This window comes from Erpetoichthys calabaricus, chromosome 18, assembly GCF_900747795.2.
Source record: "Erpetoichthys calabaricus chromosome 18, fErpCal1.3, whole genome shotgun sequence".
NCBI lineage: Eukaryota > Metazoa > Chordata > Cladistia > Polypteriformes > Polypteridae > Erpetoichthys > Erpetoichthys calabaricus.
The window spans coordinates 36,182,734-36,304,629 of NC_041411.2; the positions used below are offsets into that span (position 1 = coordinate 36,182,734).

The 121,896-nt window shown below is 38.6% G+C and overlaps 3 protein-coding genes across 5 annotated transcripts; 2 read left to right on the forward strand and 1 right to left on the reverse strand.

The window, feature by feature from the left end:
• The first annotated feature begins 5,355 nt into the window (after nucleotides 1-5,355).
• qars1 (glutaminyl-tRNA synthetase 1) lies at nucleotides 5,356-40,962 on the forward strand. Its single transcript, XM_028824173.2, has 24 exons — nucleotides 5,356-5,517; nucleotides 6,799-6,949; nucleotides 10,075-10,184; nucleotides 10,400-10,475; nucleotides 10,593-10,657; nucleotides 13,267-13,320; nucleotides 13,421-13,475; nucleotides 13,602-13,673; nucleotides 13,755-13,840; nucleotides 13,984-14,070; nucleotides 14,209-14,308; nucleotides 14,432-14,510; nucleotides 14,602-14,710; nucleotides 14,935-15,065; nucleotides 15,690-15,782; nucleotides 20,772-20,909; nucleotides 21,055-21,142; nucleotides 21,590-21,736; nucleotides 22,000-22,101; nucleotides 22,295-22,387; nucleotides 25,456-25,583; nucleotides 30,916-30,982; nucleotides 37,128-37,253; nucleotides 39,957-40,962. Exons 1-24 carry the CDS (start codon nucleotides 5,407-5,409, stop codon nucleotides 40,005-40,007), a joined length of 2,319 nt encoding a protein of 772 aa, XP_028680006.2. The 5' UTR covers nucleotides 5,356-5,406; the 3' UTR covers nucleotides 40,008-40,962.
• Nucleotides 40,963-46,632: 5,670 nt separating this feature from the next.
• Nucleotides 46,633-105,942, forward strand: LOC114669197 (transcriptional regulator QRICH1-like). Its single transcript, XM_028825371.2, has 11 exons — nucleotides 46,633-46,843; nucleotides 64,005-64,274; nucleotides 64,369-64,665; nucleotides 76,339-77,115; nucleotides 89,429-89,600; nucleotides 89,901-90,055; nucleotides 90,299-90,413; nucleotides 94,620-94,728; nucleotides 96,728-96,879; nucleotides 96,978-97,068; nucleotides 104,730-105,942. The coding sequence occupies exons 2-11, from the start codon at nucleotides 64,032-64,034 to the stop codon at nucleotides 104,917-104,919; spliced, it is 2,301 nt and encodes a 766-aa protein (XP_028681204.1). The 5' UTR covers nucleotides 46,633-46,843; nucleotides 64,005-64,031; the 3' UTR covers nucleotides 104,920-105,942.
• A 985-nt stretch (nucleotides 105,943-106,927) lies between these two features.
• LOC114669198 (receptor-type tyrosine-protein phosphatase H-like) lies at nucleotides 106,928-112,762 on the reverse strand. 3 transcript variants are annotated; one of them, XM_028825373.2, is made up of 9 exons: nucleotides 112,279-112,756; nucleotides 110,390-110,483; nucleotides 110,154-110,244; nucleotides 108,912-108,988; nucleotides 108,484-108,618; nucleotides 107,895-108,017; nucleotides 107,605-107,765; nucleotides 107,380-107,515; nucleotides 106,928-107,106 (listed from the first exon to the last, which is right to left on the reverse strand). In XM_028825373.2, exons 1-9 carry the CDS (start codon nucleotides 112,299-112,301, stop codon nucleotides 107,017-107,019), a joined length of 930 nt encoding a protein of 309 aa, XP_028681206.2. In that variant the 5' UTR covers nucleotides 112,302-112,756; the 3' UTR covers nucleotides 106,928-107,016. The 3 variants fall into 3 exon arrangements, 2 of the variants coding, with proteins under 2 accessions (XP_028681206.2, XP_028681205.2); XM_028825372.2 differs by having other exon boundaries at nucleotides 110,390-110,486; nucleotides 112,279-112,755; XR_007933913.1 differs by having other exon boundaries at nucleotides 107,028-107,106; nucleotides 107,380-107,510; nucleotides 110,390-110,486; nucleotides 112,279-112,762.
• Between the last annotated feature and the right edge of the window lie 9,134 nt (nucleotides 112,763-121,896).

A 121,896-nucleotide genomic window follows, 5' to 3' on the forward strand; every position in this document is an offset into this window, starting at 1 on the left:
CATTACATGTTTGTTTGCCACTGACTACATTCTGCATTCATTCATTAATTTCCCAAAAATGTTGTCCAACACAAGGCCACAGGATAAATTCTATTAACTTAAAGAAAAATAAAAATGTATCATTTCAAGAATATTAATTGCTTTTGCTATGTCACACTTAAACAGAGCAACCAATTTTATGTAGAATTTACAGTGCATTCAGAAAGTATTCACTCCTTCACTTGCTGCACACTTTATTGCATTGTAGATTTAATTTTAAATGTGCCATTTATACCCATCAATATACACTCAATAACCCATAATGACAAATAAAATCATGTTTTCAGTTATTCAAAATTAAAAACTGAAATCTCTCATTCATATGAGTACTCAGACCCTTTGCTATGACACTCCAAACTGCTTGCTTTCATTCTCCTTGAGATGCGTCTGGAACTTGATTGGAGCCCACTTGTGACATCTGTGAATTGATTGGGCATCATTTAGAAAGGCACACAAAGGTCACACAATTCACACTGCATGTCAGGACAAAAAACAAGCCATGAATCCAAGGAACTCTCCGCAGACCACTATGGTCAAACTGTGCTGAGGGACAGATCAGGGCAAGGTGATTTCTAAAGCTTAGAGTGCCCAGGAACACATTGGCCTCAATAATTGTGGAATGGAAAAGTATGTAACAACCAGAACTCTTAATAGAGTTGTCTGTCTGGATAAACCGAGCAACTGGGCAAAAGGCCTTAGTCAGGGAGATGACCAAGTTCCCAATAGTGACTCTAATATAGCTTCAGAGGTCCTCTGCTGAGATGAGAGAGTCAGTTGGACGGATGACCATCTCAGCAGCACTCCGTCAATCTGGTGTTTATGGTAGAGTGGCTATACAGAAGCCTCTCTTGAGTAAAGAGCAAATGATGGCACTTAAAGGACCCTGACAGCAGGAGGAAAAAGACCCTCTGGTCTGATAAGACAAAATTGAAACCCTTTGGGCAAAACTTTAAGCACTATGTCCTGTGAAGACCAGGTACTGCTCGACACCTGCCTAATACCATCTCTATGGTAAAGTGTGGTGGTGACAGAATCATTCTAGGGAGTGCTTATCAGCAACAGGGAACTGGTCAGAATTGAAGGAAGGATGAGTGCAGCCAAATACATAGAGGCCCTGAAGAAAATCTGGTCCAGAGTGCAAGGAACCTCAGAGTGGGGTGAGGGTTCACCTTTCAGCACAATAATGACCCAAAGTTTACAACCAAGACCAGGCTGGAGTGACCTTGGGACAAGTCTCTCACTGTCCTTGAGTGGCCCAACCAAAGCCCAAACTTAAACCCTACAGAACACATATATAGATAGATCTGAAGATGGCAGTTCACAGATGCTTCTCATCCAGTCTAACGGAGCCTGAAAGGGTCTGCCAGGAAGAATGGGATAAACTACCCAAATCCAGGTGTACAAAGCTCACAGAGACTTACCCCAAGAAGACTTTAAGTAATTGTTGTCAAACATGCTTCTACAGATTACTGAATTAGGGGTCTTAATAATTATATGAATTATATTTCCATTTTTGTGTTTAATAACTTTGCACACCTTTCTTAAAATATGTTTTCACTTTGTCATTATGTGTTATTGAGTGTAGTTTGGTGGGCAAAAATAGCAAATGTATCTGTTGAAAATTATATGTACAACATAATAATGAATGTAGAAGGTGAAGGACTCTGAATACCTTCTGAACCCATTGCACATACAGTTCACTCTTAAAAATAATGATTCTTTAATGGTAGCTTACTAAGTTATGTAATTCCTTGCAGAACCATTGCTTGACCAAGAACCATTTAATTCTGGGAAGGGCTTTTTACATATGAAATTGGTTCTATGGGCTTTGAAAATATTTCTAATGTTTAACAAAACAGAAATTAATAATGTACAGTTGTGCTTGAAAGTTTGTGAACCCTTTAGAATTTTCTATATTTCTGCATAAATATGACCTAAAACATCATCAGATTTTCACTCAAGTTCTAAAAGTAGATAAAGAGAAACCAGTTAAACAAATGAGACAAAAATATTATACTTGGTCCTTTATTTATTGAGGAAAATGATAGAATATTACATATTTGTGAGTGGCAAAAGTATGTGAACCTCTAGGATTAGCAGTTAGTTTGAAGGTGAAATTCGAGTCAGGTGTTTTCAGTCAATGGGATGACAATCAGGTGTGAGTGGCCACCCTGTGTTATTTAAAGAACAGGGATCTATCAAAGTCTGCTCTTCACAACACACATTTGTGGAAGTGTATCATGGCACAAACAAAGGAGATTTCTGAGGACCTCAGAAAAAGAGTTGTTGATGCTCATCAGGCTGGAAAAGGTTACAAAACCATCTCTAAAGAGTTTGGACTCCACCAATCCACAGTCAGACAGATTGTGTACAAATGGAGGAAATTCAAGACCATTGTTACCCTCCCCAGGAGTGGTCGACCAACAAAGATCACTCCAAGAGCAAGGCGTGTAATAGTCGGCGAGGTCACAAAGGACCCCAGGGTAACTTCTAAGCAACTGAAGGCCTCTCTCACATTGGCTAATGTTCATGTTCATGAGACCACCTTCAGAAGAACACTGAACAACAATGGTGTGCATGGCAGGGTTGCAAGGAGAAAGCCACTGCTCTCCAAAAAAAACATTGCTGCTCGTCTGCAGTTTGCTAAAGATCACGTGGACAAACCAGAAGGCTATTGGAAGAATGTTTTGTGGACGGATGAGACCAAAATAGAACTTTTTGGTTTAAATCAAAAGCGTTATGTTTGGAGAAGGGAAAACACTGCATTCCAGCATAAGAACCTTATCCCATCTGTGAAACATGGTGGTGGTAGCATCATGGTTTGGGCCTGTTTTGCTGCATCTGGGCCAGGATGGCTTGCCTTCATTGATGGAATAATGAATTCCAAATTATATCTGAGAATTCTAAAGGAAAATGTCAGGACATCTGTCCATGAACTGAATCTCAAGAGAAGGTGGGTCATGCAGCAAGACAACGATCCTAAGCACACAAGTCATTGTCAAGAATGGTTAAAGAAGAATAAAGTTAATGTTTTGGAACGGCCAAGTCAAAGTCCTGACCTTAATCCAATCTAAATGTTGTGGAAGGACCTGAAGCGAACAGTTAATGTGAGGAAACCCACCAACATCCCAGAGTTGAAGCTGTTCTGTACGGAGGAATGGGCTAAAATTCCTCCAAGCCGGTGTGCAGGACTGATCAACAGTTACCAGAAATGTTTAGTTGCAGTTATTGCTGCAAAGGGGGGTCACACCAGATACTGAAAACAAAGGTTCACATACTTTTGCCACTCACAAATATGTAATATTCAATCATTTTCCTTAATAAATAAATGACCAAGTATAATATTTTTGTCTCATTTGTTTAACTGGTTTCTCTTTATCTACTTTTAGGACTTGAGTGAAAATCTGATGATGTTTTAGGTCATATTTATGCAGAAATATATAAAATTCTAAAAGGGTTCATAAACTTTCAAGCACAACTGTATATTAGGATATCTAGCAAGCCATAAGACAGCAAGAAGATCAGAACATAGCCCTCATTATTGTATGCCATTCTTTTAAAATCATGAACCCATTGATATTTTACAAATCCATTATCATCTACTCATGGCTATTTCTGAAACATGTTATGGTATATGGTAAAGTGGCTTTCTGGAACCTTCAGATGCACAGTTATTTTTGGGAACCAAAATGATTCTTTATGGCATCGCTCCAAAGAAGTACTTTGGTACCTTTATTAAGTGTAGTTGTTTAAATTCAGTCTGTTTTTGTGCTGTGGAGGATTTCCACATCACTCCAGGCAAAATGTCCTTACATCTAGAAAATTCATAGGTATGTTCACTATAGTCAATAAAAAGAAGTAGATCATGGAAGCACAGAATAATTCAACTCAGACTAAAAGAATTTTCTTTTTTTGACATTAGATCTTATAGTTTCTCATGGTTGGTTCCTTCTTACGCCTGACACTACTTCAAATTCTCTTTAGCTCTGAATTGAGATGGATAGATAAATGTTGGAATTTTTTGTGTTAACAAAAAAAATCCCAACAACATTCTCAGATCTATCTGAACCAATTCAACGTCATAGAGGTCTGAAGCCTATACCAGGCTGCATTGGGTGCTATGGATATGGCACCAGTTTTCTGCAAGAACCTTTCACACACACAATATAAAAGCATTCTTGCTTGCTTTACAAGCTTAAAGAAAATACATCTCACCTCATTTCTTATCTGAATTTTCCAGTGAGCATCATGGTGGCAGCAGGCCCAGCAGGTCAGCCCATGCTTAGGTGGTGATATCTGGTAGTGGTGTTACCTTATAGTGCTAAGACTTTGGATGTTTCCTGTGGCTCCTTCTGTGTGATACTTTCTTTCACTTACACTAACGACCATCAGTCTGCTCTGTGGCTTAAAGACATGCTGTCAGAATGGTCGGTCTTGCCCAGCTTTCACAATGTGAGTTTATGTGCTCTCAGTATTGGTGAAAGGTTCAACCTCTAAGTTCGCCTAACTTGTGTAACTGGTGTATGATGAATACTCTTGTGTAAAAAGAGGAGAGAACAAGACCATAGCTCAAAAACGGATTGTGGTGCTGGGTGCCTGCCCTGGCTTGGCACCCATGCCTGACTGCAGTAGTCACCATAGTGTGGCTGAGGCATTATACTGTCGTTACCGGTTTGGTCATCACCGATGTTGAGTTAGTCTAACCCCACACAGTTCTGATAACTGGCTATACATGTAAAGCACCCTTGGAAACGTGTAAAAAGTCCTGTTTAAAATAAAAATTAATTGGTTACACAATGATTCAGCTAGCTAAAATTACTCATGAAGTAATTGGGTTCAGTTCCTGTCCTGTATGATTCATTGTGCGAGCCGCCTAACCGACAAATGTAGATAAATATTAAAATAACTGTTACAAACAGTTCTGCTCCTACTTATATACTACGTGGGTAGAGTGGTAAGCAAAGCAGTAAAATCATTAAGAATTATACTATTAGTGTATAAACAATTTATTCGAAAACACGTTGTCACTAAAACACCAGGATTCTAACGAAACCTAGGATTGTACTGATTATTAAGCATTCGCCTCTTTAATTTTGACGTGCATGATGCAATCAGCGTGCAAGGACCACTGCAACATCTATTGGCTCTTTTACTAGCAACCGCCCTTTAAAATTCACGCCGGTCATTGGCCCAAAGAATATATTATTCCACAGATGATTGGTTAATCCAGAAGAGGGGCGTATTTTTTTAAGCCTATGATAATTGGATGGATTTTTCATAGTGAAGTCTCTGATAGGTTTTCCACCTTGGCATGACTACGCCCCTCGTTAGGCATCCAGGAAGAACATGTGGTGAACGGAGAAAAAAATGGCGGACCCAGTCACGCTCTTCGTATCAATTGGTCTTACCGATCAGAAAGCAAGAGAAACTTTGAAAAATGAGACGCTCAGCTCGCTGCTTAAGGAGGCTGTCATTCAGGTAGTTTGTCGCTGGTGTATTGGGGACGAGGAATGGGCATTAGGGGGAAAACAGAAGAGGAATAAACTTGGATAAATTTAAAGCTAAATATGGAAAATGATTTGACTCATAACTGTACATACCGACAATTAAAATTGTTCAAGAGTGTGTCGTGCGGTACCCATGTCATGATCTCTAAGGCGTATAAATTACACAAAGATCACGTCTAAAAAATTGCAGGTTTCTGTTTCGCTTTCTTAACAGTTCAGTTGTCAAAGGGTGACTTTTCTATTACTGTTGGGTCAGAAGAAAATTTAAAGGGGCGAAATCTCAGCCTCCACAGAGTGGAAGACTACGTACATATTAGGAAAATACGCGAAAATGGTAAAAAATCAGAAAGGTTTAAGGTTAACGGCCACCTTTAAATTAGTTTTTCAACAGAATAGAGGATGGAGACGAAAGAATACATTTAATAAACGTTGCAGGAAGTTAGCTAGCAATATGGTTGCAAGTGGCATCCTGCAAACTACAAACTTCGTTAAGAGTATGAATATGTAACCGGTGTCGGTATGTCTTCATAAAATTTTCATTTGTGGTGTTCTGCCAAGGGGGCTTAGTACTGATTGCAAAACTCTGTGTACACGAGGACCGAGCGTCTTTATTATTTACTTAATTTATCACATTATGCCCGAAAAACGCTCCTTAATCGCTCAGTTGATTGTAGCAACTGTTAAAACATCAGCATCAGAACGTCTCGTTGAAATAGGAAGTGATCATCCACAGTAAATCCAATTCCATCCAATACAAATTTTATTAATTTGTGCCCTTCCTTCCCATTTAGGTATCAGTATTTATGGAATTCATCTTTGTTATACGAGGTGCAAGGTAATAACTCGCCTTGGACTAGATGCAGCTTATTGTGCTTTAGTGCACCTGACACGCATGTGCGTAGCAAGCATAAAGAAAAGATGCGTTTTCACTGTAGGGCAGAAATGTATTGCAAGCCTTGAAGAGTTCTCTGTTTCCTAAATTAATTGCTGAAAAATCCTTTATTAAACAGGACTTTAATGCTAAGGCATTTGTTCATTAGCTATATTTAGCTACAAAGCAAACACCAATGTACACCCTCCCATGATGTAGAATCTGAAAATCACTCATGTGAAGACTTGCTGTACTCTCCTCCTTGTGTTGGATATATTGGTGACCAGACATCAGAATGTGCAGATGAATGCTAATGCTATGTGCTCAGTTCTTTTACCACTTGTTGGATTGATTTTTTTTCCTTCTTCATTTTCTCTGCAGGTTCAGGGAATTGTTGGGGGCAGTAATATTAACAAGGCAACTGGAACTCTCTTATACAACTTGGCATCACGGTTGAAGGACACTAAAAGACTAGGGTTTTTGGTGGCATACATTGCAAAGAAGCAGATCAACACTGACTTGCAGTTAAATGGTATTTTTCCTTCTACATTTCTGAGTTGTATGGAAGATAGTTTTTTTTTTTTTTGTCCATCAGTTCATTGCATAATGATTACTTGGTTCATTTTATTAAGCCTACTGCTGCACCCTGTTTCATGCCATTGGTAAATATTTGCACTTAGACCCCAAAAAGTTTTTTAGTGTGATCCAAAGCAAGATATTTCATTGCTTTGGCCTTTAACTGAAAGAACAGTCTAATAATAATAATAATTCTTTGCATGTATGTAGCGCTTTTCTCACTACTCAAAGCGCTCAGCAATTGCAGGTTAAGGACCTTGCTGAAGGGCCCAACAGAGCAGAGTCCCTATTGGCATTTACGGGATTCGAACCGGCAACCTTCCGATTGCCAGTGCAGATCCCTAGCCTCAGAGCCACCAGTCCGCCTCTAGATTGTGTCATATTTGAAAGGTGCTTTATTATAATAATGAAGGAAGTAAAAATGTTTGCAAAGAACCTGGAAAAATATGTCCTATGAATTTAATGTAATCAGTGGCATCCAGATAAGTATGAAAAATTACTTTGGAAATACTTTGCTAATTAAGAAATTCCTGCGTTAAAATCTTTTGGTGATAGTCAAAACCTCTTTTCTTAAAATCCAATTCTACAGAGTCTCTTATAAGACATTCACCTCTTTTTTTCTTTTCTCCTGGAAAAGTGTTTAGAGGTTTCATGTACTTGTATGTCCTTTTCAAAATGCATTTGTTATTTTACCTTTCTCTGAATATATGCATGGCAGGTATTCAGTATATTTTTTTCAAGCCTGTACATGGTAAATTCATGCATGTGTAATTAAGAGAGGTGGAAGAATAGAATTCAGTTTCTTCTCAGTCTTAAGTTAGTGACCTGTTAAAGTTTGTTAAAATGAGACATTTTCTTCTTTTGCGTCGTGTGCATGTGTTTGTTTCACTTATTCTCTTTCTTGTTAGATTGCCTACAATGAGTATGGGTAGTACTGGCTGCATTTTCATAACTACATAAAACTGCTAACTATTCAAAAACACCAGATATTAAGTACACATTGCCATTTGAAATAAGTAGTACAGTATATAAGTGTGAAGTTTTATTCATAGAAAGAGGAATATACTTTTTTACACAACCTGCCCTGGCACTGCTGCTGCATTCCAGTTTATTTAAGAGTGATCCAGAGTTTTATTTAGCCAGGTCTATATCTTCTCTCCTAATGAGGATAGCAATACATTTTGCAGTTTTCATGCTGCACACTCCATAGTCAATGGTTGCTCATTTTCAGACATCACCTATCATGTTAGGAACTTTATTACACAATTTTAATATTTGTTTATCTTTGGTGCTGGTTGTAAATCTGAAACCAAACAAAAGTCACTAAGAATTCTGTACTTATTTTTTGTAACTATGCCAACAATATCTAATTACAAAAATAGGAGTTCTTTAATACAGATTTTTTATGAATGGTTAGCATTGGGTGCTTTTCTGGATTTTTCTGAACACCTTGATATTTTTGATATAGTGAGTGTTGGTTCAGAACCTGAAAGTAATTCCTGCTTATGACATGGAAGTGACCCTCGATAGTGTTCAGGACCACCTCAGACTAGGCTGAAGGAAAACACCAGAATCAAGAGTGAGAGAATGGAAGGTATTGAGAAAGGAAAGTGCCTTGTTTTGGTATTTGGGTGATAGCAGTTTTTTTTTTTTTGTTTTTTTTTTTATAATTTTATTGATTTTATTGAACTCGGACAACATTCCATACAAATAGATCAATTTTACAAGAATGGGATTGAAAACAAATCAACCCCCACCCCTGAGAAAGAGAGCATGGGCAGCAGAATAAAACTTAAACCTAGTAAAAATAAGTAAATAGATAAATTAATAAGTGAATATAGATAAATGGATAAGAAAAAGAAAAAAAAAGAGAATAGGGAGAGAATCTGCTTCCTCAGTGCGTATTCTAAAATGGTATTGATTAGATCCTGCCAGGTTTTGAAAAATTTGTTTTGTCCATTTTCCTGTGTTATTGTGTTGTTCTCCCTTTGTGTCTTCTTCTCTTTTTTGCTTTCATTTATTATTAAATGAGCATGAGCATTTTGTCTCTTAGGATGTTCACACTGTAACATTAATTTAAGATTGAGACTACTAATGTGACTGAACAAAAACATGACACCTCTTCATGAAACACAGTATACTGAAAACTATGTGTTATGTTGGTGCAACTAATTAATGTATTGCTTACTATTAAAGACACACACTTACAGACTGCAGGATTTTGTAACTTTTACATCTCATTCATTGACCATTTTTTATTAAAAAAAATGTCTTCTATATGCAATTAATATAATTTATAAAATCTTATTTTTTTAAATTTTATATCAATTTAGGTGTTAGTTTTAGATTATTTTGTTTTGCCGTCCAATAGTATAATCATTTGTTTCCCTCTTTCACTATTCTTTTTTATGCACATTATGGTTTACTTTGTATGTAATTCAGTCTTACTTTATGCTGCAGTAATGTATATTATTAGGCTCTTAATAAAGATATACACTTGTTTTCTCTGTACTATTTTTACTGACTACACAGACCAAGGCCAGATTTGAGGTGAACTTTAAAATGTTTGAAAAATCTATTACTTCGTGGAAATATTCCATATAAGTGACATGTTTTTTTTTTGGCAAGTGGTGAATTTACCAAATTAAGGTTTAGTGCAACTGTAGAAATAAACAATAGGAAACTATGATGGTTACAAGCCCCAATAATGATTATATTATTATTATTAATATTTCTTTGCATTTATATAGCGCTTTTCTCACTACTCAAAGCACTCAGCAATTGCAGGTTAAGGGCCTTGCACTTTACTAGTACATATTTTCCTAGCAGTATGTGGTAATCCACAGTGAAGCTGTGGATTTTACTTGCACTACAGAAAAAAGTAAAACCTAAAATATATGAATGGATCATAAGATTCAAAAATGTAGAATTATCCAGGAACAGCAGAAAATACAATGACATGCTGTAATGTCCATATTTGCAGGAGCTAGGTAGAAAAAAGACAAGATTACAACTAAGTGTATAATGGCTTCAGTGTCTTGTATTTCTCCTAAATGTTATCTTTTTTTCTGTCACTTGCAGCTGCCCTGGATTATATTAAAAGCCACCCTGTGGACCCTATTGACCAAGCTGATTTTGAACAGAAGTGTGGTATTGGCATTGAGGTTACACCGGAACAGATCGAGGAAGCAGTGAGTGATTCATCATTTTTATTTTAACCGCAAGTTTTTCTCACTTCTCCATCCTTTTGATTTTGTATTTTGGAAAACAGTATAATGGTGTTTGTGACATCGGCGAACAGAGAACAATCTGTAACTTTCCTTCTTTATATTGTTAAAATGATGAGCAGATTGAGATACTCTTAGTTTGCTTTTCAGTTTTACATTTGTGGTTTTGGTCTTTTTAGGTAGAGGCAGTAATCCTCAAATATAAGCAGCAGTTGCGTGAGGAGCGCTATCATTTCAACATGGGCTTGTTGATGGGTAAGAAAGAGAACCTTCTTTTTAGGTTGTTTTCATGTGTGCTTACAACAAAGAGTGGTCACTTGAACAGAATACCTGCTAAGGAACCAAGTCTGAGTTGTGTGTTTCTCTTTCCAGGTGAAGCCAGAAGTCAATTAAAATGGGCTGATGGCAAAGCCCTTAAGAATGAAGTTGACATGCAGGTACAGGTTTTCCCTTTCATTGAATTAGAAGATTAGCTTTTCACAGTTGTACTGTAAAATTCTGAAATAATTAAGTGTTAATGTTGTCTGTACTTGTAAGCTCATTGGATTGTTACTGTGTGGACCTGTTCTTAACCTGCACTGGGATACTGCTTTTTCTGGGTGATTTGACTATGAATTGTAGATGATTTGGAATTTGACAAGGGTTAGTACATCCTAAGGATGTTTGCTTCAGTGTTTTCAAATATTCGGTAGCTATCTTCTTTCTTACAGAAATACATAAAAAGAACCATATTGGAGAAGCACTCTGACAATGGGCTCAATAAGAACAAACAAGCTAGAAAATGTGCACGTGGCATAACATTGTGGTACATTTGGTGACTTAAGTTAACTGAAATGAGAGATGGAGCATTTCACATTTTTATTTACTTCATTCAAAAGTCAGTTTTCATATTTTTGGTCATTAAATAATTTTGTAATGGTGAGTCATATACAGAAATAATAGTGATAATAGAGTGGAATTACATATGCTAGTAGACTACTTAAATACATGCTTTTTAACAGGAATTTACATTGTCACAGAGTTGAAAATGGAGCACAAATATGCACGTTTTGGATCAAAAGCTTTTATAGACAGCAGATTCCAATTCAAGTGATGTAAAAATGGCATTGGTTGATGTGTGTTAGTGGTGGAGGGTCTGTGATCAAATGTTGTTCACTTTTCTTAAACATAATATTTCTGAAAGTATACCCAATAGAGTAGTACCCAATAATTAGCAAATAAAAATAACTGTTAATACAAAATGACAAATTAGGATAAAATCACTATCAATATTACTCTTTGAAAGGAGAAAAGGAACTGAAATAAGTTTCCCATCTAGCAATTAATATCAGTTAAAACATAGTAATTTATTAAAATTACTGTATATAAATAAGAACTTAGAAAGGAACTGATTTTATTTTATAATGGGATTACAAATGGTGACCATTATTTTAAAAGTTTTTCATTTTAGTCTAAAGATGTGAGGAAGCATAAGTGGCTCTTCGGGTTTGAATAAACCATAAAACTGGCTTCCATCTGTTTTAAGTTATACATCTAAGTGACTCTTTTAGCATGCTGCAAACTGTATGCCCGCTCTGTCCTTGTTATTAGCAGCTTGTCCTTGTTGCATGTCCAGCTGCTTTGATCTTCTATTTCTAAACACGTCCAGTGTTTACAGTTGATACACTTGGGGTGAATTCTTTCAAACTCACTTTATAACCCCTCCACAGATTTGATATACACTTGGGGTGAATTCTTTCAAACTCACTTTATAACCCCTCCACAGATTTGATATACACTTGGGGTGAATTCTTTCAAACTCACTTTATAACCCCTCCACAGATTTTATACTATCAAACTATAAATTTGGTATATTGTTTAAGACATCTACTTTGTGCAAAGCAAAAGTCATTTTTTTTTTTACAACAATGTTCACAGAATGAGTATTTCACTTTTTATTGACTATATTACTATGCCAGTGGGTCACAAGTTTACATATGCTTTGTTAAATGTGCCTTCAAACAGCTTATAAAATTCCAGAAAATATACAGTATCAACCCTTTAGGCAATTAAACAATTAGCTTCTGATAGCCAATTAGCCTAATTGGAGTCAACATGTGGATGTATGTTAAAAATGTCTTTTTTTTGTGGCTGCCAGGTAAAAAAGGAAAATATTCAAAATCCACAAGTTCAAGCAACAGCTCTCGGGTAAAATTAAAACAATAAACTAATCTGTAGTTGAAGTTGCACAGAACTTTTCTCTGTTTGATGATTAGCAATTTTGCAGATTTCCCAATGCTTATAAATGGGAGATTTTGAAATTTCAAAACTTTGTACAGCTCATTTTTTAATACCTCAATGAAATTGAACTGTCTTGACAAGTTTCTTGAAGAAAAACATGTCACATTACAACATAACTGGTCCACAGGAGGCTGAGTTGTTTCCTGCGAACAGACAGACTTGAGTATTGGAATCATATGCAAATGCACCTAAAAATGGGCTTCAGTAATTTTCTGAGAAATTAGTCCTGGTTGCTTCCTAAAGGCTGTGTTCCATCACATGAATTTTCCAGCAGTTTTTTTCAATTGAGGACATTTACATAATATTAGTGAGTTGGAAGTATCCATGGTGCATTGTCTTCATTGGCATTTGTGTAGTTTGACATATCAGCATCTCGGTCCATAGCTAACACCAACTGAATTTTGTCTCAAGTTATTTGTGGGCATGAAAGAGTTGATAATATATGAATGCTTGCACAGAAGTACAATACTTATAAAGCAGCTATGAAGAATGAGAAACTATGGTGATTTGGGTGTCTCAGTCAGAAGAGAGGCACATCTATCTGATAATTTGTGTTTTTACACATAATGACAGAATGGAAAAAAGGCTGTGATTTTGGCTGAGCTCACCCTAGCCATAAAGTCTTTGTATGAGTGTTGGCTCCACCAGGCAGCATGTTAATGACCGTCGGAAAAATGGCAAGCTTGTGATACTAGATTAGTACTCCTTTCTTTTTCTTTTCAGTTTAACATTTGCTACATTGAATTTCATGCTGTTTGTTCTTCAGGTACTGCACCTCCTTGGTCCCAAAACGGAAGCAGATTTGGATAAAAAGTCAAAGGTGAGCTGGATAGCATCCTTCAGTATTTAGCTTGCCCTACACCTTGCAGTATTGTTCGAGGTCTATGCATTTTTTTTCAGTGTCCTTTCTTTATTACTAGGCCCAAAAGCAGAAAGTGCCTGATACCAACAAGAAAGAGGAAGCTGTGCTTAATGGTAAAATGCTGCATTTTGGATGTCTTACTATTCTGTAGAATCTAGATTAACAGAATGTCTCTTTCATGTTAAGCTATCATTTGTACTATTGAATCCATAAAATGATTATTGTCTTTCTGCTGTTAGGAGAGATGAAGTTTGAAGGGAAATCTCTTATGGAGCAACTCCGAGGAGAGGCCCTAAAATTCCATAAACCAGGTAAAGAAAAAGAAGAATGTAAATGAAGTCTTTATCAATTTACATTATGAAAACAGAAATAAAATCTTGTATTTTCTGTAGGCGAGAACTATAAGACTGAAGGCTATGTTGTCACTGCAAATACCATGAAGCTTCTGAAACAGCATTTGGAAATAACTGGAGGGCAGGTAGGTTTTTCATTTGTCACACTTACTCAGGAAAGCTTTCAGCTTTTGGTATAAAATTGTGCATGCTGAGTTTGGTTTTGATCTGCTGTTGTTGAACGAGGGCACATTCTACCAGGCATATCTCAGTACTGCTTTGTTCCCAGGTACGGACTCGCTTTCCACCAGAGCCCAATGGCATCTTGCATATTGGACATGCCAAAGCCATTAACTTTAATTTTGGTTATGCTAAGGTGAGCCATCTTTATGTAAATGCCCAAGTTTTCCTAGTTTTGGGTTTTTCTAATAGTTTAGAGCGTGCCTTTGACTGTTTTCTAAGCACTGGGCGCGCATTGTACTTCTTTTTCTTCACTGCCTCTGAATTTTTCCAGGCCAACAATGGTATCTGTTTTCTGCGATATGATGACACCAATCCAGAAAAAGAAGAGGAAAAATATTTTACTGGAATTCGGGATATTGTCGAATGGTTAGGTATGGTAATGAGCTGTGTCAGCAGGTGGAAAGACTTGGAGACAATGGCAAAAGAGAAATTAAGTGGATTCATTAAGACATTCTGGCACTGGTTAATTTAACTTATTTTACCTCTTCCCACAGGCTACAAGCCCTATGCTGTTACACATGCTTCAGATCACTTCTCTCAGCTGTATGAGTGGGCCGTGGAGTTAATCAAAAGGTGGGGTGACTTGACATGAATTAATCGATAAGCATTACTTGGCTTATTTTTACATCCAGTTTAACTGAATCCTGCCTGCTTCTGTGCACAGGGGAGAAGCATATGTATGTCACCAAAAAGTCGAGGAGATCAAAGGTCACAACCCACCACCCTCTCCCTGGAGAAACAGAAGTGTGGAAGAGTCCCTGCTGCTTTTTGATGTAAGAAGACCTTTTGTCTTTGTGGGTTTTAGCATCTTTGTGATGAATTTATGGTCCTTTCAAGAATGAAACAAAAATGAATGAATTCTCACTTACTGATTTCGTTCATGAACAATAACCATCCATTATTATGCACATTTTTTATATAAATATGTGTGTGTATATATTAGATCTGAATCGCAATCTGATTATTTAGGTGGTTACCTAATAATTGTTTGATACAGGGAATGAAGAAGGGCAAATTTGCTGAAGGAGAGGCAACACTGAGAATGAAGCTGGTGATGGAAGATGGAAAGATGGATCCTGTAGCATATCGCATTAAATATACACCCCACCACAGGACTGGGGACACCTGGTAAAAGCTCTCTCAAAAGCTGTGGTACTGAGGATTGCTATACAGCATTGCCTATTTTAGATGTACAGTATAGTAAACTTTGTGAGAATTCAATTTTTGGGAATATATGGGTGGGCCAAGGAGAACCATGGATTAGGGCAGATTTCATTCTGTCTCTGCTTCTTTTTTTGAATAATTACCTGTGTTGCTGTGTACAGTACATCAAACCATGTGACAACTCTTATTTTTTTAGCAGCTGGTGCAAAACCTTTATGAAACTGAAGAAATTCATTATTTTAAAAATGACAAGAGATCTCATGTTTAGTAATAAACCTTTCTCAGTCTGATCACTGTGGGCACTAATCACTTTTACATGAATCCCTGTAGTGCTAGTTTCACTTTGCTAAACAAAATGTTTCTTGTGCTTAGTCCTCATCCTTTTTTTAACATCTATGTCTCCTGTACAAGGAACTCTTATTAATGATCGGTTCTCAGAGTCCTTATCACATTTATCACGTTGGTCTTCTCATTGGAAAACATGATGGACCTGGAGCATTGTAGAGTTCACCTTGATAGGTCTGATATACTGAAGCTCGTGTGTCAATCTGATGGAACTTTCATTTTTCCTTTCTGCTCTCTTTACAGGTGTATCTACCCCACCTATGACTACACACATTGTCTCTGTGATTCCATTGAGCATATCACCCACTCTCTTTGTACCAAAGAGTTCCAGGCCAGGTAAAACGACTTAAAAATCATTCTTTATTTTCAGACCGGCAAAGTTGTTATATAAACAATTAAAATTGTGTGTTTTTTCCCTCCTAAAAGAAAATAAAATCTGGTATATTAATAACAAAACAGCACACAATTTTAAGATTAATCTAATATTCTTAAATAGAAAAAGTGCATTTCATGCAAACCAGAAGTGAATAGTATCTTAAACGTAGTAATCAGAAACTGATAAGTTACAGGTATCTGAATGTAAAAATTTTAGACATACTAGTGTTTCTTAGTAAAGGCTGATTAGCGAAACGTTCAGCAAGAAACACAAATATCAACTTTACCTCTGTTAAGGCAAGATCTCCCCATAATAACTGTACAGCTGTCTGGACTAAATGCTTTGTAAAATAGGCATAGCTTTCTAGCTTAGTTGGTTAACAAGGAAAATTGTACATTTTGTTAATTCTTAATTTTATATTAACATTAAATGTGCTAGATCTCCCAGTGTTTCCCACCAAAATTTCCTCCCACATTGGGAAATTGTAATACGTGTGCTTATGAAAATTTCCGTTACATTTTTGGTGGGTTAATCCAGACCTACTCAAATGATTAATTTTATCTTGCTTAGTGGCAATCTGGGCAGTTAAAAAACAAAAAACAAAAAAATGGGGAAAAAAAACAACAGAAATTTGAACTTTAAAGGAATTTTTGAGCTGTATTTATAATTAGCAACAATTATATTAATAAACAAATTAACACATCATAAACAACAAACACAAAAAGATATCAATAATTTTTCTCTAAATACAGAGGAAATAATTTAAATATGTCCCATGCAGATGAACAAATTAACAAAGTGATTATGTACAGTTAATAAATAAATAAGGGCACACTGACACACTTTTCTATTTCATAGTAAATGGTAACTTCCAACTTCAAATTGTTATTAGTATTTTGTTGCTGCTGTTTACCCAGCTTAGAAATCAAATGGAAATTGCTGAGGTGTATTGCACAACTACATTAATTTTACCTTGTGCAAAGCATTTTAATATTGTAGCTACGATGCTACATGCAGCTGTGTATTCAAAAGATGTTCATTCTTTGTAGGTGAGCAGGTGTGCAAACCCAGGTTATACCTTTTAAACTGTTACATTAATGTTTTTAGCACGTTCCAAATGAGGTAAAGTAAGCCAAACTGCCATTTTATTAAAATACTGTAGTAATAAGTCATGGTGTCTTTTCCTTTCTCGACACTACCACAGATCATTTATTTAAAAAAAAAACAAAAACACACACACAGTGTGCCGTAAATCTGAGGCCACATATAACACTTCTCACCTAATCTGCCTAGTAACCAGACAGTTATCCATGGATTCACAATTTTCCCAGCATGGATTTAGAAAAGTGTTGAATGTTTGTAGCAGTAGTGGTGGCAGTAGAAATATTTTGAGCTGTAAACCATTGTTAAGCTTTATTTTTTGTGGGACGTGTGCATTCTCTGGATCCAGTTTTTGGTTTATTATGTGTGGCAAACTGCTTCACTGAAAATGTGGTCTTTCCTGGTTGTTTGGGTTAAGTCCAAAAAGTGCACAGATGTGCAAGTAGCTTTCATCTGTGTCATTGTGTTCTCGTTTAAAAATAAACTCTGTAAAGCAGTGACTAGTGAATTTGTTTATAATTTTAAACATTTTCATCCTGCTGCTTTTTAATTCCTCTTGTTTTTTTGGTGAAAAGTTTCAACATCTTTAATCTTTCCTCAGAACACATACATGTCAGCATTAAAATTAGCATTGTAACTATTATCTGGATTTTATCAAGTGTTGATTATATCCTGATTATAATACAAAAAGCATATATTGGGTGGATTGATAAAATATGGCTTGAAATTCATTTTTATTACTAGGGGGCTTCGCCCCCTGCTCACTTCGCTCGCCAACCCCCGTATTTGGTTTTCCGGATACACACTTTTAAGATTGTTTTTTTCTTTGAATTGTTGCTATTTCATTAGTTTCACTTTTATTTCAGAACTTCTGTAAAAACAATATTTGTAATCTTGCGAGTCCCAATATGCTGAATCTTTTTAATGAGGTCAGGATAGGTTTCTCTGTTTGGAATTTCAGCACAGACAAAACGATCTACATCATCAGCAGTTAATATTTTTTTTTTTTACAAAGTAACAAAGTAAGTAGAGTTCTGCATTGGACTCCTGTCTGTAAAGTCGTGCTATTTTCCTCTCACAGTTCCAAAAGTACATGGGTTTACCAAGGTGATACCCCAGCTTTTGTCTAGGTTTTTGTACAAGGGCTAGGCAGAACGTTTTTGACTCCTGGGGTAAATTTAGGTTTTTAAATAAGCAGACAGATAAATATATATACATTAACAAATTAACCAATAAATGCATGTGCGGTAAACTCCATTTTTGAAATTCTCAAGATTCTTTATTTGTCACATGCATAGTTATACAGGACAACACGCAGTGAAATACATCCTGATCCGCTTATCAAAAACTGTGCAAAGTTAGAAGAATATCAGTTAGATTAACAAAAAGTCATAGATCGAAAGATAACAGTGTAGTAGAACATAATAAATAAGTAAAATTATGTGAATAAAGTGGAATTAAGTGTTAAGGTGCAATAGTGTAGTAATTATTGTGCAAAACCAAAGTTAGACTGGTGCATAGTTAAATGAGGCAGTTTGTTTGTTTGCGCTACTGCGATCTTTACTTTTTTATATTTTCTAATTTTCCTACTTTCATATATCCTTTAACTTTCTCCACATGTGTATAGCGCCAAGGTTTTTTTTTAAATTTTTTTTTTTTTTTTTTTTTTTTTTTTTTTTTGAGCCTTTCTAATTTCCCTGGTTTCATAATCTCTAACCTGCTCTGCATGTGTTTAGCGCCAACGTTTGTAAACATCTCTATGAAGTTCTACTTTGTCTTTTACTCACTGTCATTTATTTAAGAGCTGGATTGGACGTGCTTTTTTTTCAATTCCTCTTGTTCCGGGCTGATAATTACTTTCCTTATTTTCTGAATTTGCACCTTGATTATTCTTTTTTGCTCTTTTTTTCTGTCCAACGCATTTGAGTCTCTTTTCTCAGCGCTTTTCTTTCTTCTTCGTTTAATCGTCGATGTTTCATTTCTACCCTATTCATTTCATTTCTACCGGATTGACCTAATACACTTTATATGCATTGAGCCCTGGAGCTGTGTGTGCTGCATGACTGCCTTTACACTACTGATTTGTTTTTTTTGATATTGCTTGTAAGTAGGGTGTGTCTTGCAAGACTCTCCTTCTATGTTCCCGTGAGACGCACCGTGGCAGGTCTCTTTCGTCTCGCGGGTCTTTAAATTATCTTCCGAGAAAAATCACGTATCGTAGACTATAAGGACAGGGGACAGGATTTCTTTTTATAATAGAGCGACAGTATTTACAAATCGCACTTGGCTTTATTTGTTAAAGCAAAGGTGTTGTACTGTGTTAGCCATTATGAATGTTGAGAAAAGCCAAGCAAAATGACACCTTTTATTGGCTAACTAAAAAGATTGCATATTGTAGTTAGCCAATAAAAGATGTCATTTTGCTTGGCATTTTTGTTAAAGCAAGAAAATCCCACTATGCTTTTAAAGCAAAGAAAGCCCTTAACTATTTTTATCCCATTATGGAATTGGTTGATCAATAAAAATATTGCTTTCATGCATGCTTTGCTAGCATGATGATGTGAACTATCAACTCTAAGTTGCAATCGTTTAAATTTCTGGTGTTTTGCATTGACTAAGTTGAAATGATGACAAGATTATTAGCTCTTTAGTAAAACACCAGACATATCGCTGATAAAGAAACAAAGGCTTTGCATTTATCCTCACAATCGTTTTGAACATGATTACAGTTGTCTGTGTGTGTGTGTAATATATATATATAGAATTTATTTATATATAAAGCGGCTTACCCCATGCTTGCCAACCCCCATGGTCTGCACTACGCGCCACCCAGCTTCGCGTCTCTGCCATTCGTGTTGTGAAGAGGGGGGCTGAACTTACCCCAAGGAGACACAGTCGCTCCTCCGAAACCCCCTCGTAAACGGTGATACAATGGGAAACAAATAGGTTTTTTTTATTTTTTATTTTTTTTAAACCTCCTCTTTGCTCGATCAGCTGCTGGCTTACTGCTGCTGCTGTGTCTCATGATCTGCATCTCGCACAGCACTTCGAACATTTAAAAGCCTGTACAGCAGCTGTCTTTGTCATCAACTCCTTGTCTTTTATTTCCGGCCCCGGGCATGGTTAAATCTGTTGACACAAAGTCTTGTCTCGCGGGACGTAAGTTCTTGATATTTTAGTTTATAATTTAAAAATGGAATAAGAATCTGAAAATCTAACAGCATCACATTAAAGTTCCATAAATTCTGAAAAGAATGGTACCAAACATATATATGTAGGTTTTAAAATAAGCCCTATTTAAAGCGTGACAAAAAAGTCACATAAAATCGTTGCACTTTTAGGCTAATATAATATAATAGAGTAGATATCCATCCATCCATTTTCCAACCTGCTGAATCCGAACACAAGGTCACGGGGGTCCGCTGGAGCCAATCCCAGCCAACACAGGACACAAGGCAGGAACCAATTCTGGGCAGGGTGCCAACCCACCGCAGTAGAGTAGATATATATATCTATATCTGTATATCTCACAAGTGCAAGGCCTTACAGCTTCTGCAAGAAACATCTTTCATCTCTCAAAACAGACCGGTATGAATTTCATTTAAATGAAATGATTAATGGAAAATGTGAAAATAAAAGAGAAAAAAACATTTGCTTTTATCATCTATTTTTAATATTCACTTTCTAAATAATAACTTAATGCATTAAGTAGTTTTTAAAATGCATGTAAAATGCAGGAGTGCCTTAAGTACCATGATAACAGTAGTTTCTGAAGTACTGTCCAATTAGCTGTGTACATCAATAATTTAAAAATAGGATGATCTTATTTAATTATTTTTGTGCCTCAGGCGATCTTCCTATTTCTGGCTCTGTAATGCACTAGATGTGTATTGCCCTGTGCAGTGGGAGTATGGACGTCTCAACCTGACATATACTGTTGTCTCCAAGAGGAAGATCATCAAATTGGTGGAAACTGGTATTGTCCGGTAAGCATATATGTCTTGCAGTCAGTTGGAGAGAAGTGAATCAATCTTCATGAATCTCAGAACTAAGTTGTTCACACATTTCCAGTTGGAACCTACCAATAGGTAAAGGTGTAAAAATTTAATGAATTGCACTTGCTTCCTGCAGGGACTGGGATGACCCTCGTCTGTTTACACTGACTGCTCTACGCAGAAGAGGCTTTCCTGCTGAAGCCATTAACAACTTTTGTGCTAGGGTAAGGATGGATAAACCTGTGAGAGTCTACCCTAAAATTACTTGCCTGATTGAGAAATGGCAGGACTGCCATGTAGTGGACTTTATGACTATTGGAAGGGATGCTGAGTAACATTTTTATAGTCTTCCTGACAGTTATATTTAGCATGTGTTTATCTACCATCTGACAGCAACACACTGGTGTCACTCTATAAACTTTAAAACTATTACTAGCGTTGGTTACAGTGTAGACTTTATAACGAAGTGTATCTTGAGTTTTAAGTCGAGTTTATCCTTGGTGTTTTGCACATTAACTTGACACCCCATAGAAGTAGCAATGCTGTAACCAGCTGATGTGGGTTTGTGCATACCAGAGAAATTGCCTGCTGGTTGGTCATGCTTAAGAAAGTAATATCAAATTTGTGCAAGCATTAAACTAATGATCTTCTGGGTTTTTGGTTTTGTGTAGGTTGGTGTGACCGTTGCCCAAACAACCATGGAACCTCACCTGCTGGAGGCATGTGTTCGGGAAGTGCTGAATGATACTGCTCCTAGAGCAATGGCTGTTTTTGAACCTCTCAAAGTCACCATTACCAACTTTCCTGTGGTTGAGCAGGTAAATCCAGTGTTATTCTCAATATGTAAAAATTAAGCAGTTGTTCACGGTGGCTGGGGGTGGACTTGTTTTTCAGTATTAGTGAAGAAAGTGCAAAATGTTTGATTCTCTTGATTTTTGATAAATAACTCAAAGATGAATTCGTAGTCTTTATCATGAAATTGACATTCATTTCAACCTTATTTTCTTTCATGGAGTATAGCTGTAAATATGATGTTTGTGTTGCTTTAGGAAGTAAATGATCCTCTCTTTTGACCTTACAGATGGAAATAACCGTTCCAGATTTTCCAGCTGAGGAAAGTCGAGGAGTGCACAGTGTACCATTTTGCTCTACTGTCTACATTGAACAGTCAGATTTCAGAGAGGTTAGTTTAAAAGAACTGTTGGAAGGACTGAACATAAAGTAGTGTAGGGAAATGAAAAATAATGTTTCGGTATTGCCACAATAAAAGCATACTACTCTTATACAGATTCCTTTAACATAGTAAATCAGGTTTGAATTTATTGTCCTGCATTATTAAGCCTGTTGAATTACTAATTCTGTTGTGATTGCTTCAGATGATGGAAAAAGGATACAAACGGTTAACGCCCGAGCAACCTGTTGGGCTCCGACACACCGGTTATGTCATAAATGTGCAAAAAGTCATGAAGGTGAGTGTTTGAGTCCTTTATGTATGCATCTGTAATGGGTGGAAGGTATTTACAAATCTAAAACAGCACTGGCAATGCCAGTGAACTGCAAGTTAATTTTTGCAGTATTTATCCTTCATGCTTTCTCAATGACTCTTGTTTGCGTTGACATCTGCCGCAGTGTCAAGTGTATTTCATTTTGCAGTCTTTTTGAACTAGAATGTTTTCAAAGGGTTTCACCAGTCAAAGTAATTCATTTAGTGTAATTGTCCAATTTAAGCAGTCAAACGGGTATGTCCATAAAGTTACAGAATCTTTCATAGAAGGATTTGCATTTTTTTGGTTAGTTTATGTTACAAACATACTAAAGATAATTTTCAGTTTTATAACAAAACACTTGACTTTATTATTCTTTTAACAACAGTAGTGAGCATTTAAATGCTTACCTAAAATGCGCAGACATTGCCTTTCTTTGTAAAATTAAAGTTAAGTATTTAGGTTTATAATTCAAAGAAGTTAAAGTTTACCTATTTTAAGAAATGAAATACAACAGCTTATTGATGAACAATACAAGTATACTGTATAGTAATAATGGATAAATAATACTGTAGATAGCTAAAGAAAGAAGACAACAAATTACATATTTGAAAGGACATATTAAAAGAAATATAACACAGAATTGAATGTCCTTCCTGGTTTAATTAACTGATTAAAAATGCTAACTTTCAAATAATTACAAAATTTTATCATAGTGGCTATCATAATGTTGGAGAACATTTTTAGCCTCCTTTGCTATGACTCTCTCTTGCTTTCTGTAAAGTACTTTTCCAAAAGATGGAATAACTGTTATGAGAAGTAAGAGGATTTAAGTTAACATTCTTCAACCTGCTTAATCCAGCTTAGAATTGTGGGAGGCCATAGTCATGGTAGCACATCACAAATCTGGAGTCCTGGCTTTGAATATTATGCCTGGTCAATGGAGTTTGGATGCTCTGTCTCAGTGTGGGGTTTTCTTCCACATTAATAAACACACAGGTTAAATGAATTGGCCATTTCAGTTTAGTGGAAGTGTGGATGGGTTTGTTTGTGTGTTTGGGGTATAAAGTGCTCCAGGATGAGTGAAGATACATGATTACAACACAAATAAAATATGTCTTCGATAGGCAAATATGTCTTAGGTTTAATATATGACAGACTACAGCAACTGAACAACTGCATCTTACAGAACACAATTCCACAGGTTAGTACTTTTGTTCAACAATCCCAAAACCAAGTCAAGGCTGTATCTATCAACCATAGGTAAACTGGCAGTTGGAAGCACACCGGCTCTTTCATACAGAATGCATTACACACAGCACTGAAGATAATCAGTAAAGACAACATCCTAAAATAAATCAAAAATAAAAACCAAATGTAGGAATAAAACTGCAAGACTGACTCTTCAGTAGATACTGTAAGGCTACCACAGTGTTGAGATAATTAAACCACTAAAAATTGCTGTTAATGCACTGTTGGCATAATATTTAGTCAGCAAAACTCTTTGCCATCGGTAAAGTAAAACTACACCAAGGTTGATGCATGACACTGCTAGGCTAAACACGCTTATGCAAAGGCAGATGTTAAGCCTGAGATCTGAATCTCTGCAGAAGCCATGTAATCAAAATCTCAGTGCAATACTGTAAAAGTAAATAGTTACATTTTACTTTTTTGGAAAACAGTAATTTTTATTTAGTTTAATTTTATTGTGAAATTTGTATTGTGCATTATAAACGTATATAAAAAATATGTATTTTAAGAATTCATTATGGGTGATGTGTTTAGACTTGGTTCCCTTGTTGGCAAAACCATCCCCTAAGCCCTTGAATAATTCCCACAAGGACAACAACCTTTGCAGCATTCATGAAATAAACTACAGGAAATCTAATTCGGTTGGGGTGGGGGGAAGAGATGTTTTGAAAGAGGTGGACAATATGATGAAGAATTCAGCCTGGCTTCTTTTAAAATGGTAGAATCTCTCCCAGGGTAATGTGTGTACATTCTCAAGATGCAGATTCATGATCAAGAGTATTCTTGCCTTGAAAATGGATATCTTGGGTAAAGGCTTAAGACTTATGTTTTCATTTTAAGGTTGGCGCTCCACAGATCACAATAACAGGCATAATATTTATAAATATTATTTAAGAAATGCTTTATTTAAGAGAATGGTTTCCAGTGGCAAATCAATTATACAATGGTTATAAAAAAAAATAACAGTGACCTGAAAATTGTTAACTTATCCTTTTAACCTAACCAGAATATTTTTGGGGATGTTGGTGGCGAAACCCACTTGGATGTTTATGCTTAACATGGTACTATTAACCAGCTCCTTCCTGAAGCAATGGTACAGAACAGCTAACTGATGTTTGGGCTGTGTCATATTTCCATTGCTGGATGGGCTGTAGATAATTCTTTGTGTTTGCCTAGTAGAACTTTGCTTTGTGGTAACACAAAAAAATCTGCTGCATGACATTAGTTGAGCAGTCCTCCTTCAGTTCAGCTTAATGTTTTGGATTTTCTCCTGGAATACTTTTTCTTGCTATCCCCATTTCTGTCATTTTCATTGATATTTGTCTGTGCATTGCATCCCACTACTTTGTCTAAGTGTGGAGCACAGTTGTTGGCAGAAAGCAGGATTGCATAGCACACACATACAGTTTTAACAAAGTGAATTAAGTATATTATTTTAATGACCATCAATCTAATCCCATAGCCAACAGATGTCCAACTTCTGGGATGGCACTAAATATACAAAATTACCTGTTAAGTCAGGGGAAAGTGTGAGCACACATTTGTGTATTTACTTTGGATTGGAGAAGCAAAGCAAGCATTTGGTTAGTTTTTATTGGTTTATTCCCAAGCCCTGTTTTCATGCTGAAGCAAAAAAGTTCAGTGCCTTCTTTGTTTCCAGACAGACTGGAAAAGTCATGCAAATGTTTATTTCAACTTGTAATTGGAACCTTAATGCACTCCTAAAAATACCTAACCTATTTAGTATATGTAAGTATTTAGTAAGCATATTTCAAGTACTAATTATGGTTTATTTGTTTCAGGATACGTCAGGGAAAGTAATTGAGCTGCTAGTTTCCTGCTCCAAAGCCACCAATGTTGAGAAGCCCAAGGCATTTATTCACTGGGTGTCCAACCCCATACAGTGTGAAGTCCGTCTTTACGAGAGACTGTGAGTATGCAAGCTTGGGTGAGGTGTTTTTTCTATGTCTCTGATTTTTAGTAAGAGGGATGTTTGTTTGAATGAGGAATTCCACAGAGGTCAATAGTGGATTACCAGTGTTGAGTCTTTCCTTCATTACAGTGAAAACTAAGTGGTAAAATTCTTTTGTGCAGCATGTCTTAGTGTGGCATGTAATACATTTTGGTTAAAATCTGACACTGGATATTACTAAGACAAATCAATCATTGTTTTATATGGTGTTATTAACCACATGTATCATCACTTGGTTCTCTGGGGGGAAAAAAAAAAAAAAAAAAAAGCAGTGTTGGAAGGTATGAGAAGAAACGTGGATAGATTTCACATAAACAATGAAGAGTAGTGTACAATGCAAGCACATAAATTACAGTATTTGAGTTGTAAGTTTATGTAGTACAGTATAATAGTCAATAAGAGCACAGTATCGCACAGCCTTTTGTTTCATAAAATCTAAATTTCGTAGTTTTCAGATTCTCACAAAAAGATGTAATTAAACATTTGTAGAACATGTGAGCCTCAAAAATAAGTTGCTTCATAAAACTGGTGGTTCTTTGGGACTGCAAGAAGGACCAGCATTAGAAAATTATAGTTGGTTTAATTATCTGGGGCCTCATGTATAACGCCGTGCGTAGAACTCACACTATAACATGGCGTAAGCACAAAAGCGGGAATGTGCGTACGCACAGAAAAATCCAGATGCAGGAATCTGAACGTACGCAAACTTTTACGTTCTTCCACTACATAAATCCCGATCAGCATGAAAAGTAACGTACGTGCACGCGCCTTCTGTCCCGCCCCAACTCCTCCCAGAATTATGCCTCTTTGAATATGCAAATGAATATAAATAGCCTTCTGTGAAAAGACAATGGGAAAAGCACGGGGGGAAATATAAGAATTTCAGCGAATACCAATTGGAGGCAAAGGAAAAACGTACTATTTGTTGGTTTAAATAGTGGTATAATCAACAAAAGGAAGTTGATCGAGTGACAGAGTGTCGGAGAAACTCGAAGGCTCAAGTTCACAAAGTCGCACAGTGCCCGAAATAAAAAAGAAATCACATATCAAAGTCTCCGTGAAAAGGTGAGTCGTAGCCCACCGTCTGAGTGTCATATGAAAGCTTATTAGGGTACAGACAAAAAAAATAGGCACACAGTGGGGAAAAAAGCACGAAATGTCAACTTTAATCTCAAAATTTCCACTTTAAGCACGTAGTTTATTATGCCATTAAAGTAGAACATCATAAACTTCATCTTAAAATCATTTAATTTACTAGTTTCTCAAATCCCATTGTAACTAAAGTGGCACATTAAATGCTTTGTTCTGTATTTGATCTTCTATGTGCTCTACATGTGTGAATCACTACCTGCTTCTTAAATGGGCTTTCTCTTTCTCCGAAAGGACACATAATCCATTACATTCGTGATATTACAGCTCTCTGAATAATTAAAATACTGAGATGTATATGTGATATCTTTTTCATGATGATAGGAATGAAAGCATGTTATTAAACATGGGAACACGGTGGCGCAGTGCTTGTTCATGTCTCATGCAAGAGGCTTGTGGCGCCATGCGCAACCTTCGATGAAGTAATTTATTACAGAAGTACTGTCTCTTTCAAACGTACTAACCTCCAATTCCTGTCCTTACTTTTCTTTCTCCAAAACCGAATCGCCACACAATCAGCTATATAAGACGTGAAGCCATCTGTAAGCTTAAAACGCTGATTCTTCAAAACTTTTAAGGAACATTGAAATATCTTTGTAGTACATGTTTAATTATTATATCCATCTATCCTTCCAGTGTTGCGTCAGCACCAGCAAGAATACAACGCAATGCAGGAACAATCCCTGAACTAGCTAGTGCTGCAGCACCGTGTCCCCACATGTTTAATTATTAACAATAAAGATTATTTAAATGAAGTTAAAGTTTTATCTGTATAATATAATCAACATATTTTGCTGCATTTCATCTTAAAAATGAATACCGTCATCATATGTAAATACGCGCTTTATAAAGTGGCGCAGGCTGTGCAATATTATAACTGTAGTGCAAGTTTACAGTGAGGTAATTGTACTTATAAGTAAACAGTTCTACAAGGAGCACTTGATGGACTGATTGAGTGCGTTTAGAGTTCTTGGGATGAAACCTTTTCTAAACCGCGAAGTCTGTATTGGGAAGTCTCTAAAGCGGCTTGCCGTGGCTCAGGCAGCGTCTGCTTCATGCTGTATACCGATATTTCTCTTTCCGATCATCTGCTGCTGTGATTCCCCACTCAGATACAGTGATATAAATACTCCGAGTGGTGCAGTGAGAGTAAAATGGAAAAAGATGATCTGCTGTGGCAACCCTTAAGGGGAGCAGCTGAAAAAAGAAGAAGGTGCAGTGAGAGTAACAATGCTAAAGCAGTTATGGTATTTGGAATACTATGGCTATTCCCTGGACCATTATAATGCTGCAGGTTAATTACAATCAGATGCATTACACTAATAAACAATATGCAGTTAGTTTCAGTGTATTTATAAAGCCGCATCAGGAATGTGGAGCTAAGAAAGAAAGGGTGACCACGCAGGAACAGTAGCACTGCTTTTACGCTGGGTGCCGCCAGTCTGCAAAACCGAGCGGAGAAATTGCGTACGCCAAGGTATGAGTTACCGTCGAAATGTGCGTGGCTTTACGCCAAGTTTAGGTTTTATACATCGCGATTTGAGCGTGGAAACGTTCGTACGCAACATTTCTGTGCGTACGCACCGTTTATACATGAGGCCCCTGGGCTGTATAGGATTAATGGCTTGGACAGGTTATCTGTAGTATTCATGTTGGTAGCTAATTGCTGAATTTTATGTATAATCTGTTTTCTGAGAGAGAGAGTGAATTCATTGGAGCTAGGTGACGTGAAATGCAATGGATGCATTTATTCCTGTTGGGCACCTTGTGGTTGCATGATAAACTGGTTATACCTTAAATAACAAATGTTGAAAAAGCTACTTAGCAGCAGATGATTTTTTCTATGTTTCTCTATATTAAGCAGGATGAAATTCTGCAGAAGCAAGACTATTGAACTGGCACTCTGCAGTCCTGTCATTGCAATTCAATTAGAGGTCTGCAGTATGCTGATTCATTGGTTTTGCTTCTGGAGAGTTTCATCATTATCTCATCGAGTTCTGAAACTAGTACTGTACTATCATACTGCTCTAAGGTTCCGTATCCAAACCTGTACACCATGGGTAGTAGCTGTTAGACAAGACCTCTTCTTTTTCCTACTTGTGTAGGCTACTTGTGAGCTCTGTCTGAAGGAGCTGTGAACAAAAAGGGCTGGGATTTCATTCCAGGTGGGTGAGACTAGAGGGCACTAAAAGAGTTTGATCTTGATTACCATAGACTCCACTAGTGTGGCAGATGCAGTATTGATTTCAGCCATTGAGCTTTTGTGCTCTGTAATACACTGATGTTGACAATGAGCACTATATTCTGTATTTGGGATACGATGGGAACATGCAGCAAGTTTGACATTCTGCCTGATTCATAAACCAAAAGCTACCTTGATTGCTGTCAAGGTACTTCCTATTGTTGAATAGTTAACAAGTTATCATTTTTTATAGCAGTCATATATAATTAATTTGAAGTACTCTTCTGTAAAGGCAGCAGACCTGTCTGTCCAACACCTTCAACAGCCACCCATGCTGTGAGGGATTATTTCAAAGTCTTACAATGGGAATGCAGAATTTTAGTTACAGTTCCACAAGTGCGTTAACTTTAGATGCAAACAAAGTATACTTTTCTCATCCACAACAATTAAAATGACTTCACATGGTCAGGTTTACCTGAATAAAACTGTGTGTTTACCTTTCTAAAAACTTATCAGTATGGTTGTGTGACATAAGGTAGACTGGAAAAGCTACTGCTCAATCTCTGTTTCTGTTTTGGTTTTATACATAAGAGGGAGAAACCAGTGAGTTTCAATACCAAGGCACCAACACCTAGCAATCTCACAGTGTAAAGAAATAATTAATACTAGTGTGAAATTTATTATTAACTAACTTCCATTCGCATACCCTTGTCCTTGGTGAAGAACTATATTAATAAAACAGCTGATATCCAGCTGATAACCTGACAGTCCCTTCATAATAACATCATTAATTTAAATTGCATTTCAATAACTAGATTATTCACAGAAACCTGATTTGTAAAATGCCATGTAAACCCTTAATCTGGTTAGAGAAATTGAGTTATTAACTTCTGAGAAATCTGATTAACATAATCTGATTTTTCACAGAGAAATCAGCCTATGTGGCCACGTAAACCAATAACTGGGTTACTGTTAAGGATTTTATAATCTGCGCACTCTGTCAGTCTGCACATGTATTTACTTTACACATGCTTTCAGCAACCACAGGTAGAAGTGTCCACAAATACATTTTCAGAGGCAAGTGTTTGCGAGATCACATTATTCCTCCTGGTGGCTGAAATAACTGTCTCGGTATTTCAGAAATTACTACATTCATGTTGATGAGCTGAACAAATGCTGCTAGCTCAGCAACGCAATCTTGAGAGCAATAAGGTAACATTTTAAAAGTACAAGCATTAAGAAATCCAGTTACTTGTTAGAGTAACGAGTTACCTAACACTTATCTAATTGAAGTAAAAATATCTGCATTGTTGTTTTTGCAGGAAGCAAATGTACCAGGTTCTTTGCTGGGCTCAGTCGCACAACCAAGCAGAAAAGAGTGTGATGTGGGCAATGCAGGAACCTATAAATAAAGCATCAATTTGACTAAACATTTATAAAACACAAGAAAAGTATCATAGGTGTCATGCACTTATTTTCAGATTTATAGTGGCCGATGATGTCTTAGCACTTTTTTGCACATTTTAGTGACATCTAAGTGTTGTGAAATTTAATGATATCTAAGTGTTTTGATAAAGGTGACCTTCAGAAAATTACTTGTGCATGCAAACTCGGATTATTAAGAAACCAGGTTTTTGTCTTAACCATGTTTTTCACCTTAACCAAAATTATGCGTGTGCATATAAACACGCTGATTGAGAGAGTTGTCAAATTTGACGGACACAACCCCCCTTCCCCCCACCAAAACAAATACTCCTAGACTGTCTAGTGCACCAGCCTTCTGAATATGTCAGAGCCGACTTGATTTGAATTGAGCCTATACAGATAACATGCCTCCCCTCTTACACATGGTGGAACGTCAAGTATGAGTGGTTTAATACTTGCTCATTTGAGTTAGTTAACTTTTCCTATACTGACTCATCCTTGCCAAGAGAAAAACTTGAATATGTGTGTTTATAGGTTCCTTCACAAGAATCCAGAAGATACTACAGAGGTTCCTGGTGGATTTCTGAGTGACATCAACATAGTGAGTATTAAGTGCCTAGTGTTGTGCACTTACATAGAGCAGATTTTATTTAGTGTTTTTCTTATTTTAAGATATTTTAGTTTTTGTGTCTTTTTCTTTTTTTTTTTTTAGTTTTTATTTAGTTTGTTTTTTTTTACCATTTCCTAATTTTAGTTTTCTCTCTTTTTTTTTTGTTTTGTTTTTTTATATTACATTTACAAAAATGTCCACAATGTTTTACAAGTGTAAAAACAGTTTTCTTTATAGTTGGCCTAATGTGTATCATTCATGTTATACCTATCAGCTCGACACATAAATGTTACTGTCCATGACAGAACTCTGTTTCCTCATGATAATTTGACAGTTCAAGGCTTCCAGTATCTGCAACTTGTTTAAGCAAATGGTTAATTATTTTTAAAAACATTTTTTTTAATTTTTGAGATTCATTTTGTGAGCAGTTAGGTCACCACACATGTATATTCTCAAACTTTGAAAATGTATTTTTTCAGGGAATTCTTACTTTGCTTATTTTTTTTTTTTTTTTTTAAATATTATGGAAGTTACAACTTGAACCGTGTTGTTAATAATAATGGCTAGGGGGCTCCGCCCCCTGCTTGCTTCACTCGCCTACCCCCGGGTTTGGTTTACCGGATATACAATTTAAAGAGATTGCTATTTTCATGTGAATTGTTACATATGCATTATTTTCACTTTTACTTTAAAACATTTGTAAAAACAATACTTGTCCTTTATTTTCTGCCCCAGGCGTGGTTACATCTCTTTTTCTCAGGTCGTATAATGCTGCTCGCGTTGTGAAGCTTGGGGGATGGGTGTTGGTCGGGGATTAGGGTGGCTGAAACGCACGCTAAGGAGAAGCGTATCTGATCATCTGCTGGCTTTCTGCTCCTGGCGAGCTGCGTGCTTTGCTTGTCGTTGTTTTTAAGAGCCTTGAGCATAAGAAGCATGTCTGCCAAAAGCAATCCAACAACTGCTAGGTTAGATGTCCGTGGACTTGTTTTAAATGATGTCTCACTGCTTTGTCTTGCGTGATGTTGTAAAAACAATACTTGTCCTTTATTTCTGACCCCTGGGCGTGGTTAAATCTCTTCCTCGCAGGATGTATAATGCTGCTCGCGCTGTCAAGGGGGGGCGGCTGAACGCATGCTAAGGAGATGCCGTCGGATCATCTGCTGTCTTTCTTCTGCTGTTGTGATACTGCACGTTGATCGTTTTAAAGCCTGTATAGTAGCTGTCCTTTTGCCACTTCGCGTCTCTGCCGCTCGCGTTGTGAAGGGTGGGGGCGGGGTTAGGGTGGCTGAACGCACACAAGGAGAAGTGGTCGGATTATCTGCTGGCTTTCTGCTGCTGGCTTGCTGCGTGTTTTGCTTGTCGCTTATTATTTTTTTTAGAGCTGGGAGCAAGTTAGTGTCTCTCGCCGGACTTTAAATTGTCTTCCGAGAAGATCATGTCTCGTCTCCCTAGCCTCCCTCATCTCCCTTCGAAATATTTTTTTTTAATAATAGAGAGATTATAATAGCAGAAATAGGTATCAAAGTTTTTCCAGGTATATATTGAATTTGTACAAGCATGTTATTTACATTAAAAACTGAACATCCGAGAATTTAGCTGGGAGGATGTAATTTAACAACACATGTAGAAATAAATATTTTGACAGTCGAGAGTGCTTAATGATTCGCTTCTAATATTCAGCTGTTAAACAGTATGTGAAGTTCCACACTCTCAGTCCACACACACATATAGAGAACATGCACATTACATACAGACACTAACCAGGCTACCAATTAAACCTGAGTTTATATAGCACCTTTTGAATGCTCAAAAAACTTCACAAATAGTCAAATGAATGCACTGGAAATAAACACAAAGATGACATTAACAACACAGAATACAAACTAATACCGAACATTAATAAATACAACAACATTTATTTATATAGCAAATTTTCATACAAATGGTCTTACTCAAAGTGCTTTACAAGATGAAGAAAGAAACGTTTATATGAATTAAAAATAAGATTAGGCAATACTAAGTAACAAAGAATAAAGTAAGGTCAGATGGCCAAGAGGACAGAAAAAAGCTAAAATAAATTCCAGATGGAGAGAGAAACTAAATTTGCAGGGGTTCCAAGGCTAAGAGAGCCCCCACTAGACATTCTACCTAACATGAATGATCTAAATCAGTCCTCATGGTTTTCAGGCTTCACATCAAAGAATTTGATGATGATGATGGTCATGTGGACATCTAGCCTTCAATCCATCAATCTAGGGACTCCATGGAGCCTTAATCAGATGGTGGTAGCGCAGATCGCCACCACAGAAAACTAGAAAAAGAACAGCTAAGAATAGTAGGGATTAGTACGGAATGTGGAACCTTGATGAAAATGATAATTCAATGCACATACAGCATAGTTTAACAGGGATACACTATGCAAAGCCATGATAAAATAATGGGTTTTTAGCAGATTTTTAAAAATGCTCCACCATATTAGCCTGGTGAATTTCTATTGGTAAACTATTCCAGATATTTTTCTTTGAAAAAGCTTGTTGGTATTGGGTCAGGGATGCAGGTGGAGGGTTTCAGTTGAGAAATTATTCTTCATAGATTTGGTAAATCTATCTTGGTTAAAGAATTTAATTTGCTTTAAATGGAATACCAGGATTTAATAGGTGGGGGGGGGGGTGTAGTATATATTTCTAACATTATTAATTTTGTATTTAAAAATTATAGCAAAAGCCTCACAAGTTTCACTGGTAGTTTTTTGGAGCCATTCCATCGAGTGACCTGGGTTTAGCAAACAATCAGTGGTAGAGAATGAAACTCTTGGATTACAAGCATTAATACTTATAATTTTAGAGAAGTAGCACCACCTCTCCAGACAGACTATGTTGTTCTATACCGTTATTTTAGCCTTCAGTATATCATAGTGAACTATCAATTTTGTTTTTCTCCATTTACGTTCAGCTGTCTGTCATGGTTTCTTTAAATCAGACTCTTTGGGTCTTCCATGGTATAATAGTGCTGGTGTGTTTTTTTAACTATCTTTTCATGAGCGATTATGTCAGTGGCAGCTCTAACTTTAGCATTAAAATTTTCCACCTTACTATTTACTTTTACTATTCACTATTATAGTAAACACTACAAACGAACCGATTGTTTAGAATGTTAGCAAACTTTGAAGCTGCAAGATGTATCAAAATAGCATTTTTTAACAATACTCTTCTCATTAGTTGTAGCTGTCAGTATTTCTACATTAAATAATATGAAAAAATGGTCAGATAATCTGATATCCACAATCTGCCTCACATCAGCTTTTAGTCCTTTAGTAATCACTAAATTCAGCATGTGCAAACCCCTCTTATGTGTTGGCTGGCTAACGTGTAGGCTCAGATCGAAAGAGTGCAGGAAGTTCATAAATTCTTTTGTTTTTGGGTCACACTGGTTATCGATATGAAAATTAAAGTCACCAACAAATAGGAACCTGTCATAGTTAGTCAGTAAGTCTGAGAGTTCCTCAATAAAAGACTCATTAAATTTAGGAGGTCTGTACACAGACAATACTAGAGACTTGAGAAACTCCTTGAATAACAACGGCAAGATACTCAAAAGACCCAAATGTACCAATGCCCAGATCTTTACACTTTCACTGGCCTTTAGTAGATACTTTTGCGAATCGAATAAGTAAAGCTGTAATTCAGAGGTGCAGATTCAATTAAAACAGCTGCAACATCAGAGGTGTCCCACGTTTCACTTAGTGTAAGAAAGTCAATTTTCCTATCACTAATAAGATCATTGATGTAAAATGTCTTGTTGGTTAATGCTCTAACATGTAATAAGGCCATATTTAAAGTCTTGGAAGAACAGTGCTGAATTGGCGGAGTGTTAATGGCTGCTTGAAATGGTAATTAAGTTATTCATGTTAACGCTGGTCTGGATTTTTTTATTTAATCTATAATCTGTTATAGTTTTAAATATTTGAAAGTCAAAGTTTTGAATTAGATTAAGAAACAAGCAGGAAAAAAGAAAGCCTTGAATAAATGATACAATTTATGAACACTTACATGTATTAATATAAATATAGTTGTTATAATCACTAACAGTGATACTGAACAATGAATAGGATAACAGTGGATTTCATTATCAGTTTAATGGCTAAATGCTGGATGACAACAATCACTTAATGGCTATTCGTTTGCTTTTCAGTTCAGATATAAAAATCCCAGCCAGAACTCTGCGCCACTGCAACGTAAACTCTCAGATGGAGTCATCTCACTTAGAGATGCAAACTTTTTGCTTGACATGTCAAGATTGCAGTCTTAAATGCATCAGATACTTTTAATGCTTTACAATCAATGGGGTGTATGTTAAGCAGGGTAATATCAGATAAAGAAAGTTTGCTGCACACATATCCTTCACCAGAGTTTATTCTAATATAGAGCAGATTTGGTACATTACTCTTGATAAAATATACTTTGAGTGGGATAGCGTACAGTGCTGATGGGCTCCCAATTACAACTTTCTAAATACATTGAGTAATGCTGTCCATCTATTTGCTATTGATGAAGCATTTAATACAGAGATGTTTCACACAATAGTGCAACTGGAATGTGTTCTGTGACACTACACAACCCACGTTGGAACATCGGTACTAATAACATGATTAAAACTAAATGTATTCTTGTAACATTGACTCTGTTGATAACATAGACCAAACACTATGCCTCTGTTTAATATGTTACTGCAAAGGTATTGTCAATAAACAAACAGTTTCTGTGACAAGTAAGGTTAAATGACTGATACTCCCTTCTTATTTTGCGTATCACGATAGCATTTTTCCAGTCTAAATACTGACTGAATTTGAAGTGTGGGGGTGTAGCTATTCTAGCTTGACAAACCATCTTGTAGTTTTAATTTTCAAATTATTTAGCAATGGCATGTTTTAATTTAAGCACCTTTTCATTGCAGTTCAGTGAAAGTTGCCTGCCATTCATTGACAATCGTACATCTGTGATGGATGGTCAATTATAGCCAAAGAAATACACAAAATAAGTCATTGGCAAGGGAGGAGGGTTTGGTATTCACTCACAGTTCTAGAAGGGAAAGTTGACTGATGGATGAAATGACCAATGAAATCCAAAGATTCATATGCCAGCAGTGATAGATACTTGCACGTGCTCATGAATCAATTCTCATTCCTAACCAAATTTACAACTGTCATTTTAAACAATATGTAATAAGTATACCAGTAACTGTACGATTCCAGTACATTATGCATAATGACTAGCATGCTAAAAATTAAAATTTCAGAAAGTAGTTTTGATTTAATTTTTCTAATTTTTTTTTAAAGTTTTCATACATTTAATTATTTTTATTTTAGTTAAAGAAATTGTTTGTTTTTTTCCCCATTAGCAACATATTTCATTTTAGTTTTCATTAGTGGTAATAACACACAGGTTTTATTCATAAAGTACAGTAATAGTAATAAAAGTGGGAACAAGAAAGTAAGGCTGCAATGCAAAAGATTTTTTTTTCTTTAGATTTTTACCAATTGTTAACTTTTAGAATGGATTGTTCCTTACTGAATGCAGTGTTTCTGGTTACTTTTTTAAAGAGGGTTTGCCTTTACTGTTTTTAAAATACTTGTAATTAGAGATCTCATTGGGAGGCATTTTATCTCATACTAATTTATTAAATAACATTCACCAATATTTTTTATTTGTGCTAAGTTTAATTCACTGTTCTTTTTTTGATGCCTTCTAGCAAGTTGCACTTTAATTTGTATATGGTGTACTTTGCATTGCCTCATAATTTATGATTTTAGGGAGTGTCAGGTTTGTAGTGACCACAGAATGAAAAGTGGCAAAAATTAAATTTTAGATGCCTTGGCTTGACTTAAAACAAGAACCTTGAATAAATAGCTGGATTTGAGAATGAAGTAAAATCTCTTATCATTTTACTACGAAAAAGCAACAGGAAGATCTACATCCTTATCTAAACTGTTAACATGGGTATCAATCATGAATTCAGAGGCCCGAAAGAGTTTAAATGTAAATGAATCTGCACTGCATGATTTCTGGCAAGCTGTTGACTCCTGGCTAGAACTAGTTGATATTACTTACTCTCTCTCTCTCCATCTTTCACTCCCTAGAACTCTCTTACTGTGATACACAATGCTCTTGTTGATCAATCTGTCGCAAAATCAAAATCTTTTGATAAGTTCCAGTTTGAAAGAGTGGGATACTTCTCAGTGGATCCTGACAGCACAAGCCATAAGGTAAGGCTGCATACACAGTTAATTATGTCTGGAGAGTGTAAATGGTCTGCATTAATTCCAGTTTTTATTGTTTCTATCTTAAAATTAAAGTTTACTTTTAGTTGTGTAAAGCCATTCACCTAATGAACATAGTACAGTGGAACCTCTAGATACGAGTTTAATTCGTTCCAGCACTGAGCTTGTATAGCGAATTTCTTGTATCTAGAACAAACTTTCCCATTGAAAATAATGGAAATCCAGTTAATCCGTTCCGCACCCCAAATATATTAACATAAAAATCAATTTTCCTAACAAATAACACTAACAAATTATATATACTGTAGTCTACCTTTAATAAATAACACTGGTAAATAATATAACTGATTATTAAAAGAATCAAAACAGGTGTCCAAAGTGCAGTAGAGCATTCAATAAATCTTTAAATAAATAATCCTTAAAACAGTTGTGAAGTGGAGGTTTAAAATACACAAGAATTACAATCCTTTAACACGAGGTTAAAACGTCAAAAGGATGCAGTCTTTAAAAAACAGATGACAATCCCCAGTGCTTCTTCTCTGTTAGCGTCTCACCTGCGGGCTCTGCAACAGGCGAGACACTCTTAATGCAGCTGACCTTCTCTACACCGTCCTGCTTCAGCTGTTTGGCTCGCCTGTTCAGCTACACGCGAGCCTGCACTCGCTTGCTCTCCCGCACCGACTTCCTACGCCTGCCTGCCTGCCTGCCTCCGTTCTCTCTCCTCTCTTTTCTTTTACTTCTTCTCCCCCTTAACCGGCTCGCGCTTCTCTATATATGCGGGGAGGACATGGCAGCTGCAGCCCATCAGCCACAGGAACAATCATGGATGTGGGCAGTTTCCCACCTGTGCACTTAAGTGAGAAACGCAGACACCGCAGATCGCGGCTCGCAACTGCTACCACACCCCCTCGCTAAGCCGCGAGCTATACCCACAGCCTGGCTCGTGGCTCGTTACGCGAGCCAATGCTCGCATTTAGATCTGAATTTTTCGCTCATACTTTCCTCGTATTTTGAATTTCTCGTATACAGAGGTGATCATATCTCGAGGTTCCACTGTAATATCAATCAGTTCATCTTTATAGGCTTTCACAGATATCGCTATGGAAAAATTATCTTCCACTGAATCTACAGTTGTACTAAGAGGGCTACACAGACTAGATTTAATTATTATGGATTCAAAAACATCTATTTAAAAAGCCTTTTCAGTGTCAGAAATGTTCATTTTAGCCATCTGAACCAACACATAGTTATGACACACATTCAGAGACTTCCTTGCCTCAAACAATGCAGTTGTTGAACAATTGCTTTTTTTAAGTCACCTTTATTACATTTTTTGTAGAAACTGTAATATAAGACTCAGTACTGTATGTTGTTCCATTACTGTCTGATCCTGTTCATAGAATTAGGTTGTTATTAGGGTCAGTAGGACCCAGCATATCTTCCATTCACCAATCCTGTTTCCATTACATCTTATTATATTTTAGGACTGCAAAGTTTCCCCATGACATTTAAATGTCTTTAGCCCATGTTTGTTATCTGTGTACATTAAACATTCATAGGCAGTGTTCTCTAGTTATTTTTGTATAAGTTGCTTTCAATAAAGGCATCTGCCAAAGTAACATTAACTGATCTTTATTTTGCTACATTTAGTAAATTAAGTTGTGCTTTTTCTGAGGATGATTTCTTCATATATATTGGAATGCATTGGAAAATGTGTAAATATTTTGAGAGATATACAATTTAACAATATAATGTTTGCACTACAAAATTATTAGTGGGTGACATTGTTTACTCACCATAAGGGGTACCACCTTAGAGAGGTGGCACTGATACATAATTGTAGCAATAAAGCATTTAATAATCCATCTTTTTAAAATATAAAAGGAATACATAAATTATGTGAATTGCAGCGTGTGACTAATGAAAAGATTGTTTTAACATGGTTTCCCATGATGCCCATTATATTGTGTATGTATACAAGGTGAGGGTAATTTTGATACCCATTAAAGAATGCCAGAAGATAAATAAGGATACCACATGAAAGTAAACACACCATAGACAATTTGGTCCCAGAATTTCCCTTTCCAAAGACATAACTTAATTCAAGTCACTTGATAATTGGATGCTACAAAAAAGTTGGTAATAAAGGACACCCCATCTGGTACCATGTCCTAAAACCAATAATGTAATGTCTTTATTACAAAACAGCATTCACCATGTCTGCTTGAGGATTCCTCCAGGTATTCTGGTTTTCCTTCCACCTTCCAGTAACATGCAGGTTAGGTGAACTGGTAATGCTAAATTGGCCTGCATTTTGTGTATGTGTGTGTGTGTGTGTGCGTGCACGCGCACGCTTGCTCACACTCTATAATGGACTGACTCCCTGTCCTGTTTTTTTGCCCTTCCCCACTGCTGCCAGAGTAAGGATCGATATGCATTTGTTCAAAATGTCATGTTAATGAATTACTGTAGGACTATTCTTATTACTCATCCCTATAAAGGACTCTGCGATAATTTGAGGGATGGGCTGTAGACTGGAGGAGGGAAATAAGGGATAAAGGGGTAGAGAAATGTGTTTTAAGAGGTAGAGCTCACAGTCTTTTTAGCTTTTTATACTAGTTTACTTGCACTGATATTACTTTGCTTATTTTCAGTACAACTTAACTTTTTTTTTTTCTTCCAACACAGCTTGTCTTTAACAGGACAGTGACTCTTAAAGAGGATCCTGGGAAGATCTAACTGCAAAGCCTCATGTTCCTGTTAAAAGAGGAGCCCCTTCCATCTCTTAGTCCTTCAGCAAGTGTTACATTTTCAAGACAAATCCAACTTTTCTACTGGGTCTGTTCTGTCATGGTTTAATTACTTAGAGTACAGAACATTTGTGTAAAAGTGTTTTATGGGTGACATGGTCATTCCCTTACTGATGCCTCCCACCATTGGTGCCTGATTTTTTTTTTCTTTTTTTTTTTTCTTTTAATACTTTGTAAGACTTTGCTTGATTCTCTGAGAGAAGCTGGATGCCCCTAAGTATTGAATTCCTGACTATCCTGCAAGAAGTGGTTTATTAGTGTGATATTCTAATGCAGTATCATTTTTTGTGGCACAGGTGTCCAATCAACAGATTAATTACATGGTTTCCCATATTTTACTTTCTTCTTTTTTATATGTATTTTGGTATCAATGTTTAAGGTCTAAAGGATTTGTCTATTAAAAGAAGAGAGTATTATGCTTCCTAACTGGAGAAGTTATACCAAATCATTTGAGAGATGAAGAGATGGAAGATGGTCCATAAATGAGGGGACTGTTTAAAAGGAGGAGGATTCTACATTCTGCTCAGATCTTACATTTTAGTATGCAGACAAAATACAAGCAGACTATTGGCAGTAGAAGATTTGGTTTGAGAGACATACTTTGTGCATGTGAAAACCAAACCTCAAACACCTGAATTAAATTAAACAAGAGTGCTGCATTTATCAAGCTGCCATGTGACCCTATCCTCGAAAGAAACAGGGTAGAGTTTTGTGCCTTAAAAATATAAAATCTGCTGTGGTTTGCTAAGGTGCTTCTCTTTACTTGAGGTTATTTGCAGAGGGTTGGTTGGGGGTTGTTTAAATAAAAAGGGATCCTCTCATTATGTAGTCATATCTGTTTTGTTGCTGATGGCAATGCGGGTAAATAAAGTTTTTCAAGACAAGATTTTTTTTTTTTTTTTTTGGTGGATAAACTTTTGAGTGGGACCCTGAAACAACAGGAGGACGGAAGTTTGATTTTTGTTTTAGAGCTAACTACAGTAAATACTTGTAATCATCTTGCTCTTTAATACTGCCCAAAGTTCCATTTTGAAAATGTTTCAACCTTGACTAGGATAACTTTGCAAGATTTGATTTATAACTGCAAGAGCGTAGATGGGTAAATGTTGCTTTATTTGTTATTACATACACATCTTACTGTTATCCTCCTGATAAACTTTTAAGTAAAATTCTACACTATTAAAGTGTCTACTTAGAACATTCTAAAGAAATGGTTTGCAGCCTTCCTTTTAAACAGGATGGGAGGTTTTTAACTTGTTACGTTGAATGGAGTAGTCCTTATTTTTGTCTTTTTCAGTGAGCATTTGTGTTTGTTTCTGATACTCTTATCTTACTCTTACCTGTAAATGTAAGCAGTGTGCAGACATATTGTGCAGTGGGAAGCATCTTTATGCTAACTGCTAGTCTTAAAGACAAATTTGCAGTGCTGGGTATTTGCTCTGATGGGAATCTTAACATCTACACCCTTATATTTCTTTCTTCCTGAAAGCTCCTCTCATTAAACATTAAGAAAGAATTTGCCATAGAAGTTCCTGACCATGGCTGTTCTGTCCATGTCTTTCACCACCAGTAGATATACATTGATCCTCCTATTTGTCACTTTCTATAAACTTGTAAGTGTTGTGCTTTTAACTGGACTTGTTGGTTGTCTTAAAAGTGTGTTCCATGGAAAACCTGTTGAAAGCAGGAAAGACACTTTGGTGGTATGACTGCTCCTTTAAGAAAGAAGAAAAGCACTAGGCTTGTGTACCAACACCATGCTGATTTCTTTTAAGGTGGTCCAAGCTGGCAGTCTCTCTGCAAATGCCTTTACAAGCATTATGAACCCCTCAATGTGCTTATCGCTTGTTACTTTGGAGACATTCAGCACTCTACTGACTACTCAAGGATATTTATGCAGAAGGGGGAATCTTTGTCTTACTACCATCTGTCTGACTATCCATGTTATATGAGACACTTAAAAGTTGGCATTGGTCTCTTCAACAACATAAACTTGTTCCATTCTGACATCTGCAGCTATAGCACAGGAGCATCTCCCACAAAGGTAGGTGGAAAGCTGGCCAGAAGACAAGAGGGGTAACAGAGGCAATCTCACAAATTTAAAACAGTAAGTTGTAATTTCATCTTACATAAATCTATTTCATGGCACATTCCACTTAAAACAATTTATATATATTTACATAAAAGAAGACTTACTCTGATTAATAAATGATGTAATAATTTTATTAAATTATGCCAATAACCAGTACTGTTTCTCAGCAATTGAAGAATTGCAAAATGCAACAAAAATTGATCAAGTAAAACAACTGTAAAAGTCTCAAACTGTAAATGTAAAATCATAAAGTCCCATTGAGCATTGGTAATACACAGAAAATACTTGCTCCTCTAAGTCTTTACTCAATCATTAGCTTTTTGTGTTCTAGTTGCTGCAGTCCTATCTCTCAGAGCCACCTTAACTGCTCTCTCCCCAAAGTGCCAGGCTTGTGTACAGTTCAGGGGGAGGTTTCAGCAGAGTCCACATGGTGAGCACTTAAGGTGGACTGGGTCAGCCTTCAGCTCTTAAAGAGACAGGTGCTGCTGAGCACTTACTTACAGATTAGCTCTGTCTCTCCTCAAACTTGGAATATGTTTCTAACAGACCTGACAGTATATTTTAAGGACAAGCATTGTACACTTTTTTTCTTGTCCTTAAATAGACTGTTGCTTGTGCAGCATAGTCTCTTTCACATCTTGTCTATATGAGGATATGGAGCTACAAGTGGGAAATGGATATTTTTTCTCTCATTCTGACTGCTTCTTGTGATATTCGTTGACTTCACAGATCTTATAGTTTAGTAAAAAATATTAGAAATATCAAACCTCTGGTCAACTCTCAAAACATTCCTATTATGAGCATCAGAACCTGATACAAATTTTACACTAATTTTGGAAACGGAATACTTTTTCTGCTTGGTTTCTTTCAAAATGAACAGAATATGAATGAGTGTTTTCTGCATGCCTCAAAAAAGTAGTCCTGTCCATATAGACGGAACTGATCTCTAAACTAGAAAGTCAATCCAGATACATCTAATGGATGTATAGATTTAAAGAACCCAGCTCAGGGAATCTAGCATTGAATCTATGACCTTGCTTGACTGTGAACGGGAAGACTTCTTGTTTCAGTAGGGCACATGGTCTCAGAAGAAGACCACAAAAGGATGCAGGGACTTGGAAGTGGCTGCCAGTTCATGCAGCCATATTAATGTAATAACTGTTTGCTTACCAACAGCTAGGAAGTACTTAGTTGATGACTAGTTTAGCTTAATAGACTGTTCTGCTGCTAGGTATTTGCAATTACCAGATCAGGCTTGTCAGCTAATGATGCTTTCCCTCATCTCCTGTAACCTGAGCTCTGGGCTTGTGCCTTATGTAAGGGGAGGCTCTGCTGTAAGTTTGCTGGTCCCAACAAGGTGGAAGGTGGGAGAATGTGTCGATAGTTAGTTGCTGCACCATCTACACAACAAACTACCTGGATTGGGACCCATGTGCAGAGGGTGACACCTCAGCACCACACTAGAACAACGTGAGGTTTTTTACTGTGGCTGGAAGCAGACTGAAAAATTCTGTATTGCTCATTACTTGCCCATTTTAATTCACTGTCTACTAACTGCAGTAAACAATAGGAAGCACATCATGGTAACAATCAGCACTCTGTTGGTTAACTGGAACACATTACTTCTACAGAAAATGGGGGATGAAGACATGACAACCTACTGAAAGGGTCACCTGGAAGCAAGTGGTACATGCTTAAGAGAAGAGCTGTAACTCATCTTCAGTAACATTAGTAATGGTAAAGAAAAGCGAACAATCCTTCAGCCTAATTATCTTGGATATATTTGAAATATAATTCCCCCAATTATGCTGGAGCAGTCCAGGAAACTCATGAAAAATCATTAGCTGTTTTTATCTAATCCCAGACCAAATGTGCAAGAGGAAGGTCTGGAGTTGTGGGCCTCTTAGTTCATGCTTTCAGATAAGTAATGTAGGTCTTGTTTCAAAATGATCACTTGCATAAAAGATATATGTACTTAAGATGCCTATGTGTATTCTTTGTAAATATTAAGTCTATAGTATCCTCTTTTATTTGTAAAAAAAGCAACACAATGTTACATTGAGCCCCTGTTTTTTTGGCATATAATAAAGTGAAATGGCAAAACTGTAATGTGTTGCACTGAAATTTTGTGAAACTCTAAAATGTTTCTAGGTGTTTATATTGTGAAATTCTGGCATTGTTGAGGTGAAACTCTTTATATGCAACCATCAGTTGGCCAAAGATAAACAGGATGTCCTCTGGAGAGAATAGATACAGTAGCACTTTAATTGTCCCAAAGGAAGTTTAACCTTGAGAAGTATTACAAATGATCAAACTTTTCAGGAATTGTTAACAGGAATTGTTAGAAAGGTTGCCCATTGACACAATAGCCAAAAATTTTAATTTCCCAGTCATTAAAATGTCAATACCACTGACAGTAAAAAGAAAAACAGTATATTTGTTCTATTTCTTAAGGATAATGAAAGACTGTTGTATAGATAACTTATAATTTAAACAAATGGTAACATAGCTGCACAGCGATGGACTGATTTTCCATTGTTGGTTCCTAACCTATCTACTACTGCTGACATAGGCTTAGGTCTCCTTGGAGCCCAACACATGGATCTGTTGAATTTTAGAAGGAACTGATAGGTGGATAGTAGCATTGCTTTCAAATGGTACCTTACAATAAATTTCTAAACATTTACTTGATGAGAACAATTCAAGTATTGAAAAATAATGTCCTGTCTCTTTTTAGGTTTGCAAGAGAACATTGAAACTGAAGTTGGCACAGTCAGCATTTAAAATCACGTTCAGCTAAAAAAAAAAAAAAAAAGAAAGGTTTTCTGTGAAGTTACAAAACCACCTTTTCGACTTGTACTTAGACTCCCCTATCAGCTGGCTGTTACAACAACTGTGTGGTTACACTATAGCTCATGGTCCATCCATTTGTTGACTAGATGCTGGTCATCATAGATGATTTTCTGACACATCTGTTCTTCTGCTGCATGCTGACTACAGTGTGCTGGTATTCTGCTCCATGACTCGTATGTCTCCTCTATGGGCACTGACCACTCTAGACAATTCCATGAAATACCCATGTGTTAAGTGGATACTAACGATCAAATATGCTGCACTGTGACTCGTATATCTGATGGAGAAAACCTGATGCTGTGGTTATACCTCTGTAACTTGATCAGTTTTCCAGAACTGTGGCACCTTTTTTACTTCGTGGAATCAACTGGGCAGTCTTCCGTGCTTATGTGTAAGTTTCATATATCTGAATATTTCATTTGGGACAATATGTGTTCTAAACTCTTCAAATGCTAGATTTAAATTTCACTTTGTGAGCTATGTGTGTTGTCTTATGTTTTTTTAAAAGTTTTTTTCCCAATGACATGCTGTTTTCAAACAAATATGCATAGTATTTATGGGATGTACATGGTGGTTATGAATACTGAACCTGTGGTAATTTTACTAGTACCATATGAATCAATCCTTATTACAGTATATGCAAAGAAGCACTAGTGTTTCTTTAAAAATATTAGAAAACATCTGAATATTATCTTAGGAAAATTTCTTCACCCATCACTTATGGGTAATTGGCAAATGTTAAGTAAAAATATATATACATTGTCATTTTAGATATGGGTGAACATTAAAAATGTTTAAAACTTCAGACTATTTAAAAACCCTTAAAATAACAACTGCTGAGTAAACCAACCACTATAACCCTAATATGCATAGTTCTGTACAACACCATTGTCCGATTGACTTTTTCATCACCGCCGTATTTATACTGTATACACCTTGAGCCTCAAAATTACCCTGTTTGACTAATTTTTGCCAAAAAGATCGCACCATCTAATGCTTATTTTCCCAAGTGACATCCAGGAATTGCCACATCCTTAATTTCACAGCTGAATGGAATATCTGAGAAACTACAACCACATCTGGCATATGGAATTGTGATTTCATTCGCAGATTTTGGTATAGGGATATCTTTCTATTGAAAGTTGCCATTTTCCTAAGAGGGGTGCGTAAGAAAATCTAGAAGAGAAAATGGTAAAAGCTGCTAATCAGTGTTTCCCATCAATATGATCTCTTGCGGAGATTTACAGTAACACTTCCAGTTGAATTCCGTTAAGATTCCCGTAATGCTGGGTTACACTTACCTCTTCGATCCCAGCAGGGCAAACTGGTAAACTGACACCAGTTCTGTATCAACGCCACCTATGTTCACATAATAAGCTTCAATGCCCAAAATCCTGCACATCACTGAAATTTATTTTCGGCAGTTTTATGCAGGTTCACATTGGCCACTCCTTAAACTGAATTGCCAAGCTGTGAACTTTACGACAACTGGGTACACTTATTGACAGTTTTCCTGGTTGTCTGTCTGGCAGACACCTGCACTGCAGGAGCCCTTTAAGGAACGCGTTAACCCTCCCACCCGCTCCTCCACCATAGTCTCGCGAGAGGAGATCGCGGCTTCGCGATTGGTTGAGAGGGGGGTTGAATGTAAGATGGCGCTCATCGAGATCTGAGGAGAAAAAGGAAAAAAGAGAGAAGAAACCTTTTCTAGGCGCTTCCCTGATACAGCCAGAGAATCGCGCTCCCCGTCGGCACCTTGCTTGGAGCGGTGCGGCGAGAGTGGAGAGGAGAGGGAAGCGGCCAGGCCGATATTCATTGGGGTAAGCCCAGGTTGTTGTGTGGCGCTCGGGCGGGAGTCCAGGCAGCTACTGAGGCAGAGAAATAGAGAATGCCTTCTTCTCCTCCTGTCTAAGGGGGACTGGTAGTGAACACCTCAGTGTGTCGAATGATGCCGACAGCAGTGGCATGCAGAAACGTATGCCGAGGCCGAGAAGCCTTAACTCCTCCGTTGTCGTATGGCGAGCCGGGCACGCGCAAGAGGGGCATTCTCTTGGCGGCGGGGACGCGCCCGGTGGGCAGAGAAAGGACTCGTGGGCGCGCGCGAACCTATCACCGGTGCTGCTTTTGGAGCCGACCCAGTTAGAATAACGTTTAACAGTACGATCTTTTTGTCTGTGCCTGCATGGGGACCAGGTCATGGTTTTACTTGGAATGAGAGCGAAGATGTGTGTGGCATCGTTTAGCGGTGTCTGTCAGTGTTAGATTTGCGGTGATGACACCTTTAACGCAGTGAGCCGTTAGTCTTTGTGGGTAATGTCATCAGTATTTGTTCAATGAATGACTCGGTAGGTTTGCCTAACATAAAGAACTTGATTTAATGTTCCTTTAACAGCAAACCCAATAACAATGACCACAACATCAATAGAGTAAATGATCTCTTTATTTAACATGTACATGGCATTTTTCATGATGGACACGGTGAGTTGCACAGAGGTACTTAGTTTTCATCAGTTCATTTACTTTATGAATAGACGATAATGCAGTAAATTAATTTGAAGTATGGGAAGAGCTACCATTGCTGAAAAAAATCTTCCTATTCTAGACCTACATTTTCCTGATTTAAAACACTTTATTGTAAGGAAGATATACAGTAGCTGATTATGTATTCTTGATATATTACTTTCTTAAAAACATATGTTGCCAAAGCAATACTGACATTGCAGGCACTTCTTTGTAAACTGGTAATACATGAGCTTGGGTAAGCTTCATTGTTTTGCTTGTAATGTTAAACTCTTGAAGTAATTGGCAGTTTACCTGTGTAAAGAATAATAATTCATTACATTTATATAGCGCTTTTCTCAGTACTCGACGCGCTATCCACAATAGCAGGTGCAGTTTATTGAAGAATGGGTGGTGTCTACCTGACTTTTCCCTTTCATGCAATCCCAAAATGATGTTTGTATGTGCAGTTATTAATTAGATTATTTGCTCCTGGATATGGATATTTTATTATATAAAAATAAATCCGTTGCTTTCGTATGAGCAACATCTTTGAGATGCAAATAATTTAGGCAGTAAGATAGAAAGATAACCAAATGATAAATTTTGGCATTCTGTAAAGGAGTTTCAGTTTCCACAGACTTGCCTTCAGTTCCCATACACATCTCTTTAAATCCTGCCTGTTTATATTCAAGAACTAATGACAATACCAGAATATTTGCTTTTTGTTCCCAATTCCCATATATGTCTCTTGACATATTCTGTCTTTCTATATAACAACTGGAATTTTGGGACAATATCAAAATATTGCATTCATCCATGTTACATCCTGTGTTTTAGTGGTAATACAGTATAATCTGATATGTTTGTAGCACAAGTTTCATTTGATCAAGTTCCTGTTCTGTACGCGGTATTCTAGAGATGGGCTTTTTGTTTTCTTCTTTACTTACACTGTTACAGAAAATGGATTGGCAGGTCATTTATTTCTGATAAGTGCTGGTGAACATAAGGGAGACTAGTAGACACTTTGAAATGCAGAGAACAACCAAAAACTTATTGTATATTAAGTATTGCTGTTTTGATGCATGGTGTCAAAGTAGAAAAAATGGAGTCAGTGGGCTGGTACTTAAAAGTGCAGCCAGTTTGTTACTTGTGTGTTTAGTGTTGTTCCCTATGAAGACTAAGATTTACAGTGGCTTGCGTACAGTTTACATGTAAAGTTAACTTTGAGATAATGCAGCTTTTAAGCAACACTGACAGAATAGGTCACTTAGTATACTTGAGATTTAAAGGTACTTTACAAGTTTAGTGACATTGTTTTATTGTGTATATAGCTGGGCATGTTTTCCCAATGGCAACTTTTAAATGTTAGTCATCTTTAGGATATTGTTTCTATTTTTTGCCTTTGGGATAATATAATTGTTCAGTAAACATTTATGCAAGTTTCTAAAATGACAAATATTAATGGTCACAGACACAAAGTTGCCTAAGAAGTCCATGGTTGAGTGTAGTAAGAATCAATAGTAGTTATGTAATGTGTAATTAAAGAAATTGTTGCCAGTACCTTTATAGAAATTTGAGTAAAAACAACAGCAACTATTAAACATACTGCCATTTTTGATATCATTGTTGCATCTGAAAATTAAAAAGTTAATCTGTTTTCTTATTTTTTTCTCTGCTGTTTCTTTTTTCCTACATTTCCCTACTTTCTTTTCCCTATATTTTTTTCTAGTTCTTTAATGGTGATCAGGCAAATTGATGAGTCATTACATTGATACCTTCAGCAGTGTAAACTGCATTAAAGTTAATCTGGAACATCTTGCCCCATTATAATATGTATAAGCTGGTACTCCGCAATTATAAAGCAGTGCGCAATCTTCAGAAAAGATTGAAGTTTCAGAAGTAATCTTTTGATATATGGTCAAATTTGTAGTATGCTTATTCTATTAAATGAAACAAAGGAGGCTGCTGGGATAGACTCCAGCTCCCGCTGGCATTGATTTAGATTAAGCAGGTTTGATAGTGCGTGTGTGTGTATATATATATATATATATATATATATTGTGTGTGTGTGTGTGTGTGTGTGTATGTGAAAGGCACTAAATAATAGATAGAAAATAGAAAGATGGATAGATAAATATCTCTATTATAAAAAAAATAAAACAAATCTTGGTGGAAGGGAGACCAGGGAGACAAGATGTGATCTTCTTGGAAGACACTTAAAAGACCCGCAAGATGAAAGAGATTGGCCACGGAGCGTCTCGTGGGGACCTTAAACATGAGACTTGGTGCCAAGAGATTGCAATATGATGTCCCGCGAGAGAGACTATACCGTCATGCAAGACAAGGTAGTGAGACAATATTTAAAACAAGTTCACGGACATCTAACCAAGCAGTTGTTGGAATGCTTTTGATAGTCGGACATCATGTGCTCCCAGCTCTTAAAACAATGACAAGCAGAACACACAGCTTGCCAGCAGCAGCAGTTGGAGGCCAGCAGATGATCTGACTGCAACTCCTCAGCGTATGTTCAGCCCCCCCTTCACAACGCAAGTGGCAGAGACACGAAGTGGCAAAAGGACAGCTGCTGTACAGGCTTTTAAATGATCGACGCGCAGCATGACAAACAGGCTGCTCACCAGCAGCAGCAGCAAGACGACATGATCCGACTGCATCTCCTTAGCATGCGTTCAGTCGCGCAATCCCCCCCCCCCCCCCCCCCCACAACGCAAGCAGCGTTATACGTCCTGCGAGAAAGAGATTTAACCACGCCCGGGGCCAGAAATAAAGGACAAGTATTGTTTTTACAAATGTTTTAAAGTAAAAGTGAAAATAATGCATATGTAACAATTCCCATTGTACATCCGGTAAACCAAACCCAGGGGTGGGCGAGTGAAGCGAGCAGGGAGCGGAGCCCCCTAGTAAATAAATAAAATCATGTTTTACTCTGATTAGTTTTGTTAGCAAGTTTTGTGACATTGATTGAACTCAGTGAAATTTATTGCTAAACAATGCAAATGCACACAGATGTGATCTTTCCCATAACTTGCCTAAAACCATGCAGGGAGACATTAACTTAACACTGCACACTTATTAAAAAGAAATCTTGGAAGGAGACGAGACGTGATTTTCTCAGAGACTTTCATGTCCCGTGAAAGAGATTTAACCACGCCTGGGGCTGAAAATAAAACAAAGAGTAGATGACAAAGTAGAACGTCATAATTCAAAAACATTGGTGCGGTACACATGCAGAGCAGGTTAGAGATAATGGAAGTATGAAAATTTGAAAGTTTCAAAAAAAAAAAGGATAGTAAAGCTCGCATTAGCACAAACAAATGGAAATTATTCCTTGGTGAAATAATGGAACAACGAAAAGAGATCAAATATATTGTTTGGATTTAAACTTTAAGTCGGAGACTTGAAGATCGTATAATTCATGTTGCTATAGGGGGGTGGGGAAGTAGTGTTTCTTCCTAATGAAGAGGTGTATGCGCGAGAATTAAAAGATTTGTTGTTTGCTGAAAGTGAAACTCCGCGAGAGAAATAATTTCTCATTTGTGTGAATGCTATTGTCAGACACATTTCTTGTAGAGAGAAAGAATCGATATTCACTCACGGGCTAGTTATACATTGTGTTGTCATGATGTAATTCCAAACACGGAATCAAAATTCAATGCGATATTGAGGAAAAGGTAAAAACAAAAAGAGAGCGAATATATGGACATAGGTGATATGACAGAAGTGCGCCACACGAGATGCAGATCACGCGGCACGGCAGCAGCAGCAAGCCAGCAGCTGATCGAGCAAAGAGGAGGTTAAAAAAAAAATGGTTTCCCATTGTATCACCGTCTAACTCTTTTAGAGCTAATTTTTTTTTTTGTTTCTTTTCTCCCAGAGCTGAATATTTTTCCAAAAACTAACATTTTTTAAAAAAGAACACAAAGCAATTGTTTAACATATCAAATCAACAAAAAATATTTACTTTTGACAAATGTTACTGTCTTGCATGTTGTATGAGCCTGCATACTCTATGATTTCACATACATATCACATACATGTTACACAGCAAAGTCTGATCTCGCTCAAAGCAGCCAATTTCAGTCATTGCCACATTGCACTCCTTACAATATGTGTTGCTTTGGTGCCTATTTTTCAATTGTCTGTTGTTGCACTTTCTCACATATATTGTTAGTGTGTCCTGTAGAGAGACAAGTCACCCATTTGCCATCGTGCCATGCCACTGCCACCAAGTTTTCTGCCTGCATGAAAACCGTATTGTCACATCTATCTATCTATCCTATCTATCCTATCTATCCTATCTATCCTATCTATCTATCTATCTATCTATCTATCTAAAACTTTGCAGCAGCATGTACTTAAGCCACCAGGGGACACAACACGTTTGGACCAATGCTGCCTGAAGTTATATCACCAGTTCTGTCCCATCTCTATTTGTAATGCCACAGCGCGCTTCACCTTGTCTTTTGTTGTGGGTTTCCACTTTGAAAAATGAGAATGCGATGCAAACGCAGCCCGCGATTCAAAAAAAATCTCTGCCTACCTGTTTGTCTCGTCTGACAGTAGCTGAAAAGCAGCATCAGGAGAGAGCAGCCTGAAGTACAGCAGCTGGTGATCTGTCGTGTCCAACAGCAAGCCATGCCGTCTTGTAAACTCCGGTAGCTAGATCGGCTCTCAACGGATCAATGTCTGTGTATTTATCCCATGTGAACCTTGCCGTACATGCATCGGCTGCGCGAAGGCACTCAAATGGCAGCAGATCCGCTGGCGCGGCATCGGCTGGTGTCTGATCAGCTGATGCTGGCTTCTCACTCTCTTGCTTGATCTCCTGATCACTGCCAATAAAATCAGATTCTGAAAAATCAAGAGTCCGACTCCGCGATAATGCGCAAAACATCGTCTGCCAAGTGTTTTCTTTTCTGCACTTGCTTCGCTGCCTTTTCACATGTCTGCATTCTTGCCATTGTTTACATTTCGCAACTCACGCACACGCAAGGTTTAGTTGCCGAGTCAACGAGTCTAGCATTCCTCCAAGCACAGAGGGAATGCCTGTGACGTGACAGTGAGATTTGTCGCCATTAACAGCTGATTGTCGCCCCCTATCCCTGGATGTCGACTTTTGTCGACATTCGCCTTCAACCCCTCCTGTCGACAAAAGTCGACATCCACCCTAAAAGAGTTAAGAAGGGGTTTTGGAGAAGCAACCGCATCTCCTTGGGGTGTGTTCAGCCCGCCTCTTCACAACGCAAGCAGCAGAGACGTGAAGTGGCTGGCACATAGCGCATGGTGGCGCTTGATTGGCGAGCAAAGCGAGCAGGGGATAAGCACCCTAGTGTTTGTGTGTGTGTGTGTATATATGATATATATATATATTTTCATGGCATTCGTAGTCTGAATCACAATCTGATTGTATGAGTGGTTACTTACCAGGTAATGCTTATGGTTGGTCAGCAAGTCGGCTAACATCCGCCACGGTGCCCTCTTTCAGTTGCGAATAGCAGATCATAGAATGGTTGAAATAGTTTTACTGTCAAAGAGTACGGATCAACATACTGTCAAATAAACGAACCACACGCCGTGGCGCAACGTAAGAGGCTTCGCTTCTGACGGTGACGTCCGAGGTTCGATTCCCGAGAGGGGATGCAGTGAGTGTGTACGCCTGATGAGCCCAGAATTAGGGCGAAATATGTGTCGCGTACTCATTGCATTACTTGACAGTAAAACCATTTCAGTCATATATATATATGTGAATTGGTACCCTGTAAAGAGCTGCTTCCTGCCTGCCCCCATTTCTGCCTAATAGGCTCCACTTATCCAGTCCGAATTGGTTTAGGTCAGTTTTTGAGACTAAATTTACACTGCTTCTCTTATTAAAATGCACTAACCTGGAAATCAACACAAACCTCTATGACTGCATTCATGTGTATTTGGAGTGACTGTGGCTGCCATAATACTCAATTTTCAATGATTAAATTATCTATCTCTGTCTATTCCCGTACCCCCAACACACGCTACTCTAGTATTTTTTTATTATTACTGTTTGCCACTTCTAGTAAGAGAGCAGCATGTTTACTGGCTTAACTGATCTGCTTTATATTGTGACAGGCTTGGAATGGATAGCTAATCTAAAAGTGATATTTTTCATTGATTTGCCACAAGTCAGAAGCCTCCTTTGGCAGTAACAAACATTGGTCAGGATCAGATTTCTATATTTGAAGGAAATTCTCTTTTATTGTACTTGTGCATACACAATTCAAGTAAATTTTCTTTTATCTAAAAAAAAAAAAAAAAAAAAAAGCTTATTAGAAGTTTGGTTACAATGGGCACTGTATGTTGGTATTGTGGCATCATACTTTAGGAAAGTTACAGTACTCCCTATGTGATTAGTCTGATGTGGATACTAAAGTTACCTTTTCAAATTGAAAATGGGAGAACGAGTTAGAGTGTCCTGTAGTTGTATGTGATTGCATCAAATAATGTTTCCTGCCTTATGTATAAACTCCTCATTTAACACTTGTCACTTTATTCTGCAGCCAAGGTCGTATATTGTTAGAAATAGCACAGTACTTTTAACTATAGTATTTGTTGTTCTGTTTTGTTGATCTGGTTAGTTGTACCATTCATTGTTAGTCGATGGTTGTATTATGTGAGGTAGACATTCAAATAAGAATTTAATTATACTTGTACACTGTGCACTGTATAGAACGATAAAGCTTTAATTGATTTGATTAAAAAGTGAATGGTGGTACTGATGAAGAGAGATTTTTCGTATTCTTCAAGTACTGCCAAAAAGAGCAATGAAAATATCTCAACAGACTGTAGAAGCGGAGAAAAAAAACAACTTGTCTTATGAAGTAGTGCTATTACACACAGGTTTGAAACTGCTACACCTGCAGAAATGCAATAGTTTCAGGGTACAAGTGACGTTGGTGGCAGAAGATGCTAGTTACTGTTTATGGACTGGATCTGCTAATTCTTTTTCAAGTCTCAGCACTTAGTTGTTGTTTTGCATAGTGCATTTAAAAATAAATACATAAGCGCTTGATGTTGGCACAATATCATCTTAGGTTCTGGTATAGTGCGCGCCTGCGGTGAAGCTGCTTTCATGGCCCAGCGGCGAATTCTGTGCCGGATTAAGCATTACGAACACTTATTTATCCACGTTGAAACACCCTTGAGACCGGTAGAATACAAGACCAGCAGGTTAGTTTCTTTTCACTCTTCCTCTAGTCGACCATAGTATTACCGGAAAATGTAATTTGTTATGCTATTGTTGTATCGGAACTGGAGTTTCAGGTGCGCCAACCCACCCCCGGTCTGTGGGGTTATTTGGGGCGGGTCTCGGACAGAGCGCGCTCGTGCGCGTTCACGGTAAATTTTGTCGCGCGCGTACACGCCTCACCGATCCGACTCTCTTCCGTAGCTGCCGCCTATCGCGCTTGTTAGTTAGGCAACCGCATCACAGGAAAGTCCGAGGATTCTGTAGGGCCGGGCCAAAGCACATGCGACTCGCTTCTTTTGTTTGTCGACAGCTTATTCATTGTGCGTGCCGTTTAACTACTGGGAAAGAATGACATAATTCGCATTGTCTTATAAAAGGATGTTATTTTATGAACCAACGGAGACTGCGGTGACTTGCTTATTAGTATATAGCGCCGTGCAAGCATGTGGCCTCAATAAAGCCTGCTGAAATCATCGCGTTCGTTTTCTATATATGGGCGGAAAACCTCTTTATTCCTTAGGGTATTGTATAGACAAGGACACATTGTTTATTAGACGCGTTTCATTGGTGTAAAGCACAATTATCGAGGTGATCGTTACTCCAGAGTACGTTACTGTGCAAATAACACAGGGGACCTTTAGGCCCAATTTGAACTCTCTTTGACAATTTCATGTCAAGTGCGACACTTTGTTTCTGCACAGAGTGTAAAATGTCACATACTTAACAGTTTTTGTTTTTGGTTCCTTAGCTGTTCCGTCCTATGTTGCTAGAATGGTACTGTGCTTGGTTTGAATATCCAACCCCACTGCCCGATGAAGGTCTTTGTAGATGCTGCTGCTGCAGGCTGATCTGGCAATAGCTGGTACAAGATTTGCTAGCTCTGCCAGTTAACCGTGTAGTTGCAAGTCTTGAACCTTAAGACATTCAACATATGAGCATGGAAAAATAATACCAGAGCATTGTAATTTATCACAAAAGGTTTGGGATAAGGACTTCTCAGAGGTCTTAATCCCACCCCTTTAACTTGTTGGCCTCTGGCTGTATGTGGTTTTATGGCTATATAAAAACAAGTACATTTTAACTTGGACCCTTGTAGTTACGAACTTGATCCATAATGCATCAGGATAGGGGTCCCCAAGTTCAGTCCTGCATGACCACAGTGGCAACAGGCTCTCATTTCGACCACTTCCAGAAAAATGAGTGGGCTATTAATGTCTCAACAGTCTGATTGTTTAGCTGGCCTTTTTTCTGTTTTTATTGTGCATTGAGACACATGCTGTACTATGATGTTTGTATTTAGAAGGAATTTGAAAATGTGTTTTCTTTAATAGTTTTAAACACTTATTTCTTTTCATTCAAAACTGCAAATTTCTGAATTTTGTTTATATGTAATTATATTAGCAAATATTTCTGAATGCATAAGGAGAGACGAAAAAGGCTAATTTAAACAACTAGATCATTAAGAAATAAGACTGAGCCATTTATTTGTGAAACTGGTTGGAATGAAAACCCGTAGCCACAGTGGTATCGCAGGACCTGTACTGGGAATGCTTCCACTACAGTATCACTGCCATTTTAAATGATTTGTGAAAATGTTGATTTTCTTACATGCTGACCAGATAAGAAGTTTTTTGAATATGCCTTTACTCGTTTGCACTTCTAGATATGTGTTGACTTTTTTCTCCATATTTCTACTTAATTTGTCTTGTACATAATACAATAAAATTATACAATTAAGTTTGTATAATGTCTCCGTAGAACAGTAATACTGAAATAATTGCAGCAAAAAGTCACACAAAGAATACATTGAATACAACACATGCGTATATAATTATATACATGAACTCGTACAATATTTGGTTTATGACTGACCATTCAGTAACATTACAGTCTATGGATAGAAACGGCCTATGTTGGTGTGAATGTGAATGATCCTGTGTCGTATCCTAGGAAGGGAGAAAAGCAACTGTGTACGATGGCTATTGTCTTTATTAATACTGTATGTCTTTCTTTACATATGAGGAAGTATCGTTTTCACAAAGAAAAAGTTGACTTAGATTTTTTTTCCCATTGAAAACCCTAATATTGCTAGAACATTTCTCAAACATTTTTTTAAACGTCCATGTGTTTGTGGTAAGCATTTTTTGGATAAAGTAGCATAAGAACCAATGGACCAATTCTTGTGAAATTGTGTGGACAAGTTGTACTTGTTAAGTCTTAACCAGGCTTTGGGTGATTTCCAGCCATTCAGCATTGAGATTTTAACACCAATCTCAACAATGGGCAAATCTCTTCTCAAAGTTCATAAAATTTGCCATTTGCCTTTTAGACCTTGAAAAAAAGTCTTTGTTAATATTGAATTAAATCCATAGCACAAGCTTTGAACTTTTAATGTTAAAACTTTCCAACACAATAGTAGTCACAGCAGTTAAACTCAAGTTAAAATGAAATATTAGTTACATTTTATGCTTTTATTACCTTACTTGAAACCAGAGTGTGTGCAGTACTGCACAGTGAACTGACCTTTTGAACTGTTTTTATTTTAAAATAAATTGAATAACTGGATGGATGGGAATGCTCAGACACAAAATATTTTCTACCAGTAACGGCACACTGCATGATAACGTGTAGTGAATACACTTGACTTGAGCATTCCTAGTTTTCATCCTCTTTCTCTGTATGTTTAGCATTTGTTTGCTCAGAGGTTGATGCGCTTCCTGCTTCCTGAGCAGCTCTTATTTTCTCCACCCTAGCGGCCTGCTTCTTCTCTTCTTTTGCTGACATCTTTTCGCGTTAAAACTGATTAAGTCAGTGTTTGTGTTGCAATTACTTAGTACGTTTTCTTCAATTTTTCACTTAAGATGGCAGTTAAGTGTTCAATCTGCTTCAAGAATGATTTAAGATATGAAGAGGTTGGGGAAATGACGGCAATGGTGGTAGGGATGAGAACGGCACCCGTATGCATGCGCCGCACGGCTGCCCTGCTGGCCGCTGCCAGGAGTTGCTTCTACAATAAAATAAAAAGCAGAATAACCTTGGAGGTCAATCATCTCCCTGAAAGCGGATAGTAGATGTCATGTAGTGTATCTGTGCCAAATTCCAGGTCAATAGGTCAAACGGTTTGTGAACTACAGGTGATTTAAAATCCTGGACAGACAAATGAACAGCCATGGTAGCGTATTGTATATAAAGATCACAATATGTTTAAGATACTTCCTTTTTTATTTATTTTTTTTTTTTATCATAATTTGTTTCCTACTATAACTTTTGAACTTGGCACCTTTAGTTTATGAATTGCTTGTGGTAACCCCAGGCCATCTTAGATACTTGATAGAAGATGTGGGTTTCTATTGTCTTAATTTTTAAGACCTTAACTGAAACAAGCTATGAGTAAAGGAATTAATCCAAAATTCATATAGCTGCAGGTGACTTGAGTGATTGTTTGTTTTTAAACCAAAACAGTTTGATCTTGTTCATTATGGGAGATGGACGTTTGAGGTGGAATTCCGTTAGTGGTGTTATTTTTTTATCATTTTTTTTTTTATCAGTTTGAAGACATTAAGCAAACATTCATGACTTGTATTGAAATAGCTGAACAACTGGCATCTACCGCGGATGGAAAAACCAAAACAGTTTAGCCTTAGTTTTTAATATTTTTAATTACATTAAAAATATGAAGATAATTCGTTAAAATAAAAGTGCCTTTAAAGTTGACTTAACTATGAAAACTACAGTTGCATCTAATATGAATTTTAGTAAATTAAACCTATACTCTACTCATATTGTAAGTAATGGAGAAAATAATATTGGTCACAAGTATTTTCCTTTTTTTTCTTTTCATGATGAAAATGTTAATTATGTGCAGTTAGGAAAACCATAAAAAATGAAAGCTATTAAATGCTACGATTGGGTCAATGTAATGGTTTAACATACTCGGTGCTCTTCAACATTTTACACTACTTGATTTTTTCCTTTTTAATTTTGCTGTAGTATGTGGTGACATTAAAATTATTTTGATTCAGCGGGTTGGAAAATGGATGGATGGATGGTTTATTAAGCATGTTATAAAACTTTTGAAAAGCTTATTTGTATAGCCCTGTTGTTACAGAAGACCTAAACCTTTAAAATGAAGAAAAAGTATAAGCTATGGTACTTGACATACTCCTAATTATGTTTAGCAGTTTCTGTATATTCCATCAGCTAGATAGTGCATTGTAATGTAAAGATTCAACCATGAGCCTCACCTCCTTTGAAACTGAGTTTTTGGCAAAAGTGTGGAAAAGTGTTACTCTAGCAATGGATGTTATAGGTAAAACATACAAGACATTTATATATGTTTTGGGATGCAGTTAACATAATTAAGAACTGGAAGTTATATAACGCTGCCTATACCCTGCTTAAATGAATCCCTATACTCAGAACAGATTACTGAACAATGTAGGGACAGATAGGCCAGTAAGAAACTAGTGGCATTTTGAAACACCTTTTGACATTTAAGGCCAGAATCTGTCTATTCACTGACTACCCAATGTCAAAAAACTTGTTTTGGTGTGGTAACAAGATGGAATCGTTTACCCCGATTTTACCTTAAAGAACACTTGAACTTTGCAGTAGAACACTGGACATCCATGACAAAATATTTTTATTTAAAAAAAAAAAAAAAAAAAGTAAATCGATCACAAGGGAGTAAATACAAAGTGCATTATTAATATTTGGCCTAAACTGTGCATAGCACATCGACCAAAGCATTTGTTTTGAAGTAGCAGACTTGGGCAGTGGTCAATATTCAAGAAAAAAATTAATAGGGGAAAAAAAAAAAAAAAAAACCGAGACCTTGACAGATGTTCACCTTTAAGTATGATAAGCACCTGAAGTAATAACCAGTGCTATGCAGAAGTTGATAAGAAACAAAAATGTGATTAGCTGTGCATGACTGAATCAGTGCCTTGATCTAAATCTGGCAAAAAAAAATGTAGAATACCATGAAGACTGAGTGGTACTTTCAACGTGATGAGTAGTATTGATACCCTGTAGTAACACTAGGTGGTGTGTTTTTATAGATAGATCTTTATTGTCATTGTCACTTTTACAAAGGAACAACGAAACTGAAGGTGTAGTCGACTAAGTGTGAGGAATAAGAGTTAAAAAGACGAAGAGAGAAAATGATAACAAACCGAATAGTAATAAAAGTACTTAATAATATACAAATTGCACTTGTTGACTTAAGGTCTATATTGCATATTGGGAGAATGATACAGAGCAGTTTTATTCTGAGTTCAGGGCCATGATTGCTTTTGGATAAAAGCTGTTTTTAAGGCGGTTTGTCCTGCTTTTCATTGCTCTGTATCTCTTGCCTGATGGCAAAAGCTGGAAGATGCAATGACCAGGATGTGATGAATCCTGTGAAATGTCTATTGCTTTTTTGCGGCATCGGGAGGTGTAGATTTGTTCCAGAGTGGGGAGGGTACAACCAGTTGTTCTCTCCGCTGTCCTGACGACCCTGTGGAGCGCTTTCTTTTCTGAGGAAGTGCAGCTGCCGTACCACACACACAGTCCGTACGTGAGCACGCTCTCGATGGAACAGTGATAGAAAGCAAGGAGCAGATTTTTGGGGAGATGGTTCCAGGTCAGGTTTCCTCCTGCTCAATACCCAGAAACCTGAACACCGGGACCCTCTCCACACAGGCCCTGCCAGTGATGAGTGGCTGGATGTCAGTTTTGTTTTTTCTAAAGTCAATAACAAGCTCCTTCGTTTTTTTGGTGTTGAGGAGCAGGTTATTGACTGTGCACCACTCTGACAGCCGCTCCACCTCGTCCCTGTATGCCAGCTCACCCTCCTTGCTCGAGATGAGTCCGACCACTGTCGTGTCATCCGCAAACTTTATAATCTTGTTGCTATGGTGAGTGGGGACACAGTCATATGTGTAGAGGGTGTAGAGGAGCAGGCCGAGTACACAATCCTTCGGCATCCCGGTGTTGAGGCTGAGAGCAGTGGATGTGTGGAGACCCAGCCTGACCCTCTGGGAGCGACCAGACAGGAAGTCCAGTATCCAACTGCAGGTGAGTGATGGAAGTCCCAGATCTGCCAGTTTGGACACCAGTCATTGTTGGAGGATGGTGTTAAATGCCGAGCTGAAGTCTACAAAGAGCAGTCTGGCGTAACTCTCCTGCTGTTCCAGGTGGGTCAGGGCAGCATGAAGGGCTGTGGCCACAGCATCCTCCGTGGATCTCTTTGCTTTGTAAGCAAATTGAAACGGGTCCAGGTCTGCTGGCAGGCAGGCGATGATATGACTCTGCACCAGTTTCTCAAAGCACTTCATGATGACAGATGTGAGTGCCACTGGGCGGAAATCATTCAGACTGTTCGTGATGGATTTTTTCGGCAGTGGAACAATACTGGAGGACGTGAGGCAGGATGGGACAGGGACTGGTTGAAAATCCTAGTGAAGATTCCGGCCAGTTGATCTGCACACTCTTTCAGCACCCTTCCAGCCACACTGTCGGGTCCTGCAGCCTTCCTCGGGTTCACCTTCCTCATCACTCGCCTCACCTCACACTCTTCCACTGTGAGTATATTGCTGTTCTGAACAGGCTGCTGTGATGGAGCTGCTGTTGGTGTCGCCTCAAAGCGGGCAAAGATGTTCAGCTCCTCTGCCAGAGAAGCGTCTCCCTCAGCGGCCAAGGAGTTGCTGAATTTGTAGCCGGTGACGTTGTCCGTGCAGAACCTGATGCAATCCAGGACTGCCGTAGTGTGGTTCTCCAAGTCTTGGTGATTGAAAACCTCCTAATCTGTTCTCTGGAAGCAGTCCTGCAACTGTTGGGAGGCCTCCTCGGGCCATATGGTAACAATCCTGGTCATAGTGGGAGCTTGTATGCAGGGATTAGAAGCAAGGACGTGTGATCAGACTGGCCAAGGTGTGCTAGGGGTTTAGCCCTATAGGCCTGTCTGATGTTTGTGTACAACTTGTCCAGTGTTTTTACTCCCCTGGTTGCACACTTTGTGTTGATGGAATTTGGGGAGAACTGCTTTCAGATCTGCATGATTAAAGTCCCCAGAAATGATGTGAACAGCCTCAGGATACTTGCTCTGTTTACTGCTGATGGTGTCATGCAAAAGCCCCAGAGCCGAGTTAGCATTAGCATCTGGTGCTATATACACAGCAGTTAGCAGTGTAGCATTGAATTCATGGGGGAGGTATATGGGTCTGCATTTAATTGTCATAAACTCCACGTCTGGAGAGCAGTTTCTGGTGACTATGGTGGAATTTGTGCACCAGCTATTGTTCACATAAATACACAGCCCCCCTCCTCTTTTCTTACCGGAGCGCTCTGTCCTGTCTTGCCGGTGTGCTGTGTGGCCTGCTATCTTGATTTCCGTGTCCGGTATGAGTGGATTAAGCCACGTCTCCATGATCAGCAGAATGCAGCTGTCCCTGATGATCTTTTCAATCCGCAGCTGCCACTCGTCCAGTTTGTTTGCCAGAGACTCCACATTTCAGGAGAAAATGCTTGGAAGCGGTGGTTTGTGTGGCTGCTTCCTTAGCCTCACTAGCACGCCGCCGCCGGCTCCTCGAAGCTGGGATTGTAATCCACGGAGAGCCTGGTGTTCGTGCAGTGTCGTCCGGAATGTTGTGGACACGGAGAAACTCGCTCCGTAAGCCGATAGATAAAATATCCTGCCGGCTATACGTGTATCCAGGCATGGTGAAAAAACCAAATTGAGTCAGAGAGCACACAGCTGCAGCGTCTAAGCGCGCCGCCATTGTTAGTAACTTGATGGAACTTTAATCCATAAAGAAGAATGGACGCACATTGCTTACCATGGGTTGTACCCATTGGTAAGAAATGTATCCAAAAATATTTGCTGCTGGTGTTATAATAGTTTTGCCATTCACTTTAGGCTTATTCTTTTGTATTGCATCTTTGAGTCCTGTGTAGAACACCTTATGTGGCTGTTTTCATTACCAATTTTGATGGATTGCTGGTAATTTCTACTTGAATAAAAGGCACCTCCAGCTTTTTATAAACATGTAGATTTGAATTTTATGTTCTGCTAGTTTATTTTAATAGTTTTATGATGAACTCTTGTTTATTAAAATAATCTTCTGCACTATGTAAAGTGTCAAATAGTGATTCATGGTTTGGCTATATTCTAGTGTTTAGTGCCTTTTTTTCCTTCGCATCATTTATTTGTTTTCTGCTAATTTGGCAGGCATCTTATCCTGTATGTATTTATTAAACAATCATTTTAAGCAACCATTTTGAATTTAAAATAATAGCTCATATATTCAGTGTTTTTGGTACGTCCGTAATTGTGTTCATAACAATTACGTAAGAATGCTTTGAAATCTCTTATTTTATTTATTTTTTTTGTCCTGTGCCTCCTGACTCACCGGTACAAGAAATCCCCCACATATGATGCACTTTTGGGCTCGTTTTGATGTGTAGTCATACAAGATGTTTGGCCCTCTAGATCTGAAACCTGCTCATTTTTAGACTGTTTTGGACCATATTTTGTGTAGGAAATTACACCCTTATGACAAAGAGGAAACCAATAGGTGTCTTCAGCAAAAATAATCAGAAGGACTTGAACTTGTGCAGACCATATCAGCCTGCCTCGGGAGTTGACTGCCAATGGCATATGAGCAGTCAGTTACTCCTTTTCACAAAACTTGATAATAAGTGGGACTTGGTAATATAGGTATATGGACTGTCATTTTATACTTCAGTGTTGCATGAATATGATAATGTTTTTGGTATTTGATCTTTACTGGTGGCCATAGTCCTTATAAGAGACACTCCCAGAAAGACAGATTTCAAACATAAGAATGTGGGGTTATTGTTTTAGACTATTTCAATGTAGATGATTAAGAATATGTTGTTATTATTGGGTTCTGATCCATTACTAGGGATCCTAGCCCTCTATGGTTCTATATTGGAGGGTGAAAAATGAAAAGTTTCTTTGAAAATTGAGAACATTTAGCTTTAACCATTTAAATTGTCACACACATTTTAGTTTGTAGTATCTGATGCAACTATCTAGCTCATGAAGTAAATACATTTCTTATGAACACCTCAAAATATGGGCACCTTATTCTAATGACTTTTTCACATTTTGAGTAATTATAAATTTGCTATTCCATACCTCTGCTTTATGTAACTAGAGCATTATATTGTGCCAGATGCAGTCAATTTTAAAGTAATAGAATCCAATCCTCATAAGTTATAATATTCTGTTACAGATCCCTGTTTGAAGACCATTCGTTGCCATGAATAACTCCCTGGACAACACCATTTCATTTGAGGAGTATGTGCGATTGAAGGCACGTAGTGTTCCTCAGCATCGCATGAAAGAGTTTTTGGAGTCACTGGCAAGCAAAGGTCCTGAAGCCCTACAGGAGTTTCAGCAGACCGCCAATGCTGCAACAACAATGGTGTATCAGCAAGGAACAAACTGCATCTACACAGACAGCACAGAGGTGGCTGGGTCTCTGCTAGAACTGGCCTGCCCGGTAAGCAAGAGATAAAAACTTTCTATTTAGTCCTTTAATCAACTTGTACTTGCACTGTGTTTATTCTGCCTTTTTTTGCCCTTATCCTCTGCAGGTTCAGGTCCAGGTCCAGCAGTCTCCGCAACAGGTGAACCCATCACAACTCTCTCCACAGCTTGCGGCAGCTGTACACCAGGCTTCTGAACAGCAGCAGCAGATCCAAGTGCAGGTGCAGATCCAGAGTCAGCAGCAACAAGCGCAAACACAGGCCAACAACCAGACGATGCAGAACACAAGTCCTACCCAACAGCAGCAGCTATCCAACTCACAGTTACAGGCTGTTGCTGCAGCAGCACAACTGGCTGTCCAACATCCTGACATCTCAGAGGAGCATCTTCAGCAGCACCAGCAGGTAGTGCTTTATTTTGGTTTCGGACTTTGGTTATCTGTTACCTTGCTTAATAGTGGGTAGTATGCAACCTCTCTGTCAAGATTTTAAGTTATGAGGAATTTTAATAGGATGAGTATTTGTGGCTGAAAGAGATGTTACTACGTTTCCATGAGGAACTTAAGTGCATTATGTGAGTTTTGTTCAGAACTAGTTGGTCTCTTGTAGGTACAGTTGTAATTTTCAGTTTGTTGGACATCTGTATGAACCTTGGTTTAAGTTTTTGGTGTTTTGCTTATGTGAATAATCTGGCAATGATTTCCTTTAATGGTTAAATTTTAGCAGATAATAAAGAACACTGCTGTGGATCGCTACCTTCTGTGTTGGAAAGGTAATAAGAGTGGTTATGGTAATTGCTGAGCACTTGGTGTTTTTCTTTTTGCCACATGCATTAGCCGGTATTAAAATACATTTGCCATTGCCATGAGAAGACTGCTAGACTGACCAACTGGATATTATTGCATTGACCCATGGTGTTAGACCTGTTATAATGATCCTTCACAAATGTCTGAGATGGGCTGTGAAAACATTGGCCAGGTTTACCCGGGCATTTGCTGTACACCAGTTTTGCTAGAAATAAACCTAAAAATGATCCTATGCAAAATTGTATATGGCATAATGTTTGAAAAGGTCAGTAAAAGGATGAGTCATGTAAACTGGAGCTAGCACAACGTAATGCTTTTTCCATTGAAACTGCAACAGCCATTTTTACTTATACATTTTCATATGGCAACCAAGATATGCATACAGTATTTTAGTAGCATATGAATTTGTTTCCAGAAATCTTGTACTTCAAGGGATTTTTTTTTTCCCAACCCCCAAATCTTAAAGTATACTTCTAATTTAGGGATGCTCTGATCAGGTTTTTTTAAGGCGGACACTGATCACAGGTTTCAAGTTACTTGACTAGCCGATTCCAATACTGATTTTTTTGTTCTTTCCCCTTAAAAAAATCTTACATTAAGCTGCTGCATAACCAGATGTATAGAAGCCTTATGTTTTAAATTAAAATGTATTTCTAAACTATAGAAAATGTAATTAAACTATAGATCACAGGTGTTAAATGTTCATTTATTATTCACAAAATTGAACTCTGTAGGCTTATTTTATCAGTGACCATAAAAATTCTAAAATAAATAAAATTTTCTTAAAATACATAAGAAAATATCCGTGATATGTATGGCATAAAAGAAAATAAAATCCATCCACCCATTATCCAGCCCGCTATATCCTAACGACAGGGTCACGGGGGTCTGCTGGAGCCAATCCCAGCCAACACAGGGCGCAAAGCAGGAAACAAACCCCAGGCAGGGCACCAGCCCACCGCAGGAAAATAAAATGCTTCTCATAATTACAAGCTGTCCTATTGTTTAATGGTACCTTTCTGAAACAAGGTTTATTAAAAAGTAGTTTTCACCGTTTCTTTAATAGTAAAATGATATATATACATAGACTCACACAATAATTAGTTTTGGCAATTAAACACTACTTATATGTAAATATACCTGCACTTGTAGGTTTTTATTCATTAACTGCACTACAGCTTTTTTTTTTTTTTATTTAAATGTAGAATTTAACATTTACTATATTTATACAGGTGTGTTTTGTTTTTGTTTGTTTTTTTCGTTAAGTGTATCAGCTTTACATGCATTATTCAAGTGTAATTATAAATATGGATTACCATTTTAATAATGTAGTACTTGTTTCTTACCAAAACTTGTACTGTATGACAGACAACATCGCAACAAATACTAATAAACACAGTACAAATCTTAAAAAAACGCAAATGTATCAAATGCTCATAAATTGTTTATTAAACTGTTATTGCTTAACAGTTTTAGAGACCTATTTTTCTTTTAAAATAACAAGATTATTTTTAACTAAGCAACAGTTGCAAGTTCGTCTTTATCTTTTTCCAATTGAAAATGTAAGCTGCTGCATTTAAAACAAGCTCGCTGCCCAAGCTGAAACGGTGTCTGTTTTACTTCAAATAAGAATATAAAAAGGTCTGAATTGATTAAATTAGCTTTTCCTGCCGTTGGTCGATTTGCAGAGGATGACTTTTCTGGTTCCTTTTTCTCAGTTTTACTTCACTTTCTTTAGTGTGTAAAGGCTAATACAGCAACTCTTTCAGCATTTTTAGACGAGCGTCCGTATCGTCTAGGTGTGCGAACAGCCCCCCTGCTCACACCTCCTACGTCAGGATCAGAGAAAGTCAGCGCAAGAGAGAGAGAGAGAAACAAAAGTAAGTTGGGTAGCTTCTCAGCCATCTGCCAATAACGTCCCTTGTATGAAATCAACTGGGCAAACCAACTGAGGAAGCATGTACCAGAAATTAACAGACCCATTGTCTGCAGAAATCCGCGAACCAGCAAAAAATCCGCGATATATATTTAAATATGCTTACATATAAAATCCGCGATAGAGTGAAGCCGCGAAAGGCAAAGCGTGATATATCGAGGGATCACTGTATTACAATTGGCTCTGGTCTTTGTAAAGCAACCCCTGACTTGCTTTGGTGACACTACAGAAAGCTTGCTGTTTTAATAAAAACTACTAACTTTCCCAACTACCTTAATAACTTGAGTAAAGGAGCACTGCAACTAAATTATTGCAAAGCCTAGAAAAGCAGGGGCTGAAAAAGAATGTATTTTTATGATCTGCCAATTTACAGATCAATCGGCCGATTTAGATCGGCAGTCGATCAATCGGAGCATCTCTCCTTTACTTTTATATTTTTTGTATATATCACCTCTGACGTGTTAATTTGTTTTGGCCTACCATGTTCTAATATATTTTGCTAGTGTATTTTTTTTGATCATCCATGTAAACAGTAAAAAAGTTAATCCAGTTTGAGTTGACCACTGAACAATGAGGAAAGAACATGTCAGGATACTCATATTTTCTTCATTTTAAATTTATTCTGTGTGGTTCCCAAAACAAAAGAAAAAAACAAATCCTAATTAAATGTGTGTAGTGACTCTAAAAACTTCTTACAGTTTGTCTAAGTGATTATCTGTGAAAGCTTTTTTCTATCATTTTTTAATACTGGCTTCAAGTTTCTTTTTTACAGCTAGAAATATAGGAGGGATTATTGTTTTATGATTGTATATAATATCACACTTATTCTTTATTTAAGCATACAAATGACTGCTTTTTATTTATAGCAGGGGGTAGAATAATGATGCTGTGTTTCTCAAAGGAATGCATTCAACTGTGCCTGTAGCACTGCATCTCTGAAATTCTTGTCACATTCTTTCCATAAGGTTTTAGATAGAAAATGGGCATGGTTCCAATGATTGGCTGCCATTTGTAATTCCATTTAGTTTCCTACATATAGTTTAAGTTATTTACATTACCTGTTTTATTTAATCCAGGTACATTTTTTGCCACAACATGCAGATCTGAATTTCTTCTTGTTGTGTAAATAGAAAAAAGACACATGTAGTCTGATCCATGAATGTGAATCTCCGTTCTTTTAGTTCCCATTCACAAATTACAACAGAAATGTGGATGTCCAGATTAAGAATTTAATACATCCACCACCACCGTCACCAGAGCAATTATAGCTGGACATCATCACAGACTATCAGCAAGTACAGTTGAAAAACAGTTAAAAATTCAAGTTACCTCATGAAATTAACTTCCACTTTGGGTAGGATGCATGACTGTGGACAAGACTCTTTGTTGCCCTAAAATATACACACATATTAATAAATACCTGCCTACATAGTTGGGAATGACTATTAGTGATCATTAATGTGGTGTTGCCTTGGTTCTGTTATCACCTTTGTTTGTGTAAATAATTGTATTGTTGGAGTAAATATGTATAGTTTCTCATTCCTTGGCACATGCAAGTTGTTTCATTGTGGTTTAGGTACAAAATTGCATGCAACTATAAACAAATGAACAATTTGGATTTTAAAAGAAACGTTTTGCTCAATTGGCATCTTTTCATCTTTAAACTCCTAATTCATTGTTACTTGCAGTATCCCAAAATCACTAACTTAGTAAAACTAAGTGTTTCTTATCTGTAGTATTTCTTGAGATGGTGTGGGGTAAATGTAGTAAGTAGCATAGTATTGCAGTAATTTGTTTACCTGTACATTTTTTCAAGCAAGTTTATACAATTCTCAAAGACCTGTAGTATATCTTCTGATGGATGTTTTGGTGAGATTAGTGGATGTGCTAGCAGCTACTGGTATTTCAAGTGTGTTTACTATTTAACCTAATATGGCTATATCTTTTTCAAAAGGGAAGCAATAAGTGTTTGCCATAGATAAAGAAGGTACAGTAATTATATAAAAATGTCAGTTTATTAGTATAAATACATATATTGAAATAGCTGGCAACTTCATAAAAAGTCATTTTAAGACGAAAGTGCTTTGAAAAATGTAATGTTATCCTGTAAATTGTCTGTGTGAATATAAATTATATGAATGCATGCCATGCATTTCATGTTTTTATTTGTTTTTATAGAATATTTTCTTCATTTACTCTCAACATTTTAAAAACTGAACCACATTATTTAAGGAATGAAGCATAAAAACAACAATTAAGCTTCTCTTTTTATTTCAAAACATTCCAATATTCATAAATAAATACATTTTTAAGAAACTAGGGGGCTCCGCCCCCTGCTTGCTTCGCTCGCCAACCCCTTTGTTTGGTTGATCCATCCATCCATCATCCAACCTGCTATATCCTAACTACAGGGTCACTGGGGTCTACTGGAGCCAATCCCAGCCAAAACAGGGCGCAAGGCAGGAAACAAAGCCCCGGGCAGGGCGCTAGCCAATCGCAGGGCTCGCACACACACACCAAGTACACACTAGGGACAATTTATAATCGTCAATCCACCCATCCTGCATGTTTTTGGACTGTGGGAAGAAGCACCCAGAGGAAAGTCACGCAGATACGGGGAGAACATGCACACTCCACGCAAGGAGGACCAGGGAAGCGAACCCAGGTCTTCTAACTGCAAGGCAGCAGCGCTACCCACTGCACCACCGTGCTGCTGTTTGGCTAATCGGATATCCAATTTTAAAAGCTTTTTTTTTTTCTTTGGAATTGTTTCAGTTTCTTTAGTTGCACTTTTTACTTTAAAGGTTTATTAAAAACAATATATGGAATTACCTTTTCTTCACGATCGCATTGAATGTTGAATCCGTTTTTGGCGATACATTGTGACAACGCAACGTATAATCACCCGTGAGTGAATATTGTTTCAGTTTCTCTAATAAATAATCCAACGTTTTCTAATGGTTGTCCCTTTGATTTGTTAATTGTCATAGCAAAAGCTATTCTCACTGTAAACTGTAAACATTTTAATATGAATGGCATATCACGATCTCCTTTGGTGTCTAATGTTATTTGCGGAATATATACATCACCTTACTTGTCGCCTGTTAAGATTTGCATCGCTTCTCCGTCATCATAAATATACACCTGACCGAATTGTGTATTCTTTGAAATTAAACTTGTCGTTGCTTTAACTGTTGTAGGACGACCTTGCTTTGTCCTGCTATTTTTTTCCAATTACACCTGGCTCTGATGATTAATCACCTTTTGTTTGCGCTAATGAGATCTTTACTATCCTTTTTTTTTTTTTTTGATACTGTAGTGACTGACGTAATAAAGTGTCACAAAAGTTTTACTTGAACAATCGCCAACTGCGTAACCCCAAACACAACTGTCTAGCACCCTCTCCGACCCCGGGTCTCACCTCCCCCTTACCGCATCAATCAGTACCCCGCTATCAGTCTGTCTGCTGTACTCCGCCCCGCTCAATCGGACCTATCAGTCACTTAAAACAAAAAAGGCTTCAACCTGCTGGCAAGCTGCCTGTTCTGCTTGTCGCATGTCGTTGTTTTAAGAGCTGGGAGCACATTATGCGTGTCTACCAAAAGCAATCCAACAACTGCTTAGTTAGAGGTCTGTGGACTTGTTTTAAATGATGGCTCACTGACTTAGCTCGCGTGACGTTGTAAAAACAATAATTGTCCTTTATTTCTGGTCCAGGCATGGTTAAATCTCTTTCTTGCAGGATGTATAACGCTGCTCCCGTTTATGAAGTTCTAATCTTTTAATCCTGAGCCCTATTGGACGTGCTTTGTTTTCAATTCCGCTTGTTCTGGGCTGATTATCACTTTCCTTATTTTCTAAATTTGCACCTAGATTATTGTTTTTCTTTTTAGCATTTTTTTCAGTCCACCGCATTTGGGTCTCTTTTTCTCCGCGCTTTTCTTTCGTCTTCATTTAGTCGTCGACATTTCATTTCTATCTTATTCATTTCGTTTCTACCGTATTGACCTTATACACTTTATATGCACTGAGAGCCACGGAGCTGTGTGTGCTGCGTGACTGCCTTTACATTACTGATTTTTTTTTGCCCGTGGTCTTATCTTGTAAGTAGGGTGTGTCTTGCACAGAGGCAAGTGTCTTTGGTCTCGCGGGTCTTTAAAATTGTCTTCCGATAGGATCACGCATTGTAGCCTTGCTTTTGCTTTGCTTTCCAGGATTTCCTTTTATAATAGAGAGATAACCTAATTTATTTGGAATTCAAAACATCCACGTATCCAAAGATTGACCCTACAATGACCTAAGGCAGAAGATGTCATGGCTCTACCTAACTTTGAGTTTTATTACTGGGCAGCAAATACACTAGCTATAAAAACCTGGACACGAACATAAATAGATGAACATACACAGGCTTGGTCCGCAATAGAAATAAACTCCTGCAGTACTTCTTTATATTCCTTGCTTTGTGCCCCAATAAATGCAAATTATTGCCAATATACTAACAATCCAATTGTGCTTCACTCACTCAGAATATGGAACCAATGTAGGAAGCATTTTAAGGTAGAGAAGCTTTTATCTGTCACCTCTGCAGGAGAACCACCTTCTTCCACCCTCTCAGACATATGCAGTTTTTAATATCTGGAAAACATTTGGGATTAAATCACTTGGAGATCTGTACGTAGACAACGTCTTTGCATCCTACGAACAATTATATTCCAAATTTAACTTTGCAGCAACACATTTCTTTCACTACCTTCAAATTAGAAACTTCGTTAAACGTAACCTACCCAATTTTCTTCACCTCCCACCTCCCTCTATGCTGGAAAAAATATTGATCAGTCTTGAGGACTCGGACAGCATTTCTGTAATATATAAAACCATTTTACAGTCCCTCCCTTTCAAAGATCCAAGAGGATCGTGGGAAAAGGATCTCTCACTCAACATATCAGAAAAGGAGTGGAAGGTAGCAATGCAAAGAATTCACTCAGGCCCTGTATGCGCAAAAAATGCAATTATTCAACTCAAAATTTATATATCGAGCACATCTGTCTCGTTTAAAATTGTCCAAAAAGTTTCCAGGGCAAGATCCAACCTGCGAACGCTACAATCAAGTTGCAGCCTCACTCGGTCACATGTTTTGGGCCTACACCAAATTAACATCATTCTGGACCAAAATCTTTAAATGCCTTAAAGGACAGCCTTGGTGTCACAATCCCTCCTAACCCATTAACAGCTGTGTTTGGTGTACTTCCAGAAGGGTTTAAAGTGGAGAAGGACAAACAAACTGATCGCCTTTACTACAATATTGGCACACAGACTTGCTCAACTGGAAGAATCCTAACTCTCCTCTGTTCAGTCAGTGGGAAACTGATGTTATATACTATTTGAAACTGGAAAAATCAAATTCTCAGAGGATCTGTGCAGAACTTTTTCAAAACCTGGCAGGATCTAATCAATAATATTTTAGAATAAGCATTTAAAGCACTGAGGAAAGAGATTCTCTTCCCATTTCTTTTTCTTCTCCATTTATCTTTATTTACTTATTAATACATGTATTTACTTATTTTTTACTAGCTTTTAAGTTTTACTCTGCTGGTCAGGCTCTCTTTTCTCAGGGATTAGGGTTGATTTGTTTTCAATCCTATTTTTGTAAAAATTGATCTATTTGTATGGCATGTTGTGTGATTACAATAAAATCAATAAAATTATATTAAAAAAAAAAAACAGTCAAGTCAAAGACACTCCACACTCAACCCCAAAACTGATGCATTTTCAAACATGATATCAGAAATAGTGATAACAGCAGTAAGTAGAAAGACATAATTATAAAAGTAAACTGCAAGAAGTGTACTGTTCTTGTATACCTAATAAAAGACTGATTTTTCAAGCCTGTGCAGTGCAAAACAAGTTTGTTAACTTAGTCCGAAGATATCTGGGGGTTTGTTTTTTCTTTTTTTCCGTCAATCCAGAGAGCCATGAAGTAATTATCAGATGATATTAGTTAATTAATTTTCAATGAAATGAGTTGTATTTTCATTTTTTTAAATAAAAATGTCTATTTTATAGGATAATATACCATATTAATAATAAATAGTCCTGATTTTTTTTAGTTTTTTGATTTAAAATTTATTTAGAAAAATAACTACTTGTTCAGTCTGGCTTGACAAGCTGGAGAAGTGTTTTTTTTTTATATATTTTGCAATTTTACATGTCCTGTTTCTTTTTGTAGTTTTATTCTCTTCAATAAAAAATTGTTCACAAAACAAGAATATTTAATCCAAAAACGATCATTTTTGTACTGCAGTTGCTTGTGGTGATGGCCAAGTAAAATTTTAATGTTTATGAAGAGAATGGTGATAAAATTCCCAATGGAATGGGCTTGAACAGGGTGTTGGGGAGAGGTGACATGTTGTGTTTAAGAATTTCCTGTCCTGTGTACACAGGATGATAATAATGACCCTAAAAGCATTTCATAAACAACAGATAATATCAAAACATCCATGAAAAATACTTGCGTTGTCTAATGCAAACGTAAAGTATCCTGTCATGCTCACAAATCTCAGATTCATTTATTTTTGGTAAAATATTGTTAAGTAAATGATTTCCAGAAAAAAAACTTATGTACAGCATTAAAGCACCCTAAATAAGATTGAGCTGTAGTACTTTGGGGTTATTCAGTAGCAGTTTATGAAACTGCATTGGTGAATTGACCACCTTCTGCTTGTTGATGCATCTCGGATATGGACAAATGCAAGACAAACTCTTCAGTGTTCACTTGCTTTTCTTTACATTTTACTTTCTTAATTGCATAGTTTTCTCATCATTGTCACATGAAATGTTAATTGAAGTACGGCAAAGGGTGGACACTTAGCTGCACATTCATCCAACCTAACAGTACTTTTAAGGGTCACCTACTGCCAACCATTCCTCCCAAAACCAAAAAAAACAACGATGGCCTTATTCCTAAATGATCTTTATCTTTTTGGTATGTTCCATTGTGAACATAATGTTTGAGAGACTGCAACCTTACATATATGAATTGTCTCAGCTAATAACACAATTACTGCTAAATGTAAAGGTCAGCCTTGTGATTGTGCCTGTTGATATAGTTATGTAATGGGGAGCTCTGAAAATGTGAATATTTCACAGTAATTAAATGAACTGGTACTTTAATCATGTACCTCCCACTGCTGGTCCTTCTACTGTCCTCTTGTTCCAAACTGTCATGGAGGTTTAAAAGACCATTTAACCTCTACTCAGTTTTAACTTTTTAGCTTCCTACCTGAATTTAGTTTGCATGACTTTACCACCACTGTGGAGCTCTGCAACATGAAAGAGAAAATTGAAGCCAATCTCCAGACAAAATTAACTACCCAGTAAAATACAAAATAGAGTGCAGAGCATCACAGAATATATGGTTATAATCATATTTCTGAATTTTAAATACTCGTGATATGGCATAGACAAAAATGTAAAGAAAAATACAAAATTTTTTAATTATTTTGTATTTAACATTCAATTTCAGTAACCAATGTTTTTTTGTTTTACTCTTTAATATACTGTACAACCTGTGTGGAAAGTTTTCATGAACAATATGACCATTACAGAATATTCCATAGATTGTGTACATAATCATCCTGAAAGTTAGTTTAAGCTATTTTGCTGCTGCTTCTGTAATGATTAAAGGAATCCTTCTGTGAGTTACAAATTGTGCAGAATAAAGAAAGATAATAAAATTGTAAGTACCGTATATACTCGCAGATAAGTTCTTCTGCTGATAAGTCGGGACTTGATTTTGCCGAATAAAATCTGATATTTTATAATGTCGGTCGTATGGTAAAACTCACGTTATTTGTCCAAGAGATTATGATTTGTTAACGCCCACCTGTGTTTTTTTGTATCTCACACCCTCATACAACTTTATCGATCAGAAGAAAATATGAAGCTGGTTTTATGTTAAACATTGTTGAAGTAGCGAAAGAAATTGGTAACTGCACTGCTGTAATAAAATTTGATGCGTCTGAGAAACTGATGCGAGACTGGAGGAGGCAAGAAAATGTTAATTTTTTTTTTTTTTTTTTTTTAAGTGAGGCATTTTTGAATGGGTGTATAAGTTGGGGTCTGATTTTATGATGGATTTTTTTGTTTTGGTTTCAAGACCTGACTTATACTTGAGTATATACAGTAAATAAAATGAAACATTTATGTAAAAAAAAAAAAAAATACTGAAAAAAGGTATAAATTAAAGTTGTGTTTTTTTTTAATACTGAATTAAAAAAATGAGTACCATACATTGGCCACATTAGAAACAACTATTGTGTTTGACAGACTTGTCTTAACCATTGTTGATTGTGCCCACATTCAGGAAATGCTAGCCAGCAGTGCATACTGCCTATATCGTGGGTATTCTTGGAGACAGATTGTTTACATACAGTCAGACATGCTTAGTAATTTGCTGTAGCTTCCATAAAGAGCTGATGCATAAAATGATTCCTTAAATCACTGTGTCCTCTGGGTTATAACTGCAGTGTATTCCCTGCCTAGATATTTTAGTGCATAGGTGAAAGGGGAGTTGTGTTACAAGTGTATTCAGTTAATGTAAAAAAAATGTGTTAAGCATTTTAAATTAGCTGTTTAATTTTATAGCCTATGTGTCAAATGTAAACATATCTGGAAATATAAGGGAAAGAAACCAAAAAAAATCTAGATTTTGCTGCTCCAAGGGATTGGGGCTATGACACTTAGTCATTCAGTTAAGAAGCAATTACTTTATCTGTTCCATTCCAACACTCAGTCAGTTTAACACAAGTCCCCAGCTTCTAGATGCCAGGTTAGACAGTGCTTTTTAAAAAAAAAAAAAAAAAATGTCCTGCCCCTACCTTTTTTGTAATCTGTTTATAGAAAACAAAGTCTTTCTCAGTCTTATTGAAGTTTCATTAGCTTTTACCCTGCCTTGGCCTTTCTGGTGCCCAGGGTTGGGACCAGCTGATCGTGACTATAACAAAGCATTATTTATAATGTATTTGTAGCAGATTTTCAACAGACAACCTCATACTTCACATGCATCTTTGTCATATGTACAATGGAATACATTTCTCATGTTACTGTATTTAAATATGGGGCTTGTGAGTGTATTTGTGTCTTTTTTTTTTTTTTTTTAAATCAACTTTCTTGTTAAATGTGAATGATACCAGCTTAAGCCATGTTTCATGCTCTGGTCTTGGAGATTGAAAAGCAGCATTCAATCAGTAAAGTATATTGTGTTTTTACAGATAACTAATCACTTATAATGCCCTTTCAGCCATTTTACTTTAATGCTATTTTTAATTTTTTACACAGATCCAAGCACAGCTTGTGGCAGCAGCGGCAGCAGGACAGCAAATCCAGATCCAGACAGTAGGGGCTTTGTCTCCCCAGCAACAGCAGCAGGTTCAGCAACAGGTTTCTCCTCGAGATGGCGAGAGAAGGGGCAGTACAGGAGGTGTCCTGCAGCCTGCTAAAAAACGTAAGGTGGACATGCCTATCACTGTTTCTTATGCTATATCTGGTCAACCAGTGGCTACGGTTTTGGCCATTCCACAAGGTCAGCAACAAAGCTACTTGTCTCTCCGACCGGACCTGCTGACTGTGGACAGTGCACACCTTTATAGTGCTACTGGTACGATCACTAGCCCAACTGGAGAAACATGGACCATCCCTGTGTACTCTGCCCAACCTCGTGGAGATCTGCAGCAGCAGCAGAACATCACGCACATTGCTATCCCACAAGAGGCATATGGAGCAGTGCATGTTACAGGTTCTCCAACCACTGTCAAGTTGGATGAAGAGAAAGATAAGATGGTGGTATCGGGGAAGAATCCAGGTGTCTCCTTGTCAGTCTCTTCTGTTTCAACTGCAACACATGAGGAGGTGGTGCAGACGCTTGCCAATACCCTTTTCCCAGCTCAGTTTTCTGTTAATGGTAACATCCACATTCCAGTTGCTGTGCAAGCTGTAACAGGGGCGTATCCTAATACCACCCAATCAGTTCATATATGGGATCCCCAGCAGCAGCAAGCCCAACAGCAGCCTCAGGCCCCTCAACAAACATCTGTACAGGATCAGCAGCAACTACAGGTTAGTTTGATCTTCTAGAGTCTCAAATGTGTTCGTTTTTTTTTTTGGTCTGTTTACAAGAGTATACCATGCAGGGTTATTCTCAGCATTACAACACTTGTTCATTTTTTGATATAAGGTATTGCTAAAGTTTCAGGGGTTCTTAAAAACATTTTAATCTGAGGACCCAAAAATCAGTGCCATACTGGAACCCAGGAGGAGGATTATTACCATAATGACAGAGGAGCCATACACAGACAAATAACATTGGGCGCATAATTAAAACAGGAAACAGTTTTTTCATTCAAACATATTTCCCATTTTAGTGTTACTGAAAGTGAAAACCAAACATTTTCTTAATAAATATAATTCAAAACCTGGAATACATTTGTGTGGTATATCACTGCCTGTAGAAATACCCAGTGTAAGCTTTAGTAAAGGTGAAAGTAATAAATTCTTTATAATAGATGCAGTGTGAGGATATGATAATTTTTGAAAGAATTATAAGAATGGTCACTTAACTTAGTCACTTGATTCATGGTGCTGGATAAGTCATAACGTATATAAAAATAATTTATAGAATTTATTATCCTTAAGTAACATACAGTGGTGCCTAATACTTCGAACTTGATTCATTTCAGGAGACCATTTGAACTCTGATTTGTACTTAGAACAATTCAGTTTGAAAGTGAATTAATCCATTCCCAGATCCTAAACAATACCCATTTTGTTAAACTTAAACAGTAAATACAAATAATGTAAGGTTAAAATAATGTGTCCTAAATAATATATTAAAACATGAAAACAATAAATTATGTAAATACTGTATAATAAAATGAAAGTTGCCTTTACTGTACCTTGGTGAGAAGTGGTGATGTCTCGTGTGGCTGGAGGAGTGGAAGAGAAAGTTTACTGTTTAGGAGGGGAGTCACCTTCCATAAACATGCTTTATAATGAGTTCCTTTTTCACCTCAATTGTCAATATCGATGCTACAACCTTCGTCTTAGGCCAGGTTTATACTTCATGTGATGTGACGTGCACAAGCAGTGTACTTGTTTATACCTGCGTGCGTATTTAATGTAAATCTGGATGATTTCCACCAGATGGCAGTGAGAGATACCATCACAAAAAGGGGAAAAAAAAAACATTCGGCTTTGCTGTGTTGTGAATTGCCCGAAGCGTCCATTAAAGGACACCTTACCACTAGTGCTGGGTGGTATGACCAAAATTGTATATCACTGTATTTTTCAAATTAATACCGGTCTCACGGCATTTGACGGTATTTTTTTCCCCATGCATGAGTGGATGCTAACCACATTTTCTACTGCAGTTACTGCAGTAGGCTGGCTAAGAATAACCTATTCCACTGTCATGAGAATTGTACATTGTACAAAAAAACATTTTAATGTGCACACAAGTATTAATACAGTGATAGTTTTCAAGGGGGTGGCACTAATGAAGAGAAGGAATCACATTGCATGACAGTTGTAGTCAAAATATAGAACCTTTTTATTGAACAAATTTTGCAAACAACTTAAACTATAATTTTGACAACATATTTTCAGCCATCCAAAGAGGCATTTAGACTTCGTTAAATATCCAGAGGTGCTTGTCAAAAGTTGTATTGCACTGAACATGTCTTAGAAAAGGAATAGTAAATATTTTTTGTAAACTGACATTTTAAAGTGACTTTTTAAACAACTTTACCATCATTAAACTACATAATATTTAAACTAATAAATAATAACAGTAAAATAAATAATAGTGCAACTTCCAGTAATAATACTATTACTTCAAGGCTTCAAGTCCAGGTATATTACACAGTATTCACCAAATAAAAATAAAATAAAAACAAGTGCAACTTGGTGATGACATCTTTACCAACGGAACCATCATTAAGGCAAATTGCATTAATATGGACCTTGCTTCAAGCTAGGCCAGCAGGAATGCACGATGGACTGGCTATCTTTGTGAGACAGGAGCGCAGGGGTGACCATTGCAGTGAGACGCAATATGGTTTGTACCTCGTGTTATCGTAAGTGTCGGTCATCCCAGGCGAATGTTGCCATGGGTGCATCAGCTGGGGACCGATCAGCTGATCCCAGTACCTCACTTTAGTTTTCGATCTCAATCTCCAGATCACTTGCATCAAAATCGGAGTTGGACAAATCAGAGTCCGATTCAGCGATAATATGGAAAAGTCATCCACGGATTATTTTGCTTTGAGCATTCACTTTGGTATCTCTCCACATGCCATTTTAAAAGCTGTTTGCTCTTCGCTACTCACGCACGCATATGGAATCGAGGTCAAATCAACAAAGCAAATCAACTAAAAGTGCTGTAACAACAAGATCACTGATCTCTACTGAGTGCTAGCTAGACTGAGGTATCTCACAATGTGGGTGTTTCCGGCAACATATCGTACTGCATCGCTCGGCCCACAGAAATGTTCGATTGCCGCACCTAATTGAAAATTTATATTTTACACAAATTTATATAAATTATCGTCTCACTTTGGACATTGTAATCCAAGTTGAACCATCATAAATAGGGGACTACCTGTACTTACTGATAATAGAGATACAGTAATCCCTCACTTATCGCGGGAGATAGGTTCCAAGGCCGACCGCGATAACTGAATTTCCGCGAAGTAGGGACACTATATTTATTTAATTATTTAACGTGTATTTGGACGTTTTTAAACCCTCCCTGTATTGTTTACAACCCACCATTTACTCTATTAAAAACAGGGGCAACTGCTAAGCAATATGAAATCGGTAGATAAGTTTACACTTACTGTATAGCGAAGTACACGTAGCAGCTTGTAGGCGGTCATGACGTCGTCGACCTTGTTGCAAAGATTCCTAAAGCAGATTCCATCCAGACTACTGCCTTATCACTTCCACTTGCAACTCGTTTTGCACCCTGGTTAAAGGACACTGCAGCCGTAGATCTTATATGCTTTTCCTCCTTTTTAAATAAAAAGAATCGATGTCCTGCAGCGGTGTAGCTGTTCCGTTCCTTCAACATATCCAAAACTTTTACCTTTTCTGCAATCATTTGCATCTTCTGTTGGTGCTTGGACACGGCCCCTGAAGCATTAGCACGCTAATGATGAATGAGTGAGATGAGACTTCCTGGTTAATGCAACACTCCGTCGCTGAGCCAATCAGCAGCACACAGGAACTTAACTGCGTGCTCTGATTGGGTAGCTTCTCAGCCATCCGCCAATAGCATCTCTTGTATGAAATCAACTGGGCAAACCAACTGAGGAAGCAAGTAAAAAGACCCATTGTCCGCAGAAACCCGCGAGGCAGCGAAAAATACGCGTTATGAATTTAGATATGCTTACATATAAAATCTGCGAAGTCGTGAATCCACGAAAAGTGAACCGCGAAGTGGCGAGGGATTACTGTAACAGAAAACTGATTATACACACATTCATTGTACATTTCTTATTACTATGGTATGTTTTTACTACCATTACTTAAAATAGTTTATTATTTTAATAACTATTACATACCTATGGCTGTGTGAAGCCTGTGTCCAAAGCACTGGTACTCTAAAGCATGTTTGCGGGTAAGGTGGTACAGTAAATTGCTCGTGTTGCCGCTTCCGGCAACAGCTTTAGCTCGACAGTATTTGCAGTAAATAGTTGTTTGGTCCACATCTGACCTTTTAAAACCAAAGTATCTCCAGACAACAGACACGGCTCCTTTTTTCGGCAAACTTTCTTGTGTGTCATCATTTTCAACTTTTTTTGTCTGCTTCAGTTTCAGAATGTTCTCTGTCCATTTTCACCGCTCAATACCTCCACTAACACATGTACTCCGTTTCCCGCTGTGCCACATTCCGAACATTGTTTAGGCTATTTAAACCGGTGTTGCGGTATAAGAAAAATCCATATCATAACAAAAATAACGGTTTTCGGTATGAACCGGTATACCTCCCATCACTGCTTGCCACAATATCTCTGAAAAAGTTGAATGTTTAATGATTACATCCATCAGTCCAGGGACACGCCCATTCCAGCTAGCATTGAGTACGAGACAGAAACAGTCCCTGGAAATGGCATCAGGTCATCGCAAGGTGGATACAAGCATACACATACACTAGCGTCATATTAGCATCACCAGCTCCCCAAACCTGCATGTCCTTGGTTGGAAACCGGATCACTCTGTTTAAACCCAACAGGAAAACATGCAGACTCCAGGCAGGGAACACCAGGGATGCAACTCCCTACTGAGAGGCAGCAGCTTTACCACTCTGCCACTGTACCACCCTGACGTGTAATTATTAGCAGTATTTATTATTTAAATGAGGTTATTTGTAAAATGTAGCATACACACGTTAACACATTTCATCATGAAAGTTATATCAAGTATAAATCTAAAGGTTCTAAATGTGCAGAGTGCTGGAATATAATAAATTTAATGTCTGGCAATCGCTGAGTGCCACTGCTGTCAGTGCAGGAAGAAGCCCCAGAAGCATGTAGTGATTAACAGCTGGGTCGGTTTTAATATGACGTTTTACGACGTTCTACTTTAATGACAAAATAAACAATGAAACTAAAGTCGAAATTTCCACTTTAATCACCAAATAGACCTTTTTTGTCTTCACTGTGTCTCTAGTTTTTTTTTTCTGTGATTCAAATATTCTTCCGTACTTTCTGATGCTGTTGCAAAGGTGCAATAAAAAAAAAAAGATGGCACAGAAGATGGTATGTGAGACATTTAAAATGTATGCCTTTATTGGCTATTCAAGAAATACATGAATAACAGCACCACTAATACATTTGTATGTCAACATTTAAGTTTGATGATTTGCTTCACCACATCGAAGTGTACACATTGAGCCTGTAGGATAGCCAAAGCGGCTTGCTGTTACATGTTGATAGTAAACAAACTCTCTGATGTCACAATCCTACTTGAACACACTGTGCCCCTCCGTTTTTGTTGCTGGTACTGCAACTCGCACACACGCCCCATTAATTTCGGAGGTCGTGCTCGGAGGATGCGTCAAATGAACATGTGGCAGCCATGCTGCATGCGCATACATATTTTTCATTGCTTCCTCACTCTTCTTGGATGCCATGATTAATAGATAGGTAGGGATTTATTTATTTCTCTCTATTATAAAAAAAAATCTTAGAAGATAGGAAGGAGACGAGATGTGATTTTCTCAGAAAGACGCTTTCATGTCCTGCGTGACGAGTTTTTGTGTCAAGAGATTTAATCCGAGGCTGGAAATAAAACGGAGCAGATGACAAAGTAGAACGTTGTAAACCATTCAAAAACTTTGGCGCAGTACACATGCAGAGCAGGTTAGAGATAATGGAAGTACGAAAATTCAAAAGTCTCAAAAAAAGGATAGTAAAGATCGCATTACCTCATCCATCCATCCATCCATTGTCTCCCGCTTATCCGAGGTCGGGTCGTGGGGGCAGCAGCTTGAGCAGAGATGCCCAGACTTCCCTCTCCCCGGCCACTTCTTCTAGCTCTTCCGGGAGAATCCCAAGGCGTTCCCAGGCCAGTCGAGAGACATAGTCCCTCCAGCGTGTCCTGGGTCTTCCCCGGGGCCTCCTCCCTGTTGGACGTGCCCGGAACACCTCACCAGGGAGGCGTCCAGGAGGCATCCTGATCAGATGCCCGAGCCACCTCATCTGACTCCTCTCGATGCGGAGGAGCAGCGGCTCTACTCTGAGCCCCTCCCGGATGACTGAGCTTCTCACCCTATCTTTAAGGGAAAGCCCAGACACCCTGCGGAGGAAACTCATTTCAGCCGCTTGTATTCGCGATCTCGTTCTTTCGGTCACTACCCATAGCTCATGACCATAGGTGAGGGTAGGAACATAGATCGACTGGTAAATTGAGAGCTTCGCCTTGCGGCTCAGCTCCTTTTTCACCACGACAGACCGATGCAACGCCCGCATTACTGCGGATGCCGCACCGATCCGCCTGTCGATCTCACGCTCCATTCTTCCCTCACTCGTGAACAAGACCCCGAGATACTTGAACTCCTCCACTTGGGGCAGGATCTCGCTACCAACCCTGAGAGGGCACTCCACCCTTTTCCGGTTGAGGACCATGGTCTCGGATTTGGAGGTGCTGATTCTCATCCCAGCCGCTTCACACTCGGCTGCGAACCGATCCAGAGAGAGCTGAAGATCACGGCCTGATGAAGCAAACAGGACATCATCATCTGCAAAAAGCAGTGACCCAATCCTGAGCCCACCAAACCGGACCCCCTCAACACCCTGGCTGCGCCTAGAAATTCTGTCCATAAAAGTTATGAACAGAATCGGTGACAAAGGGCAGCCCTGGCGGAGTCCAACTCTCACTGGAAACGGGTTCGACTTACTGCCGGCAATGCGGACCAAGCTCTGGCACTGATCGTACAGGGACTGAACAGCCCTTATCAGGGGGGGCCGGTACCCCATACTCTCGGAGTACCCCCCACAGGATTCCCGAGGGACACGGTCGAATGCCTTTTCTAAGTCCACAAAACACATGTAGACTGGTTGGGCAAACTCCCATGCACCCTCCAGGACCCTGCTAAGGGTATAGAGCTGGTCCACTGTTCCGCGACCAGGACGAAAACCACACTGTTCCTCCTGAATCCGAGGCTCGACTATCCGACGGACCCTCCTCTCCAGGACCCCTGAATAGACTTTTCCAGGGAGGCTGAGGAGTGTGATCCCTCTGTAGTTGGAACACACCCTCTGATCCCCCTTCTTAAAGAGGGGGACCACCACCCCGGTCTGCCAATCCAGAGGCACTGTCCCTGATGTCCATGCGATGTTGCAGAGGCGTGTCAGCCAAGACAGTCCTACAACATCCAGAGCCTTGAGGAACTCCGGGCGTATCTCATCCATCCCCGGGGCCCTGCCACCAAGGAGTTTTTTGACCACCTCGGTGACCTCAGTCCCAGAGATGGGGGAGCCCACCTCTGAGTCCCCAGGCTCTGCTTCCTCATTGGAAGGCATGTTAATGGGATTGAGGAGGTCTTTGAAGTATTCCCCCCACCGACCCACAACGTCCCGAGTCGAGGTCAGCAGCGCACCATCCCCACCATATACAGTGTTGACACTGCACTGCTTCCCCTTCCTGAGACGCCGGATGGTGGACCAGAATCTCCTCGAAGCCGTCCGAAAGTCATTCTCCATGGCCTCCCCAAACTCCTCCCACGCCCGAGTTTTTGCCTCAGCAACCACCAAAGCCGCATTCCGCTTGGCCTGCCGGTACCTATCAGCTGCCCCCTAAGATTTGTTGTTTGGTGAAAGTGAAATCCCGCAAGAGAAATCGTTTCTCAATTGTGTAAATGCTATTGTTGGACACATTTCTTGTAGAGAAAAACAAACACATGGCGTGGCTGCAGCAGCAAGCCAGCAACTGATCGAGCAAAGAGGAGGTAAAACAAAAACAAAACTGGATTTGTTTCCCATTGTGTTACCGTTAAAGAGGGGCTTTCAGAGGAGCAACCACATCCCCTTGGGGTGCTTTCACAACGTGTGCAGCAGATATGCGAAGTGGCTGGCGCATAGTGCAGTCCCTTGGGGGAGTGGGGGGGTTGTTGGCGAGCGAAGCCTCGTTTTTTATTTTTATGTATTACTGCCTTAAAGGTGATGTATCTGTAATTATTCATGCAGGTTAACTATAATAAATGAGTGGGCCTATCCTTTTAAACCTTTTCCCAGAATGATGTCCACGTCTTGAATGAATATTGATTGGGATTTGAATGGGGGCTGACTGGGAGTGTAGAAGTTGTTTTTTGAAACCTTTTCATTTTGTCTTGAATATAAAGTAGGCATGCAGTGAGGTGCTGCAGTACATCAGTTAATCCAGAAAGTTAATATTTACCCTTGGATCCAGCTGTGTAAGTGGAATTAAATGGCTGTTTTTTGGTCAAGCGAGTCCAATCCATTTATGACTTGGACCTCCCGGAAGGATTAAAATATTGAATTTTTCATTTTCCACATAGGCAGAGTGAGCTACAGTTAAGGTAAGTAAAAATAGAAGCAGGATTCACACACAATATCAGTAGCCAGTCTATAAGAGTGACATAATAAACTCCTGTCCAATGTTTATTCCAAAATTAAATTTATGCGCCAATGTAATGAAATTTTTGGACCAGTGTTCATGTGACTGAGTTCATATTGCTGCTTTGAATGGCATTGGTATGACATATGTACTGTGAATGGCATTGGTATGACATACGTACTTAAAACATACTTCACACATACTGAAGTAGTCACAAGCAATTGATGGTCTGTAGTCAATCACTGTGATTAGTATGTTGGTTAACCCTCTGGAGGCTGAGGCTAAAATGAGGAACTTTGGCGATTCAGCTACATTCTGACAATTCCATAGTGTTGTTTTTTATTTTCAGCACAAACTCATGATATGCAAAAAATAAGCGTTTCAGGATCATATCCAGCTTTTCAATTGCTCCACAAGAACAAAAATTGCAAATAATAGTTTTCAACATGTACAGGAATTTTGTGAAAACACATACTAGATGATTTTGGCAAACTTGTTTACTGTAGTGTGTTTTTCAAGGACTTTACTATCTGAACATACCACAGTATGTCAGATAATGCACTCAGAAAGGCAAAAAACAATCTTGCTAAAACCTTTTTATATCAGTAATATTATTGGGGGGAAAAAAAGCTGACAGTGGGCGGAGAAGTGGTGTCTGTCTGCTGAATATGTATTAGGGGAGGACAATTTACACCTAAGATCTGATAAGAAACCCACTCAGGCTGATCTAGAAAACAGCGGAAAGACAGTGTTGGATTGCAAAACGGAAAGGTGTTTTCAGAGCAAGAAACATGCAGAGAATAATTTTAGTGTAATTTTGTAAGGATTAGAGTAATACTGTGAGAGAAAGAAAGATAGGAATTTTTCCAAATTTGAACTCTGTATAGGGAAAAATTCCTGCACAAAATAAATGATACAACATTATACAAAATCACTGTACCTATTCACAGTGCATTATACAATTAGTATTGAAATATTTATCTCGTGATGAGTTTATTTGCTGCTTAGGAGAGAAGAGGGCCATTCATTAATTTATCATAGAGAAAGAATATGCACAAAATAAATAAATCCAATAATAAAAAAGATTGTAGCCTTTCAACAGGTTGCTACATAATCTCCGTATAAAATTGGTATTTTTTTTCCTTCACTGAATCGTGAGTTCAGCTTTATTACTTCAAGGAACTCTTGCACACACAATGCCATTGTTGCCCAACCCAAACTGAGTGCACCTAAACAAGCCCAATATGCCATGTGAAGTTACTGAATGCTATTTTGAACTGGGATGGCAGATGAGGCTTGTGCCTTCCCTATGTGATGCTTGCCCAGTTTAGAAAGCATCACCAGCCCAACGATCAAGTGAGTGTTATACTCTACAGCCGTGCTGCTCCTTAAAGGCTAAGACCAATTTACATCTTATTAGCATGTGAATGAGGCTCCTCCTGCATGCACATGCACACTGCAGCTGAAACTCTGCTGTTTCTGAGTAAAGGAGATGTATTTTTTTTTGTCTAATTCACCTAATCTTGAAAATAACTATGCTGTAAAATTGCATATGCTAGCCAATAAAGCGCATACAGTAGCAACAAGTCTTGCTACTAAATTTTAAGGTCTGGTTTAACTTAACACTTGTGATGCTGTTGAAGACATCAAGGATAGAAGTCTGAAACAATTCTTAGGTATTAAAAAAAAAAAAGTTACCTAGTATGTATTATTTGATTTTATTCTTTAGATTAAAGCAATGACCACGAGGTGAGTAAGCAATAGAAAAATGACTATTGCTTTGATGTGTTAATGTTTCAGGGGCTCACCACATCACAGTTGTGCTCCATATACCACATGAGCTCATTTGTACATACCTTGCAATACATTGATTTTGTACCACGTCTAAAACAGTTTTATGTTCTTTGCTTTTTCACCTTCTACTTTTAAGTGTATCAGCCAAAATGTGATGCATGTTACTATCAGTCAGTGACGTTATAAAATGTAATACATAACAATGCAATTAACTTTTAATAATTTGTTGGCAACTATTTTCATTATTGATTATTACTGATGACATTGATTTGTTGTTGCTGCCCCAAAATGAAGTATACAAAATAATCCTATTTTTTTTTTTGTGTAATTCAACTGTCCCACTAAGTGACCACCTCCCAGGTTGTGATCCTCCAGTTTCCGATCAGCTTTAAGTACACAATGCACAAAAACACTCACACTGGCGGGCTGATGTAAGATGCTACTCCATTGCCTTGAAGTCATAGAAAAGCAAAAGCTCCAAATATTAACACAACATTGGGATGTTAAATAATCATGGCAACAGAGGTAAACAAAAAAAAAAAAGTGTCTGCACTATGTAGCTGTGCTATGCTACAAGACATAATTTTGTGCATTCCTACCTTTTCTCATTTTAGTATCTCTAGACCAATTTTATGACATAGAGTAGGATGATGGCTTTTAGAAATCCATTGAAATATACAATGAGCGTAATTTTAAAATATTTATGAAATACAAAATTTCACTAAATATACTTGTGTTTTTTGAGTTTGTGCACAGTGTTATAGGCTCTGAATTCATTAACCCTAAAGTTAGATTAGGCATGATATGAAAATGCTTAGAATAAATGATATACTTGCAAACATGCAAAGACATTTTTGGTTTGGATTGATTGCATTTCTAGATTGTCTGATTTGGTTTTTAACTGACTTTTGTACTAATCTGCCCACTACTTACATTTTTATGTGCAGTGAAATGTGGTGCCTGTACATCCTAACAGTGTATGGTGTATACTTCGGGCTCAGCAGGTAAATAAAACACAACTTGTAATGGATACAAGTATTTTTTTTTTAATTCCTCTTAGTAATTGTGTTAAGCCCACAGACAAAACTGAAAATAAATAAAGCACAGACAGCAACACATCCCACATCAGAGACACTCAGCAGTTTTTACCATATGTCTGCAAATGATTCATCTTGTTCTAGTGTAACACTGACACCAAGTAAATGTTCATTGGGCATAAAAATCCAACTATATGTTCCTCATAATAATGTGTGTATATCTCATATATTACCAGTTTTGTTTAAAGCCTTGTAAATGAAGTGGCACTGGTATAGTGTTCACAAGTTCATTCTTTGCCAGTAACTTGTTTGAATTTGGTCATCACTTGGTTTTTTTTAAGCAGTTGAGTGTACCATTCAATGTATAGAAATATGGGATTGTAAATGAGAATAACAAAAAAATTGCTGTTGAACTCCACAGGAGTTCTGTAGGAAAGTAAATTATAACAGATTTTTCAAACTGCTACCCAGATGAGGAAAAGTGACAATTCTTACTCCTTTAAAAATGGAAGCCGTATTTTTAACTATGGTCATACAGGCTAGGTAAAGATGTGATGCTCTCCAATATCTAATCTGGATGTGAGTAATTATATCTTACCACCCCTAAAGCAGCAGTAAAAGTAACTGGAATAAACAGGCAACAAGCACTTTTGTACTATAAACACTACTGATCTGCTATAGGAATACGAAAAATACCGTGAATAATTGTATATTAAAATATATTATGAAATAGAAAAGCAATACACATAAAAATGCTTCATTATAATTCCCCCCAAGATTATCCTTGCTAAATATATATGCAAACAAAAGTATGGCAAATTCAAACTGTTTAAATGATCTTGGTCCTTATAGGAGTTCCAACAGAATAACAATATAAATGGTAGCCGAAAAGATGGTAGAGAAAGATCTCAGAAGTGGTTTAACAAAGCTTGTCTTGCTTACTGGTAGAAAACTCTGGGCATTTGCATGCCCAGTTAATTAGTACTGATGAATACATAGAGTCAGGTGTTGCGTGTGGAATACTTTGCTACAATAACTTCTGCAAAAACATGTACACAAGCTTCTAGTCTGTGGGTGGTCAGGTAGGGGTTTGGTAGTATTATTTAATTTTGGTCATCTTTTCTTTTACATTTTTCCTAAGCAGTCAAAATTTTGGGATTGGTTATGTATTTTCCCATAGTTTGTAAACCAATTGTTAATATCTGGAACCATGGCAAATTTGTTAGAAAATTAACTCCTTCTGGTGACAGAGAAAAAGAATAGCAGAACTAATAGTTGCATAACACAAGTTAGCAGCCTCTTAGCATAGAAAAAACGTTTCCTTAAGTGTTGAATGTTCAGTTTTTTTGTGTGTGTGTGTGTTTTTTTTTTTTTACTTTTGAGTTTTTTTTTAATCTAAATAAGAATTTGCTTTTGCAATATGCCATTTCTAATTGAATTCCATCTATCTTTCCCTTCTATAGACACAAACAGTACAGGTGGCAGAAGTGGACTCTCAGCCCCAAGCACCCCCAGATATGCTACTGCCCAGCTCTTTAAAGTCTGAAGAAGGGCTAGAGGTTTGGAAATCTTGGGCACAAACCAAGAACTCTGACTTGGAGAAGGACTCCCATACAAAGCTAGCTCCAATTGGCAGTGAGTGTTGCTGGTGAAGTGAGCTTAGAGTTATTGACAATGTGCTTGAGGCCCACTGTTTTCAGAGGCTTGAGATGCTCCTTATTCTGTTGCTGTATGCTGTAGTTCTTGTAGTAATGTTCACATGCTTTCTTTTTCACCTGTCATCCCACACACTTGGGTATTTTTATATAACTTTTCTTGCTGTTGATTTCTTGGAGCTTTCCTCATAATAGAAATTAATAAGCAGGAGTAAAAATTTCAGTTATGTTTATTAAAACACAGTTGATCAACATCCTGAAGAAAACTTTTGTATTTAAGGGCGCCAGCCTCTGCGTTTCCAAGAGGATCTCATATCTTCTGCTGTGGCAGAGCTCAACTTTGGCCTCTGCTTGATGACCCGGGAAGCTCGCAGTCCTGAGGGGGAGCCCTTTGAGTCTGATGTGCTCTATTATGTCTTCCTGTGCATACAGAAGGTTGGTGTGCTTTAAACTTCTTGTGGCTTGTACTTAATAAGCTGCTCATTGGTGACATTACTGGCAGTGTCAGGTTCAGGGCTCCCTGAAGCAAGATGGGAGCGTGGAGCAAACCCGCATTGTCACAGTCAAGATGGAAAAATGTGGGGATATAAGAAGACATCTCCCAAGTAATTTACTGCCTCTCTTCTAGCCTGTGTTTGTTTTGACATTTTTTTTTTTTTTTTTTTTTATGTATTACAGTATCTGTTTGAGAATGGCCGGGTGGATGATATATTTTCTGACCCTTACTATTTGAAGTTTTCTCAATGGCTACATGAAGTTCTAAAGGACTGGCAGCCTCGGGTTCACCCTCTTGGTATGTACGAGCATGTCAGTACTACCGTCTTGTTGTTTAAATGAAACTGTTATTACATGTCTGCATTTCCTGGACCTTTTGCAGTGTTTTAAGTCATCAGCCCTCTAAATGTTTTTTTTTCTCCATCTTAGCTTCCTGGTCAAATCTGTAGATATTTGTTTGGGTTGAACAGAGAACACAAATAAGCAAAAAGACATGTATGTTCAATACCTGGTTATTCTGAATTTGGAGAGAAAAAAAGAAACAGATTTTTTTTATTGTTGGCCATGGCTTGCTCATTAAAGTTCTGTGCTTTGCACATACCAGTGCTTCATAAGCAGCTTGTCTAGCAAAATGCTCAGGAACATAAATTCAAGCTAAAGTAGAGTGCTTTTTAACTTTTTGCAATAATATTGTGTTGTACTGTGTTAGTCGTTATGGATGTGGCGAGAAGTTAAGCAAAATGACACCTTTTACAGTGGAACCTCGGTTAAAGAACGCACTACTTAACGAACAAATTGGTTAACAAACTTTTATTTTGAACAATTTTGGTCTTGGTTACCGACCAAAATTTGGATAACGATTGCAAGCACAGACCGGTTTTTGTGCGTTCGTGCTCATTTGTGCTTTGACGCGCTTGCTGTAAACATTGCTTTTCTGAGTGTTGCGTTCACTAATGTTACTGTTTTGTTATTTTTTCAGTTTCAATGTTATTTTTTATTTGCATATTTACTCGTTATGGCACCTAAGAAAGAAACGTGTTAATGGTAGTGGCAGTAGGAAACGTGTTAGCGTAGCAGTAAGGAAAGAAATTATAGCAAAACGAGAATGGCATTCATGTTTCTGACATCGCAAAGGAATACAACATGCCGAAATCGACGGTCTGTACAATTCTAAAGAACAAAGAGGCATTTAAGGCGGCTGAAGTGGCTAAAGGAGTGACTGTGTTAACGAAACAAAGGTCTAAAGTGCTAGAAGTGGAAAAACTGCTGCTAATTTGGATAAATGAAAAGCATCTGGCTGGAGATAGTGTTAGCAAAGCAATAATTTGTGAAAAGGCTAAGCAGTTACACAGTGATTTGTTGACCAAAACACCCAGTACAAGTGCCAGCGAGCGAGACTTTAAAGCGAGTAGAGGGTAGTTTCATAATTTTCATCTGGCGAAGTGGAATTCATAGTGTTATAGGGCATGGGGAGGCTGCAAGTTCAAATGAAACAGCAGCAAAAGCATTTGTGGATGAATTCACGGAGTTTGTTGAAAGTGAAGGCTACGTCTCACATCAAGTGTTTAATTGCGACAAGACAGGGTTATTCTGGAAAAAAATGCCCAGAAGAACCAACATCACTCACGGGCACTACCTGTAAACAAGCCTATGAAAGACAGGCTTACACTTTTATTTTGCACTAATGCAAGTGGTGACTTTAAGGTTAAGCCACTTTGTCTACCACGCTGAAAATCCCCACGTCTTTAGGCGCAATAATGTGATAAAGTCTAAACTGCTTGTACAATGGAGGGCAAATAGCAAGGCATGGGTAACTTGGACCTTATTTATGGATTGGCTGACAGAAGTGTTTGCCCCAACTGTCAAAAATTATCTTAATGGATAATGCTCCTGCACATCCACCAGATTTGGAGGAAGACCTGGATATAGAGTATGACTTCATCAGTGTCAAATATCTTCCACCCAATACTACTCCATTACTGCAACCGATGGATCAGCAGGTCATTTCCAATTTCAAGAAGCTATACACGAAGGCACTGTTTTCCAGGTGTTTCCAGGTCACTAATAACACTGATTTGACCCTTCGAGTTTTTTGGAAGGAGCACTTTAACATCCTCCACTGCATCAACCTCATTGACAAAGCCTGGAGTGAGGTCTCTTCCCGCACATTGCAATCTACCTGGAGGAAACTTTGGCCAAGTTGTGTCTGAAACTTCGAGGGATTTGAAGCAGAGAGCTCTGCCGAAGTAGTGAATGAAATCGTGTCCATTGGCAAGAGTATGGGATTAGAGGTCAGTGATGCTGACGTGGAGGAGTTGGTGGAGGACCATCGAGATGAACTAACCACAGAAGAGCTTGTTGCCTTACAGGAAGAACAGGTGAGCCTTGCAGGAAGAGCATTCATCAGAGTAAGAGGAGGTTAGAGAGGAAATCACCAGTGCTCAGATTAAGGAAATTTGCAATAAGCGGAATGATGTGCAGAAATTTATTAAGAAGCACCACCCTAACAAAGTTGTGGCTAATAGGGCAATTAACATAATGAATGTCAATGCAATATCGCATTTTAGAAAAATTCTGCAGCAAAGAAAAAGACAAATCTTATTAGATCGCTTTCTTGTGCCCAAAGAAAAGGAATTGCAACGTGAAAAAACACCCAAATCAGTGTTACCCGATTTTTTTTTTTTTTTTTTAATGGAGGGGGATTCCCCTTCAAAACAGTATCTTCCTTCTCCTCTTCCTCCGCCATCCACCTATGCCACCAAATACAACAAACAAGATAAATACAGTGCTGTTTTATGTAATTTAGTTTATTTGTTTGTACTAATGATATATACATTTTTCTCTCTATTTTTCATCACAGAAAAACCCTTAAAAAAATAAAATTACAAAATTTCTGAGGCTGGAATGGATTAATTGTATTTACATTAATTTCAATGGGAAAAATTGCTTTGGTTAGCGAACGTTTTGGTTAGTAAACAGAGTCGCGGAATGGATTAAGTTTGTTAACTGAGGTTCCACTGTATTGGCTAACTAGCTTTCTTTCTAGTTAGCCAATAAAAGGTGTCATTTTGCTTAACTTTTTGCATCAAATAGTTGGAATTATTTTTCCATTGCAACAGATCACTAATTAATAAACATTTGTAAATACTGTAAAAATTCCTTACAGTATTACAATTTAAATGCTGTTACTTTCTCAAGGTGTTTTCTTTTTCATTTTTTTTCTTGGAAACCTGGCCAATAAATTTCTTAGCTCAAAACCTAATATACTTACCCATATTTTTTTGTGGTGTGTGTATGTATTTAAGAAAAGAAAGTAAAAAATTATTTAAAACAAAACATGTCATTAATTTTGACAATGCAATGGACACGAGTTTCTTATAAAGGAAAACATATGTCATTGACTTTTCTTGATTGTTGCTGGAAATTTTGTTTTCTGGAGGTAGATATCAAAGAGGACATTGATGAATTTTAGTTTGTTATATTCAGTTCAATACAGTCAAGATTATAGTTGCATGCTCCATAATAAATTTAATTAAATTAGCAATATAGTACACTTAACAGCATTAAACGAAATTACCACTGACTTGTTCTATAGATATATGAATAGCTACCACCTGATGCAGTCATGTACTTGGGCAGCCCTGAAGCAGTATTAAATCATTTCATGTTTGTCTAGTGGAATCTCAACTTATGGTAGCTGTTGGGAAAAACCAAACTGTGGTAGCATGTATTTTCTCTACCACACATTTTTATTTTTTACTTTACATTTTTTGGTGTCTTATTCACATTACCTTAAATTCATTTTTGTCATTAAAGTACAATATGCAAAAAAGTAAATAGAAGGAAATGGTACTTGATCAGTTCACCAACATATATTTTCTTTTAGGCCAAAAAAAAGAAAAAGTTGGAATTCATGGGTATTTTTGAAATATTTGATTTTTGCTCTTTTTACCTAGACTTTACATGAACACAAATTTTCTAGCTTAACCCTGATATGTACAAAAGAGAAAACACCAGTAAATTCCTCAATGGTTATTATGGGAACCTCGGTATATGTGCGAATTGGGCTATTGACCTTGTTCTTTCTGTGGTGTATCAGCTTGATGTCATTACTACCTCTTAACATATAATACTCTAAGCGGATCCCTGCCATATACTGTATGTATTCAGCTAGTATTTACTTATAGTCTCATCTGCACTGCACAAAGAGGATGCACAAGTCACAGGTTTCTAATTCTGCCAATATAGCAGTGATTGTTGATGGCAAAGCCAGTTAGACTACTGTTCATCCAAGACTTTTTATTATGTTTCACAGCAGCCACTTCAAAATATTAGCACAGTCGGTAAGTAAAGTACTTAAATGACTTTAACTGTCAGATATGCAAGGAAATGTGTGGTGTTTCACCAGTCCTGATTAAAGCCAAAATTTTACAAAGATTTCATATTCCTCATTTTAGGGTGGAGTCACATGTAATAAGGTGAGATTGTTTTATGTTTTCCACAGGATATGTGATCCCTAGCCATGTGACTGAAGAGATGCTGTGGGAGTGCAAACAGCTGGGTGCACATTCTCCTGCCACACTACTGACGACACTCATGTTCTTCAACACAAAGTGAGTTTGCCTGAGAGTGAAGACTAAGACTTTGTGTGTGTTATCTCCCTCACAATTGCCCTTTTTTTTTCAGAAGGTATTAAAATAACAAAAGTAATACATAGTGATGACAATAAAGAAACTTTCTGTGAGGACTGAGAGTGACTCATTTTAGGAAGGAATTATTTGTGTTTTTTTCACGAAGTAGAGTACAGGTAGTCCCCAGGTTACGGACACCCGACCTATAACATACGAACGGGGCCGCAGCTACAACGCATGCGCCTCACTAACTGCCGCTCTGTCATCTTTGGCCCGGGGACACTGCAAGCAGTGGCTGAACAGAGGCTGGAGGAGGTCGATTTCGCTGCTCGCGCAGTGTAGTGTCCGTTGGGCGGCTCCCAGTGGCAAGCGGTTTCACTGCCTGCCCCCTGCTGCAAGTGGTGACCCTGTTGTGGCTGAACGGAGGCCATTAAGGGTGAACGGGGAGGCGGGGGGTAGCATTGTAGTGTGCTCGGATGGCTGCGTGTTGAATGGGGTTGGTGGTGCGGCGGGACACTGCAGGCAGCATACTGTAGTGGAGGTGACTGTTAGGTGGGCTGGTGATGAACCGCTCCTCACTGCCCCCATTCATTCTCAATAGCAAGCCTGCTTGTACTGTTACGCACATAGCAGGAAGTCTATTGTCAGTACAGGGTGGTCCAGAACTAATTCTGCAGATCCAGATCGCCTGGATGACTTTGATTTATGCGGTGACGATTCCAGTTCGGTGCGAAGACGATTCTTCGAGTCGTCAGTTCACACACTTCTCGATGGTCCGGGATTTTTCGGGTGATTTTCTATGTAATAAACTAAATAAGTTATAGCGTAATGAAAATTGCATAATTAGATCTGGACCACCCTATACATCAGACGTGTTGACGACTGGTGCCTAATCTGCTGTGATAGTGTGTACAGTGCTGTACAGAAGAGCTCATCTTAACATTTTGTCTTCACCCTTCAAGAATGTCTCTGAAACACATATCTGATGCAAGTGCTGGTGCTACAGTAAAGAAGAGAAAAACCATCACCATTGAAAATAAAGTAGAAATAATAAAAAGGTCAGAGAGAGGTGAAAACTCCATCATTCATTGGCAGAGCACTTGGTTACAGTCGGTCAACAATAACATTTATTAAAGTAATGTACCTGTTCCGACTTACATACAAATTCAACTTAAGTACAAACCTACAGTCCCTATCTCGTACGTAACCCGGGGACTGCCTATATTTGTATTTAAGACCTGATGCGTTACTATTGTCCTTAAATAACATGGCTAGGCAACATGTTGCTGCTAGGGTCGTTTTTTATATACAAAAACTGTCCCAGCACCTATAATAAAGAAAATAAGGCACAGAGTATTTTTGTAATACTTTATACATACATGTGATGCACTAAAGGTGTCATGTTTTTAGCTAGACATCTGTTAATGTGATGATTAGATGGTATTTGATTATAATTGCTGCATTGTTTTTTTTATGTGTAGTCAAAAATGCAGTTACAATTACTTTTTCACAGAGAACATTAAGATTCCGTACTGTAGAGTGTTGTTACTCTTGAGGTTTATTTCCCACTGAGACAGTATCCTGTTAATTCATGCAGCTACCATTTCCAAATCATTCTTTCTTGCCCTAGAAAGAACAAATGCTGAATTATTCATTATCCTGTTTTCCAGTAATAACTAACCAGTTAGTATGGATTGTCCTTGTATCTAAAGTACATGCTTAATTTTTAATACTTATAATCTTCCATTCTGTTAGCTTCAGATTTATTTAGCTGTGTTAGCCCTGATGGCTTCCAAGATCCTTTTTGGTCTTTTACAATATTGCAGCATCATTGCAGATGCAGCATTGTCCGTAACTGTTCTTCTTGAAATCCTGCAAATTTCTTGCTGCTATACTTGTTGCAATGCCCTCTTACCAAACATGTTAATGTAATTTGTTGTGACCCTTGACTTACCCCACCGCTTTATATTATTGTTTGAAGGTATTTCCTTTTGAAGACAGTAGATCAGCACATGAAGGTTGCATTCTCCAAGGTGCTGCGACACACAAAGAAAAACCCTTCTAACCCCAAAGACAAAAGTACCAGCATCAGATACCTAAAAGGGGTCAGCATGCATCATGTGGGCCAGAAAGGTGACACCCAGTTCCACTTACATTTTTAGGAAGTTTGAGCGAGGTGTAATTGTTTGTAAACAAAAATTTCATAACTGTTCATTTCCTATGTATTTTAGTTACAGATGATATGTATGCTGAGCAAGCAGAGAACCCTGAGAACCCTCTGCGCTGCCCCATTAAGCTCTATGACTTCTACCTCTTCAAATGGTAAGTGTGGCCACATTTCCACAGCACATCACTTCCTCACCTCCAATGGTTGATGTTTTATATTGACAAACTGACTTATGTGGCTGTCTCACAACTTCACTGTCCTTGGTTCAAATCCCAAATCACTTTGTGGAATTAGTGTTTTCTTCCTGTTTGTGATTGTGTTTTTATCTCTGCCTATTTTCTGCATATTTTAAGATATGCCAGTTAGATTGTTAACTGTAAACTGTCCAGATATGAGTGAGTGTGGGTGTGTACATTAAATTATGTGATGGACTGGCTCCCATCGAGGATTTTTTTTATTCTGCTTTGTGTTGTTTGCTTCTGGGTTTCCTGGTTTAATGGGTAAGTGGATGGTCAGTACTTTTTCAGATCTGTGACAGTTCTGAAGAATAACCGTTTATTGCCACTTACCCACACAAGGTCAGAACTTCCTGTATGTGAAGCAGTTCTTGTCACTGGCAGTGTATTGTGCTAATTATTAAGTGACTGGGACAACAAAAAGTGTAAATTAAAGAAATAGTAATAATAAAATGTATTTAAAAAGGTGTAGAAAACCAAAAAGACTTCGGCTATTTGATGTTATTGTGAGAAACAAAAATCACATCTTGTTAACCACATTTTATACATTGTACTACTGGATTTGATCAAATACATCAGCAACCTAGTCTGACTTGAACAGCAATCAGACTCTGTACTCGTACACTTTACATAATCTGCTGCATAAAAAATTGTGGTCATCATCAACTTTAATTCTCATTAAAACATAAACCAATCTTCACAGCTCTTTGGTGTGCAGTATCTGCTTTTCTTTTCCAAAGTCAATTTGGATAGGTGCCACACAAAAAATGCTTAACTACAGTTAGGTCCATAAATATTTGGACAGAGACAACTTTTTTCTAATTTTGGTTCTGTACATTACCATAATGAATTTTAAAGGAAACATCTCAGATGCAGTTGAAGTGCAGACTTTCAGCTTTAATTCAGTGGGGTGAACAAAACGATTGCATAAAAATGTGAGGCAATTAAAGCATTTTTTTTAAACACAATTGGACAAATTAAATAACTGGAAATAAAATGTTCATTTCTAATACTTGGTTGAGAACCCTTTGCTGGCAATGACAGCCTGAAGTCTTGAACTCATGGACATCACCAGATGCTGGGTTTCCTCCTTTTTAATCTCTGCCAGGCCTTTACTGCAGCGGCTTTCAGTTGCTGTTTGTTTGTGGGCCTTTCTGTCTGAAGTTTAGTCTTCAACAAGTGAAATGCATGCTCAATTGGGTTAAGATCAGGTGACTGACTTGGCCATTCAAGAATTTCCCACTTCTTTGCTTTAATAAACTCCTGGGTTGCTTTGGCTGTATGTTTTGGGTCATTGTCCATCTGTATCATGAAACGCCGCCCAATCAATTTGACTGCATTTAGCTGGATTTGAGCACACAGTACGTCTCTGAACACCTCAGAATTCATTCAGCTGCTTCTGTCCTGTGTCACATCATCAATAAACACTAGTGTCCCAGTGCCACTGGCAGCCATGCACGCCCAAGCCATCACACTCCCTCCACCGTGTTTTACAGATGATGTGGTATGCTTTGGATAATGAGTTGTTCCACGCCTTCTCCATACTTTTTTCTTGCCATCATTCTGGTAGAGGTTAATCTTGGTTTCATCTGTCCAAAGAATGTTTTTCCAGAACTGTGCTGGCTTTTTTAGATGTTCTTTAGCAAAGTCCAATCTAGCCTTTCTATTCTTGAGGCTTATGAGTGGCTTGCACCTTGCAGTGCACCCTCTGTATTTACTTTGATGCAGTCTTCTCTTTATGGTAGACTTGGATATTGATACGCCTACCCACTGGAGAGTGTTGTTCACTTGGTTGGCTGTTATGAAGGGGTTTCTCTTCACCATGGAAATGATTCTGCGATCATCCACCACTGTTGTCTTCCATGGATGTCCAGGTCTTTTTGTGTTGCTGAGTTCACCAGTGCTTGCTTTCTTTCTCAGGATGTACCAAACTGTAGATTTTGTAATATTGTAGCAATTTCTCGGATGGGTTTTTTCTGTTTTCGCAGCGTAAAGATGGCTTTTTTCACATGCATGGAGAGCTCCTTTGACTGCATGTTGTCTGTTCACAGCAAAATCTTCCACATGCAAGCACCACACCTCAAATCAACTCCAGGCCTTTTATCTGCTTAATTGATAATGACATAACGACGGACTTGTCCACACCTGCCCATGAAATAGCCTTTGAGTCAATTGTCCAATTACTTTTGAGCTCCTGAAATGAAGGGATTGTGTTAAAAAATGCTTTAGTTGCCTCACATTTTTATGCAATCGTTTTGTTCACCCCACTGAATTAAAGCTGAAAGTCTGCACTTCAACTGCATCGGAGTGGTTTCATTTAAAATTCATTGTGGAAATGTACAGAACCAAAACTAGAAAAAAAGTTGTCTCTGTCCAAATATTTATGGACCTAACTGTAAATATATATTTTTAAAAAGTTATTTTACTCAATAATATTGCGTTTCTTCTTCTTTCGGCTGTTCCTGTTAGGGTTGCCACAGAGGATCAACTTTTTCCATATCTTCCTGTCCTCTGCATCTTTCTCTGTTACATCTGTCACCTGCATGTCCTCTCTCACCACATCCATAAACCTTCTCTTAGGCTTTCCTCTTTTCCTCCTTTTACCAGTATACCCCTCATCTCTTCTCTGCACGTGTCCAAACCAATGCAATCTCACCTCTCTGACTTTCCCACCAAACCATCCAACCTGAGCTGACTCTCTAATGTCCTCATTTGTAATCCTGGCCATCCTTGTCACACCCAATGCAAATCTTCAATCTAAATCTTTAACTCTGCCACCTCCAGCTCTGTCTCCTGTTTTTTGGTCAGTGCTACTGTCTCCAAGCCATGTAACATAGCTGATCTCACTACTGCCCTGTAGAACTTCCCTTTAACTCTTGCTGACACCCGTCTGCCACAAATTTCTCCGGACACTCTTCTCCACTCATTCCACCCTGCCTGCACTCCCTTCTTCACCTCTCTTCTACAATCCCCGTTACTCTGTACTGTTGATCCCAAGTATTTAAATTCCTCCATCTTTGCCAAGTCTATTCTCTGCATCATCACCATTCCACAGACCTCCGTCTCATTTACACACATGTATTCTGTCTTGTTCCTACTGACGTTCATTCCTCTCCGCTCTAGAGCATATCTCCACCTATCCAGGGTCTTCTCAACCTGCTCCCTACTCTCGCTACAGATCACAATGTCATCAGCAAACATTATAGTCCACGGGGACTCCTGTCTAATCTCGTCTGTCAACCTGTCCATCACCATTGCTACCCAGTTATATTGCTAATTTTTTTTTCAATTTGATCAAGTTCAACTTTATTCTTCTGCAATAACCTTTAATGTAGTATTATCCTAGCCAGTTATTCTGTTCAAATTTGATAATGTACTGTTCATCAAATGTTACTCGATGCAGTATTTAATGCATGTGAAGAAATCTGTTTTAAAAATTTACAAATGGTAGATTTTCACCTGAAGAATTTCTTTCTGCATGTTTTACCTCAGATTGAACCAGGCTTGCTAATAAAGACTTTGCCCCTCTATCCTCTTTCACATACTGCTTTCAGAAGTAACATTGTGCATTAATGTCATGCAAGATATTCTCACCAAGACATTAGTTATTTGTGATTGTAAAAACAGTTTGTTTTATTGGAAGTGTGAAAAAAGACATTTGCTGGCTTTTCACCATCAGATTTTGAATAGAAATATTTTGGCTTCTTGCTTGTAAAACAGCAATTACTGTGCCAGATGAAAACAAACAAAATCCATTGTATATTTGCAGTGATCTTGACTTCTGTTAAACTTGAAAGGTTTGTATATTTAGATGCTTCCTGCCCAGAATATGCTATTTCATTCCTTGTAGGGCCTAAGATCGGAACCTAGGGTGAGGCACAGCTGTCAGAACTCTGGACCTTAATAAGCATTTCTTCTAGGACACTTGTCAGCCGTAATTGACAGGAGCAAGAGGGGAGGAGCAGGAACAAGCAATAAGAAAAACTCAGAAATAATCTAAGTGTAAACAAATTACTGAACAGTTTATTACCCAGTTAAACTCAGTTGTAGGAAAATATGGAAGGGTGAGTAGCTTTGCAAATATCTGCTGAAGCTCCAATTCTCCCAATTCTGGATAGACCATATTATCCATAATACATGGGGAAAAAAAAATCTGAATTCTTACATTGGCTATAGCCATTATGTTATAATGTTGAAGCGATGAAACCAGCAACAGATGGCGCTCCAAATTCATGCATTGTCTAGTTCAGCAGTTTCTTTAATTTATTCAATTTTTCTACCTTTCTGGCAGAAAAGCAATTGGCATTACAACATAATTCTTAATATCTTTTTTGACACATTAACAGTATGGATTTTTTTTTTTTAATATATAAAGTTCCCCAAAGCATTTCCTAAGTTATATTGCCAAGTCTGTCCATCAGTCTGTTTGTGCTGCATTTTTTTTTTTCTGTGGGTTTCCTCACAGAGGCCAAAGACATCCAGGTTAGGTGAATTGCCATTGCTAAATTAGTCCTTGTGTACAGTGCATCCGGAAAGTATTCACAGCGCATCACTTTTTCCACATTTTGTTATGTTACAGCCTTATTCCAAAATGGATTAAATTCATTTTTTTCCTCAGAATTCTACACACAACACCCCATAATGACAACGTGAAAAAAGTTTACTTGAGGTTTTTGCAAATTTATTAAAAATAAAAAAAACTGAGAAATCACATGTACATAAGTACAGATTCCAGCCAAATAAAGCAATGTTTTGTTCTGCAAGTACCAGAATTGATTTAAAAATGCATACCCTGATAATGGAAAAAGCTACTTTTTATGTTGTGTAGTATCAGTACATCACAATGTGTAGTGACTACCATATCTGACCATTTAGTGTCTGAGCACCTGGAAAGGTTGCATTTTTTGGTTCTTGAATCTTAAATGTACATCCTATTCTGACAGGAATTTTCAGTGCACAAAATTCAGGAAGTCATTAAATCAATCAATCAAGTAGAATTATTTAATTAGTGGTTAATGTGTTTGATGCACCAGTTTAAATCAAAGCAAAGTTCATCCAACATAGGATCCAGGAAACACTTATGTTGAAAAGTGATAGATATTCTGGTATAAAGTAGTAGCCATGTCGTAATGCATAAATGTAGTATTTTAGGATACACACATTTTAAACTGTTTCCCTTTTCCTTTTAAGTACAAGTCCTCAGATCAGTTAACTTCAGCTAAAGTAGCATCTGCATCAAACCAGCTGCCTGTTGACATTACCTAATGTATTTTATTTTGAGGATTTCAGACCTTTCTTTCAATATGACTGGAAAAATGAAAGGTACTTGTTTCCCTTGTTCATACTAATGATACAATTTTAAGAATCAAGAGTATGATTGTAGCAGATACTGTTTATTTAGTTTCTCTCCACATACACGACTGCCTTTACTCCGCATATCATTAAGGGAAGAACAGAGCAATGCTGCATCCCTGATCTGCAAAACAGTTAAGATGTCACTCTCATTACTGTCTCTGCATGTCATGTTAGTGCCCTGCAGATATGTGGTGTAGATTTATTTGGATGCACCCTCTTTTTATAGGATGGAAATGTCATACATTATTGTATTACATTGTAAGACACATTATTTAAGTGGTAGATGGTAATGTGCTGATACTATACATACATTAAATTGCTGAGATGCATTTCTGTGTGATACAACAAATGTTTATCTTTAATTTTCACCAGTACTAGTACATTTTTTTTTTTTTTTTGGCAGTTACATTTTTGTTTGGTTGCTTTTGATTTGTGCATGTATTTTTCTGTCCCGTGCAGAATGACTGGTAGCTGAAGACTGTTCACTGGTGTGATTCACATGCATAAACATGATCACTTACACTTTCTGTTATTCAACCAATTTTTAGCCATGTCAATCCACTCTTAAGCTGGTTTGTGGAGTGTGAGAAGAGATGTATAGTCATCAGAAAAGACGGTTACAATTATTGACAGAGCCTGCAGACAATGCACAGAACCCATTCCAGGCCAGGTATCAAACCAGGATCTAAGCTCTGTGAGGTTGCAATTCTAGACTTTGTGCCCTTTTTTAAATGGATCACATAGAAATCTGTCAGAATGAAAATAAATTCATTTTGAATTGTTTGAAATCTATGCACACCAGTAAACCCCCGATTCTCTAACGAATCGCAAATAAACGCATGGCAATCACTCTGTGTGTCATATAATCATCGGAGGGATGACAGATGATGGAGGGTGGGAGTGTTGTGGGAGGCTATGGATGTAATTAAATACATATATATGTATGTATATGAAGGCACGGCAGTCAGTCTGTGTTTCATACAATCGTTGGAGGGATGACATACGATGGAGGGTGGCATCGTTTTGGGAGGTTATGGATTTAATGAAATACATATATATGTACCTACATTAATAAATATATTGTAATTACAATAGAAGTGTAAATGTTATTAATTTTGAGTTGTCGCACATATATGTATGAAATATATTTCAGTGTAGAAGCGCGTTGTAGGCGCCTGCATTCATTGTGTCTATCCATGCGGGATCGTGTGTGTATTTGCGCTTGCGTTGTAGGTGCCAGCGTACATATGCTGTGTAGTGTGGACATGTGGGGGGTTCCATACTGTAATACTGGAATGCGATTGAAAGATGCGCTGAATATTGTCGTTTCTGTTGTTAGTTGGTTTGAGCCGTGACTTGTTTCGTTTTTGAGCCGTAACTCCTTTCGCAAGTGCGTTGTAGGCGCGCTCACAGCATGGACCTTTGGTTTGAGCCGCGCGTGGTGTCACAGCATGGACCTTTGGGGATTCCGTATATCCGGTGAGCACCGCGCCCCGTGGTTTGAGACGTGAATCCTTTCGTTTTTGAGCCATGACTCCTTTCGCAAACACGTTGTAGGTGCGCACGTTGTCACAGCATGGACCTTTGGTTTGAGCCTGTGAATCCTTTCGTTTTTGAGCCGTGACTCTTGGTTTGAGCTGCATGCGTTGTCACAGCAGGGATCTTTGGGGATTCGGGGATGCCGTACATCCGGTGAGCCATGTGATTGAAATATGCGCTGAATATTGTCGTTTCTGTTGTTAGTTGATGAGCCCTGCGCCCCGCGGTTTGAGACATGAATCCTTTTGTTTTTGAGCCGTGACTCCTTTCGCAAGCGCGTTGTAGGTGTGCGCGTTGTCACAGCATGGACCTTTGGTTTGAGCGTTGTCACAGCATAGACCTATGCGGTGGTGTGGGCGGTCGCGTCCGGGTGGCCGTACAACCTGGCGTGCACGCTTTACCTGAGGTGTAGTTCACAGGTCGTAGTCCCATTTCTGTGTTTTCTTTGGTTTGAGCCGCGACTCCTTTCGCAAGCGCGTTGTAGGCGCGCGCGTTGTCACAGCATGGACCTTTGGTTTGAGCCGTGACTCCTTTCGCAAGCGCGTTGTCACAGCATGGACCTTTGGGGTTTCCGTACATCCGGTGAGCCCTGCGCCCATCTGGTTTATAACCTTCGGTTAGTAATATGGATAATGTCCATTATCAAACTTACTAATCCAGTGTATTATTTACTTTCTTTTCTTTAGCCCCCAGAGTGTGAAGGGACGGAATGACACCTTTTACTTGACCCCTGAACCTGTGGTGGCCCCTAACAGTCCAATCTGGTACTCAACGCAGCCAATCAGCAGAGAGCAACTGGAACACATGCTGACGCGAATTTTAATGGTGCGAGAGATCCAGGAGGCAATCGCTTTAGCATCAGGGAGTCTGCACTAAGGGAGGAAAGGGGGAACTTCACTCAGCACCTCTCCCACATCATTACCCAGCCTTCTCTTACGAATTCTGCCAAAACAAACCCATGGACTCGATTGTTCGAGACAGGTGCAGACAAGATGTTACCTGAAATTTTTTTTCTTTTTCATTTTAAATCTGGGTAGATCTCATAGGGGGTAAATCTGTTATGGCTCCATCCAAGAGAAAAGAAAAATACATTGAAGAAAGTACAACAAACCTCCTCTGCATTTCTGTGAGTATTTAAGAATGTCTAGAGGTTTGACATCTTCGTGCAAGGGTGTATTTTTTTTTATGTGATGGGCTGGCTTAATTAAGATAACAAACAGCAGGGAAGTGCTGGGCTCACTCTTTGCTGTATTATGGAATGGGGGAGGCGTTGGAGTTGAGTAAGTAATGCCAACAGACTCCTTGGATCGACCCAGAGGAGACGTGAAGATGCAGAATTACTAGAGGACACTGCAGCTATCTCATGAAGGCCTTCAGAAAAGGACCGGACAGCAGACGGTGTGGAAGGGGAATGTCAAAGGACCTGATGTATGGCAAACAGATGCACTTGTGGAGGCGGAGGGCAAAAGAAGGAAAAGACGAAAGACTGCAGTTTAAAGGTGTGCGTTCTGGACGGCTTTTTTGGTTTTTTTTTTTTTTTTTTTTTTTTTTTTAAAGGAAATGATAAACTGTTTCTCCATTTTTGGCCTCCTTATTATCCTTACCCCCCAAGCACCCCCCCCCAACCCCCCCCCCCCCCCCCCCCCCCAGTACACACAAACTGATGTCACATGCAAAGATGATAAACTCTAAACAGCTGGGCTTCAGAACTCTAATTGTAACATACACGCCTGTATTATACGTGATAAGAGACCACTTTTTTCCCTCTTTTTTTTCTCATATATGTATTCGTATTTAGTCGTTTATCAAGAATGACAAGCACGTCTTTTCAAACAAGCCTTTTTGTACAGTGAGTGGGTGTGCCTTTTCTTGTATTATTCAAATATTAGGGATTCTTCAGCCTTTGTCATTTGCAGTTTTTTTTTTGGTTGTCTTGTTGTTTCTAACCATCTGTCTCCTCTTTTGCAGACCTTTTTTGTTTCACTAGAGACTGATATTGTAAAAAAAAAAAAAAGTGAGATAGACTTCATAGAACATTCATCTTAGGAGATCAGCCCTTATACAATACCATTTAATAAAAACAAAAAAGCCTTATTTATTGAAGGGTGCCAAGAATCAGCCTTCAGTGAGGTTGACTGGAGAGATTTTCTGATAGAAGAGCTCACAAATCTGTTTTTCATACTGGTGCCAGTTGCTACTTTTGTGCTTTATGGGGTTGTGTAGCTCATCTCACAAAATTTAGAAAATGTGCACCATATTTTGAGGGGCATGAGTAAAAAAAATACATCAGGGCAATAGTAATTGGATATTGTCATTATTGAGTAACGTCAGAAATTAATTTGCTTTTAACAGTATGTCAGACCTTTTTGGTAAGATGTTTTTACTTGAGTCGTCTTGTCTCACACTTGCGGGGGGGAAAAATATTTTAAAAGGACAGATGTGTTATGATACACTTTGCCTTTCTTCCCATGGTGCTCCTTCAGCAGTTAGTGGGAATAGTTAAATATACCCCCCATAGTGCTTGGAAAAATGTTTGTTGCCAATACTTAAAAAAAGAAAAAAAATTGCAATATACAGTAAATGTTCTTCCTCAAGTAGTGCAATAGATTTTCAATATTGCAGTTATTTCATTTTGTCAGGGCTGTTTTGATCTTCTTGGTTTTGCACTGCTGAAAATCACACCGTTCCCTGCATCTCTCCAGTGTGTGACTTTTGCTGCCCAGTATTCCTTTGATTTTTAGGAGTCCAGTGAAGGTCTTTTGTTTTCTGAGGCAGGGCATTCTCCTGCAATGATACCTGCAGCAGCCTGGTCTTATGTCTCAAAGCTGGCACACATTGCCTGCTTTCTGTATTTACCTTCCTTAGTATAAATGGGTAACTGGATTAAGCTTCATATTTTTATTGTACTTATTTTTTTACATATTCAACAATTCCAGAAGTTGCTTATTCACTTAAATTTGATTTTATTAGAGGCTAAATAAAAAATTCAGCCTTTGCTTGCTGTCCTGATGCCTCTTCCACTGACTTCTGGAGTAGACAATTGTGCAAAAACACATACTGCTCCTGCAGAGAAGCAAAAATCAGAACAGTTCAGTTGACATGTGTAGTTGGTTTGCTGGAAAATTATACCGTTTGGAGCTGAATGTTTTAGGACAAAACATAGATTGCTTAAGGTTAAAAGAACCATCTTGAACTTAGAAATCATTAAGTGCAGCCTGGCCTATTATTAAAAACCAATTCTTGGCATTGCTACCATGATTGAGCAAGCCAAGTGTACTGCCACCGCATGTTACTTAGATACCTAATAACAAGAGAAGCTGTTCATGCAGTCCTTACCAAGTTTTGCACCATAAGACATCGGTTATTTCTCATCTTGTAAACAATTTCGGTCACATTGATGCTTCCTGTTAGTTTTCTCTGTTGCAGAGCCCAGTCCAACGCAATGAATGTACCGCTACGTCCCACGCCTGCACTGATAAAGCAAACAACTCCGAGCTCACCAAATTCCTTCCTTGCACTTTTCATAAAGCCCTGCAAGTCTCTGATTAAGGCTTTACTCACCTGCAATGCACTAAAGGTGGACTTCCTGTTCTTATCTTGTCCAGGTGCTCTCGAACAAGTTCAGCAAAAGAAGTCAGTGATGCTGGGCTAACTGGAACACCTCGATCAGGCCAAGCTGTATAGTGAAAGTGACACACCTTTCTTTCTACTTGAGATATACTCTGTAATGGAAAAAAAAGGTCTAGCCACTGCTCCTCTGTAATATTAAAGTCAGAAAATTCTGCCAATTTCACTTGCTTATCTCCCAATGCTCCTAATCCCACCCTTGATCAATTTTAAAGGGAACTTACATGAGTAAGGTTTAGCATAGTAATAGTCCAGTCTGAAGAGCGCTCCTCTGTCACTCTTCTTACTTGAATCTGACCACCGACCACCGGAGAGTCAGCTGAAGGCCAGTAGGCTGCACACAATTCCTGTAAAACAATCCGGAGATGTATCTCATGGGGTTAGCGGTCTTAAGGAGTCTGGTCAAAGTACTGCCAAATGCTGCTAATGTCTGGACACCTTTTCCTGGCTTCTTGTGTCTTTCAGACAAAAACAGGAACAGTTTTAAAACCTGCATAAAGCCATACTAGCAGGACACTTCAGAGTAGCGAACGCTAGATACACAAAATTGTGGTTAGTAGTTGAATACAAAATAGTTTTACTGAAACACCAGACCTCCATGCGAGTTCTCTCTGTGTTGCAGTTATGATCTAACTGAGTCAAAACGTTATATTTTGTATAACTGCCTGCCTCTTGTCCATTTGGAATGGGAATAACATGCAGCACAATAATCTTAATGAAAAGTTAAAATGATGCAGATTAAGACTAATGTTGGTGTCCAAATGTGCTCAGATGTTTGTGGCTTGGATCTTCCCACCAGCCTAGATTGCTCACCTTGCCATGCTCCATGCACAGTGTCAGCATAACTATGCTCTGCACGTCATACTCCCATATCATCCTCCAAAAATCCTCTATGGTCGCTGCCAGCGGTCCCTGAGTGGAGATGTACTCGTGCTCTTTGCTGAATCCCTGGTTAAAAGAGGTGAGCATCAGAGCAGAACAGCATCATGAATGGTGACGCACCAAGCATAATAGGCAGATTTGTAAATTGGAGACCAAGTAGCACTGTGCACCATCTAAAGTGATACATGCTTCATTTTGTGTTTACATGGTCAGGATGAGGTGTTCTTTCCCCAAAGCACCATGGCTGTAATAATACCTGCATCTTGATAATGATCTTGTGCCCTGGAACACCATGGGCAGAACTTTATATCATGTCAATGAGCCTGCAAAAATACCAGTTCCAAAGAAGCAGGACCTACGGGAATGAAGCTGGCATTGATGTAGTCTGAGCTGGGGTTGCCATCCTTAATGGTCAGCTTCACTCTTGTGTGGTCATCTGACAAGAGAAGGAAAGGAGGGTCACAGTGTGGAGGTTGACTACTGATGAAACAAAATTGGGATTGAGTGGAATATGCATAGCAAAAACAAATCTTATGGTTTAGAACTCCAAAAGCTGTTAGTGTTAAACAGTGAATAAATTGTTTCAGTTATGTCTGGAATTAAGTGGGTTGAAAATCTGGCTATGAATTTAACATTTCCATTTTAGGGCCCCAGTTATTTGAGGCTCATTCCAGTAACATTGAATGCAAGGTGAGAACCAACCCTAGAAAAGGCACTCTTCCATCTGTTTACCTCACAACTTACCAGCTAACTAAACTGGCACATGATTGGTGTTTAGAAGTAAAGTACTATAGGGGTGAAAAGGGCACTGAACGGGGGTAGGGGGGTTGGGGGGCTGAGATTGGACCATTAACTGACTAGAATATCCAGAATAATAGAATTAAAAGCTGAGCTATAGTCAATTAAAAGCATCCTCACATACAGTAGCTCCCCTGCTGTTCCAAATGGCTCAGCACAGTGTGGAGAGCTATGGCTATGGCATCCTTGGAAAGCAAAGTGGTGTGTGTCTCAAAAGATGTGAGATGTAAGTGCTATTGGGCAATAATCATTGATACCGTCGGTGGCTGATTTCTTGGGAACAGGAATGATGGTGGCTGACTTCAGATAGATAGATAGATAGATAGGATGGGATGAAGGCTTGTCTCAGGCAGTGGTTGAAGATGCAGGTTCAAACATGAGAGCTGGTCAGCGCACACTTTTAGGAGTGTCTTGGGACCAGTAGCATTCCTCAGGTTCACTGACTTTAGTACACACCTCACTTGATGCTTCCGTAAAGTAAATGCCTGGCCGCTAGAGTCGAAGGGAGAGGCCAACAGAGTGAATCGTTTTTAAATTACCAATAGGATATGAATAAAAAGAAAAAATGACTAGTCGTGGTGGACTATAATGTAATGGCAGTGATGCCTTGCCAAATAAGAGGCTGGAAGCCATGCAAAGACATTCTGCTCTGCTCAAACTTTATAGCCATTATACATGTAGATCCAGGATGGTGATGCATACATACACATACACACACACACACAGCAGATGCCAGGGTACTACACCAGCCCATACTATGTTCCTGCCCCTTGCCATGAAAATGGATAAAATTGGGTACTTACAAGGCAAGACAGTTAGCCACCGGTTTTTTCTTTTATTGGCTGGGTGCTCAGCTGCAGATTTCTTGTACCTCTCTCCGACATTCTTTAGCTCCTGCGTCAAAGTACAGAAACATTATTATATTTAGTGGGGACTTGACTCTGCTAATACATCATGAGATCAACTGTGCTTGTGGACATAATGCAAATGCCCAATCCATCAATGAGGGGGCATCCTAACATCTGCTTAAATCATTTACCTCAAACTCCTTCTGGAATCCCTCATTTGAATTTGCTGCCAGTCTCTCGCAGTGCTGTCGAAAGTCCTGAAGTGGAATCGGCTGCCATTTTGATCTGCTAAAAGAAAAGAAGCAAGCTTAATTGTTGGTAACGATGGCAGGACCTGTTCATTGGCATGGGTCTTCATAGCATCCAGTTTCTAATTCAGTTTGATTTTGAAAATCTTCTTAGAGCCACTTTCCTTCACTATGAAGTTCATAAAGAGGATTTTTTCAAGGGCAGCATGTTGAGGCAGCAGTTAGCACTGCTACTCCAATGCTCCATGGTTCAATTTCCAGTTGTACAGTGTGCATGATCTGTGTGATTCTACTTCCACTTGCCGGAGATCGATGTGTTAGGCTGGATGATTCCTTTTTGTTGGCCCATAATGAGTGAGAGTGCCCTATGGTGGACTGGTGTCCTGGATTCCCTATGCTCCTGTAATGGAATAAGCAATTTTTCAAAATGGATAAAATAATATAGGTGGCATGATCTAATAGGCTGGCACCCCGTCTAAGGTTGGTTCCTGATGCTTCTGGGGTAGGGTCCAGAATTTGAATTTGTATTGTTACTATAACCTGTGCATCCCATCTCCTCCAATGTCAGTAGCAATTTGCATGTTCTTCCACGTCTACATCTACAGACCTGAATGTTAGGTTGTTGGCTAGAAATGAGCTAGTGTACCCTTTGGCATTCGGGCCTGCTTTCTGAATGCCCAATAGGCTCCTCCTCCCTGGTGTTTCTGCCTGCTTTCTGAATGCCCAATAGGCTCCTCCTCCCTGGTGTTTCTGCCTGCTTTCTGAATGCCCAATAGGCTCCTCCTCCCTGGTGTTTCTGCCTGCTTTCTGAATGCCTAATAGGCTCCTCCTCCCTGGTGTTTCTGCCTACTTTCTGAATGCCCAATAGGCTCCTCCTCCCTGGTGTTTCTGCCTACTTTCTGAATGCCCAATAGGCTCCTCCTCCCTGGTGTTTCTGCTAGCTTTCTGAATGCCCAATAGGCTCCTCCTCCCTGGTGTTCAGGCCTGCTTTCTGAATGCCCAGTAGGCTCCTCCTCCCTGTTTGGGTCTGCTTTCTAAATGGCCAATAGGCTCCTCCTCCCTGGTGTTCGGGCCTGCTTTCTGAATGCCCAGTTGGCTCCTCCTCCCTGGTGTTTCTGCCTGCTTTCTGAATGCCCAATATGCTCCTCCTTTCTGGTGTTCAGGCCTGCTTTCTGAATGCCCAATAGGCTCCTTCTCCCTGGTGTCTGGGCCTGCTTTCTGAATTCCATTATAGGCTCCTTCTACCTACACCCCACAGTAGATGAAGCTGGTTCACAAAAGTCAAATACATAATCTTAAATGCTCATTTTACAAATTTCCAGCATGCACATGGCTGTCACCTTCCCCCACCTTCTCCTCTCTCATCACCCCCCATTAGTTTAGTCATGCTACTTTACTCCTAACTTCTTCACTGCCTGCTAATGTCGGTGTTTGCTGAATCGTCATGCTCTTAGAAGAAGTGGCTTCAAGCTGGCCTTCATGAGAACTACACTCCCTTGATTGACCAGGTAAATACGTGGGGAGCCCCTAGAGAATTTGCTGCTTTTTCTCCCCTTATGTGAGCAGGTCACCCTTGCTCTGTTTCCAAGCACATCACTAGGAGACAGAAGGCGAGCCCAGGCAGCGATGAAGCTGCACAAGCACATGCTACCCTGGCCCTTTGCTCCTCACGGCAGCCCCTGCTGACCATCTTGGGACGGCTCAAGAATGCTGAGTAACGGTACAGACAGAGGAGGCTGCCTTCCCTTTGGTTGAGGAGGGATGCCCACTAACCCTGGCCTACTGTCCTACCGGAAGTGAAAGATCAGGAAACGAGAGTGTTAAAAGGGTACCTTGGTTCTGTGGAGTCTCTCATTCTCCTCCGGCTGAGCTGCAAGTTGACGTGCCGGGCCTGTTCTCTCTCCGCTTTCAGCTTGAGAGCTATTTGCCCTGAAGGAATGGGGTGGACTTGGGTGGATCCTACTTTGCTCTGCGTTTTTCCAGCCCCACCTCTGCTGCTTGAGCTTACTGCAGACGTCTAGGCCGCTCTTAACATCTGTGCATCAGGCCTTCCTTGGGGGACTCCTAACATAAGGAGGGGGGTGCGGCTTGCATGACTGCCATTGAGCTGATTATCTCAAGCCCCCTTCACCAGTTGCAGATCAGTCCTATTAAACTCTTTTACACCGAGCGAGTCTGAAACCAAAGAGCAGCGGAAAAGGGTTTTAGAAAGTATGTGTGCAAGTCCACACAAGCACGCTGTTCAATCCCCTGGAGGCACTGACAAGAAACAAAAACACCTTGTTTTCTTCCAGACTGGGGAAAAGAAATTATTTTGTGTGGAAATCAGAAAGAAATGAGCCCCCAGTTTCTGGCCCAGTGAGCATTCTGGAAATTTCTGTGACAAAGGAAAAAAAAAAACAAATTCTCACCTTCAAACCAAAACCGGCTCAACCCTTTGTGTACAATATGAAGATGTGCCTCTCCAAACCTGAAAATCCAGCCTTTGTTGTCATGACAACTGATACCTGCCCACTGTAAGTCACAGGTGTGGGGCGTGGCTGTCTGCCTTCAGGTGATCTCCATCAAGGAAATTAGGGAGACGTCTCGCCTCATCTCACCTCGTGCTTGTGTATTGTTATGGCTGCTTTATAGCGCCCCACATGTGCACATGGACAGCCACTTTATGCAAAGAGACTCACCAGCTCAGCACAAGGAGAAGAAATGGTTAAGCTGCACCTGTGCCAATCACCAAAGCAGTTGCCCGCTTGCCGTGCTGTGTTAGTGGGAGGCAACCCCTCTCAGCTGCTAACCCCTATGGGAACATGGCACTCACCCACATCTGGTGCTCTTGCTGCTATACTTTGACTATATTATCATGGAAATTCCTATGTTCATTATTTTGGTACATCTATGCTCAGAGGTGGGTAGTAATGAGTTACATTTACTCTGTTACATTTACTTGAGTAAATTTTTAAAAAATTGTACTTCTAAGAGTAGTTTTACTGCACCATACTTTTTACTTTTACTTGAGTACATTTGTGAAGAAGTAACACTACTCTTACACCGCTACATTGGGCAACACTCGACTTGTTACTTTTTTCCCATTTACACATTAGATACGCTTATATGTTTGCGAGAGAGAAGTCGCCAGTGGAGCTACTGCATGACTGTTTCACCAATCAGACGTAGCAACAATAATCACATGACTCTGTTTCACCAATCAGATGTAGCCATGCAGTCACATGGCCACACACAAACTTCCTGCGTCTGCATCCTGTGAGAGACTTTTAGTCATGTGGGATTTCCTGTTCACTGCTAAACAGTCACAGCTTCACTGCAAGAACCTTGAGAGCCAACTCCTGCTGAAGCTTAACCATCACTTCACCGAGTGAAGAACAAGCACGTTTTAACCAAACATGCACAGACAGTCATGGTAAAGTGAGACTTCTTGTACGTGCACAAGCTGCCTTGTTCTAATGTTATTTTCCATCAGCTGTGCTATTTGGAGGGCAAGTGTGTGCCGTTTTTTTTGTGCCGACCTGTATATATACACTCCCGTCTCCGTGGGCCTTAATCACATGCAGCAGAAAGCCAATGAAGCAATTCAGAACGATCGCATCCGCACGTGCAGGTGTGACTCGCTCCAACTACCTCATTAACTCCCCGCAGTTGTGCGATTGTGCCTACGGAGAGTGACACAGCTTTATGGATTTGAAACTGGCCGCTACCCAACAAAGTGAATATACAGTATTATACTGTCAGTGTACAGTATATCTTGTCACTGTAAGTAGTTTGCACCATTCAAACATACATGTTACCTACTGTAGGTATTGGCTTCAAAAGCTTTGTTGTGAAAAACTGAGATTTGGAACTTTGTGTTATTTGTGCATCTATTTTGTAAAGATGTTATTTATTTTTACTCATTTTTTATTTTATTATTTGGAAATAGCAGAATTTGCACATTTTCTGTCTATACTAATAAAAGGCAAAGCCCTCACTGACACACTCATCACTAATTCTCCAGCTTCCCGTGTAGGTAGAAGGCTGAAATTTGGCAGGCTCATTCCTTACAGCTTACTTAACAAAAGTTAAGTAGGTTTCATTTAGAAATTCTACGTGTAACGGTCGACAACGTCCGCCATATTAAACTTTCTTATTTATGTCCCCATCTTCATGAAATTTGGTAGGCGGCTTTCCTGCGCTAACCGAAACCGATGTACATACTTATTTCGGTGGTATGACACCACTGTCGGCCGCCATATTGAACTTTCCAATGGTCTTTGTTACTTATGGGCCCATCTTCAACGCTAACTGAGTCCTACTTACATACATACTGTATATATACGTCCATAGCCTGCAGCTCGGTTGCCGTGTGAGGCAGCGTTGGGTCCCCCATCCTCACGCCTCCTACGTAGTTGGCTGCCTGCCTATATAAGGCCGTCCGTCGCTCCGGTCTCTTCATTCCCTTCCTTGCTTCGTCACGGTATTCACATCTCCCTGCTGATAACTGCAGCCTCTTTATTTAATCTACGGCTTCTCCTCTGTTTTATTATTTGTTTATTATGATTATAGTTATTGTGTAGGTATTTTAGACTTAGTTTACATTGTTCAGGTACCCATTTCCTTTATCGTTCCAGCCGTACCCCCATTAACATGTCTATCAAGGTGATCATCATCGATCAAAGAACTGTCACTTACCGAGTGGTTTCCATGCCCGGAGATGGCGACTGCCTTTTCCATTCTCTGTGTTACATATTGCAGAGCCGTATCAGGCTCACTCTTGATATCTGGAGGAACATTGTGTCTTATGTATTGAATGACTGGGACAGGTTCAAGGTGTGGACTGATGACGGTACAGGAGATAATTATACTACACAGGAGCACTTTAAGAGTGAAATGCTTAAGCCCTTCACCTATGGTTCTGCATGTGAGTTGATCGCTGCCGCTGAATTGTTTGGTTGTCGCTTTCAAGTGTACCAAAATGGCCAAATATTTTACACCTTTGGACAACCGCCAATGCCTCTTAAACATCTTAGATTCACAGGTGGCGATTTGAGTAGTGGACACTTTGATGTTTATGAATGTTTAAGCTCTCAAAAGCTGGATGTGAAGTTATCGATGAAACCCATTTCAATTCAAACGCCTCCAATTTCCAGTAAGGCTCTGCTTCACAATGACAATTAATAGGTCTCACGGACAGACCCTACAAAAGGTTAGCATTGATTTGAGGCAAGATTGCTTTTCACATGGCCAACTATACGTTGCATGCTCAAGAGTAAGCTCAGCGCACAGCTTGGTCATATTACAACCGGAGGGCCGAACTGACAACGTGGTATACGAAGAGATCCTTAACAAATAATTATTGGTATATTTTCCCTCAGTTTAAAAAGGTTTACTTCTTAATAAAAATTTTAAAGCAGTACTTCACCGCTGCGAAGTGTGGCTATTTTGCTATTTATTTTATATTTTTGTCCGTCTTATTACAACATTTCTAAAAAAGAAATAATTTATTATGTTCAAACAGTTACTCAGTACTTGAGTAGTCTTTTCACCAAATACTTTTTTACTCGAGTAATTTTTTGGATGACTACTTTTTACTTCTACTTGAGTATTATTATTTTGAAGTAACGCTACTCTTACTTGAGTACAATTTTTGACTACTCTACCCACCTCTGCCTATGCTACAGTTATGGTTGACTATATTGATTTTATGAGTGTTAGTTATATCTAATTTATAGTGCACTACATGTACTGCCTTACCTGCATGTGGACTGCTGCCTCAAGTGGAGAGCAAACCAAATCTGTACCTGTGCCAATCACCAAAGCAGGTGCCCACTCACCATGCTGCTTTTCTATTGAAGACGTCTCTTATCAACTGCCAGCCCCTGTCGGGAATATGGCAGTCACTCACAACTCGTGCTCTTATCACTATACGTTGACCCAATCAAAGCGTAAAAAGTCAGTATTCTTGTAAAGAAAAATTAATAAAAGCACAATTAAACTGATGTTAGTAAACGTAGAAAATATAATTGAAAAAGAGCCTCCTTATTATTAAAAAATACTCATGGGGAAAATCCAGGTGATGGCAGATGAGTCTTTTCAGGTCTGGGTGTTTGTTGTTCTGTCCACAGGGGTCCTGCCAGTTTCTTTGGGGTCTTCTTTCTTTTATTGTTCCCTTCTCTGCTGTCCCTTCTATGTGCAACATGCTTCTCAAACTCCAAGGCCTCACTTTGGGTGGAATTAACAAGGATCACAAGATTAATCGGTAAGTGTTTGTCTTTCTGATTGTCCATTCTGATCCTAAAATTACCTGGGGCCACTAAATTACAAAATGTATTTGTAACAATTTGGTCCTTTTTTTAGGATGTTAAAAGAATGATCTAAAGGATACGAGGTTCAAATACTGGCCTGTACATTGGTACTGTGAGTGCTGTGCAGAGTGGAGGCAGAACCTTTGTGTTTTTCCCAGTTGATGCTGGCGTTCGTCAGGAGTGTGTTCTGCTCCTACTCTGTGCAATGCTTGTATGGATTGGGTGTTGGGAAGGTTGCGGTGAAGATTCACTGATCTTGTCTCTTTCTCTAGTTTTTCGTATTTGGTCACTCATCGAAGTCATGGTAGGTTTTTCAGGGTTTCACCTGTTAAGAAAAGCATAAGATTGTGCGCTCACTTTGAGTCTCTGACCTCTTGAATGCCAAGTGATGTCTTCATTGTGTTGAAGCGGTGTCAGCACCTGTGCCAATTCCACATCTCAATTCAGTTGTGGCAGTCCCTCAATGGAGTAGTGCGTTTCCTCCTCTGTGAATATTGCTTTGTAACTTGTAGTTGATGTATTTGGTCTCTCTCAAGGAAATCCTGTCAAATACTCCAGTGTAAGTCAAATGAGAAAGAGACGTAGAAGATGGAATGGGTCCCAGTAGGCAAAACCCTGTTTACAGTAATTGGTGTTGGTAATTGGTTGAAATGGTTGAAAGGCCAGTAGCACCACTTCCTGATGAAATCTTCCTTTATGTCATGTGGGCAGAACAGGTCAAGCTTTAGGGAAGAGTATAAGACATATACATTCATATGAAAAAGTTTGGGAACCCCTCTTAATTCTTTGGATTTTTGTTTATCATTGGCTAAGCTTTCAAAGCAGCAACTTCCTTTTAATATATGACATGCCTTATGGAAACAGTAGTATTTCAGCAGTGACATTAAGTTTATTGGATTAACAGAAAATATGCAATATGCATCATAACAAAATTAGACAGGTGCATAAATCTGGGCGCCCCAAACAGAGATATTACATCAATACTTAGTTGAGCCTCCTTTTGCAAATATAACAGCCTCTAGACGCCTCCTATAGCTTTTGATGAGTGTCTGGATTCTGGATGGAGGTATTTCTGACCATTCTTCCATACAAAATCTCTCCAGTTCGGTTAAATTTGATGGCCGCCGAGCATGGACAGCCTGCTTCAAATCATCCCATAGATTTTCGATGATATTCAAGTCAGGGGATTGTGACAGCCATTCCAGAACATTGTACTTCTCTCTCTGCATGAATGCCTTTGTAGATTTCAAACTGTGTTTTGCGTCATTGTCTTGTTGGAATATCCAACCCCTGCGTAACTTCAACTTTGTAACTGATGCTTGAACATTATCCTGAAGAATTTGTTGATATTGGGTTGAATTCATCCGACCCTCAACTTTAACAAGGGCCCCAGTCCCTGAACTAGCCACACAGCCCCAGAGCATGATGGAACCTCCACCAAATTTGACAGTAGATAGCAGGTGTTTTTCTTGGAATGTGGTGTTCTTCTTCCGCCATGCAAAGCGCTTTTTGTTATGACCAAATAACTCAATTTTTGTCTCATCAGTCTAAAGCACTTTGTTCCAAAATGAATCTGGCTTGTCTAAATGAGCATTGGCATACAACAAGTGACTCTGTTTGTGGCGTGAGTGCAGAAAGGGCTTCTTTCTCATCACCCTGCCATACAGATGTATTCAGCAAATTGCGCTGAATTGTAGAACGATGTACAGATACACCATCTGCAGCAAGATCTTCTTGCAAGTCTTTGGAGGTGATCTGTGGGTTGTCTGTAACCATTCTCACAATCCTGCGCATATGCCGCTCCTGTATTTTTCTTGGCCTGCCAGACCTGCTGGGTTTAACAGCAACTTTGCCTGTGGCCTTCCATTTCCTGATTCCATTCCTTACAGTTGAAACTGACAGTTGAAACCTCAGATAGCTTTTTGTAGCCTTCCCCTAAACCATGATACTGAAGAATCTTTGTTTTCAGATCTTTTGAGAGTTGCTTTGAGGATCCCATGCTGTCACTCTTCAGAAGAGAGTCAGAGGGAAGCACAACTTGCAATTGACCACCTTAAATACCTTTTCTCATGATTGGACACAACGGTCTATGAAGTTCAAGGCTTAAGGAGCTAATCCAACCAATTTGGTGTTGCAAGTAATCAGCATTGAGCAGTGACAGGCATTCAAATCAGCAAAATTACAAGGGGACCCACATTTTTGCACACCCAGTTTTTCACATTTGATTTAATTTCATACAACTAAATACTGCTTCACTAAAAATCTTTGTTCAGAAAACACCCCAGTACTCCGATGTTCCTAGGAAATGAAAGACATACCACTGTTATCTTTTTTGTTGAAAGTAGAGTCAATTATTATGCAGGCTGAGAGGGGTTCCCAAACTTTTTCATATGACTGTATATCCTTGTTCTTCAGGTGTGGTCTCCCCCACTCTAGGGTTAGAAGCAGAAACCATGTGAATGCCTGTGCTGTACCTTCCTCCTACTCATGTAAACTGGTCCCTGTAAGACTCTCAGCAGACTTGTGTGTTCAACACTACTGTATGTACGTACATACAAAAAAACATTGATCTTTAAAATATCCACTTTAATTAAAGGACAAGTGTCCATATGTCAGTGTATCAGAGTGTCAATCCGGTTGCTACTCCCCTGTCGTTCCAACAGATGGTGCATCACAAACATGTATTAATAAAATGCATTGCATTTGTCACTCCAACAGATGGAACATCACAATCATTAACACTGCTTTTATGAAGGCAAGAAGCACACATAGCAGGTCCTTTGCAGGGCTCAATTGCACAGCCAAGCAGAAAAGAGTGTGCTGTATGCAATCCAATAACAGAAGCCAATAAATAAACAACTCAACTTTTACTGTCATTCATTCACATACATAGTATATGGTTGGGCGAAATTTTGCTCCTTACAGTCCCCGGTGCATAGGGAAAACAACATATGTGTAACATACACCATAACATTACCAAGACCAGTGCAAGAAGACAATGTAACAAACCAAAAGTAGCAGGACAATACAGCTCCAACAATACTCAATATCTATAGTAAAGTGACAGTGCATCTTTGGGAGAATGTTACAGGGCTATGGTTCTGGGTGATAGATGGCTGACAGCTTGGAGAAAGAAGCTGTTGTAGGACTTGGCTGTGCGGGAGTATGTGTGACGGGTGAGAGACGCCTTTCACAATGGCAGAGGCTCTACACAGACAGCGTGTCTGAGAAATACCCTGGATTGAGGAAACGCAGATAAGAGAGGAACAGGCAGACTCCATGCAGAAAGCCACCTGGTCATGATGTGATCCTGGGACTTTGGAGCTCTGAAGAGGCAGCCCGAAACATGGAGCCATCGTCATGGTTGAGGTTTACAAACACAGCACTTTCATCAAAAATTAAAGAATACTATTGAAAGTCGAAATCTAAAATGACACATTCAGTCGAATTTGTCAACAGAACAAATACATGCAGACTACTGGGAATGCCATAAAAATAATTACAGGGAAGGATACTTAGAAAGTAAGACCAAGTAAATTCTGAAAAACGCAGTACCACATAGCGTTCGAAACTGCAGTTTTAATGAATGTACTAAACTGAATTATGAATTTTCATGCACTATGATATTATAAAACATCTTTTACAACAACTTGCTTCTTTCACGTTTTCAGTCTAATATAGTCAGCCATAATTCTCCCTCTCAGTCACCCCTCTTTACAGTGTCATTTGCAGTCACTGTCCACCAGAGGGCACTGTTGTATTGTTAGTTTGCTTGATTTGCTCCAAGCAGAGCTTTAAAGAAATTCTGCTGGTGTCAGTGGAGAATATACAGTACAAGTAACAGGCAGAAAAGAATAAAAAATAAAAATAAGCCAATAGCCCTTGCACTGGTTTTGTTACACTAGTGTATCTCTCCCTTTGAACAATGTACTCTCACTTTATAGCTGGAGTCAGCGCCCGGCAAAGCTCATATGGGCTGTTGGGGGGAGTATGTGCCCCTTGATTTACCAGTGTTTGCAACACGTGCCCCATAACTTTCATAAATGGCACCCTACACTCCTAAAAATGCTGGTTCTTTAATGGCAGTTTATGGTTCTTTATTGGGTGGTGTGGTTCCTTGTGGCTTGATTGCTTGACAAAGTACCATTGCATTCTGAGACGAGCTCTTTGGCTGTGAAGTTGGTTGTTTGTGCTTTGAAAAGCTTCCTAACATGTAGACAAAAACCCTATAATCCTTAATGTATTATATGTTACCTAGCAGGACGGAGTGGTGACTCTGAGACTAGGGAGGTTGCTGGTTTGAGTCTCATAAACACCAGAAGTGACTCTACTCCCCTTGAGTAAGACCCTTAAACCTGTGGGTATGACGTTACTCTACATCCAGCCCTGCAAGCAGGTCCTCCAACTTACAGGGAAAACTTGTGGCACTTGTGGCACCGTAAAAAACCTCGCACTGTTCCGGTGTGGTGCTGAGGTGTCACCCTCTGCACTGGGGTCCCAGTCCATGTGGTGTGGTGGGTGCAGCAATGCGTTATCAGTGCAGGCTCCCAACCTCACTAGCAGGACACTCACAGATTTAAAAAATGGGACTTAGCCCGTGTCATTGTAAGCAGCGAGAATCCTTTTAAAATCAGGACCTGCTGCTATTTCACAGCTTTGATATCCCCCAGTCATGGTTATTAACTGTACGGAGCCTGTTACGGATCTAGATAAAGAAGGTGGACGGACTTTTTGGGAACCACAAATAGCTCCCCTATGGCATTGCTCTGAAGAACCACTCTGGCACTTTTATTTTTGAGACTGTAGCCGGCCACATGCGTCCCCTAATGGACTGAGTGGCTTTACTTGAAGTATTCCATTGTGGGGGGCTGCCAATTAGTTTCTTTATTTTATGTCAATCTATTTTTTTTAATTGATCCATCTTCAACCCTCACACAGACACACCAACAACCTGTGAACTCACATGCTCATCGTTTCTTAAACCACTGGGTTGCCGTCGTTGGGTATGTAAGTGGGTCTCGATAGGTCACCTAAGTGATCGACAATGCTATGGGATATTTATTGCTGTTTGTATCTGTGCTCAAATCATCAAAGGGGGGATCCCCATTCTTACACTCGCTCATTCAATTCACCAAAAGGCCTTCCACTCAAATTAAG

What these genes read in the sequence shown, in the direction of transcription:
- qars1 (XM_028824173.2), top strand. Translation starts at nt 5,407, where the DNA reads ATGGCGGACCCAGTCACGCTCTTCGTATCAATTGGTCTTACCGATCAG. An exon ending in CACAGGACTGGGGACACCTG is followed by an intron (nt 15,066 to 15,689) that starts GTAAAAGCTCTC and finishes CTCTCTTTACAG; the next exon opens with GTGTATCTACCCCACCTATG. An exon ending in AACAGTCAGATTTCAGAGAG is followed by an intron (nt 22,102 to 22,294) that starts GTTAGTTTAAAA and finishes TGATTGCTTCAG; the next exon opens with ATGATGGAAAAAGGATACAA.
- LOC114669197 (XM_028825371.2), top strand. Translation starts at nt 64,032, where the DNA reads ATGAATAACTCCCTGGACAACACCATTTCATTTGAGGAGTATGTGCGA. An exon ending in TGCTAGAACTGGCCTGCCCG is followed by an intron (nt 64,275 to 64,368) that starts GTAAGCAAGAGA and finishes TATCCTCTGCAG; the next exon opens with GTTCAGGTCCAGGTCCAGCA. An exon ending in AAAGCTAGCTCCAATTGGCA is followed by an intron (nt 89,601 to 89,900) that starts GTGAGTGTTGCT and finishes TTTGTATTTAAG; the next exon opens with GGCGCCAGCCTCTGCGTTTC.
- LOC114669198 (XM_028825372.2), bottom strand. Translation starts at nt 112,301, where the DNA reads ATGAGAGACTCCACAGAACCAAG. An exon ending in TGTGCATGGAGCATGGCAAG is followed by an intron (nt 108,018 to 108,483) that starts GTGAGCAATCTA and finishes ATTGTTTTACAG; the next exon opens with GAATTGTGTGCAGCCTACTG. An exon ending in CTATGCTAAACCTTACTCAT is followed by an intron (nt 107,766 to 107,894) that starts GTAAGTTCCCTT and finishes TTTCCATTACAG; the next exon opens with AGTATATCTCAAGTAGAAAG.